This window comes from Pristiophorus japonicus, chromosome 23, assembly GCF_044704955.1.
Source record: "Pristiophorus japonicus isolate sPriJap1 chromosome 23, sPriJap1.hap1, whole genome shotgun sequence".
Lineage (NCBI taxonomy): Eukaryota > Metazoa > Chordata > Chondrichthyes > Pristiophoridae > Pristiophorus > Pristiophorus japonicus.
This window is the reverse complement of record NC_091999.1, coordinates 24,897,672-25,041,850: the sequence shown is the minus strand read 5'-3', so window position 1 is coordinate 25,041,850 and position 144,179 is coordinate 24,897,672. Positions and strand designations below refer to the sequence as shown.

The 144,179-nt window shown below is 46.7% G+C and overlaps 1 protein-coding gene and 9 non-coding genes across 10 annotated transcripts; all 10 read left to right on the top strand.

The window, feature by feature from the left end:
• The first annotated feature begins 43,348 nt into the window (after positions 1-43,348).
• Positions 43,349-114,667, top strand: LOC139235446 (probable G-protein coupled receptor 139). Its single transcript, XM_070866557.1, has 2 exons — positions 43,349-43,388; positions 113,775-114,667. Exons 1-2 carry the CDS (start codon positions 43,349-43,351, stop codon positions 114,665-114,667), a joined length of 933 nt encoding a protein of 310 aa, XP_070722658.1.
• Positions 83,336-83,418, top strand: trnat-ggu (transfer RNA threonine (anticodon GGU)). Its single transcript has one exon. It is a non-coding gene; the product is annotated as a tRNA-Thr (tRNA).
• Positions 91,686-91,768, top strand: trnal-uaa (transfer RNA leucine (anticodon UAA)). Its single transcript has one exon. It is a non-coding gene; the product is annotated as a tRNA-Leu (tRNA).
• Positions 94,087-94,169, top strand: trnal-uaa (transfer RNA leucine (anticodon UAA)). Its single transcript has one exon. It is a non-coding gene; the product is annotated as a tRNA-Leu (tRNA).
• Positions 96,487-96,569, top strand: trnal-uaa (transfer RNA leucine (anticodon UAA)). Its single transcript has one exon. It is a non-coding gene; the product is annotated as a tRNA-Leu (tRNA).
• Positions 98,891-98,973, top strand: trnal-uaa (transfer RNA leucine (anticodon UAA)). Its single transcript has one exon. It is a non-coding gene; the product is annotated as a tRNA-Leu (tRNA).
• On the top strand, positions 101,293-101,375 carry trnal-uaa (transfer RNA leucine (anticodon UAA)). The gene has a single exon. It is a non-coding gene; the product is annotated as a tRNA-Leu (tRNA).
• Positions 103,695-103,779, top strand: trnal-uaa (transfer RNA leucine (anticodon UAA)). Its single transcript has one exon. It is a non-coding gene; the product is annotated as a tRNA-Leu (tRNA).
• trnal-uaa (transfer RNA leucine (anticodon UAA)) lies at positions 106,102-106,185 on the top strand. The gene has a single exon. It is a non-coding gene; the product is annotated as a tRNA-Leu (tRNA).
• On the top strand, positions 108,493-108,575 carry trnal-uaa (transfer RNA leucine (anticodon UAA)). Its single transcript has one exon. It is a non-coding gene; the product is annotated as a tRNA-Leu (tRNA).
• Positions 114,668-144,179: the final 29,512 nt, after the last annotated feature.

Below are 144,179 nucleotides of genomic sequence, written 5' to 3'. Positions count from 1 at the left end.
GAGGTCGCGGATCCGGTTCCTGCGGGATGTGGACCGCGGCTCCCCCTTCTTCTACTCGCTGGAAAAAAGGCAGAGTGTCCGTAAGCAGCTCTTGACGCTGCTGGCCGACGACGGCTCTCTCGTCTCGGATCCGGAGGGCGTCAACAACAGGGTCCGTGAATATTACGGGGCTCTGTTCTCTCCGGATCCGTCCAGCGAGGAAGCGCGTAGAGTTTTGTGGGAGGACCTGCCGAAGGTCGGCCCGGAGGGCGCCGAAAATCTGGAAGCTCCGCTAAGCCTGGCGGAGCTGACCGGTGCCCTCGCCCGGCTCTCGAGGGGAAAATCCCCGGGGCTGGACGGGCTGACCGTGGAGTTCCACAGGGCGTTCTGGGACGTCCTGGGGAGCGACTACGCGCGGGTCCTGGGGGAAAGTCTGGCGACCGGGGAGATGCCCCTCTCTTGGCGCAGGGCAGTCATCGTCCTGCTGCCTAAGAAGGGCGATCTCCGCCTCCTTAAGAACTGGCGCCCGGTCTCCCTCCTCAGCACGGACTACAAAATCTTCGCCAGGGCGATGTCTGCTCGCCTTGGTGCCGTGCTGGACCACATGATCCACCCCGACCAGTCATACACGGTCCCGGGCCGGACAATCCACGATAACATCCATCTGGTCCGGGACCTCATCCATTGTTCCCAGGAGGCTGGTCTGTCGGTCGCCTTCCTATCCCTCGACCAAGAGAAGGCGTTCGACAGGGTGGATCACGACTATCTGCTCGGAACTCTGCGCGCTTTCGGGTTCGGGACGCATTTCGTCGCCCGGATCCGAGTTTTGTATGCCGCCGCGGAGTGTCTGATTAAGGTTAACGGGTCCTTGACGGCGCCCCTTCGCTTTAGGAGAGGGGTGCGCCAGGGATGCCCCATGTCCGGCCAGTTATACGCCGTTTGCGTGGAGCCTTTCCTGCGCCTCTTGCGGACGAGGTTGATGGGACTGGCTCTGCAAGGGCCGGGCGTGGAGGTCGTCCTCTCGGCTTACGCCGATGACGTGCTCCTCGCGATAGAGGATCCCGCTGACCTGCGGAGGATGCGTGAGTGCCAGGAGATTTACTCGGCCGCGTCCTCCGCCAGGATCAACTGGGAGAAATGTTCCGGACTCCTGGTGGGTCAGTGGCGGGTGGACACCCTGCCGGAGGAGCTCAGGCCTTTTGCCTGGAGCACGACCCATCTCCTCTATCTGGGAGTCTACCTTAGCCCCGACGAGGGAGCCTGGCCGGCGAACTGGCAGGAGCTGGAGGCCAAGGTCGCCGCTCGCCTAGGGCGCTGGACAGGACTGCTCCGAGTGCTGTCCTACAGGGGTCGAGCGCTAGTCATAAACCAGCTGGTGGCCGCAATGCTGTGGTACCGGCTGGTCACTTTGACCCCTCCCCCTGCGTTTGTCGCCAAGATACAGAAGAAGCTGGTGGACTTCTTCTGGAACAACAGGAAGCACTGGGTCTCTGCCGCGGTCTTGAGTCTCCCGCTTGAGGAGGGCGGTCAGTCGTTGGTGTGCGTCAGCGCCCAGCTCGCGACTTTCCGTCTTCAGACCCTGCAGAGATACCTTTACGTCGAGCCCCCTCCTAGGTGGTGCGCTCTGGCGAGGTATTTCTTCCGCCAGCAGCTCGACCTCAATTATGACACGCAGCTCCTGTTTGTGAACTTGGGGGGTGCCAGGACCGCCCTCCGGGAGCTGCCTGTCTTTTACAGGGAACTCATCAGGGTCTGGAACAAAGTCTCCACCAAGCACAGCTCTCCGCCGGCTGGAGTGGCGGCCGTCCTGCAGGAGCCGCTGCTCGGGAATCTGTACCTCCACGGCCGAGGCTTCATGTGGCGGTCGGAAGAGAGGGCTGTGGCTGGTGAGGTGACCAGGGTCAGGGACCTGCTCGATGGCGGAGGAGCGGGCTGGATGGCGCCAGACACGCTGGCGCGGCGCCTAAACTCTGCCAACGTCCGCCACGCGGCCGATGCCATCGAGTCGCTAAAAACAGCTCTGGGCCCTGACTCCGTTAGGTGCATCGAGGAGGCTCAAGCACGTGGGGAGATCCCGTCCGAGCTGACCCCCGTCCGGACGGAATTCCTCATCGGCGCCAAACCCCGGAACCTCCCTCGGGGGCCGGCGCCTCACAACTTGAGCCGCCTCGGGGAAATCCCCTCCGTGCCTTTCAGTTCCGCGCGGAGGGGTTTCCTGTACGGGCTGCTCCTGCACACCCTCAACTTTGCCATCCTCGCCGGCCGTCCGGACACGCCATGGCGTACCATCTTGCCGTCCGGAGGAGGCGGGGGTCCCCGATGGAGGGCACTCTACGCAGGGGTCCTCCCACTATTCATCGGGGACTTGGCCTGGAGGGTGGTGCACGGAGCAGTGCCGTGCAACAAATTTTTAAGCCGGTTCACGGACTCCCAGGCCGCCTGCAATTTCTGCGGTCTGGAGGAGACGGTGTTCCATGTTTTTATTGAATGCACAAGGTTGCAGCCCCTGTTCCACTATTTGAAGGGGCTGCTCCTGAAATTCTGGCTGCACTTCAGTCCCACTCTCCTGATCTTTGGGCACCCTGTGCGGAGGGGAGCGGGTAGGTCCGAAGGCCTCCTCGTAGGACTGCTCCTGGGCACGGCCAAGGGTGCCATCAGCCGGTCCAGGCAGAGGGCGGTCGAGGGGGTCGTTCAACCTGACTGCCTGCCTCTCTTCCGCTCTTACATCCGGTCCAGGGTGTCCTTGGAGATGGAGCACGCGGTGTCCACAGGTACGCTCGCGGCCTTCCGCGAGAGGTGGGCACCGGAGGGACTGGAGTGCATCATCACGCCCGGCAACCAAATTTTAATTTGATTTTACGTTTTTTAAGTTTAATTTGTTTTAATTGCCGGTGCTTTTAGTGTCCCCCTTCCCTTTTATAGGGGGCACTGGGGAAAATTGTGAATTTAGTGCCCAAAAAAAAAAACCAAAAAAGAAAAACACAAAAAAAAAAGGGAGGGAAAAAAAAGGGCCTTGTAAATGTCTGGAGTGTCACCCAGGTCGGGTGGCACCGTTTAATGTTTTTATGTTTTGCAGGTAAACTCAAAAGAGTTTTCATGCACAAGGACCAATTGTGGAGCAGTAGAGGCGTGTCCTGCTCAGTTGGAGCTGTGAGCAGTGAGAGAAGCAGCTAGCAACTTGTGCTCCTGCCTGGAGAGCCCTGAGACCAGCCCAGGAAGAGAAGGAAGGAAGGGGCTTCACCTTCAACTTTCATCCAGACGGAGAGGAGGAGAACAGAAAACTTTGCAACAACTTTATCATTTGTGCAAGGAGTTGGAGAGAGGGGAAAAACCACAACAACATCCAGTGTGGAAGGAGGGAGACTCTACATTTCTACAGGTGGGTGTGGGTGCATTTCCCCAAACAGACTTTGTTGTATCGGTGGGGGGAGGAAACAAGACCACTGAGGGCCGGAACATCGCGGGGTGTGTGTGTGTGTGTGGTAGTGTGTGTGGGGGCCTTGCTTACAACTAGGCCCCCCCCCACCATTGGAACCCCCCCCACCCCCCACATTTGCCAAGCCTGGGATAGCTGGAGCTACCAGGCTGAAGATTGTCATCAATCATCCTATTAAAGATCGTTTAGGATTGTGTGCCTGGTGGCTCCAGCTACCCCAGGTGAAGACGTCTTCTCCCCCCACCTGAAGACCAACCCAAAGACTTTTGTGTTTTGCCATCTGGGGAGTGCACCCACCCACAGCTGCGAGGGGAGACCTGCCCTCGCAGCCCCCCCCCCCCTTCCCACCCCCCTCTCTCTTTCTCCGTTATCCTCTGTTTCTCCCCTCTCTCTCTGAGGCCCCTTCTCTTCCTAATTTAAAAACAAAACCCAATTAAGACAACTGAGCAGAGGGAGCAAGGCCTCTCCCCAATTGTCAACGAGGGGAGAGGTGCCTCCTTAAGGGCTCCTCTGCTCAGTTAATTTACGAGGCCATTAAAGACCATTAAGGCCTGTGACTTTGGGGTGGGTGTAGCCCTTAAAGGGACCCCGTGATGGCGACCCCATCCACGCCGGTGGCAGGGCCAGCAAGGACGTATGCGCAGGCGGTGTCCACATCCACGGCACCTCCTGCACCACCCGCTGCCCTGCCACCATTTAGGCTAATTACTAAAAAACACGGGGTCAAGAGCTACACTCACCCCACAATGACCATCGAGGAGTGCGTGCGGGCGATGGCTGGGGTAGTCGGCCCCTCGGCCATTGTCGCAGCCTCCAAGATGTCTGGGAAGGCCGTGTTGTTCCTGGGGTCGGAGCGGGCGGTGTCCCTGGCCCTCGAAAAGGGGCTCACGGTGGGCGGGACGTTCCTGCCGGTGGACCCTCTCGAGGCCACCGCGCAGAGGGTCATCATTTCAAACGTCCCGCCCTTTGTTCCCGCTGAGCTCCTCCTCCCTCACCTACACCAACTGGGGGAGGTAAGGTCAGGGATCAACCCCATACCGCTCGGCCTCAGGGAGAACAGCCTGCGCCACGTGTTCTCCTTCCGCCGCCAGCTCTTTGTCCGGCTGGCGCGGGAGGAGACGACGGAGGGAAATTTTAATGTGGTGCACGAGGGGACTGCCTACCGCGTCTTCTGGACGGCGGACGGCGTGCGGTGCCATGCCTGCAGGGAGGTGGGGCACGTTCGCAAGAACTGCCCCGCCTCCAAGGCCACCAAACCACCGAAGGCGGCCAAGGCTGGCGCCACCGCCACCCCTACCCCTAGTTGCGTCCGCGTGCCGGGAGCCATGGGTGCGCGGGCATCGTCGGAGGCCTTTGTTTTCAGGGCCTCCGGCGGGGGGGAGGGAGAGCGTCCGACCGGAAAGAAGGCGCGGAAAAAGGCAAAACATCTAGAGGCGGGTCCCCTCGGTGCGCCAGATAATTTGACCACCGCGCTCAGCCCAACCCCATCACCGGCGAGCGCGTGGTGCCCCGAGCCCGTGCCCGAGCCCTTGAATAACACCACAGAGGGGCCCGGGCGCGGGAAAGGAAAGGAAAAGGGGGGGGCGGAGCGGGAGGCCTCGGCAGACATGGGGGTCTCCCTGCCTCCGCGCACCCCAGGAACAAAAGGAGGCGCGGCTCCGATGAGGCGGAGGGGGAACAACATCCCTCCGCGGAGGAGTCGGTGCCCGCCGCGTGTCCCGCGTCCCCCACCAGCGCTCCCAAATTACGCTGCAGGCGCGAAGAGCCTGTCCCCGGGAAGGGTGAGGTAGTCGAGGCTGCCCAGCCGCTGCCTCCTGGGGATGGAGTGGAAGATCTGCCTGTCGTGGGGGGCGTGGGGACCGCGGAGGAATGCGTAGCCGCCGGGCCGGGCGTCCCGGGGACTGAGGCGGGCGAGGCCGAAAAGGCCGAACCTGAGCCCGCCCAGCCAATACCCAACTTCCCCCGGGAGACGCTCGACCCGGCAGAAACACAATTTACTGTTTTTAATGAAACTGTAGATGCTGGGCCGGGGGGTGGCAGCGGGGAGGGGGAGGAACACCCACCCTCGCCTCTTACTTTGGAGCTGGAGCACTTGGGGAGCCTGGGGATCTCCTGTGGCCGGGTCTCTCCTTGTTCTCCGGTTCCTGGGGCGGAGGGGGAACCCCTTCCGCTGTCATTTCCCGACCCAGCACCATTTTTAAAAGAGCCCAGTGGGGACTCCTCTGCCGACGATCCTGGGGGTGGGATCGGGGCAGTGCCAGGGCCGGTTGGAGCGGCCGGTTCATTTGCCGTACCTTGTGCGGTCGATGGGCCGGCTGCTGGCGGCCAGCTCCCGGAGGAGGACGGGGACTCGGTGGGGGACGCGGGTGAAGACCTAGAGACCACCGCCAGTGAGGCGGTGGATCTGCTCGCGGCCGCCGCTGAGGCCCTCCTCATTCCTGCAAAGGAACTCCGGGACTTTTTGGCCCAGAGCCGGGGTCGCCGCGACCAAGCCCGACTGGCCCTGGAAAAATGGTCCGAGCCGGAGCTGATCAAGGGGTCCGTCCGCGCCGCCGTTAAAACCTTGGCCGCGGGTGGGCCCTTGACAAAGGAGCAGCACCTTGAGCTGCGCGAGCTCGAGGGACTCCTCGCTGGGCTGCGGAGGGAGCGGAGTTCAACAAAAGACTCCGCTCCCTCCCCCACAATAGGTTAAGGTAGAGGTTGCACTATGCTTTTGCCATGAAGATAACCATAGCCAGCCTCAACATCAACGGCGGCAGAGGGGCACGCCGTAGATTTGACAATTTTTCGCTCCTGCGGGAGGGGAAATATGCGGTGTGCTTCCTGCAAGAAACCCACACCGTTCCGGGAGACGAAGCCACGTGGCTCCTGGAATGGCAAGGAGAGGTCCGCATGAGCCACCTCACCGCCATTTCTAGTGGGGTGGCCATCTTGCTGGGCCCGCATTTTCAGCCGGAGATCTTGGGGGTCGAGGAGCCCGTGCCAGGCCGCTTGCTGCACGTAACGGTTCGCCTGGGGGACGTGCCGCTCCATCTCGTGAACGTGTACGCCCCTCATCCCGGCCCGCAGCAGACGCGCTTCTTTGAAGAGGTGTCCGCTCTTCTTGGCTCCGTCGACGTCGGCGACTGCATTGTCCTCGGGGGGGATTTTAACTGCACCCTCGAGGCGAGGGACCGCTCCGGTGCCCCGCAGTGCATGACGGCGATGGAGAAGTTGAGGGACCTGGTCGGGTCCTTCGACTTGGTGGACGTCTGGCGAAATCTCCACCCCGACTCCAGCGCCTTTACTTGGGTGAGGCCTGGAGTTGGATGGTCTAGAGTCGACCGCCTTTACGTGTCTCGGGCGTACGTTTCCTGCGTCCCGGCGGCCTCCATGCGGCCGGTGCCGTGTTCGGACCACCACCTGGTGTGGGCGGAGCTCGCTTCGCTCCGCGCGAGGACGGGGTCCGCGTACTGGCACTTTAACAACCGGCTGCTGGAGGACGTGCGGTTCCAGGACTCGTTCCGTCGATTCTGGACCGACTGGAGAAGGAAGCAGGGGGGCTTCCCCTCCTTGAGGCTATGGTGGGACGTGGGCAAGGCTCACGTCCGCGTCTTCTGTCAAGAGTACGCGAGGGGGTCGACCAAGAGGCGGGCGGCCAGAGTCGGGCACCTAGAAAAAGAGGTGCTCGACCTGGAAGCCCGTCTCGGTCAAGTCGTCCAGGACCCGGCCCTGCGGACGGTGTACGAAGCGAAGAAGGCCGCGCTGAAGGACCTGCAGCTCGTCGGGTCCCGAGGCGCGTACGTGAGGTCGCGGATCCGGTTCCTGCGGGATGTGGACCGCGGCTCCCCCTTCTTCTACTCGCTGGAAAAAAGGCAGAGTGTCCGTAAGCAGCTCTTGACGCTGCTGGCCGACGACGGCTCTCTCGTCTCGGATCCGGAGGGCGTCAACAACAGGGTCCGTGAATATTACGGGGCTCTGTTCTCTCCGGATCCGTCCAGCGAGGAAGCGCGTAGAGTTTTGTGGGAGGACCTGCCGAAGGTCGGCCCGGAGGGCGCCGAAAATCTGGAAGCTCCGCTAAGCCTGGCGGAGCTGACCGGTGCCCTCGCCCGGCTCTCGAGGGGAAAATCCCCGGGGCTGGACGGGCTGACCGTGGAGTTCCACAGGGCGTTCTGGGACGTCCTGGGGAGCGACTACGCGCGGGTCCTGGGGGAAAGTCTGGCGACCGGGGAGATGCCCCTCTCTTGGCGCAGGGCAGTCATCGTCCTGCTGCCTAAGAAGGGCGATCTCCGCCTCCTTAAGAACTGGCGCCCGGTCTCCCTCCTCAGCACGGACTACAAAATCTTCGCCAGGGCGATGTCTGCTCGCCTTGGTGCCGTGCTGGACCACATGATCCACCCCGACCAGTCATACACGGTCCCGGGCCGGACAATCCACGATAACATCCATCTGGTCCGGGACCTCATCCATTGTTCCCAGGAGGCTGGTCTGTCGGTCGCCTTCCTATCCCTCGACCAAGAGAAGGCGTTCGACAGGGTGGATCACGACTATCTGCTCGGAACTCTGCGCGCTTTCGGGTTCGGGACGCATTTCGTCGCCCGGATCCGAGTTTTGTATGCCGCCGCGGAGTGTCTGATTAAGGTTAACGGGTCCTTGACGGCGCCCCTTCGCTTTAGGAGAGGGGTGCGCCAGGGATGCCCCATGTCCGGCCAGTTATACGCCGTTTGCGTGGAGCCTTTCCTGCGCCTCTTGCGGACGAGGTTGATGGGACTGGCTCTGCAAGGGCCGGGCGTGGAGGTCGTCCTCTCGGCTTACGCCGATGACGTGCTCCTCGCGATAGAGGATCCCGCTGACCTGCGGAGGATGCGTGAGTGCCAGGAGATTTACTCGGCCGCGTCCTCCGCCAGGATCAACTGGGAGAAATGTTCCGGACTCCTGGTGGGTCAGTGGCGGGTGGACACCCTGCCGGAGGAGCTCAGGCCTTTTGCCTGGAGCACGACCCATCTCCTCTATCTGGGAGTCTACCTTAGCCCCGACGAGGGAGCCTGGCCGGCGAACTGGCAGGAGCTGGAGGCCAAGGTCGCCGCTCGCCTAGGGCGCTGGACAGGACTGCTCCGAGTGCTGTCCTACAGGGGTCGAGCGCTAGTCATAAACCAGCTGGTGGCCGCAATGCTGTGGTACCGGCTGGTCACTTTGACCCCTCCCCCTGCGTTTGTCGCCAAGATACAGAAGAAGCTGGTGGACTTCTTCTGGAACAACAGGAAGCACTGGGTCTCTGCCGCGGTCTTGAGTCTCCCGCTTGAGGAGGGCGGTCAGTCGTTGGTGTGCGTCAGCGCCCAGCTCGCGACTTTCCGTCTTCAGACCCTGCAGAGATACCTTTACGTCGAGCCCCCTCCTAGGTGGTGCGCTCTGGCGAGGTATTTCTTCCGCCAGCAGCTCGACCTCAATTATGACACGCAGCTCCTGTTTGTGAACTTGGGGGGTGCCAGGACCGCCCTCCGGGAGCTGCCTGTCTTTTACAGGGAACTCATCAGGGTCTGGAACAAAGTCTCCACCAAGCACAGCTCTCCGCCGGCTGGAGTGGCGGCCGTCCTGCAGGAGCCGCTGCTCGGGAATCTGTACCTCCACGGCCGAGGCTTCATGTGGCGGTCGGAAGAGAGGGCTGTGGCTGGTGAGGTGACCAGGGTCAGGGACCTGCTCGATGGCGGAGGAGCGGGCTGGATGGCGCCAGACACGCTGGCGCGGCGCCTAAACTCTGCCAACGTCCGCCACGCGGCCGATGCCATCGAGTCGCTAAAAACAGCTCTGGGCCCTGACTCCGTTAGGTGCATCGAGGAGGCTCAAGCACGTGGGGAGATCCCGTCCGAGCTGACCCCCGTCCGGACGGAATTCCTCATCGGCGCCAAACCCCGGAACCTCCCTCGGGGGCCGGCGCCTCACAACTTGAGCCGCCTCGGGGAAATCCCCTCCGTGCCTTTCAGTTCCGCGCGGAGGGGTTTCCTGTACGGGCTGCTCCTGCACACCCTCAACTTTGCCATCCTCGCCGGCCGTCCGGACACGCCATGGCGTACCATCTTGCCGTCCGGAGGAGGCGGGGGTCCCCGATGGAGGGCACTCTACGCAGGGGTCCTCCCACTATTCATCGGGGACTTGGCCTGGAGGGTGGTGCACGGAGCAGTGCCGTGCAACAAATTTTTAAGCCGGTTCACGGACTCCCAGGCCGCCTGCAATTTCTGCGGTCTGGAGGAGACGGTGTTCCATGTTTTTATTGAATGCACAAGGTTGCAGCCCCTGTTCCACTATTTGAAGGGGCTGCTCCTGAAATTCTGGCTGCACTTCAGTCCCACTCTCCTGATCTTTGGGCACCCTGTGCGGAGGGGAGCGGGTAGGTCCGAAGGCCTCCTCGTAGGACTGCTCCTGGGCACGGCCAAGGGTGCCATCAGCCGGTCCAGGCAGAGGGCGGTCGAGGGGGTCGTTCAACCTGACTGCCTGCCTCTCTTCCGCTCTTACATCCGGTCCAGGGTGTCCTTGGAGATGGAGCACGCGGTGTCCACAGGTACGCTCGCGGCCTTCCGCGAGAGGTGGGCACCGGAGGGACTGGAGTGCATCATCACGCCCGGCAACCAAATTTTAATTTGATTTTACGTTTTTTAAGTTTAATTTGTTTTAATTGCCGGTGCTTTTAGTGTCCCCCTTCCCTTTTATAGGGGGCACTGGGGAAAATTGTGAATTTAGTGCCCAAAAAAAAAAACCAAAAAAGAAAAACACAAAAAAAAAAGGGAGGGAAAAAAAAGGGCCTTGTAAATGTCTGGAGTGTCACCCAGGTCGGGTGGCACCGTTTAATGTTTTTATGTTTTGCAGGTAAACTCAAAAGAGTTTTCATGCACAAGGACCAATTGTGGAGCAGTAGAGGCGTGTCCTGCTCAGTTGGAGCTGTGAGCAGTGAGAGAAGCAGCTAGCAACTTGTGCTCCTGCCTGGAGAGCCCTGAGACCAGCCCAGGAAGAGAAGGAAGGAAGGGGCTTCACCTTCAACTTTCATCCAGAGGGAGAGGAGGAGAACAGAAAACTTTGCAACAACTTTATCATTTGTGCAAGGAGTTGGAGAGAGGGGAAAAACCACAACAACATCCAGTGTGGAAGGAGGGAGACTCTACATTTCTACAGGTGGGTGTGGGTGCATTTCCCCAAACAGACTTTGTTGTATCGGTGGGGGGAGGAAACAAGACCACTGAGGGCCGGAACATCGCGGGGGGTGTGTGTGTGTGTGGTAGTGTGTGTGGGGGCCTTGCTTACAACTAGGCCCCCCCCCACCATTGGAACCCCCCCCACCCCCCACATTTGCCAAGCCTGGGATAGCTGGAGCTACCAGGCTGAAGATTGTCATCAATCATCCTATTAAAGATCGTTTAGGATTGTGTGCCTGGTGGCTCCAGCTACCCCAGGTGAAGACGTCTTCTCCCCCCACCTGAAGACCAACCCAAAGACTTTTGTGTTTTGCCATCTGGGGAGTGCACCCACCCACAGCTGCGAGGGGAGACCTGCCCTCGCAGCCCCCCCCCCCCTTCCCACCCCCCTCTCTCTTTCTCCGTTATCCTCTGTTTCTCCCCTCTCTCTCTGAGGCCCCTTCTCTTCCTAATTTAAAAACAAAACCCAATTAAGACAACTGAGCAGAGGGAGCAAGGCCTCTCCCCAATTGTCAACGAGGGGAGAGGTGCCTCCTTAAGGGCTCCTCTGCTCAGTTAATTTACGAGGCCATTAAAGACCATTAAGGCCTGTGACTTTGGGGTGGGTGTAGCCCTTAAAGGGACCCCGTGATGGCGACCCCATCCACGCCGGTGGCAGGGCCAGCAAGGACGTATGCGCAGGCGGTGTCCACATCCACGGCACCTCCTGCACCACCCGCTGCCCTGCCACCATTTAGGCTAATTACTAAAAAACACGGGGTCAAGAGCTACACTCACCCCACAATGACCATCGAGGAGTGCGTGCGGGCGATGGCTGGGGTAGTCGGCCCCTCGGCCATTGTCGCAGCCTCCAAGATGTCTGGGAAGGCCGTGTTGTTCCTGGGGTCGGAGCGGGCGGTGTCCCTGGCCCTCGAAAAGGGGCTCACGGTGGGCGGGACGTTCCTGCCGGTGGACCCTCTCGAGGCCACCGCGCAGAGGGTCATCATTTCAAACGTCCCGCCCTTTGTTCCCGCTGAGCTCCTCCTCCCTCACCTACACCAACTGGGGGAGGTAAGGTCAGGGATCAACCCCATACCGCTCGGCCTCAGGGAGAACAGCCTGCGCCACGTGTTCTCCTTCCGCCGCCAGCTCTTTGTCCGGCTGGCGCGGGAGGAGACGACGGAGGGAAATTTTAATGTGGTGCACGAGGGGACTGCCTACCGCGTCTTCTGGACGGCGGACGGCGTGCGGTGCCATGCCTGCAGGGAGGTGGGGCACGTTCGCAAGAACTGCCCCGCCTCCAAGGCCACCAAACCACCGAAGGCGGCCAAGGCTGGCGCCACCGCCACCCCTACCCCTAGTTGCGTCCGCGTGCCGGGAGCCATGGGTGCGCGGGCATCGTCGGAGGCCTTTGTTTTCAGGGCCTCCGGCGGGGGGGAGGGAGAGCGTCCGACCGGAAAGAAGGCGCGGAAAAAGGCAAAACATCTAGAGGCGGGTCCCCTCGGTGCGCCAGATAATTTGACCACCGCGCTCAGCCCAACCCCATCACCGGCGAGCGCGTGGTGCCCCGAGCCCGTGCCCGAGCCCTTGAATAACACCACAGAGGGGCCCGGGCGCGGGAAAGGAAAGGAAAAGGGGGGGGCGGAGCGGGAGGCCTCGGCAGACATGGGGGTCTCCCTGCCTCCGCGCACCCCAGGAACAAAAGGAGGCGCGGCTCCGATGAGGCGGAGGGGGAACAACATCCCTCCGCGGAGGAGTCGGTGCCCGCCGCGTGTCCCGCGTCCCCCACCAGCGCTCCCAAATTACGCTGCAGGCGCGAAGAGCCTGTCCCCGGGAAGGGTGAGGTAGTCGAGGCTGCCCAGCCGCTGCCTCCTGGGGATGGAGTGGAAGATCTGCCTGTCGTGGGGGGCGTGGGGACCGCGGAGGAATGCGTAGCCGCCGGGCCGGGCGTCCCGGGGACTGAGGCGGGCGAGGCCGAAAAGGCCGAACCTGAGCCCGCCCAGCCAATACCCAACTTCCCCCGGGAGACGCTCGACCCGGCAGAAACACAATTTACTGTTTTTAATGAAACTGTAGATGCTGGGCCGGGGGGTGGCAGCGGGGAGGGGGAGGAACACCCACCCTCGCCTCTTACTTTGGAGCTGGAGCACTTGGGGAGCCTGGGGATCTCCTGTGGCCGGGTCTCTCCTTGTTCTCCGGTTCCTGGGGCGGAGGGGGAACCCCTTCCGCTGTCATTTCCCGACCCAGCACCATTTTTAAAAGAGCCCAGTGGGGACTCCTCTGCCGACGATCCTGGGGGTGGGATCGGGGCAGTGCCAGGGCCGGTTGGAGCGGCCGGTTCATTTGCCGTACCTTGTGCGGTCGATGGGCCGGCTGCTGGCGGCCAGCTCCCGGAGGAGGACGGGGACTCGGTGGGGGACGCGGGTGAAGACCTAGAGACCACCGCCAGTGAGGCGGTGGATCTGCTCGCGGCCGCCGCTGAGGCCCTCCTCATTCCTGCAAAGGAACTCCGGGACTTTTTGGCCCAGAGCCGGGGTCGCCGCGACCAAGCCCGACTGGCCCTGGAAAAATGGTCCGAGCCGGAGCTGATCAAGGGGTCCGTCCGCGCCGCCGTTAAAACCTTGGCCGCGGGTGGGCCCTTGACAAAGGAGCAGCACCTTGAGCTGCGCGAGCTCGAGGGACTCCTCGCTGGGCTGCGGAGGGAGCGGAGTTCAACAAAAGACTCCGCTCCCTCCCCCACAATAGGTTAAGGTAGAGGTTGCACTATGCTTTTGCCATGAAGATAACCATAGCCAGCCTCAACATCAACGGCGGCAGAGGGGCACGCCGTAGATTTGACAATTTTTCGCTCCTGCGGGAGGGGAAATATGCGGTGTGCTTCCTGCAAGAAACCCACACCGTTCCGGGAGACGAAGCCACGTGGCTCCTGGAATGGCAAGGAGAGGTCCGCATGAGCCACCTCACCGCCATTTCTAGTGGGGTGGCCATCTTGCTGGGCCCGCATTTTCAGCCGGAGATCTTGGGGGTCGAGGAGCCCGTGCCAGGCCGCTTGCTGCACGTAACGGTTCGCCTGGGGGACGTGCCGCTCCATCTCGTGAACGTGTACGCCCCTCATCCCGGCCCGCAGCAGACGCGCTTCTTTGAAGAGGTGTCCGCTCTTCTTGGCTCCGTCGACGTCGGCGACTGCATTGTCCTCGGGGGGGATTTTAACTGCACCCTCGAGGCGAGGGACCGCTCCGGTGCCCCGCAGTGCATGACGGCGATGGAGAAGTTGAGGGACCTGGTCGGGTCCTTCGACTTGGTGGACGTCTGGCGAAATCTCCACCCCGACTCCAGCGCCTTTACTTGGGTGAGGCCTGGAGTTGGATGGTCTAGAGTCGACCGCCTTTACGTGTCTCGGGCGTACGTTTCCTGCGTCCCGGCGGCCTCCATGCGGCCGGTGCCGTGTTCGGACCACCACCTGGTGTGGGCGGAGCTCGCTTCGCTCCGCGCGAGGACGGGGTCCGCGTACTGGCACTTTAACAACCGGCTGCTGGAGGACGTGCGGTTCCAGGACTCGTTCCGTCGATTCTGGACCGACTGGAGAAGGAAGCAGGGGGGCTTCCCCTCCTTGAGGCTATGGTGGGACGTGGGCAAGGCTCACGTCCGCGTCTTCTGTCAAGAGTACGCGAGGGGGTCGACCAAGAGGCGGGCGGCCAGAGTCGGGCACCTAGAAAAAGAGGTGCTCGACCTGGAAGCCCGTCTCGGTCAAGTCGTCCAGGACCCGGCCCTGCGGACGGTGTACGAAGCGAAGAAGTCCGCGCTGAAGGACCTCCAGCTCGTCAGGTCCCGAGGCGCGTTCGTGAGGTCACGGATCCGGTTCCTGCGGGATCTGGACCGCGGCTCCCCCTTCTTCTACTCGCTGGAAAAAAGGCAGAGTGTCCGTAAGCAGCTCTTGACGCTGCTGGCCGACGACGGCTCTCTCGTCTCGGATCCGGAGGGCGTCAACAACAGGGTCCGTGAATATTACGGGGCTCTGTTCTCTCCGGATCCGTCCAGCGAGGAAGCGCGTAGAGTTTTGTGGGAGGACCTGCCGAAGGTCGGCCCGGAGGGCGCCGAAAATCTGGAAGCTCCGCTAAGCCTGGCGGAGCTGACCAGTGCCCTCGCCCGGCTCTCGAGGGGAAAATCCCCGGGGCTGGACGGGCTGACCGTGGAGTTCCACAGGGCGTTCTGGGACGTCCTGGGGAGCGACTACGCGCGGGTCCTGGGGGAAAGTCTGGCGACCGGGGAGATGCCCCTCTCTTGGCGCAGGGCAGTCATCGTCCTGCTGCCTAAGAAGGGCGATCTCCGCCTCCTTAAGAACTGGCGCCCGGTCTCCCTCCTCAGCACGGACTACAAAATCTTCGCCAGGGTGATGTCTGCTCGCCTTGGTGCCGTGCTGGACCACATTATCCACCCCGAGCAGTCATACACGGTCCCGGGCCGGACAATCCACGACAACATCCATCTGGTCCGGGACCTCATCCATTGTTCCCAGGAGGCTGGTCTGTCGGTCGCCTTCCTATCCCTCGACCAAGAGAAGGCGTTCGACAGGGTGGATCACGACTATCTGCTCGGAACTCTGCGCGCTTTCGGGTTCGGGACGCATTTCGTCGCCCGGATCCGACTTTTGTACGCCGCCGCGGAGTGTCTGATTAAGGTTAACGGGTCCTTGACGGCGCCCCTTCGTTTTAGGAGAGGGGTGCGCCAGGGATGCCCCATGTCCGGCCAGTTATACGCCGTTTGCGTGGAGCCTTTCCTGCGCCTCTTGCGGACGAGGTTGACGGGACTGGCTCTGCAAGGGCCGGGCGTGGAGGTCGTCCTCTCGGCTTACGCCGATGACGTGCTCCTCGCGATAGAGGATCCCGCTGACCTGCGGAGGATGCGTGAGTGCCAGGAGATTTACTCGGCCGCGTCCTCCGCCAGGATCAACTGGGAGAAATGTTCCGGACTCCTGGTGGGTCAGTGGCGGGTGGACTCCCTGCCGGAGGAGCTCAGGCCTTTTGCCTGGAGCACGACCCATCTCCTCTATCTGGGAGTCTACCTTAGCCCCGACGAGGGAGCCTGGCCGGCGAACTGGCAGGAGCTGGAGGCCAAGGTCGCCGCTCGCCTAGGGCGCTGGACAGGACTGCTCCGAGAGCTGTCCTACAGGGGTCGAGCGCTAGTCATAAACCAGCTGGTGGCCGCAATGTTGTGGTACCGGCTGGTCACTTTGACCCCTCCCCCTGCGTTTGTCGCCAAGATACAGAAGAAGCTGGTGGACTTCTTCTGGAACAACAGGAAGCACTGGGTCTCTGCTGCGGTCTTGAGTCTCCCGCTTGAGGAGGGCGGTCAGTCGTTGGTGTGCGTCAGCGCCCAGCTCGCGACTTTCCGTCTTCAGACCCTGCAGAGATACCTTTACGTCGAGCCCCCTCCTAGGTGGTGCGCTCTGGCGAGGTATTTCTTCCGCCAGCAGCTCGACCTCAATTATGACACGCAGCTCCTGTTTGTGAACTTGGGGGGTGCCAGGACCGCCCTCCGGGAGCTGCCTGTCTTTTACAGGGAACTCATCAGGGTCTGGAACAAAGTCTCCACCAAGCGCAGCTCTCCGCCGGCTGGAGTGGCGGCCGTCCTGCAGGAACCGCCGCTCGGGAATCCGTACCTCCACGGCCGAGGCTTTATGTGGCGGTCGGAAGAGAGGGCTGTGGCTGGTGAGGTGACCAGGGTCAGGGACCTGCTCGATGGCGGAGGAGCGGGCTGGATGGCGCCAGACACGCTGGCGCGGCGCCTAAATTCTGCCAACGTCCGCCACGCGGCCGATGCCATCGAGTCGCTAAAAACAGCTCTGGGCCCTGACTCCGTTAGGTGCATCGAGGAGGCTCAAGCACGTGGGGAGATCCCGTCCGAACTGACCCCCGTCCGGACGGAATTCCTCATCGGCGCCAAACCCCGGAACCTCCCTCGGGGGCCGGCGCCTCACAACTTGAGCCGCCTCGGGGAAATCCCCTCCGTGCCTTTCAGTTCCGCGCGGAGGGGTTTCCTGTACGGGCTGCTCCTGCACACCCTCAACTTTGCCATCCTCGCCGGCCGTCCGGACACGCCATGGCGTACCATCTTGCCGTCCGGAGGAGGTGGGGGTCCCCGATGGAGGGCACTCTATGCAGGGGTCCTCCCACTATTCATCGGGGACTTGGCCTGGAGGGTGGTGCACGGAGCAGTGCCGTGCAATAAATTTTTAAGCCGGTTCACGGACTCCCAGGCCGCCTGCAATTTCTGCGGTCTGGAGGAGTCCGTGTTCCATGTTTTTATTGAATGCACAAGGTTGCAGCCCCTGTTCCACTATTTGAAGGGGCTGCTCCTGAAATTCTGGCTGCACTTCAGTCCCACTCTCCTGATCTTTGGGCACCCTGTGCGGAGGGGAGCGGGTAGGTCCGAAGGACTCCTCGTAGGACTGCTCCTGGGCACGGCCAAGGGTGCCATCAGCCGGTCCAGGCAGCGGGCGTTCGAGGGGGTCGTTCAACCTGACTGCCTGCCTCTCTTCCGCTCTTACATCCGGTCCAGGGTGTCCTTGGAGATGGAGCACGCGGTGTCCACCGGTACGCTCGCTGCCTTCCGCGAGAGGTGGGCACCGGAGGGACTGGAGTGCATCATCACGCCCGGCAACCAAATTTTAATTTGATTTTACGTTTTAAAGTTAATTTGTTTTAATTGCCGGTGCTTTTTAGTGTCCCCTTCCCTTTAATAGGGGGCACTGGGGAAAAATTGTGATTTTAGTGCCCAAAAAAAAAAAAAAAAAACCAAAAAAAGAAAAACACAAAAAAAAAGGGGGGAAAAAAAGGGCCTTGTAAATGTCTGGAGTGTCACCCAGGTCGGGTGGCACTCTTTAATGTTTTATGTTTTCGCAGGTAAACTCAAAAGAGTTTCATGCACAAGGACCCCCAGGTCCCTCTGCACCGCAGCATGTTGTAATTTCTCCCCATTCAAATAATATTCACTTTTACTGTTTTTTTTTCCCCCTAAGGTGGATGACCTCACATTTTCTGACATTGTATTCCATCTGCCAAATCTTAGCCCATTCGCTTAACCGATCTAAATCTCTTTGCAGCCTCTCTGTGTCCTCTACACAACCCGCTTTCCCACTAATCTTTGTGTCATCCGCAAATTTTGTTCCACTACACTCTGTACCCTCTTCCAGGTCATCTATGTAAATTGTAAACAGTTGTGGTCCCAGCACTGATCCCTGTGGCACACCACTAACCACCGATTTCCAACCCAAAAAGGACCCATTTATCCCGACTCTCTGCTTTCTGTTAGCCAGCCAATTCTCTATCCATGCTAATACATTTCCTCTGACTCCGCATACCTTTATCTTCTGCAGTAACCTTTTGTGTGGCACCTTATCGATTGCCTTTTGGAAATCTAAATACACCACATCCATCGGTACACCTCTATCCATCATGCTCGTTATATCCTCAAAGAATTCCAGTAAATTAGTTAACCATGATTTCCTCTTCATGAATCCATGTTGCGTCGGCTTGATTGCACTATTCCTATTTAGATGTCCCGCTATTTCTTCCTTAATGATAGCTTCAAGCATTTTCCCCACTACAGATGTTAAACTAACCGGCCTATGGTTACCTGCCTTTTGTCTGCCCCCTTTTTTTTAAACAGAGTCGTTACATCAGCTGCTTTCCAATCCGCTGGTACCTCCGCAGAGTCCAGAGAATTTTAGTAGATTATAACGAATGCATCTGCTATAACTTCCGCCATCTCTTTTAATATCCTGGGATGCATTTCATCCGGACCAGGGGACTTGTCTACCTCGAGTCCCATTAGCCTGTCCAGCACTACCCCCCTAATGACAGTGATTATCTCAAGGTCCTCCCTTCCCACATTCCCATGACCAGCAATTTTTGGCATGGTTTTTGTGTCTTCCACTGTGAAGACCGAAGCAAAATAATTGTTTAAGGTCTTAGCCATTTCCACATTTCCCATTATTAAATCCCCTTCTCATCTTCTAAGGGACTAACATTTACTTTCGTCACTCTTTTCCATTTTATATAATCGGTAAAAGCTATTACTATCTGTTTTTATGTTTTGTGCAAGTTTACTTTCGTACTCTATCTTTCCTTTCTTTATTGCTTTCTTAGTAATTCTTTGCTGTCGTTTAAAATTTTCCCAATCTTCTAGTTTCCCACTAACCTTGGCCACCTTATACGCATTAGTTTTTAATTTGATAATCTCCCTTATTTCCCTGTTTATCCACGGCTGGTTATCCCTTCTCTTAGCGGCTTTCTTTTTCACTGGAATATATTTTTGTTGAGCACTATGAAAGAGCTCCTTAAAAGTCCTCCACTGTTCCTCAATTGTGCCACCGTTTAGTCTCTGTTCCCAGTCTACTTTAGCCAACTCTGCCCTCATCCCACTGTAGTCCCCTTTGTTTAAGCATAATACGCTCGTTTGAGGCACTACTTCCTCACCCTCAATCTGTATTACAAATTCAACCATACTGTGATCACTCATTTCGAGAGGATCTTTTACTTGGAGATCGTTTATTATTCCTGTCTCATTTAACAGGACCAGATCCAAGATAGCTTGCTCCCTTGTAGGTTCTGTAACATACTTCTATTTTTTGTGTGTTTATTTATTTATTGATTGATTGTGGTCCATTTTTCATTTTGCTTTCTGGGTTGCAAGAGATCTCTTGAGACCCCAATTTAAGTTCACGAAAGAGATTGTGAGCTTTCTCCGAGTTTTGACTGCACACACATGCAAGTTGAGTTGCAGTCAGTCGGAGGATGAGGGTATATCATCAGGAGCAGATCTACACAGTGAGAAAGAACCGATTCGTCGAACTTTTTATTTGTTATTGATTGATTGGTTTTTATATAGAAACATAGAAAATAGATGCAGGAGTAGGCCATTCGGCCCTTCGAGCCTGCACCACCATTCAATAAGATCATGGCCGATCATTCACCTCAGTACCCCTTTCCTGCTTTCTCTCCATACCCTTTGATTCCTTTAGCCGTAAGGGCCCTATCTAACTCCCTCTTGAATGTATGCAATGAACTGACATCAACAGCTCTTTGCGGTAGGGAATTCCACAGGTTAACAACACTCGAGTGAAGAAGTTTCTCCTCATCTCAGTCCTAAATGGCTTACCCCTTATCCTTAGACTATAACCCCTGGTTCTGGACTTCCCCAACATTGGGAACATTCTTCCTGCATCTAACCTGTCTAGTCCCGTCAGAATTTTATGTTTCTATGAGATCCCCTCTCATCCTTCTAAACTCCAGTGAATACAGGCCCAGTCGATCCAATCTCTCCTCATGTCAGTCCTGCGATCCCGGGAATCAGTCTGGTGAACCTTCGCTGCACTCCCTCAATAGCAAGAATGTCCTTCCCCAGATTAGGAGACCAAAACTGAACACAATATTCCAGGTGAGGCTTCACCAAGGCCCTGTACAACTGCAGTAAGACCTCCCTGCTCCGATACTCAAATCCCGTCGCTGTGAAGGCCAACATACCATTTGCCTTCTTCTCCGCCGGCTGTACCTGCATGCTAATTTTCAATGACCATGACACCCAGGTCTCGTTGCAGCTCCCCTTTTCCTAATCTGTTGCCATTCAGATAATATTCTGCCTTTGTGTTTTTGCCACTAAAGTGGATAACCTCACATTTATCCACATTATACTGCATCTGCCATGCGTTTGCCCACTCACCTAACCTGTCGAAGTCAAGCTGCAACCATTTGCGTCCTCCTCACAGCTCACACCGCCACCCTGCTTGGTGTCATCTGCAAACTTCATCTAAATCGTTAATGTATATTGTAAATAGCTGGGGTCCCAGCACGGAGCCCTGCGGCACCCCACTAGTCATTGCCTGCCATTCTGAAAAGGACTTGTTTATCCCGACTCTCTGCTTCCTATCTGCCAACCAGTTCTCTATCCACGTCAGTACATTACCCCCGTTACCATGTGCTTTAATTTTGCACACCAGTCTCTTGTGTGGGACCTTGTCAAAAGCCTTTTAAAAATCCAAATACACCACATCCACTGGTTCTCCCTTGTCCACTCTACCAGTTACATCCTCAAAAAATTGAGGATTTGTCAAGCATGATTTCCCCTTCATAAATCCATGGACCGATCCTGTCACTGCTTTCCAAATGCACTGCTATTTCATCTTTAACAATTGATTCCAACATTGTCCCCACTACTGATGTCAGGCTAACCGATCTATAATTAGCCGTTTTCTCTCTCCTTTTTTCAAAAGTGGTGTTACATTAGCTACCCACCAAGTCCATAGGAACTGATCCAGAGTCGATAGACTGATGGAAAATGATGACCAATACATCCACTATTTCTAGGGCCACTTCCTTAAGTACTCTGGGATGCAGACTTTCAGGCCCCAGGGATTTATTGGGCTTCAATCCTATCAATTACTTTGGTCTTGGTGCTTTAGATGCAGGGTTCCTTCTATTTTTTGTATTTGTTAATTAATGGTTTATTATTCTTGTGCTTTGTTTAGTGCTTTGTAAATCTTGGTGATAGATGCAGGTTATCTCAGCTTCCTTGTATTTTTTATTTGTTATTGAATGTTTATTTCTGTGCTTTGTTTAGTGCTTGGTGCTTTCTTAACTCTCCACAAGGTTTTTTTTATGCGGCCAGATATGCTGGCCTAAGTTAGTTTGGAGTAACTATTAGCTGTTCAAACTAGCTTCATGACATCACTGCAGTGCCTAGCAACCAACCTCCCTGAGCCCTGATCATTATGGGCAAGGTTTAGTGTTTGATGGGACAGTGTAGAGGGAGCTTTACTCTGTATCTAACCCTTGCTATGTCTGATGAAACAGTGTAGAACATAAGAACAAATGAACATAAGAAATAGGAGCAGGAGCAGGCCATACTCCAGCCTGCTTCACAACCCAACATGATCATGGCTGATCCGATCATGGACTCAGGACCACTTCCCTGACTTCTACCCATAACCCTTTAATCCTTTATTGGTTAATAAACTGTCGATCTCTGTCTTAAATTTATTCAATGACCCAGCTTCCACAGCTCTCTGAGGCAGCAAATTCCACAGATTTACAACCCTCCGAGAGAAGAAACTGCCACCAAAGCAAGTATATCCTTTAGTAAAAATGGAAACCAAAACTGCACACAGTATTCCAGGTGTACCCTCACCAATGCCCTGTATAACTGCAGCAAGACTTCCCTGCTTTTATACTCCATCCCCTTTGCAATAAATGCCAAGATTTCATTGGCCTTTCTGATCACTTGTTGTACCTGCAAACTAACCTTCGCAATTTTTCTCCATTAATTAATAACTTGCTCTTTGAATTTTTCTGCCAAAGCACATGACCTCATACTTTCCAACATTATACTCCATCTACCAAATTTTTGCACACTCATTTAGCCTGTCTATGTCCTTTTGCAGATTTTTTGTGTCCTCCTCACACATTGCTTTTCCTCCTATCTTTGTATCGTTAGCAAATGTGGCTACGTTACCCTCGGCCCTTTCTTCCACATCGTTAATATACATTGTAAATAGTCGGGGTCCCAGCACTGATCCCTGCGACACCCCACTAGTTACTGATTTCCAACCAGAGAATGAACCATTTATCCTCACTCTGTTTTCTGTTAGTTAGCCAATCCTTTATCCATGCTAATATATTACCCCCAACCCCATGATATTTTATCTTGTGCGTAACCTTTTATGTGACACCTTGTCAAATGCTTTCTGGAAGTTCAAATACACCATACTCACTGGTTCCCCTTTATCCACCCTGTTTGTTACATCCTTAAAGAATTCCAACAAATTTGTCAAACATGACTTCCCCTTCATAAATCCATGGTGACTCTGCCTGACTGAACTGTGTTTTTTGTAAATGTCCTGCTACTGCTTCCTTAATAATGGACTCCAACATTTTCCCAACCACAGATGTTCGGCTAACTGGTCTATAGTTTCCTGCTTTTTGTCTGCCTTCTTTTTTAAATGGATGGGTTACATTTGCAGTTTTCCAATCTCTGGGACCTCCCCAGAATCCAGGGAATTATGGTAAATTACAACCAAGGCATCCACTATCCCTGCCGTTACATCTCTTAAGACCCTAGGATGCAAGCCATCAGGTCCAGGGGATTTATCCGCCTTTAGTCCCATTATCTTGATAGCACAATCACAATCACTAAGAAGGAGGTGCTTAAGTTCCTCCCCCGCCTATAGCCCCTTGACTGTCCACTGTTGGGATATTGTTAGTGTCCTCTACCGTAAAGACTGATACAAAATATTTGTTCAGTGTTTCTGCCATCTCCATGTTCCCCGTTACTAATTCCCGGTCTCGTCCTCTAAGGTATCAACATTTACTTCAGCCACTCTTTTCCTTTTTATATACCTGTAGAAACTCTTGCTATCTGTTTTTATATTTCGTGCTAGTTTACTTTCATAGTCTATCTTCCCTTTCTTAATTTTTTTAGTCTTTCTTTGCTGGCTTTTAAAAGCTTCCCAATCTTCTGTCCTCCCACTAGTTTTGACCACTTTGTATGCCCTTGTTTTTAATTGGATACCGTCCTTTATTTTTCAGTTAGCCACGGATGGCTATCTTTTCTTTTACACCCTTTTCTCCTCACTGGAATATATTTTTCTTGAGAGTTGTGAAATTGTCCTTAATGTACGCCACTGTTCATCAACCTTCCTACACTTTAATCTATTTTCCCAGTCCACTTTACCCAACTCTGCCCTCATACCTAGATAATCTCCTTTATTTAAGATTAGTGCGCTGGTTAGAGATCCAACCATCTGAATTTCAAATTTAGATCATGCTATGATCACTCATTCCAAGGGGATCCTTTACTAGAAGATTGTTTATTAATCCTGTCTCATTACACGGGACCAGATCTAAGATAGCCTGCCTCCTGGTTGGTTCCGTTACATACTGCTGAAGGAAGCCATCCCTTATGCACTCTATGAACTCCTTCTCAAGGCTACCCTGACCAATTTGATTTGTCCAATCAATATGGAGGTTAAAATCACCCATGATTATTGTTGTTAACTTTTTACAAGCCCCCACTATTTCCTGATTTATACTCCAACCAAAACATTTGCTACTGTTAGGGGGCCTATAGACTACGCCCACCAGTGACTTTTTCCATTTATTATTCCTTATCTCCACCCAAACTGGTTCAACATCCTGATCATTTGAGCCAATATTGTTTCTCATTATTGCAGTGATTCCATCCTTTATCAATAGAGCTGCCCACCTCATTTTCCTTTCTGTCTGTCCTTCTGCATTGTCAGTTGCCCCTGAATATTTAATTCCCAGTGCTGGTCACCTTGCAACCACGTCTCTGTAATGCCTATCAGATCATACCCATTTGTATCAATTTGTGCCGTCAACTCATCTATTTTGTTACGAATGCTTCGTGCATTTAGACAAAGTGCCTTTAAGTTTGTTTTATTGCACTTTTTTCTTGCTTGTTTCCTCTCTCCTTCAAACTCACTTTCTTTAATTTTGCTTTCTAATTCCAGCTTTACTCCCCTCCCAACTGAATCTATTTTCAGATTCCCATCCCCCTGCTAAGCTTGTTTAAACTCTCCCCAACAGCACTAGCAACCCCCACCCCCGTGAGGATATTGGTCCCGGCTCTGTGAGATGCAACCCGTCCGGCTTGTACCGGTCCCACCTCCCACAGAAGCGGTCCCATGCCTCAGGAAACTAAAGCCCTCCCTCCTGCACCATCTCTCCAGCCACGTATTCATCTGCTCTATCCTCCTATTTCTGTACTCACTAGCTCCTGGCATTGGGAGTAATCCGGAGATTACTAGCTTTGAGGTCCTGCTTTTTAATCTCTCTCCTAGCTCTCTAATCTCTGCCTGCAGGACCTCACCCGTCTTTCTACCCGTGTCATTGGTCCGGATGTGGACCACAACCTCCGGCTGTTCAGCCTCTTCCCCCAGAATGCCCTGCAGCCGCTCAGTGACATCCTTGATTCTGGCACCAGGGAGGCAACATACCATCCTGGAGTCACATCTGTGGCCGCAGAAACACCTGTCTGCTCCCCTGACTATTGAATCCCCTACCACTATAGCTCTTCCATTCTTCTTCCTCCCCCCCCGTACAGCTGAGACACAAGTGGTGCTGTGAATGTGGCTCTGGCTCACTCCCCAGAGCAGCATCGCCCTCAGCGGTAATCAGAACAGAGTTCCAGTTGGAGAGCGAGATGGACTCAGGGAACTCCTGCACTACCTGCCTAGTCCTCCTCTTCTGTCCAGGGTTCACCCAATCCCTATCTGCCTGCACATTCCTAAGGTGCGGGGTGACCACCTCTAGAAACGTGATATCCCCGTAGCTGTCAGTCTCATGGAGTCTCAGTGACTCCAGCTGCCGCTCAAGCTCCAAAACGCGGAGCTGGAGTTGGTGCAGCTGGAGACACCTCCTGCAAATGTGGTCGTCCCGGCTGTGTGAAGCTCCCAGGATTTCCCACCTGCCACAGGATGTGTAATCCACGGGACTGAGCTGTCCTGTCATCCCTCGAGTTACACTCGCAGCTATCAAGTAGAACTAAACTCTAAACCTTAGAGAAATACACCCAGCAACTACTCAGCAATCCGCTGATTTAACTAACCTTTATTTGCAGACTAAATACCAACTTAACAGAGAAAAAAACCTTCATGGGACGAGAGGGAGGGGAACTAGTGAGTATAGAACTGAACCCAGCCAGAGTCAGCACCTTCAGGGGTGAGGAACAGTCAGTGTAGAACTGAACCCAGCCAGAGTCAGTACCTTCAGGGGAGGGGAACCAGTGAGTGTCGAACTGAACCCAGCCAGAATTGGTGGTGAAAACTGGGAGTAGAGAAGAAACAGTTTAGAATTGTGTGTTGATTTGGATTTCAGCACAGCAGGCGGGACAATGTGTGGGACAGGGATTTACAGCTTTGGAAGAACAAGAGAGGAAAAAATATTCCAATGAAAGTAGATGTGTCTATCCTGAATTTGTGTCTTGTACTGGCAGTGATGAGTTTTTTTTATCTCCTTTTACAGCGTATTAGAAGGGGAGATTTTCAGACAGGAAACACAAACCAAACATCGTGTCAAGATCTGACGGAGTCAATCCATTCATCAGGACCCGAATATCATCGGCTTTTGAAAGTGGAAGGAGAAATGTTTGTCTGTCCTGCCTGTGCGAAAACATTTCAAACATCAGTGTGACTGGAAAAGCACCGAGACACACACACCCGAGTGAGTGTTCCAGTGCACTGCCTGTGGAAAGAGCTTTAACCAGTTACACAGGCTGAAGAAACATCGCACCATTCATAGCGGGGAGAAACTGTAAACGTGTTGTGTGTGTGGGCGAGGCTTCAACTGATCATCCAACCGGGAGAGTCACAAGGATACCCGTACCATGGAGAAACCGTGGGAATGTGGGGACTGTGGGAAGGTATTTAGATCGCCTTCTGTGCTGGAAATTCATCGACACATTCACACTGGGAAGAGGCCGTTCACCTGCACCATGTGTGGGAAGGGATTCACTGGGTCATCCCACCTGCTGACACATCAGCGAGTTCACAAGTGACTGCAGGGGTTGGAATCTGCTGTTAATGCTGCTGTTAATCACATTCTGACTGAACCATGTTCATTCTGATAGTTGGGGTGTGTTTCTGCTGATGTTAATAACTCTACAACTGGGCTGGACTTTTTTATATTCTGGATATATTGCTGATTGTGTTCTCAGGGCTGCAGTGTCCATTTCAGAAACGCTGTGTGTTATATTTTTCCCTTAATTCAGCGAATCTCAACAGAAATTCAGTTTGCAATAAAATTATGCATTTTTACTTTAATCCTACATTGATCTTTGGTACAAAATCTCCAATAGTGTCAAACTTTCCACTGAATATAATCTCCAATTAGAAAGAGCTTGCTGACAATGCTTACTGACTTGCACATTACACACAGTGGCCCCTCCATTATACACGAGAAAGAAGGGGAATGGGAATTGGTGCGGAATTAGTGTCCCCAAATGTTGCCCCTCCCGTCTGGTGTAACAATCCCCTCGGCACAGGAATGGAGACAAGTCCAGACCAGAACTGTGCGCAGTACTCCAGGTGTGGTCTTACCAACGCCCTGTACAGTTGTAGCAGGACTTCTCTACATTTAAACTCCATCCCCCTTGCAATAAAGGCCAGCATTCCATTTGCCTTCCTGATTATTTGCTGTACCTGCATGCTAACCTTTTGAGTTTCTTGTTCAAGAACTCCCAGATCCCTCCGTACTGCAGCATTTTGTAATAGTCTCCATTTAAATAATTTGTGTTTTTATTTTTCCTATCAAAGGGGATAACCTGACGTTTTACCACACTATAGTCCAGCTGCCAGATTTTTTCCCACTCACTGAGCCTATCTATATCCTTTTGTATATTTGTTGCATCCTCCTCACAACTTGCTTTCCCACCTATCTTTGTATCAGCAAATTTGGCTGCATTACTCTCAGTCCCTTCTTCCAAGTCATTAATATAAATTGTAAATAGTTGAGGCCCCAGCACTGATCCCTGTGTCACCCCACTAGTTACAGTTTGGCAAATCTAAAATGACCCATTTATCCTGACACTCTGTTTTATATTAGTTAGCCAATCCTCTATCCATGCTAATATATTACCCCCACCTCCGTGAGCTCTTAGCTTCCGCAGTAATCTTTTGTGTGGCAACTTATCAAATGCTTTCTGGAAATCCACATATACGACATCAACTGGTTCTACTTCATCCACTCTGCTCGTTACATTCTCAAACAACTCCAGCAAATTTGTCAAACATGATTTCCCTTTCATAAAACCATGCTGACTCTGCTTGACTGCAATATGATTTTCTAAATGTCCTGCTCCTACTTCCTTAATGATGGACTCCAGTATTTTCCCAATGACAGATGGTAGACTAATTGGTCTACAGTTTCCTGCTCTCTGTCTCACTCCTTTCTTCAACAGGGATGTTACATTTGCTGTTTTCCAGTCGGCTGGGACCTCTCCAGAATTCAGGGAATATTGGTAGATTACAACCAGTGCATCCACTATCTCTGCAGCCACTTCTCTGAAGACCCTGGGATGCATGTCATCAGGTCCAGGGGACTTGTCCACCTTTAGTCCCATTAGTTTGCTGAGTACTTTATCTCTAGTGATAGTGACTGTTTTAAGTTCCCACCCACCCTACAATAGCTCCTTGAATAACAACTGTTGGGATGTTTTTAGTGTCCTCTACCGCGAAGACAGATACAAAATATGTGTTGAAAATCTCTGCCATTTCCATGTTTCCCATTATTAATTGTCCAGTCCCATCCTCGAAGGGACCAGCATTTACTTTAGATACTCGTTTTCTTTTTACATCCCTGTAGAAGCTCTTGCTGTCTGTTTTTATATTTCTTGCAGTTTGCTCTGTTCTGCTTTCTTCTCCGTCTTTATCATTTTTTTAGTCGTCCCTTGCTGGTTTCTAAAAATTTCCCAATTCTCTGGCCTTCCACTGTCCTGCACAACATTGTATGCTTTTTTTTCAATTTGATACCATCCTTTACTTCCTTAGTTAGCCAGGGATGGTTCATCCATCTCTTAGTATCTTTATTTCTCACTTGAATAAATCTTTGCTGAGATTATGAAATGTCTCCTTAAATGTTTGCCACTGCGTTTCTACAGTCTTACCCTTGAACATATTTTCCCAGTCCACTTGGTGTCAGTGACAAGGGTTGGTTTATATCACATGGGAGGAGATTGGTGTCAGTGACTGTGGGGTTGGGTCAACCTTCTTTGACCTGACCAAGGCCTTTGACACTGTCAACCGTGAGGGATTATGGAGTGTACTCTTCAAATTCAGCTGTCCTCAAAAATTTTCACCATCCTCCACTTGCTTGGTGATAACATGCAAGCTGTGATCCTGAGCAATGGATCCACCACAGACCCAATTCATGTACGGACCGGGGTGAAGCAAGGCTGTGTCACTGCACCCACACTCTTCTCGATCTTCCTTGCTGCATTGCTACATCTCACCGTCAGTAAGCTTCCCGCTGGAGTGGAGATAATCTACAGAATAAATGGGAAACTGTTCCACCTCCATCACCTTCAGACCAGATCCAAGATCGTGCCATCCTCTGTCATCGAATTACAATATGCAGATGATGCTTGTGTCTGCGCTCACTCAGAGGACGAGCTCCAAACCATCGTCAACACATGCACCATAGTGTCTGAGAGCATAGGCCTGACACTAAACATCTCCGAAAAACAAAGGTGCTCTATCAAACTAGCCCCGCCACACAGCACTGCCCTTCCAAGGCACCACGGGTGGCTCAGCTGCACAGGGGGGAGGGACAAAGAATAAAAGAGCTGTAGTGATAGGGGATTCTGTAGTAGGAGAACAGAGAGGCATTTCTGCGGCCGCAGACGTGACTCCAGAATGGTGTGGTGCCAAGCTCAAGGATGTGACAGAGCAGACACAGGGAATTCTGGGGGGGTGGGGAGAGGGTAAACAGCTAGAGGTCATGGACCATATCAGGACCAGTACAATAGATAGAAAGAGGGATGAGGTCCTACAGGCAAAATTTAGTGAGCTAGGAAGAAAATTAAAGAGTAGGACCTCAAAGGTAGTAATCTCCAGATCACTACCAGTGCCACGTGCTAATGCGTACAAGAATAGTAGGACAGAGAGAATGAACACGTGGCTGGAGAGTTGGTGTAGGAGGGAGGGCTTTAAATTCTTGAGGGATTGGGACCACTTCTGGGGGAGATGGGACCTGTACAAACCGGACGGGTTGCACCTCAACAGTGCCGGGACCAATATCCTCGCGGGAAGCTTTGCTAGTGCTGTTGGGGAGAGTTTAAACTAGCTTGGCAGGGGGATGGGCACCTGAGAACACATTCAATAGGGAAGGAAGTAAAGCAGAAATTGGATAGCATGAATTTAGAAAGCAAATCTGTAAAACAGAGGAAACAAGGAGGTCTTCCTGTGCTAAATGGTATATACTTTAATGCAAGGAGTGTAGCGAGTAAGCCAGATTAGCTAAGAGCACAGGTAGATACTTGGGAGTATGACATTATAGCCATTACAGAGACATGGCTTAAAGAGGGGCAGGTTTGGCAGATCAATATTCCTGGTTACAGGATTTTTTGACAAGACAGAGAGGGGGGTAAAAAGGGTGTCACAGTATTGATTAAATAAACTATTACAGCGGTGAGGAGGGATATTTTGGAGAGATCATCAAATAAGGCCATATGGGTCGAATTTAAAAATAAAAAAGGGGCAATCGCACTGCTGGCTGTGTATTATAGACCCCCAAACAGAGGGAGGGAGATAGAGGAATAAATATGTCGGCAAATTGCTGTGAAGTCCAAAAACCATAGGGCAGTAATAGTAGGGGATTTTAACTATCCTAATATTGATTGGGACAAATTTAGTGTGAAGGGTATAGAGGGTGCGGAATTCTTAAACTGCATTCAAGAGAACTTGTCAGAGGGGGCGGTTTTGGATTTCGTTTTGGGGAATGAAGCTGGGCAGGTTGAAGGGGTATTAGTGGGAGAGCACTTAGGTGCCAGTGACCATAATTCAGTCAGATTCAAGTTAGTTATGGATAAGGACAAGGATAGGCCTCGAATAAAAGTCCCAAATTGTGGAAAAGCTAACTTTGCTAAGTTGAGGGGCGATTTGGCCACAGTGGACTGGAAATTGTTTAACAGGGGTTGACACATACTTACCCGATGGGCCGACTCAGGATCCACCCCTCAAGCACCGCGATTGATTGCAGAACACGCTGCTCGCTGGGCCCTCCGGCCTCTGAGCTCTCTTCCTGTTGGTTCCCAGGGCAATCAATCACCACTCGCCAACATTACACTGACAGATTAAGTTGAGATGCTCGGAGGAAGAAATAAAATAAGGCCGTGAATCTGAGTTAAGAAATAAAATTAGAAAAGCATGATTAAATGAATGAGGAGAGGCAATATAAATTAAAGAGTACAATCCTAAAGGGGATGCATGAACAGTGAGATCTGCGGGTATATGTGCACAAATCGCTGAAGGTGGCAGGACAGGTTGAGAAAGCAGTTAGAAATGCTTACTGGATCCTGGGCATCACAGAGTACAAAAGCAAGGAAGTTATGATGAACCTTTGTAAAACACTGGTTCGGCCTCAACTGGATCATTGTGTCCAATTCTGGGCATCGCACATTAGGATGTGAAGGCCTTCGAGAGGGTGCAGAAAATATTGACAAGAATGATTCATGAGATGAGGGACTTCGGTTACGTGGATTGACTGGAGAAGCTAGAGTTGTTCTCCTGGGAGCAGAGAAGGTTGAGAGGAGAATTGATAGAGGTGTTCAAATTCATGAGGGGTCCGGACAGAGGAGATGGAGAGATACTGTTCCCATTGGTGGAGGGGTCGAGAACCAGAGGAGACAGATTTAAGGTGATTGGTAGATGAACCAAAAGCAACATAAGAAAAATCTATTTTATGCAGCGAGTGTTTAGGATCCGGAAAGCACGGCCTGAAAGGCTGGTGGAGACAGACTCAATCACAGCTTTCAAAAGGAAGGTGGATAAGTATCTGAAAGAAAACATTTGCAGGGGGAAAGGGCGGGGCAGTGGGACTAGCTGGGAGCCGGCAAGGGCTCGACGGGCCGAATGGCCTTCCGTGCTGTAACCATTCGTTGAATGTGTGAGCAGAACCACTCTGTTCCCTGACTCAATCTAAAGCCTTCCTGATTGTGAGCACCTCTGTTAAACCTGTCTATCTCCGCCTTAAATATATTCAATGACCCAGCCTCCACAGCTTTCTGGGGCAGAGATTTCTGCAGATTTACAGCACTCAAGAGAAGAAATTCCTCCTCATCTCAGTTTTAAATGGGCGGCCCCTTCTTTTAAGACAATGTCCCCTAGTAATCGGTTTCTCCATGTGGAAACATCCTCTCTGCATCCACCTTGTCGAGCCCCCTCCTTATCTTATAAATTTCAATAAGATCACCCCTCTTTCTTCTAAACTCCAATGTGTACAGGCCCAACCTACTTAACCTATCCTCATAAGTCAACCCCTTCATCTCCAAAATCAACTTGCATTCACTGGTTCCACTCTGTCCCTTCCCCTGAAGGTGCTGACTCTGGCTGGGTTCAGTTCTACACTCACTGGTTCTCCTCCCCTGAAGGTACTGACTCTGGCTGGGTTCAGTTCTACACTCACTGGTTCCCCTCCCCTGAAGGTACTGACTCTGGCTGGGTTCAGTTCTACACTCACTGGTTCCCCTCCCCTGAAGGTGCTGACTCTGGCTGGGTTCAGTTCAAAACTCACTGGTTCCCCTCTCCTGAAGGTACTGACTCTGGCTGGGTTCAGTTCTACACTCACTGGTTTCCCTCCCCTGAAGGTACTGACTCTGGCTGGGTTCAGTTCTACACTCACTGGTTCTCCTCCCCTGAAGGTGCTGACTCTGGCTGGGTTCAGTTCTACACTCACTGACTTCCCTCCCCTGAAGTTCCTGACTCTGGCTGGGTTCAGTTCTACACTCACTGGTTCCCCTCCCCTGAAGGTGCTGACTCTGGCTGGGTTCAGTTCTACACTCACTGGTTCCCCTCCCCTGAAGGTGCTGACTCTGGCTGGGTTCAGTTCTACACTCACTGGTTCCCCTCCGCTGAAGGTGCTGACTCTGGCTGGGTTCAGTTCTACACTCACTGGTTCCCCTCCCCTGAAGATACTGACTCTGGCTGGGTTCAGTTCTACACTCACTGGTTCCCCTCCCCTGAAGGTACTGACTCTGGCTGGGTTCAGTTCTACACTCTCTGGTTCCCCTCCTCTGAAGGTCCTGACTCTGGCTGGGTTCAGTTCTACACTCACTGGTTCCCCTCCCCTGAAGGTACTGACTCTGGCTGGGTTCAGTTCTTCACTCACTGGTTCCCCTCCACTGAAGGTACTGACTCTGGCTGGGTTCAGTTTCAGACACTGACATCTTTCGCATTGTTCCTGCAGCAAAATGGCCGCGCATGCGCTATGCTACTCACTGAATGAAGAAGGCGGAGCGTTGAAGCTGCCTTCCTGTACGAAGATGGCCGCCGTTAGCCTGGGCCTGTGACCGGGAGAAAACCCCGAAGCTGCAACCGCCGATATTCCGGTGATTATTCCGGGCTTGCGGCGAGCACCGGTTGTTTATTAAGCCTCCCCAGCTCCCCGCTGGTCCATTACTCCCCTCCGTCCCGCTGAAAAGGACACTTCTGAGGAGCCTGTCCAAAACACGTCTTGTCCGCCATTACAGGTGTCGCGCATGCTCCAAACACAGCCAGGGTCCGCGCCTGCGCACTGACCTCCGTTAAACTTGGTGCGGCACATTCTTCCCCGCGGGGCATGCTGGATACATAAGACCATGAGAAATAGGAGCAGGAGTGGGCCACCCGGACCCCTGAGCCTGCTCTCCATTCAATAACATTTGACTGGACAGTCGAGGGGGAGCGTCACTCTATCTCACCCGTGCTGTACCTGCCCTGAGAGTCTTTGATGGGACAGTGTACAGGGAGATTAACTCTATCTAACCAATGCAGTACCTAACCTGGGAGAGTTTGGGACAGGCTAGAGGGAGATTTAATCTTTATGTAACCCGTGCTGTACCTGCCTTTGAATGTCTGGTGAGACCATGTAGAGGGACCTTTACTCTGCATCTAACCTGCGTTGCAAGTTCCCTGGAAATAGTTGATGGGACAATATGTATTTAATTGTGTATTTAACCTGTGTTGTCCTGCCATGGGAGTGTTTGATAGGTCAGCTTACAGGGTGCTTTAAATTGTGACTAACCCTTGCTGTACCTGACCTGGGATTCTTTAGGACAGTGCAGGAGGAGCTTTACTCTGTATGTAACCCGTGCTGTATCTGCCGTTGGACTGTGTAGAGAGAGATTTACTCTGTATTTAAATGGTGCTGTACTTCACCTCAGAGTGTTTGATGGGACAGTGTAGGGGGAGCTTTACTCTGTATCTAACCCGTGATGTACCTGCCCTAGTTGTGTTTGATGGGGCAATGTAGACGAAGCTTTACTTTGAATCTGAGTCGGGATAAATGGGCCATTTTCCAGTTGGCAAACAGTGATTAGTGGGGTGCTACAGTGATCGGTGCTCAGTCCTCAACTATTTACAATCTATATTAATGACTTGGATGAAGGGACCGAGTGTAATGTAGTAACGATTGCTGATGATCCAAAGATGGATTGGAAAACAGATAAGATAATGAGAGGGCTCGACAAGGTGAATGCAGAGAAGATATTTGCACTCATAGGGGAAACTAAAACTCGGGGACCCAGTCTCAGAATAAGAGGTCGCTCATTTAAAACTGAGATGAGGAGAAATTTCTTCTCTCAAGGGTTATAAATCTATGGAATTTCTGCCTTAGAGAGCTGTAGAGGCTGGGTCATTGAATATATGAAGGGCAGAGATAGACAGATTTTTGAGCGACAAGAGAATAATGTGTATGGGGAGCAGGCAGGAAAGTAGAGCTGAGCTCAAGATCAATCAGCCATAATCTTATTAAATGGCGGAGCAGTCTCGAGGGGCAAGTGGCCTACTCCTGCTCCTATTTATTATATTATCATCGACCCTGTTCTATCCTTCCCTGGGAGTGTGTGATGGGACAATGTAGACGGAGCTTTACTCTGTATCTAACGTGTGCTGTACCTGCCTCAGAATTTTTGTTGGGGTATTGTAGAGGGAGAGATTACTCTGTATTTATCCCATGCTGTACCTGCCCTCGGAGTGTGTGATGGGACAATGTAGACGGAGCTTTATTCTGTATCTAACCCCGTGTTGTACCTGCCCTTGGAATGTCTGGTGGGACAGTGTCGAGGGAGCTTTACTCAGTATCTAAGCAAGGCAAGTCTCTCATTCCTTCGATAAGGAGACCATAACTGTGCACAGTGCTCCAAGTGTGGTCTCATCAAGGCCCTGTACAATTGTAGAGAGAGATTAGAGAGAGAATTACACTGTATCTAAATTATGCTGTACCTGCCCTTGGAATGTTTATTTGGACAGTGCAGAGGGAGCTTTACTTATTATCTAACCAATGTAGTACCTGCCCTGGGAATGTCCGGTGGAACAGTATAGAGGGAGACTTAGTCTATAACTAATCCATGCTGTACTTGCCCTGGCTTGGTTGGGACAGAGTAGTGGGAGATGCACCCCATGTCTAACCCCGTGCTGTACCTGCCCTGGGAGTGTTTGATGGAACAGTGCAGAGCGAGATTTACTCTGTATCTAACCCCGTGCTGTACCTGCCCTGGTGCTGTTTGATGGAACAGTGTAGAGGGAGCTTTTCTCTGTATCTAACCCATGTTGTACCTGCCCTGGGAGTGTTTGGGATATTGTAGACTGAGATTTAATCTGTATCAACCCTAGTAGTGTTTGGGACAAGATGGAGTGAGATTTACTCTGTATCTAACCCCTGCATTACTGGTCGTCCTGACATCAGTCGCAGCAAAAATGCTAAAATCTACTATTAAGCACGTTGTAAGTACTAACAGGATTGGGCAGAATCAGCACGGATTTATTTAGGGAAATTGTACTTGACAAATCTGTTCGCATTTTTGAGGCTGTAACTAGCAGGATAGATCAGGGCGAACCACTGGACGTGGTGTATTTAGATTTACAGAAGGCATTCGATGAGGTGCCACACAAGAGGTTATAAAATAAAATTAGGGCTCATGGGATTGAAGGTAATATACGAGGAAGGATTAAGGATTGGTTAACGGATAGAAAACAGAGAGTAGGAATAAACGGGTGATTTATGGGTTGGCAGGCTGTAACTGGTGGGGTGATGCAAGGATCGGTGCTTGGGCCCCAGCTACTCACAATCTATATCAATAATTTGGATGAGGGGACCAAATGTAATATATCGAAGTTTGCTGAGGTTGCAAAACTAGTTGGGAATGTAAGTTGTGAGGAGGATGAAAATAGGTTTCAAGGGGACATATACAGGCTCAGTGAGTGGGCAAGAACATGGTAAATTGAATATAATGTGAAGAAATGTTAAGTTAGACACTGACAGTAAAAATAGAAAGGCAGAGTATTGTTTTTTTAATGGTGAGATTGGGAAACATTGTGTTCAGAGGGACCTGGGTGTTCTTGTACACAAATCGCCAAAAGTTAATATGCAGGTGCAGCAAGCAATTTAGAAAGCAAATGGTATATTGGCCTTTATTACAATGAGATTTGAATATTTACGTCTTATTGCAATTATACAGGGCCCTGGTGAGACCACACCAGGAGTATTGTGTACTGTTTTGTTCTCCTTACCTAAGGAAAGATAAACTAGCTGTAGAGGGAGTGCAATGAAGATTCACCAGACTGATTCCTGGGATGGGGGGATTGTCCTATGAGAGATTGAATAGACTCGGCCTACATTCTCCAGCGTTTAGAAGAATGAAAGTTGAGAGGCGACACCGACAGTCCATGAACACATTTTTAAAAAGGGATGTGCGGTGTTTAACTTTGATAAAGGACGCCAGCCAAATTATTAGAGACACTCCCTGTCCTTCAGGACATGTGTTCAGGGGAGAAGCTGATGGTTTTATCTGATCATCTTTGGGTTAAATGTTGTGCTCATCGAGCTGAGCACCTCGTGCCAGCATCAAACACTCTCCAGTCGGGCACAGCTCGGGTTATATACAGAGTGAACTCATCGGTCGCTCCCCGGCATAGATACTGAGGGACAGGCAGTGTCCGGGACACTGACATTTCTCACTCAATAAGGTATAAATTGATCCTGTACTTCTCCCCATTAATCCTGCGCTCCACACGGCTCGAATCCTGCTCCTGTTTCCTTCCTGTAACAGCACTGCGATCAACCCAGCCCATAATGAGCAGGGCTCAGGGAGGGTGGTTGCTCGGCGCTGCAGTGATGTCATAAAGCAGGGCCATTCAGGCCAGCTGGTCGTCTCCTTGCCCTTTAAAGGTGGAGAGCTGGGACATCCTGTCTCCAGACACAAACCATTGTTCATACTGAGAATCCCCGGGGAAGGCCCAAGGCCCAAGGCCCAGAGTGTGGAACACAACCAAAGGGGAAAGAGGAGGAGAGAAGGAGAGGTAAATCAAGGAGTGAGGACTGAGAGCCACCAAGCTTCAGTTTTAAAGCCTGGAGACTTCAGGAGGGATCAGTGAGTTCTGTAGTTTCAGGATCCAGGGAGAGAACAAGGAGCAGATGGGGAGACTGGTGTGGATTCCAGCACAGTGAGGATGTAGTGGGAGGGAGATTGTGACGGGCCGTTTATTAAGGGTGCAGGAGGGACAAGAGAGGAAAGGTCAGAGGAGCAATTACTGCAGCCGTGTCCATCAATAGTGAGAGAGAGAAGGTGTGGGTCAGTGTGTGCCCTGGACAGGCCGGGAAACTATTTGTTTGCTGTGACCAGCTTTCCTTCTGTCACAAATAGCCTCCTGGAGCCCAGTGACACAAACAGCCAATTAAACTCCAGCCAATGTCCTTTGGTCGGCTGAGGTCTCCCTTTGTGAAACACGGCTGTTGTTAAAGCTTCTCATTCTGACTCGCTCACAGTGAGACAGTATCCACTGTCCCTTTTATTCCATGGGCTTCATCTTTTCTGGTATTGGTAACACGCCCGGTATCACTAAACACAAAACCCAGTCTGTCAATCACTTTCAGCTACTGGACTTAGCGTGTGCCCCACAGCATCTCTCTCACCTTCGATGTGTGAATAGAGCATCACACCTGCAAAGCTTGTTTAAGTTTGTATCCACGGAGCAAATTTATTTGAGAAAAGCCTGTAGGAAGATGAGACACATTTCAGGTGCCAATGTGCTGCTGGTTTGCCCGGCATTTTGCCTGCCATGAAAAATAACTGAACATTTCTCCCAGTGTAACCTTTGCTGCAATGAAATGTGTCTTTTAATAAGCCTCATGTCCTTGCTCATGTCTGCTGCAATTGTGCAGAAAGAGGATGTGTGAAGTGATGGTGTTTGTATGGAGATGTGAAACGAGGAAATGGTATTGGCGTGTGGCAGTGACACAGTCTTGTGGTCACAGGCAGAACCATGCACCGATATCCTTGTCGTTATGGTTTGAGCAGGGTCAGTTCATGAATGCTCAAGCTAAGAGGTGCCAGGGATCGGGAGCAGCGGCAGTAAATAAAATCTAAATGTAAATTCCGATGTAGTTTATCTTCATTTATTCCTATTATAATAGCTTTTGCTGAATGTGGCCTATGCCAAGTGCCAGGATATTGGATCAGGCCCACCACAGAAAATGAGTTTGACACCTTGAGGTAGATAATGTCAACCGGATTCCGCCATCCACCAACCGAACAACTTCTTCACAAACTCAAGCTAGTTTGTAAGATGTGACCATGTTTACCAGAATCCATGTTCAGTATCTGTAATGGCCCCTTCCATTTCCCCATGATGGAAAACAACAGCTCTCAGGATCCCTTCTAGCACCTTCCTGGTGATCAAGGTCACGTTGATGGGCCTTCAGTTCCTGAGCTCTGACTTGTGGCCAATTTGGAAAATGGGAACTACATGTGCTATCTTCCAATCTCAGGGAACAACCCATGACTCTACTGAGCTGTTGGAGATATGGGCAAGTGGCTGACAGAGCACCCGTCCCATCTCTTTAAACACCCTTGGGTGGATATCATCCGCACCTTACACCATCAAGATTAACCCGCACGGTGACTTTGCTGACTGTGAAGAGAGATGAGAAAGACCAAAGTGCCATTTGCCCCTCTCAGTGTGACCCTGAAGGACTGTGTCGAGGCTGAAGTTCTCCCCCATACGATCTTCCCCCAGATTGTCCTCTCTGAGCTCCAGCCAGGTGATGCTAAACACACGGGTGGGAAAGACAAAAATCTACAGCAATGTGTTGAAAGCAACACGAATTTATTTGTCTATATTCCAAATATTAAAATCCAGTCCAGTTACCAGAGTTATTAACATCAGCGGAAACAAACCCCAACTGTCAGAATGAACATGGTTCAGTCGGGATGTGATTAACAGCAGCAATAACAGCAGATACCAACCCCTGCAGTCACTTGTGAACTTGCTGGTGTATCAGTAGGTGCAATGACTGAATGAATCCCTTCCCACACTCCGGGTGGAGTAGCGGCGAGAGATCAGGGCTGAGAGATTGGGGCCCACAAGAGGCGAGAGTTTGGGGTGGAGAGATTGTGGCCTACGAGAGGCACGAATTCGGGACCCGGAAGAGGCAAGGGCCCAGGGACAGCATGGGCCAGACTACACTGTGATCTATGGGCATTAGGATTATGTGCACCAGGTCTGTGCAGCAGAGCTTGGTCTCCAGTCGTCTTGTTTAACACTTGCCACTGGACCAAGACCTTGCTCTGTCCAGCCCGTGTGGTGGCTGGCGTACAACGGACACACACATTAAAAGAATGCATGCACAGGCATCTCCCACACTTCAATATGTAGTTCGGGACCTAGAATATCAGATCTCATATTGAAACATCTGTGAACTCATCCCTTTTTGGTGTGGACGTGGGTCATCCTCGATTCAAGGGACTGTCTAATACTATACTGCACAGGAGGCCAGGGATTGACTTCCGCATCCAGCACCCACCCTGATACAGAGCGGCTGGGAACTGCTGGGCCTGCTGTATAAATGCAACCAGTTGTTTTCATGGTTTGGGTGAGGTGCTGCCCCCGGTGTTTACTGGGGCCGAGCCAGGTTCTCTGACTCGGGGCGGGGGAGGGGGCCACACTCGGTGTTGCCCGGGGCCTGAGGGCCGCACTCGGTGCGGCCTGGGGCCTGAGAGCAGCACTCGGTGTTGCCTGGGGCCTGAGAGCCGCACTCGCTGTTGCCCGCGACCTGAGGGCCACACTTGGTGTTGTCTGGGGCCTGAGAGCCGCACTCGGTGTTGCCCGGGACCTGAGAGCCGCACTCGGTTTTGCCCGGGGCCTGAGAGCAGCACTTGGTGTTGCCTGGGGCCTGAGAGCCACACTCGCTGTTGCCCGCGACCTGAGGGCCACACCTGGTGTTGTCTGGGGCCTGAGAGCCGCACTCGGTGTTGCCCGGGGCCTGAGGGCCGCACTCGGTGTTGCCCTGCGCCGTGCTCGCTCCGCTCTGTCCCTGGGAGCCTCTCCGCACAGGGAGGTGCTCTCTGGGAACCAGTCCTTCACACGCGTTGCCTCCCTGCTGATGGAGATTGGGTGTATTCCCCCGGGCGGAGCACTCTGGGTACAATTATTCGCTATTGTCAGGGAGTGGTACAGCACAGAAGGCCATGCGACACATCGTGTCTGTGCCAGTTCTTCAGTGGAGCTGTTCAATGAGTCTCACTGCTCTCCTCTTTACCGATAGCTCGGTATATTCTTCCAGGCAAGTATTTATCCAATTCCCTTTTAAAAGTTACGATTGAATCTGCTTCCACCACCCTTTCGGATAGTGCATTCTGGATCATAACAATTCGCTGGGTAACAAATGATCCCACATTTCACCTCTCGTTATTTTGCCAATCATCGGAAGTCTGACTCCTCTGGTTACCTTCCCTAATGCCGCTGGTAAGAATTTCCATATTTACTCTTTCTTCTAAATCATTCATAATTTTGTACATCTCTGTCAAATCTCCTTTTACCCTTTTTTGCTCTCTGGAGAAAACTTCACCAGGCTCTCCACATCACGGAAGTCCCACATCCCTGGCACCGCTACTTCCGCCCCTTCTCTAAAAGCTTGGCATCATTCCGAAAGTTTGGAGCCCAAACTTGAACACAATTCTCCAGCTGAGGCCGAACCAGTTTTTTTATAAAGGTTTGGCAAACTAAACATCAAATGCTGATATTTCTCTGATGGGGTTTAAAGGGCGAGGTCCATCCAGTCAGTTGGATGTGTCAATGAGACTGCGATCTGAAATACGCACATTTGGAGTGGAGAGCCAGGGACATGCTGTGGAACTGGGCGCAAACAGTCCTGCACTCCCCCCACATCACTTGTTTCCCATTTGTCATGAAAGGAACGTGATAGTTGCAACAATTCATTTGATTTGATTTCAAATAGTTTAGTATAGAAATTGAATTATGTGTCTATGATTTCTTTGCCCCAACTCAGGTTCAAGGCCTCAATTTTTCGCTTCGACTGTGTACTGTCACAGGATTCGAATTCTGCGACTGTACATTGCAATTCCAACCCTGGGACTGTATATTGGGATTCTAACCCTGGGAGTGTATGTGGGCATTCTAACCCTGGGGGAGAGTACATAGGGATTCTAACCCTGGCACTGTACATGGGGATTCTAACCCTGGGACTGTACATGGGGATTCTAACCCTGGGACTGTACATGGGGATTCTAACCCTGGGACTGTACATGGGGGTTCTAACCCTGGGACTGTACATGGGGATTCTAACCCTGAGAGAGTACATGGGGATTCTAAACCTGGCACTGTACATGGGGATTCTAAGTCTGGCCCTGTACATGGGGATTCTAAACCTGGCACTGTAAATGGGGATTCAAAACCTGGCACTGTACACGGGGATTCTAACCATGGAACTGTATATCGTGTCCAGGCATTCGGGCCCCCTATGGAGCCGACCAGGCCTCTACTTCCCCGCAGTGCTCCAGGTGTGGTCTAGCCAGGGCTTTGTGCAGCTGCAGAAGGCTGGCAGTGCCCATGGAATAGTATCAAGGGAGGTAGCTTAGTCGTGACTTTCATTTTAAACTTTAAATCAACTTGGGAAACTTATAAATAACTTGGGAAAACTTTTTTAAAACTCCAGAAGAAACATTTAAAACTTCTGAAAAAACTTTTAACCAACATGGAAGAACTTTCAGGAATTCTTTTCTTTAAATTTTTTTTTATTGAGGAATTGAATACAGTACCCGAATCTAACGAGAAAATAGTTTGGTGTGTTTTATTAGCATCATTTTCAATCATTTGAAACCAGGTTACACACGACGATGCCTGGCAAGCAGGTGTGCCTCCGACAAGGTGACCTGGACGTCAGCCTCCCGCCTCCCCCCAGAGGCGAGATTTCATCCCTCCATTTATGTATTTATTTGTCTATATCCCAAATATTAAACTCCAGTCCAGTTACAGGAGTTATCATCAGCAAAAACAAACTCCAATTGTCAGAATGTACATGGTTCAGTCAGGATGTGATCAACAGCAGATTCCACCCCTGCAGTCAGTTGTGAACTCGCTGGTGTGCCAGCAGGGTGGATGACTGAGTGAATCCCTTCCCACACTCAGAGCAGGTGAACGGCCTCTCCCCAGTGTGAACTCGCTGGTGTCTCAGCAGGCCGGATGACCGAAAGAATCCTTTCCCACACTCAGAGCAGGTGAATGGCCTCTCCCTAGTGTGAATTCCCTGGTGTGCCAGCAGGTGCGATGGCTGAGTGAATCCCTTCCCACACACGGAGAAGGTGAACGGCCTCTCCCAAGTGTGAACTCGCTGGTGTGCCAGCAGGTCAGATGACTGAAAGAATCCCTTCCCACACTCAGAGCAGGTGAACAGCCTCTCCCCAGTGTGAATTCGCTGGTGTGACTGCAGGTGGGATGACTGAGTGAATCTCTTCCCACACACGGAGCAGGTGAATGAAATCTCCCCAGTGTGAATGCGTCGATGAATTTCCAGTTCTGATGGCGACCTGAATCCCTTCCCACAGTCCCCACATTTCCACGGTTTCTCCATGGTGCGGGTATCCATGTGACTCTCCATGGTTGGATGATCAGTTGAAGCCTCGCCCACACACACAACACGTTTACAGTTTCTCCGCGCTGTGAATGGTGCGATGTTTCTTCAAGCTGTGTAACTGGTTAAAGCTCTTTCCACAGGCAGTGCACTGGAACACTCACTCAGGTGTATGTGTGTCCCGGTGCTTTTCCAGTCACACTGATATTTAAAATATTGTCCCACAGGCAGGACAGACAAATATTTCTCGTTCCGCTTTCAAATACCGATGATATTCAGGTCCTGATGAATCGATTGACTCCGTCAGATCTTGACGCGATGTTTGGTTTCTGTTTCCTGTCTGAAAATCTCCCCTTCTAATATGCTGTAAAAGGAAATAACAAAACTCATCACTGTCAGTGCAAGACACAAATTCAGGATAGACACATCTCGGGGCCAGGTTTCGACAGGAGTTGCTCCGATTGTTTTGGAGTATCCAATAAATCACAATTCTCCACGTTTAGTTTGTTCCACTTTCAGTCAGTTAGTTCAGCTTCTTTTTCCAGCCACTTACGCCCGTTTTGGCTAGTTAAGCAAGTTTAGACAGCGAAAAGTTACTCAAAATTAATTTAGGCCTGAGTCAGTGCTCACTTTTGTACGCTCAGAAAAACCTTGTGGAGACTTTAGAAATCAGGCGCCGGTAGCCAGAGATGGCGGGTGGGGGAGGGGTTGTGGAGGGAAGGGAAGTTAGAGGATTTTCCAAAGCATTAAATACTTCACTTTTAAAAATAAAGAACCATCATCAATAATAAATGATCAATAACTCAATCAATAAATAACATTTAAAAATAAATTAAAAATCAATCAATAAATAAAAAATTAAAAGTTGCTACCTCAGCTACTGCAGCACCTATCCGTTCAGGAGCAGTGCGAGCCCTCCAGCAGCACACACAGCCCTGCCTGCCTCCTTACATTTTCAAGGTTGAAGAGTTCAGGCGGGGCGTGCCACTGGGGAAGAGTTTGGGCAGGGCCCGCCGCCGGGGAAGAGTTTGGGTGCGGCCCGCCGCCGGGGAGGTGGTCGGGTGGGGCCCGTCGGAGAGATGGTCAGACGGCCCCATCACGGAGCTGGTGTTTGGGCGGGCCGACAGGGAGGCCTTGACGTAAGAGCAGTGGCAGTGATGCGAGGCCCGAGGACAGGCAGCGGCGAGGTGAGGGACGGTGAGGCAAGGCGAGGGGCGGCAAGGCGAGGCTCAGGCAGGCAGGCTACTCGGCCCGGGCTAGGGGAAGTGAACATCGCGTCGTTCCTTCGGCCAGTGATAGGATCGCCCACAGCCACGACACGCTGGGAGGGCCAGGAGCTACTGTGTACACACGCAGACCCCACTGCACACACAGGCAGCTGCCGACACTCTTTTTGGCGCATGGCTGTAGCTCCGCCCCCCGCTGCTTCTCTTGTGCTCAGTCCAAAGCAGGCCAGATCACCGTGGAGAATCCCGAGGGAAGTATAAGGCTCACTTTTCCTTCAAGAAAGTCGGCGGACCTCTCGGAGGTGCACCGTTCTATGGGTCAGTCGAAACTTGGCCTCCTCGTTTCCATGGAACATTCTGTCCTCTCTTGTTCTTCCAAAGCTGTAAATCCCTGTCCCACACATTGTCTCTCCTGCTGTGCTGAAATCCAAATCAACACACAATTCTAAATTGTTTCTCCTCCACTCCCAGTTTTCACCACCAATTCTCACTGGGTTCAGAAATACACTCACTGGTACACTTCCTTCTCCTATAGGAGTGGACTCTGGCTGGGTTCACTTGTACACTCACTGGTTCCCCTCCCATGTGTGTGGTGGTTCTGGTTATTCTCAGTACTACACTCACTGGTTCCCCTCCCTCTGCTCCCCTAAAGGTACTGACTCTGGCTGGGTTCAGTTCTACACTCACTGGTTCCCCTCCCCTGAAGGTGCTGACTCTGGCTGGGTTCAGTTCTACACTCACTGGTTCCCCTCCCTCTCCTCCCCTGAAGGTACGGACTCTGGCTGTGTTCAGTTCTACACTCACTGGTTCCCCTCCCCTGAAGGTACTGACTCTGGCTGGGTTCAGTTCTACACTCACTGGTTCCCCTCCCCTGAAGGTATTGACTCTGGCTGGGTTCAGTTCTACACTCACTGGTTCCCCTCCCTCTCCTCCCATGAAGGTGCTGACTCTGGCTGGGTTCAGTTCTACATTCACCATTTTCTCTCCAATATATGTCCCATGTGCCCGATCTCCATGTGTGAACTTCGACAGTGAGTGTCGACAGGCTATTCCACTGTCCTCACCTGAGGCCTCACACATGCATTTCCCAGCAGGATCACTGGACCCTCCTCACAATGGCTCAGTTTCTAAACAATAAGGTGATAAGTGGTTATGGGGAGCTGGCAGGGAACAGAAGAACATAAGAAATCGGAGCAGGAGTAGGCTATAGCGCCCCTCGAGCCTGCTCCGCCATTCAATAAGATCATGCCTGATCTGATCATGGACTCAGCTCCACTTACCGGCCTGCTCCCCATAATCTCTTATCGTTTAAGAAACTGTCGATTTCTGTCTTAATTTTATTCAATGTCCCAGCTTCCACAGCTCTCTGAGGCAGCAAATTCCACAGATTTACAACCGTTTGATAGAAGACATTTCTCCTCATCTCTGTTTTAAATGGGCGGCCCCATATTCGAAGATTATGCCCTCTAGTTCTAGTCTCACCTATCAGTAGAAACATCCTCTCTGCATCCACCTTGTCAAAACCCCTCATAATCTTATACATTTCGATAAGATCACCTCTCATTCTTCTGAATTCCAATGAGTAGAGGCCCAACTTACTCAACCTCATAGGTCAACCCCCTCATCCCCGGAATCAACCTAGTGAACCTTCTCTGAACTGCCTCCAAAGCAAGTATATCCTTTCGTAAATATGGAAACCAAAACTGCACGCAGTAGTCCAGCTGTGGCCTCACCAATACCTTATATAGCTGTAGCAAGACTTCCCTGCTTGTATACTCTATCCCCTTTGCAATAAAAGCCAAGATACCATTGGCGTTCCTGATCACTTGCTGTACCTGCATACTATTCTTTTGTGTTTCATGCAGAAGTACCTCCAGGTCCCGCTGTACTGCAGCACTTCGCAATCTTTCTCCATTTAAATAATAACTTGTTCTTTGATTTTTTTTTCTGCCAAAGTACATGACCTCACACTTTCCAACATTATACTCCATCTGACAAATTTTTCCCCACTCACTTAGCCTGTTTATGTCCTTTTTCAGATTTTTTGTGTGCTCACACATTGCTTTTCCTCCCATCTTTGTATCGTCAGCAAACCTGGCTACGTTACACTCAGTCCCTTCTTCCACCTCGTTAATATAGATTGTAAATAGTTGGGGTCCCAGCACTGATCCCTGCGGCACCCCACGAGTTACGAGTTGCCAACCCGAGAATGAACCATTTATCCCGACTCTCTGTTTTCTGTCAGTTAGCCAATCCTCAATCCATGCTAATATATTGCCCCCAACCTCCTCAACATTTCCTCATTAGTCCATCCCCTCATCTCCAGAATCAACCTCGTAAACCTTCTCTGAACTGCCTCCCCTCTCCACCGCTGAAGATGCTGAATCTATCTGGTTTCAGTTATGCACTCACTGGTTCCCCTGCCCTGAAGGTGCTAACTCTGGCTGGGATCCATTTTGCACTCACTGGTACCCCTCCCTCCCATCTGCCACTCCCCTTAGGGTGCTGACTCTTGCTGGGTTCAGATATAGACTCTCTGGTTCCCCTCTCATTCCCTGAAGGTGTAGAATCTGGCTGAGATCAGTTCGACAATCACTCATTTCCCTCCCACCCATCTCTCTCCTCCCCTGAAGGTACTGACTCTGGCTGGGTTCAATTCCACACTCACTGGTTCCTCTCCCCTGAAGGTACTGACTCTGGCTGGGTTCAGTTCTACACTCACTGGTTCCTCTCCCCTGAAGGTACTGACTCTGGCTGGGTTCAGTTGTACACTCACTGGTTCCCCTCCCCTGAAGGTACTGACTCTGGCTGGGTTCAATTCCACACTTACTGGTTCCTCTCCCCTGAAGGTACTGACTCTGGCTGGGTTGAGTTCTACACTCACTGGTTCCCTTCCCCTGAAAGTACTGACTGTGGCTGGGTTCAGTTCTGCACTCACTGGTTCCCCTCCCCTGAAGGTGCTGACTCTGGCTGGGTTCAGTTCTACACTCACTGGTTCCCCTCTCCTCCCCTGAAGATGCTGACTCTGTCTGGTTTCAGTTCTGCACTCACTAGGTAACATACGATATAGGAGCAGCAGTAAGCCATGCGGCCCCTCGAACCTGCTCCGCCATTTAATACCATCATGGCTGATCCGATCATGGACTCAGGTTCCCTTCCCTGCCCACTCCCCATAACCCCTTATTGTTTAAGAAAGTGTCTATTTCTGTCTGAAATTTATACAATGTCCCAGCTTCCACACCTCTCAGAGGCAGTGAATTCCACACATCCACAACACTCAGAAGAAATTTCTCCTCATCTCAGTTTTAAATGGAGGCCCCTTATTCTAAGATTATGCCCTCTAGTTCTAGTCTCCCCCATCAGTGAAACATCCTCTCTGCATCCACCTTGTCACGCCCCCTCATAATCTTATATGTTTCGATAAGATCACTTTTCTATCTTCTGAATTCCAATGAGTGTAGGCCCAACATATTCAACCTTTCCTCAGAAGTCAAACCCCTCATCTCCAGAATCAACTTTGTGAACCTTCTCTGAACTGCCTCCACAGCAAGTATAACCTTTCGTAAATATGGAAACCAAAACTGCACGCAATATTCCAAGTGTGTCCTCACCAATTACCCTGTACAACTGTAGCAAGACTTCCCAGCTTTTATACTCCATCCCCTTTGTAATAATGGCCAAGATTCCATTGGCTTTCCTGATCACTTGCTGTACCTGCATACTGATCTTTTGTGTTTCATGCATAAGTACCCCCAGGTCCCGCTGTACAGTAGCACTTGGCAATCTTTCTCCATTTTAAATAATAATTTGATATGTGATTGTTTTTTCTGCTAAAGTGCATGACCTCACACTTTCCAACATTATACTCCATCTGCCAAGTTTTTGCCAACTCACTTAGCCTGTCAATGTGGTTTTGCATATTTTGTGTGTCCTCCTCACACATTGCATTTCCTCCCATCTTTGTATCATCAGCAAATGTGGCTACACTACACTCGGTCCCTTCTTCCAAGTCATTAATATAGATTGTAAATAGTTGGGGTCCCAGCACTGATCCCTGCGGCAGCCCGCTAGTTACTGATTGCCAAACTGAGAATGAACCATTTATCCCGACTCAATATTTCCTTATAAGTCAACCCTCTCATCTCCGGAATCAACCTCCTCTCAACTGCCTCTCCTTTCCTCCCCTGAAGTTGCTGAATCTATCTGGTTTCAGTTCTGCACTCACTGGTTCCCCTCCCCTGAAGGTTCGGACTCTGGGTGGGTTCAGTTCCACACTCACTGGTTCCCCTCCCCTGAAGGTACTGACTCTGGCTGGGTTCAGTTCTACACTCACTGGTTCCCCTCCCCTGAAGGTGCTGATTCTGCCTGGGTCCAGTTGTATACTCACTGGTTCCCCTCCCTCCCATCTGCCCCGTCCCTGAAGGCACTAACACCGGCTGTTTTCAATTCCACACTCACTGTTTCCCCTCCCTCCCCTCTCCAGCAGGCAGAGTTTAGGGAGCTAGGAGAGAGATTAAAAAGCAGGACCTCAAAGGGTAGTAATCTCCGAATTCCTCCCGATGTCACGAGCTAGTGACTACAGAAACAGGAGGATAGAGCAGATGAATGCCTGGCTGGAGAAATAGTGCAGGCGGGAGAGCTTTACTTTCCTGAGGCACTGGGACCGCTTCTGGGGGAGGTGGGACATGGACAAACCAGATGGGTTGCACCTCAACAGAGCCGGTACCAATATCCTCACGGTGGGGTGTGCTCGTGCTTTTGGGGAGGGGTTGAATTAGCTTGGCAGGGGGATGGGAACCTGAAAATAGATTCAGGAGGGAGGGGAGTAAAGCTGGAATTAGAAAGCAAAAATAAAGAAAGTGAGTTTGAAGGAGAGAGGATACAAGCAGGAAAAAAGTGTAAGAAAACACTTTGTCTCAATGCACATAGCATTTGAAACAAAATAGATGAGTTGACGGCACAAATAGATACAAATGGGTATGATCTGATAGCCATTACAGAGGCGTGGTTGCAAGGTGACCAGGTCTGGGAATTAAATATTTAGCGGTACTGGACAGTCCGGAAGGACAGAAAGAAAGGAAAAGGACGTGGAGTAGCTCTATTGATAAAGGATGGAATCACTGCAATAGTAAGAAACGATATTGGCTCAAATGATCAGGATGTTGAAACGGTTTGGGTGGAGATAAGGAACAATAAGTGGAAAAAGTCACTGGTGGATGTCGACTATAGGCACCGTAACAATAGCTACTCTGTTGGTCAGCGCATAAACCAGGAAATAGTGGGGGCTTGTAAAAAGGGAACAGCAATAATCATGGGTGATTTTAACCTCCATATTGAATGGACAAATCAAATTGGTCAGGGTAGCCTTGAGGAGGAGTTCATAGAGTGCATAAGGGACGGGTTCCTTCAGCAGTATGTAACGGAACCAACCAGGGGGCAGGCCATCTTAGATCTGGTCCTGTGTAATGAGACAAGATTACTAAACAATCTCCTAGTAAAGGATCTCTTGGAATGAGTGATCATAGCATGATCTGAATTTGAAATTTAGATGGTGGGTGAGAAAGTTGGATCTCTAACCAGCGTACTAATCTTAAATAAAGGAGACTATGCAGGTATGAGGGCAGAGTTGGGTAAAGTGGACTGGGAAAATAGATTTAAGTGTAGGACGGTTGATGAACAGTGGTGTACATTTAAGGAGATATTGATTGCACAACTCTCAAGAAAAATATATTTCAGTGAGGAGGAAAGGGTGTAAAAGAAAAGATAGCCATCCGTGGCTAACTCAAGAAATAAAGGACGGTATCCAATTAAAAACAAGGGCATACAAAGTGGCCAAAACTCGTGGGACGACAGAAGACTGGGAAGCTTTTAAAAGCCAGCAAAGAATGACTAAAAAAATGATTAAGAAAGGGAAGATAGACTATGAAAGTAAACTAGCACAAAATATAAAAACAGATAGCAAGAGTTTCTATAGGTATATAAAAAGGAAAAGAGTGGCTAAAGTAAATGTTGGTCCCTGAGAGGACGAGATCGGGGAATTAGTAATGGGGAACATGGAGATGGCAGAAACACTGAACACATATATTCTATCAGTCTTTACGGCCGAGGACACTAACAATATCCCAACAGTGGACAGTCAAGGGGCTACAGGGGGGAGGAACTTAACACAATCACTAAGAAGGTGGTACTCAGTAAGATAACGGGACTAAAGGCGGATAAATCCCCTGGAGCTGATGGCTTGCATCCTAGGGTCTTAAGAGAAGTCGCAGCAGGGACAGTGGATGCATTGGTTGTAATTTACCAAAATTCCCTGGATTCTGTGGAGGTCCCAGTGATTGGAAAACTGCAAATGTAATGTCCTTATTTAAAAAAAGAGGCAGAAAAAAAGCAGGAAACTATAGACCAGTTAGCCTAACATCTGTGGTTGGGAAAATGTTGGAGTCCATCATTAAAGAAGCAGTAGCAGGTTATTTGGAAAAGCAAAATTTGGTCAGGCAGAGTCAGCATGGATTTATGAAGGGGACGGCATGTTTGACAAATTTGCTGGAATTCTTTGAGGATGTAACACACAGGGTGGATAAAGGGGAACCAGTGTGTGTGGTGCATTTGGACTTCCAGAAGACATTTGACAAGGTGCCACGTAAAAGTTCACAGGGTTGGGGGTAATATATCAGCAAGGATAGAGGATTGGCTAACTAACAGAAAACAGAGAGTCGGATAAATGGTTCATTCTCTGGTTGGCAACCAGTAACTAGTGGGTTGATGCAGGGATCAGTGCTGGGACCCCAACTATTTACATTCTATATTCAAGAACTTGGAAGAAGGGACTGAATGTAATGTTGCCGAGTTTGCTGACGATACAAAGGATGGGAGGAAAAGCAATATGTGAGTACACATAAAACCTGCAAAAGGACATAGACAGGCTAAGTGAATGGGAAAAAATTTGGCAGATGGAGTATAATATTAGAAAGTGTGAGGTCATGCACTTTGGCAGAAAAAAAATCAAAGAGCAAGTTATTATTTAAATGGAGAAAGATTACAAAGTGCTGCAGTACAGCGGGACCTGGAGGCACTTGTGCATGAAACACAAAAGGATAGTATGCAGGTACAGCAAGTGATCAGGAAAGCGAATAGAATCTTGGCCTTCCTGATCCATGTTTCTGAAAAGATATACTTGCTTTGGAGGCAGTTCAGAGAAGGTTTCGGGGATGAGGGGGATGACTTATGAGGAAAGGTTGAGTAGTTTGGGCCTCTACCCATTGGAATTCAGAAGAATGAGAGGTGATCTTATCGAAACGTATAAGATTATGAGGCGGGGGGACAAGGTGGATGCAGAGAGAATGTTTCCACTGATGGGGGAGACTCGAACTAGAGGGCATAATCTTAGAATAAGGGGCCACCCATTTAAAATTGAGATGAGGATAAATGTCTTCTCTCAAAGGGTTGTAAATCTGTGGAATTTGCTGCCTCAGAGAGCTGTGGAAGTTGGGTCATAGAAACATAGAAAATAGTTGCAGGAGTGGGCCATTCGGTGTTTTTGTGACTGGAAGGCTGTTTCCAGTGGGGTTCTGCAGGGCTCAGTGCTGGGTCCCTTGTTTTTTCTGGTATATATCAATGAATTGGACTTCAATGTTGGGGGTATGATTAAGAAGTTTGCAGGTGAAACTAAAATAGGCTGTGTGGTTGAGAATTAAGAACAAAACTGCACACTGCAGGAACCTATAAATGTACTTTTCAGGTGGGCAGTAAAGTGGCAAATGGAATTTAATCCAGATAAGTGTGAGGTAATGCATTTGGGGAGGTCTAACAAGGCAAGGGATTACACATTAAATGCTACAACACTGAAAATTGTTTAGGAACAAAGGGACCTTGAAGTGTAGGTCCACAGATCCCTGAAAGTGGCAGGCCAGGTCGATAAGGTGGTTAAGAAGGCACATGGAATATTTGCCTTTATTAGTCGAGGCATGGAATACAAGAGCTCGAGGTTATGCTTGAAATGGTTAGGCCGCAGTTGGAATACTGTGTGCAGTTCTGGTCATCACATTACAGGAAAGATGTGATTGTACTGGAAAGGGTACAGAGGAGATTTACAAGAATGTTGCCTGGACTGGAGAATTTTGGCGATGAAGAAAGATGGAGATGCAGAGTCCATTTTCTTTGGATCAGAGGACACTGAGGGGAGACCTGATGAAAGTATTAAATTATAAGGGGCTTGGATAGAGTGGATAGGAAGGACCTGTTTCCTGTGGCAGAGTGGTCAATAACAAGGAGGCACAGATTTAAAGTAATTGGTTCAGAGGAGATACGAAGGGAAATTTCTTCACCCAGAGGTTTGTGGGGGTCTGGAACTCACTGCCTGAAAGGGTGGTAGAGGCAGAAACACTCAGCACATTTGAAAAATACTTGGATGTGCACTTCAACTGTCATCACCGACAGGGCTACGGACCGAGAGCTGGAGAGTGGGATTAGGCTGGATAGCTGTTTGTTGGCCGGCACGGACACAGTGGGCTGAAATGGTCTCCTGCCATGCTGTAAATTTAAATGATTTTATGATTTATGACCTAGATGAAGGGACCGAGTGTAATGTATCCAAATTTGCTGATGATACAAAACTAGGTGGGACAGTAAGCTGTGAGAACACAAGAGTCTGCAAGATATACATAGATAGATTATGTGAGTGGCAATAAGGTGTCAGATGGAGTATAATGTAGGGAAATGTGAGGTTATTCACTTTGGTAGGAAAAACAGAATATCTTTTAAATTATGAGAAACTTTTAAACTTTGGTGTTTAGAGAGATTTGGGGTGCCCTTGTGCAAGACACACAGAAAGTGAGCATGCAGGTATGCAAGCAATAAGGAAGGCAAATGGTTTGTCCTTTATTGCAAGGGGTTAGAATATAAGAGTAAGGAGGTCTTGCTACAATTGTACAGGGCCTTGGTGAGACCACACCTGGAGTACTGGGCACAGTTTTGGTCTCCTTATTGAAGGACGGAACCACTTGCCTTGGACACTGTGCAACAAAGGTTCACAAGATTGATTCCTGGGCTGTCTTATGATGAGATAGTGTGTAGAATGGGCCTATACACTCTCAAGTTTAGAATAATGAGAGGTGATCTCATTGAAACATACAAGGTTCTGAAGGGGACTGACAGGTTAGATGCTGAGTGGTTGATTCCCCTGGCTGGACTGTCTCGAACTAGGGGGCACAGTCTCAGGATAAGTGGTAGGCCATTTAAGACAGAATTGAGGAGGATTATCTTCATTCAGAGGGTTGTGAATCTTTGGCATTCTCTCCCCCAGAGGGCTGTGGATGCTCAGTCTATTCAAGGTTGAGATTGATAGATTTTTGTATATTAAGCGAATCAAGGGATATGGAGATCAGGCGGGAAAGTGGAGTTGAGGGCGATGATCAGCCATGATCTCATTGAATTGCGGTGCAGGCTCGAGGGACCTTATGGCCTCCTCCTGCCCCTATTTCTTATGTTGATATCCAGGGGGCTCTAGATTTATTAGTCCCACCCTTTTTCTTGAAGGTAACATACTTCCTCTGAACCCTCATTATCTCCTCATTGAAAGCCTCCCACTGCTCTGGGACTGATTTAACTTCAACATAAGAACATAAGATTTCAGAGCAGGAGTATGCCATTCGGCCCCTCGAGCCTGCTCTGCCATTCAATGAGATCATGGCTGATCTTCTACCTCAACTCCACTTTCCTGCACTATTCCATATCCCTTGATTCCCTAAATTTACAAAAATCTATCGATCTCTGTCTTAAATGTGCTCAAAGGCAGAGCCTCCACAGCCCTCTGGGGTAGAGAATTGCAAAGATTAATGAGTAAATAAGTTTCTGCTCTTCTCAGTCCTAAATGGCCAACCCCTTATTTTGAGACTGTGAACCCTGGTTCTAGACTCCTCAGCCAGAAACATCCTCCCTGCATCTATCCTGTCACGCCTTGTAAGAATTTTGTATGTTTCAATGAGATCATCTCTCATTCTTCTAAACTCTAGAGAATATGTGCCTAGGTCTACTCAATCTCTCCTCATAGGACAATCCTCCCACCACAGGAATTCAGTTTGGTGAACCTTCGTTGCCATCCTCAATGGCAAGTACATCCTTCCTTTGGTAAGCAGCCAAAACTGTACACAATACTCCAGCTGCAGTCTCACCAGGGCCCTATATAATTGCAGTAAGACATCTTTACTCCTGCACTCAAATCCTCTTGTAATAAAGGCCAACATACCATTTGCTTTCTTCGTTGCTTGCTGTACCTCCATATTAACTTTCAGTGATTCGTGTACAAGGAAACACAAGGTCCCTCTGAACACCAAAGTTTCCCAATCTCTCACCATTTCAAATAGCTGTTTCCAGTCCACTTTGGCTAAATCACATCTCAGCTTCGTAAAATTGGCTTTTCTCCAATTGAGAACTTTTATTCCTGGTCTATCTTTGTCCTTTTCCATAACTACCCTAAATCTAACTGAATTACGATCACAAGCACCAATGCTCTCCCACTGATACCCCTTCCACCTGCCCAGCTTCAGTCCCTAACACTAAGTCCAGAACTTCCCCCTCTCTTGTTGGGCTTGCTACGTACTGGCTAAAAAGTTCTGCTGGTTGCTGACCCCTCTGTGAAGGGAAATAGGTCCTTCCTCTCCACTATATCTGGGCCCCTCATAATTTTATACACCTCATTAAAGTCTCCCCTCAGCCTTCTTTGTTCCAAAGAAAACAAACTATTAAGAGGGTTGGTGGGCTGGAGGAGGTTACAGAGATAGCGAAGGGTGAGACCCTGGAGAGAGTTGAACAAGAGAATGCGTATTTTAAAGGCTGATGCCACCAGCCATCTCGCCCAGCACAGAATGTAACTCACTACTAACAGGAAGGATGTTACTTTAACTACTACGAATGCATAATGCGGGGAAATCAATCTCTGTCCCTTTAACTAACAGTGTCATGGAAAGAGGGAAATGAATGACCTTTAAACCCCTGATTATCTTGGTACTGAAGTGTCAGAAACTCACAATAGGAACTCCAGGAAAACAAAGTACTGAGCAATGTTGCATTGTTTTGTTAACAAAAGAAATCTCGATTTAATTTTTAAAAGATAAATTGTTCAACAGGGGTTCACACAGACTCACCTGACAGGCCGACTCAGGATCCACCCCTCAAGCACCGCGATTGGTTGCAGAAAACGCTGCTCCCTGGGCCCAACGTCCCCTGACCTCTCTTCCTGTTGGTTCCCAGGGCAATCAATCACCACTCGCCAACATTACACTGCAAGATCAAGTTGAGGGGCTTGGAGGAAGAAATAAAACAAGACCGTGAACCTGAATGAAGAAATAAAATTGGAGAAGCATGATGAAATAAACAAGGATAGACAATATAAACTGAAGGGTACAATCCGAAAGGGGGTGCATGAACAGTGAGACCTGCGGGTACATGTGCACAAATTACTGAAGGTGGCAGGACAGGTTGAGAAAGCAGTTAAAAAAGCTTACAGGTTGCTGGGCAAGAAACTTATGATGAACCTTTGTAAAACACTGGTTCGGTCTCAACTGGAGCATTGTGTCCAATTCTGGGCACCGCACATTAGGATGTGAAGGCCTCAGAGAGGGTGCAGAAAAGATTGACAAGAATGATTCATGAGATGAGGGACTTCGGTTACGTGGATTGACTGGAGACGCTGGGGTTGTTCTCCTTGGAGCAGAGAAGGTTGAGAGGAGAATTGATAGAAGTGTTCAAAATCATTAGGGGTCCGGACAGAGTAGATAGAGAGCTACTATGCCCACTGGCAGAAAGGTGGAGAATCAGAGGAGATGGATTTGAGGTGAATGGCAAAAGAACCAAAGGTGACATCAGAAAATCTATTTTATGCAGCGAGCGGTTAGAATCCGGAAAGCACGGCCTGAAAGGGTGGTGGAGGAAGACTCAATCACAGCTCTCAAAAAAAAAATTGGATAAGTATCTGAAGGAAAACATTTGCAGGACTGGGGAAAGGGCGGGTCAGTGGGACTAGCTGGGAGCAGGCAAGGGCTCGACGGGCCGAATGGCCTTCCGTGCTGTAACCATTCTCTGATTGTGTGAGCAGAAGCACTCTGTTCCCTGATACAATCTAAAGCCTTCCTGATTGTGAGCACCTGTTAAACCTGCCCTGCACCTTCACTGCTCCAAGGAGAGCCACCCCAGATGCTGCAGTCATCATCTTATTGAATGGCAGCAGGCTCGAGGGGCCAAAGGGCCGACTCATCTCCTATTTCTGATGTTCTCATGTGTTCATGTCACTGGTCCCCATCCTGCACCTGCTCCCTGCAGTAAGATGGCCGCCGCGCATGCTCCCTGCCCTGCAGCGGGACAATGGAAAGTATTGTGACGTCGAGGAAGCCCCGCCCGTGTTGCTCCCTGCTCCCCGTGGCGGGCGGACCCGTGCTGCCCAAAGATGGCGGCCAAACTCCCGGCAACCCCCGACAGTAACCAAGGCCCGTCCCCGCCCGAAGGTGCCCCACCCGCCGACTCGGCGGCAAATCTCACCGCCCGCGCGTGTCCGTGAGTCTGTGAGTCCTCAGGGAGGCTGGGCGCACTGCCCAGGCTGATCATCCATCCTCCGCGGGGGGGCAAAACGTCGTCTGTCAGCAGCTAATCTCCCACAATAGGCTGTCCCCACGTCTGCGCACAACTCCGCCTCGCCTCACCTGGGCCCCGAGCTCAAAGGTTGCGAGCGGAGCCCACCAACAAACACCCCAACCGCCCGCAATCAGTGGCGGGGTGTGGGGCCGCGGCACCAATCAATCACTGGTCCCTGAAGATGCTGACTCTGGCTAGGTTCAGTTCTACACTCACTGGTTCCCCTCCCCTGAAGATACTGACTCTGGCTGGGTTCAGTTCTACACTCACGGGTTCCCCTCCCCTGAAGGTGCTGACTCTGGCTGGGTTCAGTTCTACACTCACTGGTTCCCCTCCCCTGAAGGTACTGACTCTGGCTGGGTTCAGTTCTACACTCACTGGTTCCCCTCCCCTGAAGGTACTGACTCTGGCTGGGTTCAGTCCTACACTCACTGGTTCCCCTCCCCTGAAGGTACTGACTCTGGCTGGGTTCAGTTGTACACTCACTGGTTCCCCTCCCCTGAAGGTACTGACTCTGGCTGGGTTCAGTTCTACACTCACTAGTTCCCCTCCCCTGAAGGTACTGACTCTGGCTGTGTTCAGTTCTGCACTCACTGGTTCCCCTCCCCTGAAGGTACTGACTCTGGCTGGGTTCAGTTGTACACTCACTGGTTCCCCTCCCCTGAAGGTACTGACTCTGGCTGGGTTCAGTTCTGCACTCACTGGTTCCCCTCCCCTGAAGGTACTGACTCTGGCTGTGTTCAGTTCTGCACTCACTGGTTCCCCTCCCCTGAAGGTACTGACTCTGGCTGGGTTCAGTTGTACACTCACTGGTTCCCCTCCCCTGAAGGTACTGACTCTGGCTGGGTTCAGTTCCACACTCACTGGTTCCCCTCCCCTGAAGGTACTGACTCTGGCTGGGTTCAGTTCCTGACACTGGCATCATTCACTTTGTTCCTGCACCAAGATGGCTGCGCATGCGCTCTGCTACTCACTGAATCAAGATGGCGGAGCGCTGAACCTGCCTTCCTGCACGAAGATGGCCGCCGTTAGCCGAGGCCTGTGACCGGGAGAAAGCCCCGAAGCTGCAACCGCCGATATTCCGGTTATTATTCCGGGCATGCGGCGGGAACCGGTTCTTTATGAAGCCTCCACGACTCCCTGCTGGTCGATTATTCCCCTCCGCCCCGCCGAAATGAACAGTTCTCAGGAACCTCTGAAAAAGATGTCTCCTCCGCCATTACACGCACTGCGCATGCTCTAAACACAGCCTGGGCCCGCGCCTGCGCACTGAGCTCCTGTAGTCTGGGTGCGTCACATTCTCCCCCGCGGGGCATGCTGGGTACAAAGGGCCATGAGAAAGAGGAGCAGGAGTGGGCTAGTTACGACACGGTTATATACAGAGTAAAGCTGACTCTCCACTGTCCTAAAGAATCCCAGGGCAGGGACAGCACGGGTTAGTTACAATTTAAAGCTTGCTGTACGCTGACTCATCAAACACTCCCAGGGCAGGTACAGCACATGTTAAATACATAGCAAGGATCCATCTGCACTGTCCCACCAGGTATTCCCAGGGTATGCACAGCACAGGTTACTGACAGAATAAAGCTCCCTCTGCACTGTCCCAAGAAACAATCCCAGGGCAGGTACAGCACAACTATTTTGTTGTTGACCTGTAAATCAAATGCATCCTGATTAAAGGAGGGAGGGGAACTATAACCGACAAAATAAACCAATTAAACTTTGGACGGTAAACTTAAATCAAATTAAAATTTGGATGCTGGAGCTGATGATGCACTCCAGTCCCTCCGGTGCCGACCTCTTACAGAAGGCTGCAAGCGCACTGGTGGCAGGTACAGCACGGGTTAGATACAGAGTAAAGCTCCCTCTACACTGTCCTATCAAACACTGCCAGGATATGTACAGCACATGTTAGATACAGAGTAAAGCTCCATCAACATTGACGCATCAAACACTCCCAGGTCAGGTACAGCACCAGTTAGATACGGAGTAAATATCCCTCTACACTGTCCCATTAAACACTCCCAGTGCAGGTACAGCATGGGTTAGATACAGAGTGAAGCTCCGTCTACACTGTCCGATCAAACACTACCAGGGCAAGTACAGCATAATTTAGATGCAGGGTAAACGTCTCTCTAAACAGCCAATCCAAAAATGCACAGGACAGGCACAACACAGGTTAGGTACACATCATCATCATCACAGGCAGTCCGTAAAAATCGAAGAAGACTTGCTTATACTCTAAAGGTGAGTTCTTACGTGACTAAACAATCCAGTACGGGAATTACAGTCTCTGTCACAGGTGGGACAGCCAGTCATTGAATGACAGGGTGGGTGAGACTGGTTTGCCGCATGCTCCTACGCTTGGTTTCTGCATGCTCTCAGTGATGAGACACGAGCTGCTCAGAGCCCTCCCGGATTCACTTCCTCAACTTAGGGCGGACGTTTGTCAGGGACTCCCATGTATCAGGGGGTTGTTGAATTTTATCAAGGAGTCTTTGAGGGTGTCGTTGAAAGGTTTCCTCTGCCTACTGTAGGCTCGTTTGCCATGTAGGAGTTCCGAGTAAAGCCTTGCTTTGGGAATCTTGTGTCAGGCATGTGAACCATGTGTCGAGCCAGGGTATCGCTGGAGATTGAGCATGCAGTGTCCACCGGTAGACTCGTGGCCTTCCATGAGAGGTGAGCACCAGAGAGACTGGAGTGCATCATTCCAGAGGGAACAGAATTGTAATTTTAATTCATTTGATTTGATTTGACAAAAGTTACCTTTATGTTGAATTATTAATTTGTGATTTTGGTTCCCCTCAAAAAAACAAGGGGGCACTTTAATGAAAGTTTCTGGAGTGTGACCCCCCTCCACTCTTTAATCAGGGGGAACCTGATTATTGTTCTACTTAAAATAGTTGTGAACAATGTGGCCCACCCAATGCAGCTGGTCGAGTGTGGTCAGTGCTTCGATGATGGGGATGTTAGCCTGATCGAGGAAACACCAGGACTGGTTTGATGAGAATGACCAGGAGATGCAAGAGCTAATTAAACACAAGCACAGGGTATTTCTGAACCTAAAACAACAACCCATCTCGGGAGCAGCAAATCAGCATTACAGACGGCTTAAGGCCGAGGTCCAAGAAAAAAACCTGTGACCTAAAGCATAGATGGTGGGTGGAGAAATTAAAGGAGGCTCAGCAGCTGGCCGACAGCCATGATGTGCGAGGATTCTTCATCGCTGTCAAGGCCACCTATGGCCCAAGCACCCAAGGCACCACTCCACTGCTGGCCAAGAATGAGGAAACACTCATCAAGGACACTGAGGCCGTCAGGACTCGGTGGAAGGAGCACTTCGAAGATGTCCTGAACCAAGACTCTGCCTCTGATTCGAGTGTCCTCGACTCCATCCAGCAGCATGCTACCCGCCAACATCTCAGCAAAACCTCAGCCCTGCATGAGATAGAAAAGGCCATCCGCCAGCTCAAGAACAACAAGGCAATGGGAGCAGATGGAATCCCCACTGAGGCACTAAAGTATGGTGGAGAGGCAATATTGGCATGAATGCGTGACCTCATCTCTCTCATCTGGAAGGAGGAGAGCAGGCCTGGAGATCTCAGAGATGCAGTAATCGTGACCATCTTTAACAAAGGAGACAAGTCCGACTGTGGCAATTACAGATAAGTCTCCCTGTTACCAGCCACTGGGAAAGTCATCGCTAGAATCCTCCTCAACCGTCTTCCCCTGTGGCTGAGGAACTCCTCCTGGAGTCACAATGTGGATTTCGTCCTCTACGGAGTACAACGGACATGGAGTAGATACAGATTAAAGCTCCCTCTACACTGTCCCATCAGACATTCCCAGGGCAAGTACAACATGGGTTATGTTATGTATGCAACCTGATGAAACCAACAATCTACCGCCATCAGAGGGCATATCTGTTGGAGTCCCAAGGGATCCCAGCATCGCTTGGGAGCATTGTATATAAGCAGGCCCCCCATGCTGTACGTGCACTCTGGAGTTAGAAAAAAAGAGACCAAGATCACACATCCTCATGTCTACAGTACTCAATCACATTACTTTATTCTGGACATAACAATTGGCGACGAGATAATGAAACATCATGCAAAAATGCAGAGAACTGTTGGTATCCTGGAGAAATTCTCAGAAGGGGACGATTGGGATGTCTCCATGCAGCGACTCGACTAATACTTCATGACCAACTGGCAGGGAATGTGAATGCTGCCAAACAAAGGGTGATCCTCCTCACTCTCTGCGGGGAAACAACCTATGGCCTCATGAAGAATTTTCTTGCTCCAGTGAAACCAACAACCAAATCGCATGACGAACTGTGTACGCTGGTCCAGGAGCACCTAAATCCGAAGGAGAGCATTCTGATGGCAAGGTATCGATTTTACACATGTCAACGGTCTGAAGGCCAGGAAGTGGCGAGCTACGTCGGCGAAATAAGGCATCTTGCAGGACATTGCGAATTTGATGGATGCCTGGAGTAAATGCTAAGAGATTTTTTTGTGTTTGGCATTGGCCATGAGGATATCCTTCGCAATCTATTGACTGTTGAAACACTGCACCTAAGCAAAGCCATAATGATAGCCGAGGCATTTATGTCCACCAGCGATAACACCAAACAAATTTCGCAGTAATCAGATGTTTCGGCAAGTACTGTACACAAAGTAACATCGTTTTCAGGCAGGAATGCATATGGCAGAATGTACACGCCTGCAGCTGCATGATCTCAGATGACTCAGAGTCTGCCATCAAGCATTAATGCGAGGCAGTTAACAGCTTGTTGGCACTGCGGAGGTGATCATCGAGCCCATCAATGCAGCTTCAAACACTATGCGTGCAAAGGCTGTGGAACAATGGGACACCTCCAGCGAATGTGCAGATGAGCTGCAAACACTGCAAAGCACCACATTGCAGTGGAAGACCGACCCATGGTGGATCAAACTGAACTAGAGACTCAACCCGAGGAGGCAGATGAGTATGGGGTACACACCTTCATCAGGAAATGTCCACCGATCATGTTAAATGTTGAACTGAACGGAATTCTGTATCCATAGAATTGGACATGGGTGCGAGTCAGTCCATCATGAGAAAACGGCCTTCGACAGGCCCAAGCGGAGCCCCATTCACACCAAGCTGAAAACGTGCACGAAAGAGCTGATCCCTATAATTGACAGCACAGCATATTAAAAGTCTCTTATGATGGAACAGTACACGAACTACCACTAAGGATCGTGTCAGGAGATGGCCCCACACTGTTCGGCAGAAGCTGGCTGAGAAAATTACGCTGGAACTGGGATGACATCCGAGCGCTTTCATCCATCGATGACGCCTCATGTGCCCAGGTTCTGAGCAAGTTTCCATCATTGTTTGAGCCAGAGATCGGAAGTTTCTTGAGGGCGAAGGTGCAGATCCATTTGATTCCCGGTACATGACCCATCCATCACAAGGCACGGGCAGTGACATATATGATGCGAGAGAAAGTGGAGATCGAGTTAGACAAGCTGCAATGAGAGGACATCATCGCACTGGTGGAGTTCAACGAGTGGGATCGTCAGATTGTTCTGGTTTTCAAGGGTGATGTCGCGGTCAGCATATGCGGGACTATAAATTAACGATTAAGCATTTTTCGCTGCAGGACCAGTACCAGCAACCCAAGGCAGACAATCTATTTGCGACACTGGCAGGAGGAAAGATATTTACCAAGTTTGACCTGACCTCGGCCTACATGACGCAGGAGCTGGCGGAATCTTAAAAAGGCCTCACCTGCATCAACACGCACAAAGGTCTGTTCATCGACATTAGATGCCCGTTTGGAATTCGATCGATCACGGCTATTTTTCAAAGGGACATGGAGAGTCTGCTAAAGTCGGTGCTGCACATCGTGGTTTTCCAGGATGGGACACCATCGAGCACATGCAGAACGTGGAAGAGGTTCCAAATCGGCTAGATCATGTGGGACTCAGGTTGACACGCTCGAATTGTGCTTTCCGGGCGCCAAAGGTCGAGTTCTTAGGCAGAAGAATCGTGGCAGATGGCACCAGGCGCACTGACGCCAAGACAGAGGCCATCAAGAACGCACCGAGACCACAGAACGTGACGGAGCTGCGGTCGTTCCTGGGCTCCTCAATTATTTTGGTAATTTCCTACTCGGGTTGAGCACCTTGCTAGAACCTCTACATATATGGCTGCACAAGGGAGATTATTAAGCATGGGGGAGATCAAAAGAGACTGCTTTTGAGAAAGACCGAAATCTGTTATGTTCCAACAAACTGCTTGTCCTGTATGATCCATGTAAACGTTTAGTGCTAGCTTGCGATGCATCTTTGTACGGGGTCGGGCGTATGTTACAATAAGCAAACGAATTGGGAACATTGCAACCGGTCGCCTATGCGTCCAGGTGTTTGTCCAAGGCCGAAAGAACCGACAGCATGATTGAAAAAGAAGCTCTGGCATACGTTTACGGGATGAAAAAATACACCAGTATCTGTTTGGGCTTTAGTTCGATTTAGAAACTCACCATAAGCCGCTCATATCGCTATTCACAGAGAGCAAAGGTATTAAAACCAATGCTTCTGCTCGCATCGAAAGATGGGTGCTCACGCTGTATGCATATAAGTATGTAATTCATCACTGGCCAGGCACAGAGAACTGCACTGATGCCTTCAGTCGGCTACTTTTCCCACCACCGGGGTGGAAATGGCACAGCCTGCAGACTTGCTCTTGGTGAAGGATGCATTTGAAAATGAAAAGTCACCCGTTACGGCCGCCAGATGAGGACCTGGACCAGCCAGGGTCCTTTTCTGTCCCTTGTAAAAACTGTATCCTCCATGGGAGCTGGTCCAGCATCCCAGCGGAGATGCATGAAGAGATCAAGCTGTTCCAGCAGCGTAAAGACGAATTGTCCATACAGGTGGCCCGATATCGACTCAGATTTGGAGTCTTGCGTGTGCCAATGCACCACTTGCTCGTAACTGAGCAATGCACCCAGGGCACCCAAGTTTGTGGTCATGGCCCTCCAAACCGTGGTCTAGGATCCACGCTGACTTTGCTGGCCCATTTCTAGGCAAAATGTTCTTCGTTCTTGTGGATTTCTATTCCAACTGGATTGAGTGTGTAATAATGTCTGTAAGCACGTCCACTGCCACCTTCGAAAACCCACGAGCCACGCACGGCCAGCCTGATGTCCTTGTCAGCGACAACGGGCCGTGCTTCACCAGCGCTGAATCCAAGGAATTCATGACACACAATGGGATCAAGCACATCACAACTGCCCCGTTCAAGCCCGCATCCAATGACCAGACAGAACGTGCAGTCCAAACCATCAAACAAAGCTTGAAACACCTGTCAAAAGAATCCCTGCAGACCCACCTGTCCCGAGTCCTGCTCAGCCACTGCACCAGACACCATTCTTTCACCGGGGTTCCCCAGCTGAGCTGCTCCTGAAAAGGGTGCTCAAAACAAGGCTTTCTCTCGTTCACCCTGATCTCCATGATCAAGTCGAGGGCAGGCGGCATCAATAAAGCATGTACCGTGATCGCACAAATTTGTAACGCAATATTGAAGTCAATGACCCTGTATTTATACTCAACTATGGACATGGTCCCAAATAGCTTGCTGGCACTGCCATAGCCAAAGAAGGGAGGAGGGTGTTTCAGGTCAAACTCGCAAATGGAATAACTTGCAGAAAGCATTTGGACCAAACCAAACTGCGATTCACAGACAGCCACAAGCAACCAACTTCGACCCTCCGACGCACACACAAGTGGCAGCCAACATCATGGTAGACCACGAAGCTGAACTCATCATCCCCAGCAGCCCAGCAAGGTCATCTGCGCAGCAGTCCAGCGAAGAACCAACCAACTCACCTGCACCTGTATTTGTACTGAGACGATTGACTCAGGAGCGAAAAGCCCCAGATCATCTCAGCTTGCAAATAAGTATACGATTGACTTTGGGAGGGAGTGATGTTATGTGTGCAACCCTATGTAACCAGAATTCTACCACCACAATAGGCCGTATCTGTTGGAGTCCCAAGGGATCCCAGCGTCCCTTGGGAGCACTGTATATAAGCAGACCTTCCATGTTGTACGTGCACTCTGAAGTTAGAATAAAGAGACAGGTCACAATTACTCACGTCTACAGTACTCAATCACATTACCTTTTCTGAACTGAACATGTTAAATATAGAATAAAACTCACTCTATACTGTTACACCAAACGTTTCCAGTGCAAGTACAGCACAGGTTAGACACAGACTACATCTCCCTCTAACTTGTCTCAGCCATTCCAGGGCCGATACAGATCTGTTAGATCTAGAGAAAATATCCCTCTATTCTGTTCCAGCGGATATTCGCGGTACAGGTGCAGCACGGGTGAGATACAGAGTAAAGCTCCCTCTACACTGTCCCACTGTAATAAAAAGGCAAGCATGAAAGCTCGGTGCCTCAATGCGAGGAGTATTCGGAACCAAGAGAGGGCTCTGAGCTAGTTAGAGTGGGGGAGAGCTCAGATGAACAGGACCCCAAGAAAGAATGCAAAAGGCAGGAGGCAACAGAGCAGAGCAGCACTGGGGTAAGAGTAAACCACAAGGTGATAGGAAGGGACAATATTTATAAATATAAAGGGGCTGCAGGAGGGGTCAAAACTAAAAATTATGGTTCAAAAACTAGTATTAAAACACTCTACCTAAACGCATACAGCATTCGAAATAAAATAAATGAGTTGACAGCACAAATCATTACAAATGGGGATGATTTGGTGGCCATTACAGAAACGTGGTTGCAGGGGGGCCAAGATTGGGAATTAAACATACAGGGGTATCTGACAATTCGGAAAGATAGACAAGAAGTGAAAGGAGCTGGGGTAGCTCTGTTAATAAAGGATGATATCAGGCCAGTTGTCAGAGACGATATTGGCTCTCATGAACAAAATTTTGAATCATTGTGGGTGGAGATTAGAGATAGTAAGGGGAAAAAAGTCACTGGTGTGCGTAGTTTATAGGCCCGCAACTAATAACTTCATGGTGGGGCGGACAATAATCAAGGGAATAATGGAGACATGTGAAAAAGGAACGGCAGTAATCATGGAGATTTTAACCTACATATCGATTGGTCAAATCAAATCGCACAGGGTAGCCTTGAGGAGGAATTCATAGAATGCATATGGGATTTCTTCTCGGAACAGTATGTTCCAGAACCTGCAAGGGAGCAAGCTATCTTAGATCTGGTCCTGTGTAATGAGACAGGAATAATAAACGATCTCCTCGTAACAGATCCTCTCGGAATGAGTGATCACAGTATGGTTGTATTGTAATACAGATTGAGGGTGAGGAAGTAGTGTCTCAAACAAGCGTACTATGCTTAAACAAAGGGGACTACAGTGGGATGAGGGCAGAGTTGGCTAAAGTAGACTGGAAACACAGCTGAGTGGCACAATTGAGGAACAGTGGAGGACTTTTAAGGAGCTATTTCATAGTGCTCAGCAAAATTATATTAGAGTGAAAAACAAGGGCAAAAAGAGAAGGGATAACCAGCCATGGATAACCAAGGAAATAAAGGAAAGTATCAAATTAAAAACCAATGCTTATAAGGTGGCCAAGCTTAGTGGGAAACTAGAAGATTGGGAACAGTTTAAACGACAGCAAAGAATGACTAAGAAAGCAATAAATAAAGGAAAGATAGATTACGAAAGTAAACTTGCACAAAACATATAAACGGATAGTAAAAGCTTTTACCGATATATAAAACGGAAAAGAGTGACTAAAGTAAATGTTGGTCCATTCGAAGATGAGAAGGGGATTTAATAATGGGAAATGTGGAAATGGCTGAGACCTGAAACAATTATTTTGCTTCGGTTTTCACAGTGGAAGACACAAAAACCATGCCAAAAATTGCTGGTCACGGGAATGTGGGAAGGGAGGACCTTGAGATAATCTCTATCACTAAGAGGGTAGTGCTGGACAGGCTAATCGGACTCAAGGTAGACAAGTCCCCTGGTCCTGATGAAATGCATCCCAGGGTATTAAAAGAGATGGCGGAAGTTACAGCAGGTGCATTCGTTATAATCTACCAAAATTCTCTGGGCTCTGGGGAGGTACCAGCGGATTGGAAAGCAGCAAATGTAACGCCTCTGTTTAAGAAAGGGGGCAGAGAAAAGGCAGGTAACTATAGGCCGGTTAATTTAACATCTGTAGTGGGGAAAATGCTTGAAGCTATCATTAAGGAAGAAATAGCGGGACATCTAGACAGGAATAGTGCAATCAAGCAGATGCAACATGGATTCATGAAGGGGAAATCATGTTTAACTAATCTACTATAATTATTTGGGGATATAACGGGCATGGTGGATAGAGGTGTACCGATGGAGAGGTGTACCGATGGATGTGGTATATTTAGATTTCCAAAAGGATAAGGTGCCACACAAAAGGTGACTGCAGAAGATAGAGGTACACGGAGTCAGAGGAAATGTATTCGCATGGATCAAGAATTGGCTGGTGAACAGAAAGCAGAGAGTCGGGATAAATGGGTCCTTTTCGGGTTGGAAATCGGTGGTTAGTGGTGTGCCACAGGGATCGGTGCTGGGATCACAACTGTTTACAATATACATAGATGGCCTGGAAGAGTGGACAGAGTGTAGTGTAACAAAATTTGCAGATGACACAAAGATTAGTGGGAAAGCGGGTTGTGTAGACGACACAGAGAGGCTGCAAAGAGATTTAGATAGGTTAAGCGAATGGGCTAAGGTTTGGCAGATGGAATACAATGTCGGAAAATGTGAGGTCATCCATCTTGGGAAAAAAAACAGTAAAAGGGAATATTATTTGAATGGGGAGAAATTACAACATGCTACGGTGCAAAGGGACCTGGGGGTCCATGTGCATGAATCCCCAAAAAGTTAGTTTGCAGGTGCAGCAGGTAATCAGGAAGGCGAATGGAATGTTGGCCTTCATTGCGAGAGGAATGGAGTACAAAAGCAGGGAGGTCATGCTGCAACTGTATAGAGTATTGGTGAGGCCGTACCAGGAGTACAGCGTGCAGTTTTGGTCACCTTACTTAATGAAGGATATACTAGCTTTGGAGGGGGTACAGAGACGATTCACTAGGCTGATTCCGGAGATGAGGGATTTACCTTATGATGATAGATTGAGTAGACTGGGTCTTTACTCGTTGGAGTTCAGAAGGATGAGGGATGATCTTATAGAAACATTTAAAATAATGAAAGGGATAGACAAGATAGAGGCAGAGAGGTTGTTTCCACTGGTCGGGGAGACGAGAACTAGGGGGCACAGCCTCAAAATACGGGGGAGCCAATTTAAAACCGAGTTGAGAAGGAATTGTTTCTCACAGAGGTTTGTGAATCTGTGGAAGTCTTTGCCCAAGGAAGCAGTTGAGGCTAGCTCATTGAATGTATTCAAATCACAGATAGATAGATTTTTAACCAATAAGGGAATTAAGAGTTATGGGGAGCGGGCGGGTAAGTGGAGCTGAGTCCACGGCCAGATCAGCCATGATCTTGTTGAATGGCGGAGCAGGCTCGAGGGGCTAGACGTCCTACTCAGGTTCCTAATTCTTATGTTCTTATGTTCTTATCAAACACTCCCAGAACAGATACAGCGTGGGTTGGAGACAGAGTAAAGTTTCCTCTTCACTGTCTCATTAACCATTCCCTGGGCAGGTACAACCAAGCTCATGGTCTACAGGGCTGTCGTAATACCCGCCCTCCTGTATGTCTCAGAGGCATGGACAATGTACAGTAGACACTTTTTCTCGCTGGAGATATATCACCAACAATGTCCCCGAAAAATCCTACAAATCACCTGGCAGTACAGGCACACCAACATCAGCGTCCTAGACCAGGCTAACGTCCCCAGCATTGAAGCACTGACCACACTCGATTAGCTCCGCTACGCAGACCACATAGTTCGCATGCCAGACACGAGACTCCCAAAGCAAGTGGTCTATGAGGAACTTCTTCACGGAAAATGAGCCAAAGGTGGGCAGCGGATACGTTACAAGGACACCCTCAAAGCCTCCCTGATAAAGTGTGAGATCACCACTGATATCCCTGGCCAGGGAGTCCCTGGCCAAAGACCACCCTAAGTGAAGGAAGTGTATCCGGGAGTTTAATCGCCAAGAGCATGCAGAAAACAAGTGCAAGCAGAGGAAAGAGCGTGCTGCAAATCGGTCCCACCCACCCCTTCCTTCAACAACTATCTGTCCCACCTGCGACAGAGTCTGTGGCTCTCGTATTAGACTGTTCAGCCCCAATTAACTCACTTCAGGTGTGGAAGCAAGTCTTCATCGATTCTGAGGGACTGCCTATGATGATGATGATGATAACACAGGTTTGATGCAGAGTAAAACTCCCTCTACAATATCTCACCAGACATTCCCAGGCAGATACAGCTTTGTTTATTGAAGGTTAGATCTCCCTCTTGCCTGTCCCAAACACTCCCAGGGTATGTACAACATTGGTTATATACAGAGTTAATCTCCCTCTACACTGTCCCATCAAACACTCGCACAATAGGCACAGCAGGGGTTAGTCAGAGAGTAAAGATCCCCATAGACTGATCCATCAAATACTCGCATCGCAGTTACGTCATGGATTAGATAGAGAGTACAACTTTTGCAACACTGCCCCATCAAACACTCCCAGCGCAGGTATAGCACGGGTTACTTACAATGTAAAGCTCCCCCAACACTATCCATCAAACACACCCAGGGGAGGAACAACACGGGTTAGATACTGAGTAAAGCTCACCCTACACTCTCCTATCAAACACTCCGTGGAAAGATGCAACACTGAGTAGATGGAGAGAAAAGCTTGCTCTACACTGTCCAATCAAGAACTGCCAGGGCAGGTACAGCACGGGTTAGACAGAAATGTTTAGGCTGGGTTTTCCAGAACTTGGGGCCTTGGCAACAGAAGGCACAGCCACCAAAGCCATCAATGGTTGAACAATTATAATCAGGGATGCTCAGGAAGACAGCTATCTCATGGGTGGGCGGGGGGGAGGCGGTGTGGTGCTGGTTGGGGCTGGAGCAGTTTACAGAGCTAGGGAGGGGCGAGGCCATGGAGAGTTTTGAAAATGTATTAGAATTTTGAAAGCAAGGCGTTGCTGAACGAGAAGCCAATGTAGTTCAGCGAGCACAGGGCTGATGGGTGAGCTGGACTTGGTGAGAGTTAGGGCATGGGCAACCGAATTTTGGATCAACTCAAGTTTATGCAGGTGAGAATGTGGCAGGAATGAGTTGGAATAGTCAAGTCCAGAAGTAACAAAGGCAGGGATGACGGGTCAGCAGCGGATGAGCTGAGGCAACGGCGATGTTACAGAGGTGGAAATATGTATTCATAATTATGCTGTGGATATGTGGTCAAAAACATACTTCATGGTTAAGTATGGCACCAAGGTTGCAAACAGTCCGGTTCAGGCACAGACACAAGTTGGGGAGAGGGATTGAGTCGGTGGCTAGAGAGCTGAGTTTGTGGCAATGACAATTACAAATATCAGAATATTTCACAGGCTATCACGTGCAAAATGTGTGGATGCATTTTAAAATTCAATCGGTTCCAAAACCAGGTTACAGAAAGTTACGGATTTCAAATCTTATGCAAGACATTTCAATAAAGGGGCGGTTCAAAGGATTTCAGCTGAGTTTAAACTGCAGTTAAGTCTATTACAACGACAACTCGTGTACTCAAACGGAACAAGTTTGGGGTTTGATATAATAGAAGGTGAACTAGGTGAGAAGTGATGTAAGTTAGATTAAGAAAAAGCACTAAAATGGAACAGTCGGTAACAGAACATCAATTAGTCTCCTCTGATCATGGAGCAATCAAAAAGTCGACACACTGTTTTTGAAACGAAGATAATTTGTTCAACATTTATACAAGATATTAATCTCCAGCCCATATATAGGGGTTATTAAGATAATCGGAAACAAACAAGAGCAGCCAGAATGAACATGGTTCAGTGCCCAAAGCAATCCCAGCAAAACCTGTTCTATTTACAAATGCAGCTTTTCTCCTCAGACCATTTAAAACTAAGATGAGGAGGAATTTCTTCTCTCAGAGGGTTGTAATCTGTGGAATTCTCTGCCCCAGAGAGCTGTGGAGGCTGGGTCATTGAATATATTTAAGGCTGAGGTAGACAGCTTTAACAGAGTTGTTCACAATCAGGAAGGCTTTAGATTGAGTCAGGGAAGAGAGTAGTTCTGCTCACACAATCAAAGAATGGTTACAGCACGAAAGGCCATTCGGCTCGTCGAGCCCTTGCCGGCTCCCAACTAGTCTCACTGCCCCGCCCTTTCCCACCGGTCCTGCAAATGATTTCTTTCAGATACTTATCCAATTCCCTTTTTAAAGCTGTGATTGAGTCTGCCTCCACCACCCTTTCAGGCGGTGCATTCCAGATCCTAACGACTCACTGCATAAAATAGATTTTTCTTCCATTGTCTTTGGTTCTTCTTCTCATCCACTTTAAATCCGTCTCCTCTGATTCTCGACCCCTCCACCAATGGGAACAGTATCTCTCAATCTACTCTGTCCGGACCCCTCATGATTTTGAACACTTCGATCAATTCTCCTCGCAACCTTCTCTGCTCCAAGGAGAACAACCCCAGCTTCTCCAGTCAATCCACGGAACTGAAGTCGCTATTCTCGTGAATCATTCTTGTCAATCTTTTCTGCACCCTCTCTAAGGCCATCACATCCGAATCTGCGGTGCCCAGAATTGGACACAATGATCCAGTTGAGACTGAACCAGTGTTTTACAAAGGATCATCATAACCTCCTTGCTTTTGTACTCTGTGATGCCCAGGATCCTGCAAGCTTTTTTAACTGCTTTCCCAACCTGTCCTGCCACCTTCAGCGATTTGTCCACATATACCCGCAGGTCTCACTGTTCATGCATCCCCTTTAGGATTGTACCCTTTCGTTTATATTGTCTCTCCTTGTTCATTTAATCATGCTTTTCTAATTTTATTTCTTAACTCAGATTCACGGCCTCATTTTATTTCTTCCTCCGAACCCCACAACTTAATCTGGCAGCGTAATGTTGGCGAGTGGTGATTGATTGCCCTGGGAACCAACAGGAAGAGATGTCAGAGGCCGGAGGGCAGAGGGTGCAGCGTGTTCTGCAACAAATCACGGTGCTTGAGGGGTGGATCCTGAGTCGGCCCATCGGGTAAGTATGTTTCAACATCTGTTAAACAATTTATCTTTAAAAGTTAAATTGAGATTTCCTTTGTCAACAAAACAGTTTAACATCTGTCAGTATTTTATTTCCATTTATGAGTTCCTATTATGAGTTTCAGACACTTCAGTTCCAAGTGTACCAGGTATTTAAAGGTCATTCATTCCCTCTTTTCATGTCGCTGTTAGTTAAAGGGACAGAGATTGATTTCCTCTCATTATGCATTTGTAGTAGTAAAAGTAACATCCTTCCTGTTGGTAGTGATTTACATTCTGTGCTGGGCGAGATGACTGGTGGCATCAACCTTTAAAATACACATTCTCGTGTTCAAATCTCTCCAGGGTCTCACCCATCCCTATCTCTGTAACCTCCTCCAGCCCACCAATCCTCTTAACAGTTTGTTTTCTTTGGAACAGAGGAGGCTGAGGGCAGACGTTAATGAGGTGTAGAAAATTATGTGGTACCTAGATAGAGTGGATAGGAAGGACCTATATCCCTTCGCAGAGGGGTCAGCAACTAGCTGAACCTTTTAGCCAGTATGTAGCAAGCCCAGCAAGAGAGGGGGAAGTTCTGGACTTTGTATTAGGGATTGAAGCTGGGCAGGTGGAAGGGGTATCAGTGGGAGAGCATTGGTGCTATTGATCGTAATTCTCTTAGATTTAGGGTAGTTATGGAAAAGGACAAAGATAGACCAGGAATAAAAGTTCTCAATTGGGGGAAAGCCAATTTTACTGAACTGAGATGTGGTTTAGCCAAAGTGGACTGGAAACAGCTACTTGAAATGGTGAGAGATTGGGAAATGTTGGTGTTCAGAGGGACCTTGGTGTCCTTGTGCACGAATCACTGAAAGTTAACATGCAGGCACAGCAAGCAATTAAGAAAACAAATGGTATGTCGGCCTTTATTACAAGAGGAGTTGAGGATAATAGTAAACATAAGAACAGGAACATAAGAAATAGGAACTGGAGTAGGCCATACGGCCCCTCGAGCCTGCTCCGCCATTCAATGAGATCATGGCTGATCTGATCATAGACTCAGCTCCACTTACCCGCGAGCACTCCATAACCCATTATCCCCTTATCATTTAAAAAACTATTTCTGTCTCAAGTCTATTCAATATCCCAGCATCCACAGTTCTCTGAGGCAGCGAGTTCGACAGGTTTACAACCGTCTGAGAGAAGAAATTCCTCCTCATCTGTTTTAAATGGGCAGCCCCTTCTTCTAAGATCATGCCCTCTAGTTCCAGTCTCCCCCCATCTTATACGTCTCGATAAGATCACCTCTCATTCTTCTGAATTCCAATGAGTAGAGGCCAAAACTACTCAACCTTTCCTCATAATTCAACCTGCTGATCCCTTATATCAACCCAGTGAACCTTCTCTGAACTGCCTCCAAAGCAATTATATTCTTTCCTAAATATGGAAACCAAAACTGCATTCAGTATTCCAGGTGTGGCCTCACCAAAACCTTCTATAGCTGCAGCAAGACTTCCCCGCTTTTATACTCCATCCCCTTTGCAAAAAAGGTCAAAAAACAATTGGCCTTCCTGATCACTTGCTGTATCTGCATACTTTCCTTTAGTGTTTCATGCACAAGTAACCCCAGGGCCTGCTGTTTTGCGGCATATTGCAATCTTTCTCCATTTAAATAATAACTTGCTCCGAGACATCTTACTGCAATTATATAGGACCCTGTTGAGACGACACCTGGAGTATTGTGTACAGTTATGATTGCTTACCTAAGGAAGGATGTACTTACCATTGAGGATGGCAACGAAGGTTCGCCAGACTGATACCTGGGATGGAGGGATTGTCCTGTGAGGAGAGATTGAGTTGACTAGGCCTATATTCTGTACAGGTTAGAAGAATGAGAGGTGATCTCATTTTAAAACATAAACATTCTTACAGGGTTTGACAGTATAGATCAGGGGTGTCAAACATACGGCCCGCGGGCCGAACACGGTCCCGCAAGCCTCTTCCTCCGGCCCACCACGTGTTTTAATTTATATGAACCCTCCCCTCCCCCCCGCCCCGATCTTTTGCTTGCTGACTGGAACACAACTTGAATTTGACGGCCGTCACGGAACAGGAGGAGGGTGGCGGAGGCACGGGAAAGGTCAGTCGATGTCCACGGGGCGCAATTCTGGGACAACGAGGGCACTCACATGGACTGTCAATGGGAGATAAGTTTTGAGTGAGGCAGTGAGTAGATAAACACAAAGAGAGAGGGGGAGGAGTGTCGCTGGAACTCCAGGTGATGTAACAGATGATGGGGGTTAGTGCAGTGTAGGTAGTGAGGGGGTTGTGTTCTTGCACTTCTCCCCCCTCCTCAGCCCCAGTGAGGCGCTGATTTTAAAATTCTCAGCTTCCTGTTCAAACCCCTCGATGGCCCCGCCCCTCCCTATCTCTGTAACCTCCTCCAGCCCCTACAACTTTCCCTCTCTCTGTAACCTTCTCCAGTCCCGACACCCCTCCCTATCTCTGTAACCTCCTCCAGCCCCTACAACTTTCCCTCTCTCTGTAACCTTCTCCAGTCCCGACACCCCTCCCTATCTCTGTAACCTCCTCCAGCCCCTACTCCCTCCCTATTTCTGTAACCTCCTCCAGTCCCTACACCCCTACCTATCTCTGTAACCTCCTCCAGACCCTACACCCGTCCCTATCTCTGTAACCTCCTCCAGCCCTACACCCGTCCCTCTCTCTCTAACCTCTTCGAGCCCCTCCACCTCTCCCGATCTCTCTAACGTTGTTAGGGTTAACTTCAACCCAACACTAGGATTCTGTTAGCCTTAAAGTAAATGCAGGTTTTATTAATACAAGCCGGCAGGGGAGCTATCCTTGAAGGAATGCTCGAAGATAGAGCCAGAGACATATTACTTTATACAGTTTCAGATTATAGCATTAAGTAAATACGCAAGTTCGAATTAATACATGCTGATTGATTAATACATGATTGGTACAGCGCTTCCTCCAATCTGGCTTCTATATGCCTTAATTGGCAATTCCAAATACATGTTGTTATGATTCTTTTTAATTAACTCTTATCTTGCTATACAATTCAAATTCTATGTTATCTGTGTCTGTGCCCAGCTCCCAAGGCCTTTGGTCTATTAATTGGAACATCTGCTCCTCTGTGGAAGGCAACCCACACATGGTTCCCACAGTCTGAAAACAGGCTGTGGGATCCATTTTAAAAACCTCTTAACTCCATTTTAAAACATCGCAATTGTTATTATTAATTGTAATTTCAATTTGTAATCTGCCCTTTCAGTCCCTCCTGTTGATCCCTGATTATTTCTAAATAATCAGCTGACCACATATATGTTCTGAGCCATCTGCTGGAAATGGTGATATCAAGTCCATATTCCTGGGATCGCTCGTAGTTCCATCTTTTGCGGAGTCTTTACACACTACCCCTGACCATTCCCCTGGGATATTGGCACGCCATTTATATTTCTTTTTGTACATACAGTGCATAAGCTCGGGGGTCTTGGTTGTTTCCCTAACGCGTTACAAAATCATTCACCTCCCTATCATGCCTACATTACATAATTAACAAGGCTGTTTGATGTTCGGCTAGAACCACGTGGTTGTATATCTCTCTGATCTGACACATCAGATATAGTTGGATCACGATACATGTCCCTTCCACTACCATTATTGTCTCAATTAAATGCCACATCAATTTGAGGACTGCGTAGGCTTCAGGTGACCAGACCTTAAAAATATCCCACCATGAACAACAATCTTCCTTTCCCTGCCTTATCCTAACCTGATTCCTATGTCTCCCGCCTCGGTTTCGTTGATCAGGCGATAGGATTGGGACACTCACGACTCAGATCAGGTGTTCATGCCGTTTTTTTTTGTTTGATTAACCCTCTTTGGATCTAGCAAAGGCTTTCTGCGTTCTTGGTTACGGGCCTTGGCCAACCTCTTCTTCCTGCATCTCTTGTATCTGCATGTGCAGTCTCCCAGGAGCATCAACACCACTATCAGCTGCACTAGGACTAACACATGGGATATAATTCGAATCCCTATCTTGTAACTTTACTCGGGTAAGCCTCGCCTGTCTTTGCACTTGTTACATAACATCACCAACCAACTCAAGGCTATTACTATCTTTACTGCCACTAGGGTATGGGAAAGGATCCTTATCCAGGGATGTATAATCACAAGTACCAAGGCGGGTTTTTCAGGTTATCCTTTATTTCACTGTCCAGTTCTTCAGCTTTCTCCTTCAGCTCTTAATATATTTTAATGTTATTTCTTGAGCTCAGTTAAATCTTCAAGTAACAGGTGAATTGATTGTGCTTGCTCGTCCATGTAAACATCCATGCCTTGCTTAATCTCATCACTTATATTTCATGTCATTGTCTTCCTGGCATGTCATGTTTGCTCTTCCCACTGCCACCGACAGTCTTGGAGTAACGTAAGTAACCAGGCTAGTTACCACACAATATTCTCCTCGCCCATGATAGGTGTAATGTGTGGGTTCGGTTCGGGCAGGGTTTATTCCCATGACACATCCTTCCGTAGTATTGTCAAACCCGCAGCTATCCTTGCTCCCGTCTCCCACTGGGTGAGGGCATATAGTTAGACTCCCTTCTCTCCGGCACATGGATAAAGATATTCCCCTTATATTTCCATTCTTTTTGATCTCATACTGGTCCATCGCGGATGCACTCTTCCCCTCGTATTATGTTTGTTTCCCCTCACACCCTCCTGTAACCGCATACACCCTTGTCATTCCTTTCAAAAAGGGCCACATTACAGCAAAAGTCTAAAGGGACAAAGTGTGTTAAAAAGACAAGCCTGAAGGCTCTGTGCCTCCATGTGAGGAATATTCGTAATAAGGTGGACGAATTAACTGCACAGGCACCAATTAATGAATATGATATAATTGGCACCACGGAGACATGGCTGTCCTAAGGCTGTGTCCCCTGGTTCTGGACTTCCCCAAAATCGGGAACAAGCTACCCGCATCTAACCTGTCCCGTCCCGCCAGAATCCTTATGTTTCTATGAAATCCCCTCTCATCCTTCTCAACTCCAATATATAAAAATTCAGTTGATCCAGTCTCTCCTCATATGATAGTCCAGCCATCCCGGGAATCAGTCTGGTGAACATTCGCTGCACTCCCTCAATAGCAAGAACGTCCTTCCTCAGATTATGAGACCAAAACTGAACACAATATTCCATGTGAGGCCTCACCAAGGCCCTGTACAACTGCAGTAAGAATCTGTTGAATCTGCATTTTACTGTAACTCTATGACATTCTGAACCGATAAAGAAATGGAATCGTGAAATGTATCTGTGTCTCTCAGTCTCTGCCTCACTCTCTACCTCTGTCTCTTTAGAGATCTGTGCATGTGTTTGCGTGTTTGAGTCTTTGTCTCCCTCACGCTGCCTCTCTCTGACTCACTCTGTCTTTCCCTGTTTTTCTGTTTGTCTCGATCTCTCAATCTGCCCGTGTCTTTCTCACAGTGTCCAGTTCTGTTCCAAAGGGATTCTCACAGTCTCTCCGTCTGACTGTCTCTCTCTTTCCCATCATCACTGTCTGTCGATGTCTCTGCCTGTCTGTCTCTCTTTGCCTGTCTCTGTTCGACCCTGTCTCTAACCTGTTGAGTATTTCCATCATTTTCTGTTTTTATATCTGTCTCTCGCTCTCACCTCTCACTATATCTCTCTCTCTCTCTCTTTGACGCTCCCTTTTTCCATGTCTTTGTCTTTGTCTCTGGCTTTCCTGTACTCTTTGCCTCCCTCTCTTTATTGAGCACACACACACACATATCTGTGTATGCGTGTGTTTGATTCTTTGTTTCACTCAGTCTGCCTATCCCTCTCAGTCTCACACTTGCTCTCTCTCTATTTCTCTAGCTCGCTGTCTGTCTCTCCCTGTTCCTGTTTTTGTATCTGTCTCTCAATGTGTCTGTCTCTTTCTCATGGTGTCTAGTTCTTTTCACAGCTCGATTCCTGCTGTCTCAAAATCTACACCCGTCAGTACCTCGTTAGTATAGTCGTGAGTATCCCCACCTGTCATGCGGGAGGAAGCATTTTCGAAATGTAGAATTGTACTTCTGTTATTCGGTATAGATTCATATTAAAAGTTCCAGAGCAACATAGAAGAGTAAAAATACAGCAAGACGATATTGGCTCTTCCAGATTTTTAGGAAACGGAGACTTTTTCAGGACTCTGTGGTGTTCTGATGCAGAGAGATGGATGATTGAGTTATATCTTAGTAACATTTAAAAACACGCAGACGCAGTAATCGTGGCCGAGTGGTTAAGGCGATGGACTAGATATCCCTTGGAGTTTACCCGCGCAGGTTCGAATCCTGCCGACTACGGATTTCAGCATTTTTCATTCAATTTCAAACTTTAACCAGGTCCCTGCAAAACGGATCCTGAGTTGGATGGAATAACGTCCCACACCTTTCAACACTGACATGTTATTCTCATTTTCATTAATCTGCAATATTTACGATACATACGGATTGAAAAACGCAAAAATCAGCTAAATTACCGACAGTGATTCAGCCTGTCTATCCCTCTATATGTCTAAGGCACTCTGTGTATGTCCATTGGTGCATCTATATTTTTGGTTATGTATGCGTGTGTGTCTCTGTGTCTGTCTATCTGTGTATATGTCTCTGTGTATGCGCAACTGTCTGCGGATATCATCACCATGAATTTGGTATGTCCTGGAACTTTTAAAAAAGATTTGGGGAAAATAATACGGTTGTGACATTCGATATCGGCTTTGCTTCAGCGACAGCATTTTCGACTTCATAGAAACATAGAAACATAGAAACATAGAAAATTGGTTCAGGAGCAGGCCATTCAGCCCTTCTAGCCTGCACCGCCATTCAATGAGTTCATGGCTGAACATGAAACTTCAGTACCCCCTTCCTGCTTTCTCGCCATAACCCTTGATCCCCCGAGTAGTAAGGACTTCATCTAACTCCCTTTTGAATATATTTAGTGAATTGGCCTCAACTACTTTCTGTGGTAGAGAATTCCACAGGTTCACCACTCTCTGGGTGAAGAAGTTTCTCCTCATCTCGGTCCTAAATGGCTTACCCCTTATCGTCAGACTGTGACCCCTGGTTCTGGACTTCCCCAACATTGGGAACATTCTTTCGGCATCTAACCTGTCTAAACCCGTCAGAATTTTAAACGTTTCTATGAGGTCCCCTCTCATTCTTCTGAACTCCAGTGAATACAAGCCCAGTTGATCCAATCTTTCTTGATAGGTCAGTCCCGCCATCCCGGGAATCAGTCTGGTGAACCTTCGCTGCACTCCCTCAATAGCAAGAATGTCCTTCCTCAAGTTAGGAGACCAAAACTGTACACAATACTCCAGGTGTGGCCTCACCAAGGCCCTGTACAACTGTAGCAACACCTCCCTGCCCCTGTATTCAAATCCCCTCGCTATGAAGGCCAACATGCCATTTGCTTTCTTAACCGCCTGCTGTACCTGCATGCCAACCTTCAATGACTGATGTACCATGACACCCAGGTCTCGTTGCACCTTCCCTTTTCCTAATCTGTCACCATTCAGATAATAGTCTGTCTCTCTGTTTTTACCACCAAAGTGGATAACCTCACATTTATCCACATTATACTTCATCTGCCATGCATTTGCCCACTCACCTAACCTATCCAAGTCACTCTGCAGCTTAATAGCATCCTCCTCGCAGCTCACACTGCCACCCAACTTAGTATCATCCGCAAATTTGGAGATACTGCATTTAATCCCCTCGTCTACACAGAACCTTGCGGCACTCCACTAGTCACTTCCTGCCATTCTGAAAAGTACCCGTTTACTCCTACTCTTTGCTTCCTGTCTGACAACCAGTTCTCAATCCACGTCAGCACACTACCCCCAATCCCATGTGCTTTAACTTTGCACATAAATCTCTTGTGTGGGACCTTGTCGAAAGCCTTCTGAAAGTCCAAATATACCACATCAACTGGTTCTCCTTTGTCCACTTTACTGGAAACATCCTCAAAAAATTCCAGAAGATTTGTCAAGCATGATTTCCCTTTCACAAATCCATGCTGACTTGGACCTATCATGTCACCATTTTCCAGATGCACTGCTATGACATCCCACTCCTGAGACTTGAGCATATAATCTTGGTTGACACTCAAGTGCAGTACTTGGGGAATTTTGCATTGTTGAAGATGTTGACTTTCGGATGAAATGTTAAATTGAAGCTCCATCTGCTCTCTCAGGTGAATGTGAATGTTCCGACAGCATTATTCGATAAAGAGTACTGAGTTGCCCCCATGTCACTTTTATATAAATATTCTGAAATGCTCACTGAAAACCTGTGTGTATGCGTGTGTCTGTGAGGGTGGAGCTCAAGCCCAGATTCTCACAGAGACAGAATGTGAAGGTTCACAAGTCCAGAATGGCCGAGTGTATAAGTCGTTGCATTTAAGATCCAATGGGGTTATAGTTACGTGGGTTCGAACCCCACTCCTGGTTACTCTTGAATTTAACACCGATTTTCTCCCATCCTGCTCAGTGATACCCTCATGCCTTCTGTTGAAACTGTAACTCTGTCACATTCTCAACTGACCAAGAAATGGGATTGTGAAGTGCCTCTCACTCTATGTCTTTAGAGAGCTCTGTATATCTTTACGTGTTTGAGTCTCTGACTCAATGTGTCTGAGGACCAACAAGCTGAATTCAGGGAGCCAGGAGTTAAATTAAAAAGTAGGATTTCAAAAGTCGCAAACTCATAATTGCTACCAGCGCCACCTGCTAGTCGGAGCAGGAATCGCAGGATAGCTCAGATGAATACGTGGCTTGAAGTGTGGTGCAGATGGGAGGGATTCATGTTCTGGGACTTTGGAACCGGTTCTGCGGGAGGTGGGACCAGAACAAAACCGGATGGTCTGCACCTGGGCAGGACCAGAACCAATGTTCAAGGGGGGGTGCATGCTAGCGTTCTGGGGAGGGTTTAAAGTAATATGGCAGGGCGACGGTAGACAGAGGGAAGTAGAATGGGCGCAGAAGTGAAAGAATAAAAGTAAAGGTGGAGGGCAGAGAAACCCACGGCAAAAATCAAATAGGGCCACTTTACAGCAAAATTCTAAAGGGTCAACGTGTGTTAAAATAACAAGCCTGGAGGTTCTGTGCCTCATTGCGAGGAGTATTCGTAATAAGCTGAACGAATTAACTGCACAAGCAGCAATTACTGAATATGAAATAATTGACATCACGGAGACATGGCTCCAGGGTGACCAAGGCTGGGAATTCAACATTCAGGAAGCATAGACAGAAATGAAAAGGTGGTAGGGTAGCGTTGCTGGTTAAAGAGGAAATTAAGGCAATAGTGAGGAAATTAAGGCAATAGTAAGGAACGACATTAGCTTGGATGATGTGGAATATGAATGGGTGGAGCTGCGGTATACCAAAGGGAAGAAAACGCAAGTGGAGTTGTGTACAGATCAGCAGACAGTAGTAGTGAGGTTGGGGACAGCATCAAACAAGAAATTAGGGATGTGTGCCATAAAGATACAGCTGTTATCAAGGGCGACTTTACTTTACATGTAGATTGGGCTAACCAAACAGGTAGCAATATGGTGGAGTAGTATTTCCTCGAGCGTATTAGGGATGGTTTTCTCACTCAGTATATCGAGGGATCATCTAGAGGGCTGGCCATCCTAGACTGGGTGATGTGTAATGAGAAAGGACCAATTAGCAATCTTGTTGTGCGAGGCCCCTTGGGAAAGAGTGACCATAATAAGGTAGAATTCTTTATTAAGGTGGCGAGTGACACAGTTAATTCAGAGACTAGGGTCCTGAATTTAAGGAAAGATAACTTCGATGGTATGAGGCGTGAATTTGCTAGAATAGACTGGCGAATGATACTTAAAGGGTTGAAGGTGGATAGGCCATGGCAAACATTTAAAGATCAAATGGATGAACTTCAACAATTGTATTTCCCTGTCTGGAGTAAAAATAAAACGGGGAATGTGGCTCAACCGTGGCTAACAAAGGAAATTAAGGATAGTGTTAAATCCAGGGAAGAAGCATATAAATTGGCCAGAAAAAGCTTCAACCTGAGGACTGGGAGGAATTTAGAATTCGGCAGAGGAGGACAAAGGGTTTAATTAGGAGGGGGAACATAGATTATGAGAGGAATCTTGCTGGGAGCATAATAAAGTTCGATAGATATGTGAAGACAAAAAGATTAGAGAAGACAAACGTAGGTCCCTTGCAATCAGATTCAGGTGAATTTATAATGGGGAAGAAGGCAATTGTAGACCTGTTGAACAATCACTTTGATTCTGTCTTCATGAAGGAAGAAACGCATAACCTTCCAGAAATACTAGGGCACCAAGGATCTAGCGAGAAGGAGGAACTGAAGGAAATCCTTATCAGTCAGGTAATTGTGTTCGGGAAATTGATGGGATTGAAGGCCGATAAATCCCCGGGGCCTGATAGTCTGCATTGGAAAGTACTTAAGGAAGTGGCCCTAGAAATAGCGGATGATCATTTTCGAATAATCTATCGACTCTAGATCAGTTCATATGAACTGAAGGGTAAATAATGTAACACCACATTTTAAAAAAGGAGGGAGATAGAAAGCGGATAATTACAGACCGGTTAGCCTGACATCAGTAGTGGGGAAAATGTACGAATCAATTTATTAAAGATGAAATAGCAGCGCATTTGGAAAGCAGTGACAGGATCGGTCCAAGCTGCATGAATATATGAATGAGAAATCAAGCTTGACAAAACTTCTGGAATTATTTGAGGATGTAGCTAGTATAATGGACAAGGGCAACCAGTGGATGTGGTGTATTTGGACTTTCAAAAGGCTTTCAACAAGGTCCCACACACGTATTGGTGTTCAAAGTTAAAGCACATGGTCTTGGGGGTAATGTACTGACGTGGATAGAGAACTGGTTGGCAGACAGAAAGCAGAGAGTCGGGATAAACGGTCCTTTTCAGAAAAGCAGGCAGTGACTAGTGGGGTGCCACAGCGCTCAGTGCTAGGATCCCAGCTATTTACAATATACATTAATGATTTAGATGAAGGAATTGAGTGTAATATCTTCAAGTTTGCAGATGATACTAACAGGGTGGCGGTGTGAGCTGTGAGGAGGACGCTAAGAGGCTGCAGGGTGACTTGGACCGGTTAGGTGACAGGGCAAATGCATGGCAGATGCAGTATAATGTGGATAAATATGAGGTTATCCACTTTAGTGGCAAAAACACGAAGGCAGAATATTATCTGTATGGCAGCAGATTTGGAAAACGAGAGCTGCAACGAGACCTGGGTGTCATGGTACATCAATAATTGAAAGCTGGCATGCAGTTCCAGCAGGCATGAAGAAGGCAAATGGTATGTTGGCCTTCATAGCTAGGGGATTTGAGTATCGGCGCAGGGAGGTCTTACTGCAGTTGTACAGGACCTTTGTGAGACCTCACCTGGAATATTGTGTTCAGTTTTGTTCTCGTAATCTGAGGAAGGTCTTTCTTGCTATTGAGGGAGTGCAGCAAAGGTTTACCTGACTGATTCCCGGGATGGCAGGACTGACATATGAGGAGAGATTGAATCGACTGTGTCTCTGTGTCTGTCTATCTGTATATATGTCTCTGTGTATGTGCAACTGTCTGTGGAAATCATCACCGTGAACTTGGTATGTCCTGGAACTTAAAAAAAAAGACTTGGGGAAAGTAATACGGCTGTGAACTTTTGTCTCAGCTTTGGTTCAGTGGCAGCATTCTCGACTGAATCAGGAGTTTGTGTGTTCAAGTCGCACTCCTGAGACTTGAGCATATAATCTTTGCTAACACTCAACTGCAGGACTTGGGGAATTTTGCATTGTTGAAGCTGTTGACATTCGGATGAAATGTTAAATTGAAGCTCCGTCTGCGCACTCGGGTGGATGTGAGAGGTCCCAGAGCATCACTTCAAAAAGAAGAGCAGAGTTGCCCCCGTGTCAATATTGCTAAAAATGATCGGAAATGCTCCCTGAAACCCGATGTGCATGTGTGTGGCTGTGGGGGTGGAGATGAAGCCCAGATTCTCACAGAGACAGAATCCAATTGCTGACAGGACCAGGATGGCCGAGTGGTTAAGGCGTTGGGCTGGTGATCCAATGGGTTTTTACGCTCGTGGGTTCGTATCCCAGTCCTGGTGATTGCTTAATTAAACAAAGAATTTTTTCCCATCCTGCTCAGTGAAACCCGAATTTCATCTGTTGCATTTGCATTTTTCTGTAACTCGGTGACACTCTGAGCAGATAATGAAATGAAATTGTGCAATGTATCTGTGTCGCTAAGTCTCTGCCTCTCTCTCCCTTTAGAGAGCTGTGTATGTGTTTGTGTATTTGAATCTTTGTCTCTCTCAGTCTGCCTCTCTCTGATTCACTCTGTCTGTCCCTTTTACTTTGTTTGTCTCTGTCTCTCAATCTGTCTCTTTCTCACGGTGTCAAGTTCTGTTCCAAATGGATTCTCTCAGACTATCTGTCTGACTGTCTCTCCCTTTCCATCATCTCTGTCTGTCCATGTCTTTGCCTGTCTCTATTACTCCCTGCCTCTAACCTGATGAGTATTTCCATCATTTTCTGTTTTTGCCTCTTTGTCTCTCTCTCTATCTGTCTTTTTCTCTATCTGTCTCCCTCTTTGTCTCTCTCTTTGTCCCTGGCTTTTTCTTTTCATTCCATCACTATTTGCCTCCCTCTCTTTTTGGAGCACGCAAACATATCTCTGTGTATGTATGTTTTCAAGTCTTTGTCTCACTCAGTCTGACCCTCCGTCTCAGTCTCAAACTTTCTGTCTCTCTCTGTCTCTATCTCACTTTCTGTCACTCCCTGTTTCCCTGTTTGTCTCTGTTTCTCAATGTGTCTCTGTCTTTCTCACGGTGTCCAGTTCTGTTCCAATCGGATTCTCTCAGTCTCTCTTTCTGACTGTCTCACTCTTTCCCATCATCTCTGTCTGTCTATGTCTCTGCCTGTCTGTATCTCTTTATCTGTCTCTGTTCGTCCCTGTCTCTAACCTGATAAGAGTTTCCATCATTTTCTGCTTTTGTCTCTATCTCTCTCTCTCTATCTGTATCTCTCCTTGTCACTGTATTTATCATTGTCGTTCTCTCATTCTATCACTCTCTCTCTTAATAGATCACACACACAGACCTCTGTATATGTATGTGTTTGAGTCTTTTTCTCACTCAGTCTGCCTCTCCTTCTCAGTCTCACACTTTATGTCTCTCGTTGTCTCTATCTCGCTGTCTGTCTCTCCCTGTTTGTCGGTTTGCCTCTGTCTCTCAATGTGTCTGTCGACTTTTCATGGTGTCCAGTTCTATTCACAACTCGATTCCTGCTCTGACAGAACTGATGCTCGTCAGTTTCTCGTTTGTATCGTGGTGAGCATCCCCGCCTGTCACGAGGAGTCCATGGATCAATTCCCCGATGGGGAGGCAGTTGTTTCAAAATGTTGAATTTTACTTCTGTTTCTTGGAAGAGATTCATATTAAAAAGTTCCAGAGCAATATAGAACTGTAAAAATACAGGTAGAGGAGATTGCCTCTTCCTGATTTTGAACAAACGGAGACTTTTTCATGATTCTTTGGCCGTCTGCTGCACAGAGATGGATGACTGAGTTGTTTCTGCGTAACGTTCAAGGAGGCAGAAATGCATTAGTCGTGACCGAGTGGTTAAGGCGATGAACTCGAAATCCATTGAGTTTTCCCCATGCAGGTTCGAATCCTGCAGACTTCGATACCCAGCATTTTTCATTGCATTTCACAATTTAACCATGTCTCTACAAAACTGATCCTGAGATAGGTGGAATAACATCCCACACCTTTCAACACTGACATCTCTTTCTGATTTTTATTAATCTGCAATATTAAAGATACATACGGATAGAAAAACGCAAAAAGCTGTCAAAGTTTCTACAGTGATTCAGACTGCCTATCCTTCTATATGTCTAAGGCATCGGTGCATCTCCGTTGGTGCGTGTAACTGTCTGTGGAAATCACCACCATGAATTTGGTATGTCCTGGAACTTATAAAAAAGAATTGGGAAAAATAATACTGTTGTGAACTTTGGTATCGGCTTTGATGCAGTGGCAGCAGTCTCGACTGAATCAGGAGTTTGTGTGTTCAATTCCCACTCCTGAGACTTAAGCATATAATCTTGGCTAACACTCTAGTGCAGCACTTGGGGAATTTTGCATTGTTGAAGCTGTTGACGTTCGGATGAAATGTTAAATTGAAGCTCCGTCTGCACCCTCGTATGGATGTGAAACATCCCAGAGCATTACTCGAAAAAGAATAGGAGAGTTGCCCCCGTGTCAATATTACTAAAAATGTTCGTAAATGCTCACTGAAAAACGATGTGTATGTGTGTGTCTGTGGGAGTGGGGTTGAATCCAGATTCTCGCAGAGACAGAATCCAGATTGTGACAGGTCCAGGATGGCCGCGTGGTTAAGGCGGTGGCTTTAAAATTCAATGGACTTTTCCCGCGTGGGTTTGTACCCTACTCCTGGTATCTCTTTAATTTAACACGGATTTCCTCCCATTCCGATCAGTGATACCGGATTTTCATCTGTTGAATCTGCAATTTTCTGTACCCATGTGACACTCTGAGCCGATAATGAAATGAAATTGTGAAATGTATCTGTGTCGCTCGGTCTCTGCCTCTCTCTCTCTTTCGAGAGCTGTGTATGCGTTTGTATGTTTGAGTCTTTGTCTCAATCTGTCTGTCCCTGTTTCTCGATTTGTCTCTGTCTCTCAATCTGTCTCTTTCTCACGGTGTCCACGTATGTCCCAATGGGATTCTCTCAGACTCTTTGTCTGACTGGCTCTCTCTTTCCCATCATTTCTGTCTGACCATGTCTTTGCCTGCCTCTGTTCGTCCCTATCTCTAACCTGATAAGTATTTCCATCATTTTCATTTTTTGTCTCTATCTCTCTCTCGCGATCTGTCTCTCTCCTTGTCACTGTCTTTATCATTGTCTTTCTCTCACTCTTTCCCTCTCTTTCTTTATAAATCACACACACACATCTCTGTATATGTTTGTATTTGAGTCTTTTTCTCACTCAGTCTGCCTCAGACTCAGACTTTCTGTCTCACGTTGTCTCTATCTCGTTGTCTGTCTCTCCCTGTTTGTCGGTTTGTCTCTGTCTCTCAATACGTTGGTCGGCTTCTCATGGTGTCCAGTTCTGTTCACATCTCGATTCCAGGTCTGACAGAGCCACTATCTGTCAGCTCCTCGTTAGTATAGTGGTGAGTATCCCTGCCTGTCATGCGGGAGACTGGGGTTCAATTCGCCGACGAGGAGGCAGTTGTTTCAAATATACAAAGTTTTACTTTTGTTTCTTGGTATCGACTCATGTTAAAAAGTTCCAGAGCAGATAGAACATTAAAAATACAGCAAGATCAGATTGCTACTTCCAGATTTTTAGCAAACGGAGACTGTTTCAGGATTCTGTGGCCGTCTGCTGCACAGAAATGGATGACTGAGTTTTATCTGAGTAACATTTAAAGAGGCAGCGGACCAGTAGTTGTGGCCGAGTGGTTAAGACGATGGACTGAAAATCCATTGGGGTTTCCCCGTGCAGATTTGATTCCGGCCGACTGCGTTTCTCAGCATATTTCATTCTGTTTGATAATTTAACCAGGTTCATGCAAAACTGATTCTGAGATAGATGGAACAAAAGCCAGCCAAAGTAGCGACAGTGAACCTGCCTGTCTATCCATCTATTTGTATAAGGCACTCTGTGTATATCTTGATCTGGGTGTCATGGTACATCAGTCATTGAAAGTTGGCACGCAGGTGCAGCAGGCGGTGAAGCAGGCAAATGGCATGTTCGCCTTCATAGCTGGGTGATTTGAGTACAGGAGCAGGGAGGTCTGACTGCAGTTGTACAGAGCCTTGGTGGGGTCACACCTGCAATATTGTGTTTAGTTTTGTTCTCACAATCTGAGGAAGGACGTCCTTGCTATTGAGGGAGTACAGCGAAGATTCACCAGCTTGATTCCCGGGATGGCAGGACTGACATATGAGGAGAGACTGGATCAACTGGGCTGGTATCCACTGGAGTTTAGAAGAATGAGAGGCGCTCCCATAGAAATATATAACATTCTGACGAGATTGGACAGGTTAGAGGCGGGTAGAATGTTCCCATTTCTGTGGAATTCGAGAACCAAGGGTGACAGTGTAAGATTAAGTGGTAAGGTATTTAGGACCGAAATGAGGAGAAACTTCTTCACACTGGCATTCTCTACCGCAGAACGTTGTTGAGGCCAGATCGTTAGATATATTCAAAACGGAGTTAGATATGGCCCTTACGGCTAAAGGGATCAAGGGGTATGGAGAGAAAGCAGGAAAGGGGTACTGAGGTTGAATGATCAGCCATGATCTTATTGAATGATGGTGCAGGCTCGAAGGGCCGAATCGCCTACTCCTGCAACTACTTTATTTGTTTCTATGTTTCTATGTTGATGCGTGTATATTTTTGGTTATTGTGTGTGTGTGTGTCTGTGTATGTCTGTCTGTATGCATGTCTCTGTGTATGTGCAACTGTCTATGGAAATCATCAGCATGAATTTGGTGCGTCCTGGAAATTTTAAAAAGCTTCGGGAAAATAATACGGTTGTGATCTTTGGTATCGGCTTTTTTTCAGTGGCTCCATTCTCGACTGAATCAGGAGGTAGTGTGTGTCAGTCGCACTCCTGAGACTTGAGCACGTCATCTTGGCTGACACTCAAATGCAGTGCTTGGGGAATTTTGCATTGTTGAAGCTGTTGACATTCGGATGAAATGTTAAATTGAAGCTTCATCTGCACACTCGGGTGGATGTGAAAGGTCCCATAGCCTTCTCATGGTGTCCAGTTCTATTCACAGCTCGAATATTGCTTTGACAAAACCCATGCGCATCAAATCCTCGTGGGAAAGTGGTGAATATCCCCGCCTGTCACACGGGAGACCACGGTTCAATTCCCCAACGGGGAGGCTGCATTTTACAAAAGGCAGAATTTTGCTTCTGTTTCTTGGTATAGATTCATATTAAAAAGTTCCAAAGCAATATAGAGCAGCAAAAATACAGCCTCTTCCAGATTTTTAGCAAACGGTGACTTTTTCACTATTCTGTGGCCGTCTGCTGCACAGAGATGGATGGTTGAGTTTTAACTGAGCAACATTAAAAAAGGCAGCGAGCCAGTAGTCGTGGCCCATTGGTTAAGGCCATAGACTAAAAATCCATTCGGGTTTCCCCGCATAGATTTGAATCCTGCCGACTCCGTTTCTCAACATATTTCATTCTGTTTGACAATTTAAACAGGTCACTGCAAAACTGATTCTGAGATAGACGGAACAACGTCCCACACCTTTCAATGCTGCCGCTATTTTCTTTCTTTCATTAATCTGCAATATTCACGATAAATACGGATAGAAAATCGCAAAAATCAGCCAAAGTTGCGACAGTGATTCAGCCTGTCTATCCCTCGAGATGTCTAAGGCATCTGTGCATGTCCGTTGGTGCTTGTAAATTTTTGTGTGTGTGTCTCTGTGTCTGTCTATCTGTAAAAATGTCTATGTGTATGTGCAACTGTCTGTGGAAATCATCACCATGAATTTGGTATGTTCTGGAACTTAAAAAAAAGACTTGGGAAAGTAATATGGCTGTGAACTTTTGTCTCAGCTTTGGTTCAGTGGCAGCATTCTTGACTCAATCATGAGTTTGTGTGTTCAAGTCGCACTCCTGAGACTTGAGCATATAATCTTGGCTAACACTCAACTGCAGCATTTGGGGAATTTTGCATTGTTGAAACTGTTGACTTTCGGATGAAATGGTAAATTGAAGCTCCGTCTGCGCACTCAGGTGGTTGTGAGAGGTCACAGTGCATTACTCGAAAAAGAATAGGAGAGTTGCCCCCGTGTCAATATTCCGAAAAATGTTCGGAAATGCTCCCTGAAACCCGATGTGTTTGTGTGTGTCTGTGGAGGTGGAGTTGAAGCCCAGATTCTCACATGGACAGAATCCAATCGCTGACGGCACCAGGTTGGCCGAGTGGTTAAGGCGTTGTGCTTAAGATCCGATGGGGTTATACCTGCGTGGGTTTGAACCCCACTCCTGGTAATTGCTTAATTAAACAGTGATATCTCCCATTCTGCTCAGTGATAACTGATTTTCATCTGTTGCATTTGCATTTTTCTGCAGCTCGGTGACAATCTGAGCAGATAATGAAATGAAATTGTGAAATGTATCTGTATCGCTCAGTCTCTGCCTCTCGCTCTGTATTTAGAGAGCTGTATATGTATTTGTGTGTTTGAGTCTTTGTCTCTCTCAGTCTGCCTCTCTCTGATTCACTCTGTCTGTCCCTGTTTCTCTGTTTGTCTCTGTCTCTCAATCTGTCTCCTTCACACAGGATCCAGTTCTGTTCCAATGGGATTCTGTCATACTCTCTGTCTGACTGTCTCGTTCTTTCCCATCATCTATGTCTTTGCCTGTCTCTGCTCGTCCCTGTCTCTAACCTGATGAGTATTTCCATCATTTTCTGTTTTTGTCTCGATGTCTCTCTCTCTCTATTTATCTTGCTCTCTATCTGTCTCCCTCTTTGTCTCTCTCCTTGTCCCTGTCTTTCTCTCACTCTTTCCCTCCCTCTCTTTATAAATCACACAAACACATCTCTGTATATGTATGTGTTTGAGTCTTTGCCTCACTCAGTCTGACCCTAACTCTCAGTCTCAAACTTTCTGTCTCTCTCTGTCTCTACCTCGCTGTCTGTATCTCCATGTTTTGCTGTTTGTCTCTGTCTCTCAATGTGCCTGTCTCTTTCTCACGGTGTCCAGTTGTGTTCCAATGGGATTCTCTCAGTCTCTGTCTGACTGTCTCACTCTTTCCCATCATCTCTGTCTATCTATGCCTCTGCCTGCCTGTCTCTCTTTGCCTGTCGCTGGTAGTTCCTGTCTCTAACCTGCTAAGAATTTCCAACATTTTCTTTTTATTTCTTTGTCACTCTGTCTATCGGTCGCTCTCTCTCCATCTGTCTCTCTCCTTGTCACTTTCTTTATGATTGTCTTTTTCTCACTCTTTCCCTCTTTCTCTTTATAGATCACACACACAGATCTCTTTAGATGTATGTGTTTGAGAGTCTTTTTCTCACTCAGTCTGCCTCTCGTTTTCAGTCTCACACTTGCTGTCTCTCGTTGTCTCGATCTCGCTGTTTGTCTCTCCCTGTTTGTCGGTTTGTCTCTGTCTCGCAATGTGTCTGTCGACTTCACATGGTGTCCAGTTCTATTCACAGCTCGAATATTGCTTTGACAAAACCCAAGCGCATCAATTCCTCGTGGGAAAGAGGTGAATATCCCCGCCTGTCACTCGGGAGACCACGGTTCAATTTCCTAACGGGGAGGCTGCATTTTACAAAAGGCAGAATTTTGCTTCTGTTTCTTGGTATAGATTCATATTAAAAAGTTCCAGAGCAATATAGAGCAGCAAAAATACTGCCTCTTCCAGATTTTTAGCAAACGGTGACTTTTTCACTATTCTGTGGCCGTCTGCTGCACAGAGATGGCTGTTTGAGTTTTAACTGAGTAACATTTAAAAATGCAGCGAGCCAGTAGTCGTGGCCCATTGGTTAAGGCCATAGACTAAAAATCCATTCGGGTTTCCCCGCATAGATTTGAATCCTGCCGACTCCGTTTCTCAGCATATTTCATTCTGTTTGACAATTTAACCAGGTCCCTGCAAAACTGATTCTGAGATAGACGGAACAACGTCCCACACCTTTCAATGCCGCCGCTATTTTCTTTCTTTCATTAATCTGCAATATTCACGATGCATACGGATAGAAAATCGCAAAAATCAGCCAAAGTTGCGACAGTGATTCAGCCTGTCTATCCCTCGAGATGTCTAAGGCATCTGTGCATGTCCGTTGGTGAGTGTAAATTTTTGCGTGTGTGTCTCTGTGTCTGTCTATCTGAAAAAATGTCTATGCGTATGTGCAACTGTCTGTGTAAATCATCACCATGAATTTGGTATGTCCTGGAACTTAAAAAAAAGACTTGGGAAAGTAATATGGCTGTGAACTTTTGTCTCAGCTTTGGTTCAGTGGCAGCATTCTTGACTGAATCAGGAGTTTGTGTGTTCAAGTCGCACTCCTGAGACTTGAGCATATAATCTTGGCTAACACTCAACTGCATCATTTGGGGAATTTTGCAGTGTTGAAACTGTTGACTTTCGGATGAAATCTTAAATTGAAGCTCCGTCTGCGCACTCGGGTGGTTGTTGGAGGTCCCAGAGCATTACTCGAAAAAGAATAGGAGAGTTGTCCCCGTGTCAATATTCCGAAAAATGTTCGGAAATACTCCCTGAAACCCGATGTGTTTGTGTGTGTCTGTGGAGGTGGAGTTGAAGCCCAGATTCTCACATAGACAGAATCCAATCGCTGACGGCACCAGGATGGCCGAGTGGTTAAGGCGTTGGGCTTAAGATCCAATGGGTTTATACCCGCGTGGGTTCGAACCCCACTCCTGGTAATTATTAATTAAACAGTGATTTCTCCCATTCTGCTCAGTGGTAACTGATTTTCATCTGTTGCATTTGCATTTTTCTGCAGCTCGGTGACAATCTGAGCAGATAATGAAATGAAATTGTGAAATGTATCTGCTTCGCTCAGTCTCTGCCTCTCGCTCTGTCTTTAGAGAGCTGTGTATGTATTTGTGTGTTTGATTCTTTGTCTCTCTCAGTCTGCCTCTCTCTGATTCACTCTGTCTGTCCCTGTTTCTCTGTTTGTCTCTGTCTCTCAATCTGTCTCCTTCACACGGTATCCAGTTCTGTTCCAATGGGATTCTGTCATACTCTCTGTCTGACTGTCTCGTTCTTTCCCATCATCGCTGTCTTTGCCTGTCTCTGCTCGTCCCTGTCTCTAACCTGATGAGTATTTCCATCATTTTCTGTTTTTGTCTCGATGTCTCTCTCTCTCTATTTATCTTGCTCTCTATCTGTCTCCCTCTTTGTCGCTCTCCTTGTCCCTGTCTTTCTCTCACTCTTTCCCTCCAACTCTTTATAAATCAGACAAACACATCTCTGTATATGTATGTGTTTGAGTCTTTGCCTCACTCAGTCTGACCCTAACTCTCAGTCTCAAACTTTCTGTCTCTCTCTGTCTCTACCTCGCTGTCTGTTTCTCCCTGTTTTGCTGTTTGTCTCTGTCTCTCAATGTGCCTGTCTCTTTCTCACGGTGTCCAGTTGTGTTCCAATGGGATTCTCTCAGTCTCTCTGTCTGACTGTCTCACTCTTTCCCATCATCTCTGTCTATCTATGTCTCTGCCTGCCTGTCTCTCTTTGCATGTCGCTGGTAGTTCCTGTCTCTAACCTGCTGAGAATTTCCAACATTTTCTTTTTATTTCTTTGTCTCTCTGTCTATCTGTCGCTCTCTCTCCATCTGTCTCTCTCCTTGTCACTTTCTTTATGATTGTCTTTCTCTCACTCTTTCCCTCTTTCTCTTTATAGATCATACACAGATCTCTTTAGATGTATGTGTTTGAGAGTCTTTTTCTCACTCAGTCTGCCTCTCGTTTTCAGTCTCACACTTGCTGTCTCTCGTTGTCTCGATCTCGCTGTCTGTCTCTCCCTGTTTGTCGGTTTGTCTCTGTCTCGCAATGTGTCTGTCGACTTCTCATGGTGTCCAGTTCTATTCACAGCTCGAATATTGCTTTGACAAAACCCATGCGCATCAATTCCTCGTGGGAAAGTGGTGAATATCCCCGCCTGTCACACGGGTGACCACGGTTCAATTTCCTAACGGGGAGGCTGCATTTTACAAAAGGCAGAATTTTGCTTCTGTTTCTTGGTATAGATTCATATTAAAAAGTTCCAGAGCAATATAGAGCAGCAAAAATACAGCCTCTTCCAGATTTTTAGCAAACGGTGACTTTTTCACTATTCTGTGGCCGTCTGCTGCAAAGAGATGGATGGTTGAGTTTTAACTGAGTAACATTTAAAAAGGCAATGAGCCAGTAGTCGTGTCCCATTGGTTAAGGCCATAGACTAAAAATCCATTCGGGTTTCCCCGCATAGATTTGAATCCTGCCGACTCCGTTTCTCAGCATATTTCATTCTGTTTGACAATTTAACCAGGGCCCTGCAAAACTGATTCTGAGATAGATGGAACAACGTCCCACACCTTTCAATGCCGCCGCTATTTTCTTTCTTTCATTAATCTGCAATATTCACGATACATACGGATAGAAAATCGCAAAAATCAGTCAAAGTTGCGACAGTGATTCAGCATGTCTATCCCTCGAGATGTCTAAGGCATCTGTGCATGTCCGTTGGTGCGTGTAAATGTTTGTGTGTGTGTCTCTGTGTCTGTCTATCTGAAAAAATGTCTATGTGTATGTGCAACTGTCTGTGGAAATCATCACCATGAATTTGGTATGTCCCGGAACTTAAAAAAAAGACTTGGGAAAGTAATATGGCTGTGAACTTTTGTCTCAGCTTTGGTTCAGTGGCAGCATTCTTGACTGAATCAGGAGTTTGTGTGTTCAAGTCGCACTCCTGAGACTTGAGCATATAATCTTGGCTAACACTCAACTGCAGCATTTGGGGAATTTTGCAGTGTTGAAACTGTTGACTTTCGGATGAAATCTTAAATTGAAGCTCCGTCTGCGCACTCGGGTGGTTGTTGGAGGTCCCAGAGCATTACTCGAAAAAGAATAGGAGAGTTGCCCCCGTTTAAATATTCCGAAAAATGTTCGGAAATACTCCCTGAAACCCGATGTGTTTGTGTGTGTCTGTGGAGGTGGAGTTGAAGCCCAAATTCTCACATAGACAGAATCCAATCACTGACGGTACCAGGATGGCCGAGTGGTTAAGGCGTTGGGCTTAAGATCCAATGGGTTTATACCCGCGTGGGTTCGAACCCCACTCCTGGTAATTATTAATTAAACAGTGATTTCTCCCATTCTGCTCAGTGATAACTGATTTTCATCTGTTGCATTTGCATTTTTCTGCAGCTCGGTGACAATCTGAGCAGATCATGAAATGAAATTGTGAAATGTATCTGTATCGCTCAGTCTCTGCCTCTCGCTCTGTCTTTAGAGAGCTGTGTATGTATTTGTGTGTTTGAGTCTTTGTCTCTCTCAGTCTGCCTCTCTCTGATTCACTCTGTCTGTCCCTGTTTCTCTGTTTGTCTCTGTCTCTCAATCTGTCTCCTTCACACGGTATCCAGTTCTGTTCCAATGGGATTCTGTCATACTCTCTGTCTGACTGTCTCGTTCTTTCCCATCATCGCTGTCTTTGCCTGTCTCTGCTCGTCCCTGTCTCTAACCTGATGAGTATTTCCATCATTTTCTGTTTTTGTCTCGATGTCTCTCTCTATCTATTTATCTTGCTCTCTATCTGTCTCCCTCTTTGTCGCTCTCCTTGTCCCTGTCTTTCTCTCACGCTTTCCCTCCAACTCTTTATAAATCAGACAAACACATCTCTGTATATGTATGTGTTTGAGTCTTTGCCTCACTCAGTCTGACCCTAACTCTCAGTCTCAAACTTTCTGTCTCTCTCTGTCTGTACCTCGCTGTCTGTTTCTCCCTGTTTTGCTGTTTGTCTCTGTCTCTCAATGTGCCTGTCTCTTTCTCACGGTGTCCAGTTGTGTTCCAATGGGATTCTCTCAGTCTCTCTGTCTGACTGTCTCACTCTTTCCCATCATCTCTGTCTATCTATGTCTCTGCCTGCCTGTCTCTCTTTGCATGTCGCTGGTAGTTCCTGTCTCTAACCTGCTGAGAATTTCCAACATTTTCCTTTTATTTCTTTGTCTCTCTGTCTATCTGTCGCTCTCTCTCCATCTGTCTCTCTCCTTGTCACTTTCTTTATGATTGTCTTTCTCTCACTCTTTCCCTCTTTCTCTTTATAGATCACACACAGATCTCTTTAGATGTATGTGTTTGAGAGTCTTTTTCTCACTCAGTCTGCCTCTCGTTTTCAGTCTCACACTTGCTGTCTCTCGTTGTCTCGATCTCGCTGTCTGTCTCTCCCTGTTTGTCGGTTTGTCTCTGTCTCGCAATGTGTCTGTCGTCTTCTCATGGTGTCCAGTTCTATTCACAGCTCGAATATTGCTTTGACAAAACCCATGCGCATCAATTCCTCGTGGGAAAGTGGTGAATATCCCCGCCTGTCACACGGGAGACCACGGTTCAATTTCCTAACGGGGAGGCTGCATTTTACAAAAGGCAGAATTTTGCTTCTGTTTCTTGGTATAGATTCATATTAAAAAGTTCCAGAGCAATATAGAGCAGCAAAAATACAGCCTCTTCCAGATTTTTAGCAAACGGTGACTTTTTCACTATTCTGTGGCCGTCTGCTGCAAAGAGATGGATGGTTGAGTTTTAACTGAGTAACATTTAAAAAGGTAATGAGCCAGTAGTCGTGTCCCATTGGTTAAGGCCATAGACTAAAAATCCATTCGGGTTTCGCCGCATAGATTTGAATCCTGCCGACTCCGTTTCTCAGCATATTTCATTCTGTTTGACAATTTAACCAGGTCCCTGCAAAACTGATTCTGAGATAGACGGAACAACGTCCCACACCTTTCAATGCCGCCGCTATTTTCTTTCTTTCATTAATCTGCAATATTCACGATACATACGGATAGCAAATCGCAAAAATCAGTCAAAGTTGCGACAGTGATTCAGCATGTCTATCCCTCGAGATGTCTAAGGCATCTGTGCATGTCCGTTGGTGCGTGTAAATTTTTGTGTGTGTGTCTCTGTGTCTGTCCATCTGTAAAAATGTCTATGTGTATGTGCAACTGTCTGTGGAAATCATCACCATTAATTTGGTATGTCCCGGAACTTAAAAAAAAGACTTGGGAAAGTAATATGGCTGTGAACTTTTGTCCCAGCTTTGGTTCAGTGGCAGCATTCTTGACTGAATCAGGAGTTTGTGTGTTCAAGTCGCACTCCTGAGACTTGAGCATATAACCTTGGCTAACACTCAACTGCAGCATTTGGGGAATTTTGCATTGTTGAAACTGTTGACTTTCGGATGAAATCTTAAATTGATGCTCCGTCTGCGCACTCGGGTGGTTGTGAGAGGTCCCAGAGCATTGCTCGAAAAAGAATAGGAGAGTTGCACCGTGTCAATATTCCGAAAAATGTTCGGAAATACTCCCTGAAACCCGATGTGTTTGTGTGTGTCTGTGGAGGTGGAGTTGAAGCCCAGATTCTCACATAGACAGAATCGAATCGCTGATAGCACCAGGATGGCCGAGTGGTTAAGGCGTTGGGCTTAAGATCCAATGGGTTTATACCCGCGTGGGTTCGTACCCCACTCCTGGTAATTACTTAATTAAACAGCGATATCTCCCATTCTGCTCAGTGATAACTGATTTTCATCTGTTGCATTTGCATTTTTCTGTAGCTCATTGAGAATCTGAGCAGATAATGAAATGAAATTGTGAAATGTATCTGTATCGCTCAGTCTCTGCCTCTCGCTCTGTCTTTAGAGAGCTGTATATGTATTTGTGTGTTTGAGTCTTTGTCTCTCTCAGTCTGCCTCTCTCTGATTCACTCTGTCTGTCCCTGTTTCTCTGTTTGTCTCTGTCTCTCAATCTGTCTCCTTCGCACGGTATCCAGTTCTGTTCCAATGGGATTCTGTCATACTCTCTATCTGACTGTCTAGTTCTTTTCCATCATCTCTGTCTTTGCCTGTCTCTGCTCGTCCCTGTCTCTAACCTGATGAGTATTTCCATCATTTTCTATTTTTGTCTCGATCTCTCTCTCTCTCTATTTATCTTTCTCTCTATCTGTCTCCCTCTTTGTCTCTCACTTTTTCCCTATCTTTCTCTCACTCTTTCCCTCCCTCTCTTTATGAATCAGACAAACACATCTCTGTATATGTATGTGTTTGTGTCTTTGCCTCACTCAGTCTGACCCGAACTCTCAGTCTCAAACTTTCTGTCTCTCTCTGTCTCTACCTCGCTGTCAGTTTCTCCCTGTTTTGCTGTTTGCCTCTGTCTCTCAATGTGCCTGTCTCTTTCTCACGGTGTCCAGTTGTGTTCCAATGGGATTCTCTCAGTCTCTGTCTGACTGTTTCACTCTTTCCCATCATCTCTGTCTATCTATGTCTCTGCCTGCCTGTCTCTCTTTGCCTGTCGCTGGTACTTCCTGTCTCTAACCTGCTGAGAATTTCCAACATTTTCTTTTTATTTCTTTGTCTCTCTGTCTATCTGTCGCTCTCTTTCTCCATCTGTCTCTCTCCTTGTCACTTTCTTTATGATTGTCTTTCTCTCACTCTTTCCCTCTTTCTCTTTATCGATCACACACACAGATCTCTTTAGATGTATGTGTTTGAATGTCTTTTACTCACTCAGTCTGCCTCTCGTTTTCAGTCTCACACTTGCTGTCTCTCATTGTCTCGATCTCGCTGTCTGTCCCTCCCTGTTTTTCGGTTTGTCTCTGTCTCGCAATGTGTCTGTCGACTTCAAATGGTGTCCAGTTCTATTCACAGCTCGAATATTGCTTTGACAAAACCCATGCGCATCAATTTCTCGTGGGAATGTGGTGAATATCCCCGCCTGTCACACGGGAGACCACGGTTCAATTCCCTAAAGGGGAGGCTGCATTTTACAAAAGGCAGAATTTTGCTTCTGTTTCTTGGTATAGATTCATTTTAAAAAGTTCCAGGGCAATATAGAGCAGCAGAAATACAGCCTCTTCCAGATTTTTAGCAAACGGTGACTTTTTCACTATTCTGTGGCCGTCTCCTGCACAGAGATGGATGGTTGAGTTTTAACTGAGTAACATTTAAAACGGCGGCGAGCCAGTAGTCGTGGCCCATTGGTTAAGGCCATAGACTAAAAATCCATTCGGGTTTCCCCGCATAGATTTGAATCCTGCCGACTCCGTTTCTCAGCATATTTCATTCTGTTTGACAATTTAACCAGGTCCCTGCAAAACTGATTCTGAGATAGACGGAACAACGTCCCACACCTTTCAATGCCGCCGCTATTTTCTTTCTTTCATTAATCTGCAATATTCACGATACATACGGATAGAAAATCGCAAAAATCAGCCAAAGTTGCGACAGTGATTCAGCCTGTCTATCGCTCGAGATGTCTAAGGCATCTGTGCATGTCCGTTGGTGCGTGTAAATTTTTGTGTGTGTGTCTCTGTGTCTGTCTATCTGTAAAAATGTCTATGTGTATGTGCAACTGTCTGTGGAAATCATCACCATGAATTTGGTATGTCCTGGAACTTAAAAAAAAGACTTGGGAAAGTAATATGGCTGTGAACTTTTGTCTCAGCTTTGGTTCAGTGGCAGCATTCTTGCCTGAATCAGGAGTTTGTGTGTTCAAGTCGCACTCCTGAGACTTGAGCATATAATCTTGGCTAACACTCAACTGCAGCATTTGGGGAATTTTGCATTGTTGAAACTGTTGACTTTCGGATGAAATGTTAAATTGAAGCTCCGTCTGCGCACTCGGGTGGTTGTGAGAGGTCCCAGAGCATTACACGAAAAAGAATAGGAGAGTTGCCCCCGTGTCAATGTTCCGAAAAATTTTCGCAAATACTCCCTGAAACCCGATGTGTTTGTGTGTGTCTGTGGAGGTGGAGTTGAAGCCCAGATTCTCACATCGACAGTATCCAATCGCTGACGGCAGCAGGATGGCCGAGTGGTTAAGGCGTTGGGCTTAAGATCCAATGGGTTTATACTCGCGTGGGTTCGAGCCCCACTCCTGGTAATTACTGAATTAAACTGTGATTTTTCCCATTCTGCTCAGTGATAACTGATTTTCATCTGTTGCATTTGCATTTTTCTGCAGCTCGGTGACAATCTGAGCAGATAATGAAATGAAATTGTGAAATGTATCTGTATTGCTCAGTCTCTGCCCCTCGCTCTGTCTTTAGAGAGCTGTATATGTATTTGTGTGTTTGAGTCTTTGTCTCTCTCAGTCTGCCTCTCTCTGATTCACTCTGTCTGTCCCTGTTTCTCTGTTTGTATCTGTCTCTCAATCTGTCTCCTTCACACGGTATCCAGTTCTGTTCCAATGGGATTCTGTCATACTCTCTGTCTGACTGTCTCGTTCTTTCCCATCATCTCTGTCTTTGCCTGTCTCTGCTCGTCCCTGTCTCTAACCTGATGAGTATTTCCATCATTTTCTGTTTTTGTCTCGATGTCTCTCTCTCTCTATTTATCTTTCTCTCTATCTGTCTCCCTCTTTGTCTCTCTCCTTGTCCCTGTCTTTCTCGCACTCTTTCCGTCCCTCTCTTTATAAATCACACAAACACATCTCTGTATATGTATGTGTTTGAGTCTTTGCCTCACTCAGTCTGACCCTAAATCTCAGTCTCAAACTTTCTGTCTCTCTCTGTCTCTACCTCGCTGTCTGTTTCTCACTGTTTTGCTGTTTGTCTCTGTCTCTCAATGTGCCTGTCTCTTTCTCACGGTGTCTAGTTGTGTTCCAATGGGATTCTCTCAGTCTCTCTGTCTGATTGTCTCACTCTTTCCCATCATCTCTGTCTATCTATGTCTCTGCCTGCCTGTCTCTCTTTGCCTGACGCTGGTAGTTCCTGTCTCTAACCTGCTGAGAATTTCCAACATTTCGTTTTATTTCTTTGTCTCTCTGTCTATCTGTCGCTCTCTCTCCATCTGTCTCTCTCCTTGTCACTTTCTTTATGATTGTCTTTCTCTCACTCTTTCCCTCTTTCTCTTTATAGATCACACACACAGATCTCTTTAGATGTATGTGTTTGAGAGTCTTTTTCTCACTCAGTCTGCCTCTCGTTTTCAGTCTCACACTTGCTGTCTCTCGTTGTCTCGATCTCGCTGTCTGTCTCTCCCTGTTTGTCGGTTTGTCTCTGTCTCGCAATGTGTCTGTCGACTTCTCATGGTGTCCAGTTCTATTCACAGCTCGGATATTGCTTTGACAAAACCCACGCGCATCAATTCCTCGTGGGAAAGTGGTGAATATCCCCGCCTGTCACACGGGAGACCACGGTTCAATTCCCTCACGGGAAGCCTGCATTTTACAAGAGGCAGAATTTTGCTTCTGTTTCTTGGTATAGATTCATATTAAATAGTTCCAGAGCAATATAGAGCAGCAAAAATACAGCCTCTTCCAGATTTTTAGCAAACGGTGACTTTTTCACGATTCTGTGGCCGTCTGCTGCACAGAGATGGCTGGTTGAGTTTTAACTGAGTAACATTTAAAAAGGCAGCGAGCCAGTAGTCGTGGCCCAGTGGTTAAGGCAATAGACTAAAAATCCATTCGGGTTTCCCCGCATAGATTTGAATCCTGCCGACTCCGTTTCTCAGCATATTTCATTCTGTTTGACAATTTAACGAGGGCTCTGCAAAACTGATTCTGAGATAGACGGAACAACGTCCCACACCTTTCAATGCCGCTGCTGTTTTCTTTCTTTCATTAATCTGCAATATTCACGATACATACGGATAGAAATCGCAAAAATCAGCCAAAGTTGCGACAGTGATTCAGCCTGTCGATCCCTCGAGATGTCTAAGGCATCTGTGCATGTCCGTTGGTGCGTGTAAATTTGTGTGTGTGTGTGTCTGTGTCTGTCTATCTATAAAAATGTCTATGTGTATGTGCAACTGTCTGTGGAAATCATCACCATGAAAATGGTATGTCCTGGAACTTAACTAAAAGACTTGGGAAAGTAACATGGCTGTGAACGTTTGTCTCAGCTTTGGTTCAGTGGCAGCATTCTTGACTGAATCAGGAGTTTGTGTGTTCAAGTCGCACTCCTGAGACTTGAGCATATAATCTTGGCTAACACTCAACTGCAGCATTTGGGGAATTTTGCATTGTTGAAACTGTTGACTTTCGGATGAAATGTTAAATTGAAGCTCCGTCTGCGCACTCGGGTGGTTGTGAGAGGTCCCAGAGCATTACTCGAAAAAGAATAGGAGAGTTGCCCCTGTGTCAATATTCCGAAAAATGTTCGGAAATGCTCCCTGAAACCCGATGTGTTTGTGTGTGTCTGTGGAGGTGGAGTTGAAGCCCAGATTCTCACATAGACAGAATCCAATCGCTGTCGGCTCCAGAATGGCCGAGTGGTTAAGGCGTTGTACTTAAGATCCAATGGGTTTATACCTGCGTGGGTTCGAACCCCACTCCTGGTGATTACTTAATTAAACAGTGATATCTCCCATTCTGCTCAGTGATAACTGATTTTCATCTGTTGCATTTGCATTTTTCTGTAGCTCGGTGACAATCTGAGCAGATAATGAAATGAAATTGTGAAATGTATCTGTATCGCTCAGTCTCTGCCACTCGCTCTGTCTTTAGAGAGCTGTATATGTATTTGTGTGTTTGAGTCTTTGTCTCTCTCAGTCTGCCTCTCTATGATTCACTCTGTCTGTCCCTGTTTCTCTGTTTGTCTCTGTCTCTCAATCTGTCTCCTTCACACGGTATCCAGTTCTGTTCCAATGGGATTCTGTCATACTCTCTGTCTGACTGTCTCGTTCTTTCCCATCATCTCTGTCTTTGACTGTCTCTGCTCGTCCCTGTCTCTAACCTGATGAGTATTTCCATCATTTTCTTTTTTTGTCTCGATGTCTCTCTCTCTCTATTTATCTTTCTCTCTATCTGTCTCCCTCTTTGTCTCTCTCCTTGTCCCTGTCTTTCTCTCACTCTTTCCCTCCCTCTCTTTATAAATCACACAAACACAGCTCTGTATATGTATGTGTTTGAGTCTTTCCCTCACTCAGTCTGACCCTAACACTCAGTCTCAAACTTTCTGTCTCTCTCTGTCTCTATCTCGCTGTCTGTTTCTCCCTGTTTTGCTGTTTGTCTCTGTCTCTCAATGTGCCTGTCTCTTTCTCACGGTGTCCAGTTGTGTTCCAATGGGATTCTCTCAGTCTCTCTGTCTGACTGTCTCACTCTTTCCCATCATCTCTGTCTATCTATGTCTCTGCCTGCCTATCTCTCTTTGCCTGTCGCTGGTAGTCCCTGTCTCTAACCTGCTGAGAATTTCCAACATTTTCTTTTTATTTCTTTGTCTCTCTGTCTATCTTTCGCTGTCTCTCCATCTGTCTCTCTCCTTGTCACTTACTTTATGATTGTCTTTCTCTCACTCTTTCCCTCTTTCTCTTTATAGATCACACACACAGATCTCTTTAGATGTATGTGTTTGAGAGTCTTTTTCTCACTCAGTCTGCCTCTCGTTTTCAGTCTCACACTTGCTGTCTCTCGTTGTCTCGATCTCGCTGTCTGTCTCTCCCTGTTTGTCGGTTTGTCTCTGTCTCGCAATGTGTCTGTCGACTTCTCATGGTGTCCAGTTATATTCACAGCTCGGATATTGCTTTGACAAAACCCACGCGCATCAATTCCTCGTGGGAAAGTGGTGAATATCCCCGCCTGTCACACGGGAGACCACGGTTCAATTCCCTAATGGGAAGCCTGCATTTTACAAGAGGCAGAATTTTGCTTCTGTTTCTTGGTATAGATTCATATTAAAAAGTTCCAGAGCAATATAGAGCAGCAAAAATACAGCCTCTTCCAGATTTTTAGCAAACGGTGACTTTTTCACGATTCTGTGGCCGTCTGCTGCACAGAGATGGCTGGTTGAGTTTTAACAGAGTAACATTTAAAAAGGCAGCGAGCCAGTAGTCGTGGCCCAGTGGTTCAGGCAATAGACTAAAAATCCATTCGGGTTTCCCCGCATCGATTTGAATCCTGCCGACTCCGTTTCTCAGCATATTTCATTCTGTTTGACAATTTAACGAGGGCTCTGCAAAACTGATTCTGAGATAGACGGAACAATGTCCCACACCTTTCAATGCCGCTGCTGTTTTCTTTCTTTCATTAATCTGCAATATTCACGATACATACGGATAGAAAATCGCAGAAATCAGCCACAGTTGCGACAGTGATTCAGCCTGTCGATCCCTCGAGATGTCTAAGGCATCTGTGCATGTCCGTTGGTGCGTGTAAATTTGTGTGTGTGTGTCTCTGTGTCTGTCTATCTATAAAAATGTCTATGTGTATGTGCAACTGTCTGTGGAAATCATCACCATGAATTTGGTATGTCCTGGAACTGAAAAAAAAGACTTGGGGAAAGTAATATGGCTGTGAACTTTTGTCTCAGCTTTGGTTCAGTGGCAGCATTTTTGACTGAATCAGGAGTTTGTGTGTTCAAGTCGAACTCCTGAGACTTGAGCATATAATCTTGGCTAACACTCAACTGCAGCATTTGTGGAATTTTGCATTGTTGAAACTGTTGACTTTCGGATGAAATGTGAAATTGAAGCTCCGTCTGCGCACTCGGGTGGTTGTGAGAGGTCCCAGAGCATTACTCGAAAAAGAATAGGAGAGTTGCCCCCGTGTCAATATTCCGAAAAATGTTCGGAAATGCTCCCTGAAACCCGATGTGTTTGTGTGTGTCTGTGGAGGAGGAGTTGAAGCCCAGATTCTCACATAGACAGAATCCAATCGCTGACGGCACCAGGATGGCCGAGTGGTTAAGGCGTTGGACTTAAGATCGATGGGTTTATACTTGCGTGGGTTCGAACCCCACTCCTGCTAATTACTTAATTAAACAGTGATATCTCCCATTCTGCTCAGTGATAACTGATTTTCATCTGTTGCATTTGCATTTTTCTGCAGCTCGGTGACAATCTGAGCAGATAATGAAATGAAATTGTGAAATGTATCTGTATCGCTCAGTCTCTGCCTCTCGCTCTGTCTTTAGAGAGCTGTCTATGTATTTGTGTGTTTGAGTCTTTGTCTCTCTCAGTCTGCCTCTCTCTGATTCACTCTGTCTGTCCCTGTTTCTCTGTTTGTCTCTGTCTCTCAATCTGTCTCCTTCACACGGTATCCAGTTCTGTTCCAATGGGATTCTGTCATACTCTCTGTCTGACTGTCTCGTTCTTTCCCATCATCTCTGTCTTTGCCTGTCTCTGCTCGTCCCTGTCTCTAACCTGATGAGTATTTCCATCATTTTCTTTTTTTGTCTCGATGTCTCTCTCTCTCTATTTATCTTTCTCTCTATCTGTCTCCCTCTTTGTCTCTCTCCTTGTCCCTGTCTTTCTCTCACTCTTTCCCTCCCTCTCTTTATAAATCACACAAACACATCTCTGTATATGTATGTGTTTGAGTCTTTGCCTCACTCAGTCTGACCCTAACACTCAGTCTCAAACTTTCTGTCTCTCTCTGTCTCTACCTCGCTGTCTGTTTCTCCCTGTTTTGCTGTTCGTCTCTGTCTCTCAATGTGCCTGTCTCTTTCTCACGGTGTCCAGTTGTGTTCCACTGGGATTCTCTCAGTCTCTCTGTCTGACTGTCTCACTCTTTCCCAACATCTCTGTCTATCTATGTCTCTGCCTGCCTGTCTCTCTTTGCCTGTCGCTGGTAGTCCCTGTCTCTAACCTGCTGAGAATTTCCAACATTTTCTTTTTATTTCTTTGTCTCTCTGTCTATCTTTCGCTCTCTCTCCATCTGTCTCTCTCCTTGTCACTTTCTTTATCATTGTCTTTCTCTCACTCTTTCCCTCTTTCTCTTTATAGATCACACACACAGATCTCTTTAGATGTCTGTGTTTGAGAGTCTTTTTCTCACTCAGTCTGCCTCTCGTTTTCAGTCTCACACTTGCTGTCTCTCGTTGTCTCGATCTCGCTGTCTGTCTCTCCCTGTTTGTCGGTTTGTCTCTGTCTCGCAATATGTCTGCCGACTTCTCATGGTGTCCAGTTCTATTCACAGCTAGGATATTGCTTTGACAAAACCCACGCGCATCAATTCCTCGTGGGAAAGTGGTGAATATCCCCGCCTGTCACACGGGAGACCACGGTTCAATTCCCTAACTGGAAGCCTGCATTTTACAAGAGGCAGAATTTTGCTTCTGTTTCTTGGTATAGATTCATATTAAAAAGTTCCAGAGCAATATAGAGCAGCAAAAATACAGCCTCTTCCAGATTTTTAGCAAACGGTGACTTTTTCACGATTCTGTGGCCGTCTGCTGCACAGAGATGGCTGGTTGAGTTTTAACTGAGTAACATTTAAAAAGGCAGCGAGCCAGTAGTCTTGGTCCAGTGGTTAAGGCAATAGACTAAACATCCATTCGGGTTTCCCCGCATAGATTTGAATCCTGCCGACTCCGTTTCTCAGCATATTTCATTCTGTTTGACAATTTAACGAGGGCTCTGCAAAACTGATTCTGAGATAGACGGAACAACGTCCCACACCTTTCAATACAGCTGCTGTTTTCTTTCTTTCATTAATCTGCAATATTCACGATACATACGGATAGAAAATCGCAAAAATCAGCCACAGTTTCGACAGTGATTCAGCCTGTCGATCCCTCGAGATGTCTAAGGCATCTGTGCATGTCCGTTGGTGCGTGTAAATTTGTGTGTGTGTGTCTCTGTGTCTGTCTGTCTATAAAAATGTCTATGTGTATGTGCAACTGTCTGTGGAAATCATCACCATGAATTTGGTATGTCCTGGAACTTAAAAAAAAGACTTGGGGAAAGTAATATGGCTGTGAACGTTTGTCTCAGCTTTGGTTCAGTGGCAGCATTCTTGACTGAATCAGGAGTTTGTGTGTTCAAGTCGCACTCCTGATACTTGAGCATATAATCTTGGCTAACACTCAACTGCAGCATTTGGGGAATTTTGCATTGTTGAAACTGTTGACTTTCGGATGAAATGTTAAATTGAAGCTCCGTCTGCGCACTCGGGTGGTTGTGAGAGGTCCCAGAGCATTACTCGAAAAAGAATAGGAGAGTTGCCCCCGTGTCAATATTCCGAAAAATGTTCGGAAATGCTCCCTGAAACCCGATGTGTTTGTGTGTGTCTGTGGAGGTGGAGTTGAAGCCCAGATTCTCACATAGACAGAATCCAATCGCTGACGGCTCCAGGATGGCCGAGTGGTTAAGGCGTTGTACTTAAGATCCAATGGGTTTATACCTACGTGGGTTCGAACCCCACTCCTGGTAATTACTTAATTAAACAGTGATATCTCCCATTCTGCTCAGTGATAACTGATTTTCATCTGTTGCATTTGCATTTTTCTGTCACTCGGTGACAATCTGAGCAGATAATGAAATGAAATTGTGAAATGTATCTGTATTGCTCAGTCTCTGCCCCTCGCTCTGTCTTTAGAGAGCTGTCCATGTATTTGTGTGTTTGAGTCTTTGTCTTTCTCAGTCTGCCTCTCTCTGATTCAATCTGTCTGTCCCTGTTTCTCTGTTTGTCTCTGTCTCTCAATCTGTCTCCTTCACACGGTATCCAGTTCTGTTCCAATGGGATTCTGTCATACTCTCTGTCTGACTGTCTCGTTCTTTCCCATCATCTCTGTCTTTGCCTGTCTCTGCTCGTCCCTGTCTCTAACCTGATGAGTATTTCCATCATTTTCTGTTTTTGTCTCGATGTCTCTCTCTCTCTATTTATCTTTCTCTCTATCTGTCTCTCTCCTTGTCCCTATCTTTCTCTCACTCTTTCCCTCCCTCTTTATAAATCACACAAACACATCTCTGTATATGTATGTGTTTGAATCTTTCCCTCACTCAGTCTGACCCTAACTCTCAGTCTCAAACTTTCTGTCTCTCTCTGTCTCTACCTCGCTGTCTGTTTCTCCCTGTTTTGCTGTTTGTCTCTGTCTCTCAATGTGCCTGTCTCTTTCTCACGGTGTCCAGTTGTGTTCCAATGGGATTCTCTCAGTCTCTCTGTCTGACTGTCTCACTCTTTCCCATCATCTCTGTCTATCTATGTCTCTGCCTGCCTATCTCTCTTTGTCTGTCGCTGGTAGTCCCTGTCTCTAACCTGCTGAGAATTTCCAACATTTTCTTTTTATTTCATTGTCTCTCTGTCTATCTGTCGCTCTCTCTCCATCTGTCTCTCTCCATGTCACTTTCTTTATGATTGTCTTTCTCTCACTCTTTCTGTCTTTCTCTTTATAGATTACACACACAGATCTCTTTAGATGTATGTGTTTGAGAGTCTTTTTCTCGCTCAGTCTGCCTCTCGTTTTCAGTCTCACACTTGCTGTCTCTCGTTGTCTCGATCTCGCTGTCTGTCTCTCCCTGGTTGTCGGTTTGTCTCTGTCTCGCAATGTGTCTGTCGACTTCTCATGGTGTCCAGTTCTATTCACAGCTCGAATATTGCTTTGACAAAACCCACGCGCATCAATTCCTCGTGGGAAAGTGGTGAATATCCCCGCCTGTCACACGCGAGACCACGGTTCAATTCCCTAATGGAAAGGCTGCATTTTACAAGAGGCAGAATTTTACTTCTGTTTCTTGGTATAGATTCATATTAAAAAGTTCCAGAGCAATATAGAGCAGCAAAAATACAGCCTCTTCCAGATTTTTAGCAAACGGTGACTTTTTCACGATTCTGTGGCCGTCTGCTGCACAGAGATGGCTGGTTGAGTTTTAACTGAGTAACATTTAAAAAGGCAGCGAGCCAGTAGTCGTGGCCCAGTGGTTAAGGCAACAGACTAAAAATCCATTCGGGTTTCCCCGCATAGATTTGAATCCTGCCGACTCCGTTTCTCAGCATATTTCATTGTGTTTGACAATTTAACGAGGGCTCTGCAAAACTGATTCTGAGATAGACGGAACAACGTCCCACACCTTTCAATGCCGCTGCTGTTTTCTTTCTTTCATTAATCTGCAATATTCACGATACATGCGGATAGTAAATCGCAAAAATCAGCCAAAGTTGCGACAGTGATTCAGCCTGTCGATCCCTCGAGATGTCTAAGGCACCTGTGCATGTCCATTGGTGCGTGTAAATTTGTGTGTGTGTGTCTCTGTGTCTGTCTATCTATAAAAATGTCTATGTGTATGTGCAACTGTCTGTGGAAATCATCACCATGAATTAGGTATGTCCTGGAACTTAAAAAAAAGACTTGGGGAAAGTAATATGGCTGTGAACTTTTGTCTCAGCTTTGGTTCAGTGGCAGCATTCTTGACTGAATCAGGAGTTTGTGTGTTCAAGTCGCACTCCTGAGACTTGAGCATATAATCTTGGCTAACACTCAACTGCAGCATTTGGGGAATTTTGCATTGTTGAAACTGTTGACTTTCGGATGAAATGTTAAATTGAAGCTCCGTCTGCGCACTCGGGTGGTTGTGAGAGGTCCCAGAGCATTACTCGAAAAAGAATAGGAGAGTTGCCCCCGTGTCAATATTCCGAAAAATGTTCGTAAACGCTCCCTGAAACCCGATGTGTTTGTGTGTGTCTGTGGAGGTGGAGTTGAAGCCCAGATTCTCACATAGACACAATCCAATCGCTGACGGCACCAGAATGGCCGAGTGGTTAAGGGGTTGGACTTAAGATCCAATGGGTTTGTACCTGCGTGGGTTCGAACCCCACTCCTGGTAATTACTTAATTAAACAGTGATATCTCCCATTCTGCTCAGTGATAACTGATTTTCATCTGTTGCATTTGCATTTTTCTGTAGCTCGGTGACAATCTGAGCAGATAATGAAATGAAATTGTGAAATGTATCTGCATCGCTCAGTCTCTGCCTCTCGCTCTGTCTTTAGAGAGCTGTCTATGTATATGTGTGTTTGAGTCTTTGTCTCTCTCAGTCTGCCTCTCTCTGATTCACTCTGTCTGTCCCTGTTTCTCTGTTTGTCTCTGTCTCTCAATCTGTCTCCTTCACACGGTATCCAGTTCTGTTCCAATGGGATTCTGTCATACTCTCTGTCTGACTGTCTCGTTCTTTCCCATCATCTCTGTCTTTGCCTGTCTCTGCTCGTCCCTGTCTCTAACCTGATGAGTATTTCCATCATTTTCTGTTTTTGTCTCGATGTCTCTCTCTCTCTATTTATCTTTCTCTCTATCTGTCTCCCTCTTTGTCTCTCTCCTTGTCCCTATCTTTCTCTCACTCTTTCCCTCCCTCTTTATAAATCACACAAACACATCTCTGTATATGTATGTGTTTGAATCTTTCCCTCACTCAGTCTGACCCTAACTCTCAGTCTCAAACTTTCTGTCTCTCTCTGTCTCTACCTCGCTGTCTGTTTCTCCCTGTTTCGCTGTTTGTCTCTGTCTCTCAATGTGCCTGTCTCTTTCTCACGGTGTCCAGTTGTGTTCCAATGGGATTCTCTCAGTCTCTCTGTCTGACTGCCTCACTCTTTCCCATCATCTCTGTCTATCTATGTCTCTGCCTGCCTATCTCTCTTTGCCTGTCGCTGGTAGTCCCTGTCTCTAACCTGCTGAGAATTTCCAACATTTTCTTTTTATTTCATTGTCTCTCTGTCTATCTGTCGCTCTCTCTCCATCTGTCTCTCTCCTTGTCACTTTCTTTATGATTGTCTTTCTCTCACTCTTTCCCTCTTTCTCTTTATAGATCACACACACAGATCTCTTTAGATGTATGTGTTTGAGAGTCTTTTTCTCATTCAGTCTGCCTCTCGTTATCAGTCTCACACTTGCTGTCTCTCGTTGTCTCGATCTCGCTGTCGATCTCTTTAAGTTTGTCGGTTTGTCTCTGTCTCTCAATCTGTCTGTCGACTTCTCGTGATGTCCAGTTCTATTCACTGCTCGAATATTGCTTTGACAAAACCCATGCGCATCAATTCCTCGTGGGAAAGTGGTGAATATCCCCGCCTCTCACACGGGACACCACGGTTCAATTCCCTAATGGGGAGGCTGCATTTTACAAAAGGCAGAATTTTGCTTCTGTTTCTTGGTATAGATTAATATAAAAAAGTTCCAGAGCAATATAGAGCAGCAAAAATACAGCCTCTTCCAGATTTTTAGCAAACGGTGACTTTTTCACGATTCTGTGGCCGTCTGCTGCACAGAGATGGATGGTTGAGTTTTAACTGAGTAACATTTAAAAAGACAGCGAGCCAGTAGTCGTGGCCCAGTTGTTAAGGCCATAGATTAAAAATCCATTCGGGTTTCCCCGCATAGATTTGAATCCTGCCGACTCCGTTTCTCAGCATATTTCATTCTGTTTGACAATTTAACCAGGTCCCTGCAAAACTGATTCTGAGATAGAAAGAACAACGTCCCACACCTTTCAATGCCGCCGCTGTTTTCTTTCTTTCATTAATCTGCAATATTCACGATACATACGGATAGTAAATCACAAAAATCAGCCAAAGTTGCGACAGTGATTCAGTCTGTCTATCCCTCGAGATGTCTAAGGCATCTGTGCATGTCCGTTGGTGCGTGTAAATTTTTGTGTGTGTGTCTCTGTGTCTGTCTATCTATAAAAATGTCTATGTGTATGTGCAACTGTCTGTGGAAATCATCACCATGAATTTGGTATGTCCTGGAACTTAAAAAAAAGACTTGTGGAAAGTAATATGGCTGTGAACCTTTGTCTCAGCTTTGATTCAGTGGCAGCATTCTTGACTGAATCAGGAGGAATCATTTTTGATGCAGCGTGTTGTTGTGATCTGGAATGCAATGCTTGAAAGGGTGGTGGAGGCAGATTCAATAGTAACTTTCTAAAGGGAATTCGATAAGTACTCTAAGGTGGAAATAGCACGGTTCCGAGAGGAGAACAGGGGATAGCTCTGTCAAAGAGCCTGCACAGGCACGATGGGCCGAATGGTTTACTTCTGTGCTGTATCATTCTCTGCTTGGCCCTCGGCCTCCTACTTCAGATTGGAGCAACCCCTTGGTCATTTTCCTGGATCCGGTCAACCAGTGGCTCATTTGCTCCTCCATGATGTTTCCGTGTAACTCCTAATCCCATCTTCAAACCGGGAGCCAAAATCCAAATTTAACCCGACCGTTCATCATCCCTTGTGGCACGGTCCACATTCACCACCTCTGAAATGATTCACAACATTTAACGTGTCTTTTACAATCTGCTTCTTGTTGCATGTCCGATTCTGAATGGGTGGCTCCCATTAAACACTCCGTCACCACCTATCCCGCAGGCTATAAGCTCATCCCCGACTGCCACTTAGTGGCTCCCATTAAACGCTCCCACAACACGTTTCAGGCAAGTTCTAGACAGACCCCGGCTCTCACTGAGTGGCTCCCATTAAACGCTCCCTCTCCAACTATGCCGCAGGTTATAAGCTCACCCCCGGCTGTCACTGAATGACTCACATTAAAGGCTCCCTCACCACCTATCCAATGAGTTATAGACTCACGCCCAGCTCTCACTGAGTGGCTCACACTAAACTCTCCCTCACTACCTATCCCACAAGTTATGGACTAACACCCGGCGCTCACTGACTGGCTCACACTAAACGCTCCCTCACTACCTATCCCACAAGTTATGGACTCACCCCCGGCTCTCATTGAGTGGCTCCCATTAAACACTCCCTCACCACCTATCCCACAGATTATGGACTCATCCACGGCTCTCACGGAGTGGCTCACACAATACTCTCCATCACCTTCTATTCCACAGGTTATGGACTCACCCCCAGCTCTCATTAAGTGGCTCTCATTAAACGCTCCCTCACCACCTATCCCGCAGTTTATAGGCTCACCCCCTGCTCTCAAGGAGTAGCTTACACTATACGCTCCCTCACCACCTATCCCGCAGTTTATAGGCTCATCCCCGGCTCTCAAGGAGTGCTTACACTATACGCTCCCTGACCACCTATGCCACAAGTTATAGACTCACCCCCGGTTCTCACTGAGTGGTTCCCATTAAACACTCCCTCACCACCTATCCCGTACGTTATAGACTCATCCCCGGCTGTCACTGAGTAGCTCACATTAAACGCTCCCTCACCACCTAACCCACAGGTTATGGACACACCCCCGGCTGTCACTGAGTGGCTCATGTTAAACGATCCCTGAACACGTATCACGCATATTATAGACTGACCACGGCTCTCACTGAGTGGCTCCCATTAAACGCACCCTCATCAAGTATTCATCAGGTTATAAACTAACCACTGGCGGTCACTGAATGGCTCCCATTAAACGTGCCCTCACCACCTATCCAATGGGTTTAGACTCACCCCCAGCTCTCACTGACTGGCTGAGACTAAACGCTCCCTCACCACCTATCCCGCAGTTTATAGACTCACCTCAGCTCTCATGGAGTGGCTCACACTATATGCTCCCTCACCACCTATCCCACAGTTTATAGGCTCACCCCCGGCTCTCACTGAGTGGTTCCCATTAAACGCTCCCTCACCACCTGTCCAATGGGTTGTAGACTCACCACCAGCTCTCACTGAGTGGCTCACACTAAATGCTCCCTCACCACTTGTCCCGCATTTTATAGACTCACCCCCGGCACTCATTGAGTGACTCCCATTAAACTCTCCCTCACCACCTATCCCGCAGTTTATAGACTCACCTCGGCTCTCATGGAGTGGCTCACACTATACGCTCCCTCACCAGCTATCCCACAGTTTATAGGCTCACCCCGGCTCTCACTGAGTGCTTCACATTAAATGCACCCTCACCACCAATCCCACAGATTATGTACTCGCACCCGGCGCTCACTGACTGGCTCCCATTAAACGCTCCCTCACCACCTATCCCACATGTTATGGACTCACCCCCGGCTCTCACTGAGTGGCTCCGATTAAACACTCTCTCACCACTTATCGCGCAATTTATAGACTCACCCCCAGCTCTCAAGAAGTGGCTCACACTATACGCTCCCTCACCTTCTATCTCACAGGTTATGGACTCACCTCTGGCTCTCACTGAGTGGCTCCCATACAACGCTCCCTCACCACTTATCCTGCAGTTTATAGGCTCAACCCAGCTGTCACTGACAGGTTCTTCTGCAGTGCCGCCATTACAGTGATACTGGATACCATGACACTGTCTAATGGTCAAGGAACAACTGGACCGAGTGCTGGGAGTTGTGCCCTGACCAACATTTGTCCCTCAAACAATATCACAAAGGTGCAGTTTGCTGGTCAATGATCTCATTGCCTTTTTTCACCGCCCATTAGCAGAATGGCTGCTCCATTAACCAGATAGCAACAATCGTAATTTGGAGTTATTCCATATGGGAATTTTACGATTCTCCTGAGGTGTAAATAGCAGTCGATCGCACTCTTTCTACCATCAGTTTTCAAGGTGACATTATGTTTAGCTTGTCCTATTTAATGTTGGGATAAATTATTCATTAACTATTAGTTTATGTCTGTTCTTGACTATGGTCAGTTTCGCTCTCCTTCTCTTTTTGTGCCGAGTTCAGGCGATTATAGCTTCAAGTCTATCGAGCAAAACGCTTTCCCTGCGATTCCATATTGTTCCGTATTTAGTAAAGCTCTGCTGATCTGGAAAATTGATTGGTTTCCATCAACTTGTCAGGTAATGAACTCAGAAACCAAGTCCAGTCAAACTAAGACTTTGAATGGCTATGGAGGCTGGGTCACTGAAGATAATTAAGGCGGAGATAAACAGATTTTTGAGCGATAAGTGAAAGAAGGTTTCGGGAGGTTGGGCAAGGAAGTGGAGCTGATCCATGATCAAATCAGCCATGATCTTATTAAATAGCGGAGCAGGCCCGGGGGACGGGGGTGCGGTGGGTGGCAAATTGCCTACTCCTGCTCCTATTTCATATGTGCTTATGTTCTTATGATGGTAGTCTGATGTGTAATTTCCATTTTGCTCCTTTTTGCAGCGAACATCGCGGCGATTGTGATCCTGTCCCGAGGAAGATGCGGTCTCTCCAGGTGTATCACTCGGTACCTGGTGTTCATGGCGGTGACCGATCTCCTGGTCATTATCACCGCTGTGATATTGAATAGAATTGGTGGTATCTATTTCCGGAAAAGCATTCTGTCCACCACACCAGCGTGCAGCATCAGCACTGTGCTCATTTATTCATCAAGAGACAGTTCTGTCTGGTTAACGGTCGCGTTCACCTTTGATCGATTTGTGGCCATTTGTTGCCAGAAGCTGAAAACAAAATACTGCACCGAGACAACGGCGGCTGTGGTGATAGGAGCGGTCTGTGCCCTGAGTTGTTTAAAAAACATCCCTTTCTACTTCACGTATGAGCCATTATTTACTATTAATAAGGTGGCCTGGTACTGCAACATAAAACTTACTTTTTATGTTTCACCCGCTTGGACAGCGTTTGACTGGCTGGAGCGTATTCTAACCCCGTGTGCACCGTTCCTCCTGATGTTGCTGCTCAATGCTGTGACCGTCAGATACATTCTAGGGTCTAGTAGGGTCCGCAGGAGACTCCGGGCCCAAAACAATGGAGCGAGTCAGAGTGATCCAGAGATGGAGAGCCGGCGAAAGTCCATAATTTTACTCTTCACCATCTCGGGAAGTTTCATCCTGTTGTGGTTGACGTATGTTATCAATTATCTCTATGTCCGAATTGAAAACAATAATTATTTCAATGACCCCAAATTTATACTGCAGGAAAGTGGAAACATGCTTCAGCTCCTAAGCTGCTGCACTAACACGTTTATTTATACAGTGACTCAGAGTAACTTCAGACAGCAGTTAAAGAACGCGCTGAAATATCCATTGAATCTAGTTGTTAAATTACTTCTATAACGAAACTAGCTATTCCAGCACTCAACCTCCATTAAGCTCTGCACTGTAGTCTTTCGTTCCAATTCTCCAAACCCGCTGGTCATTCCTATTCTCCACAGTGGAAACATACACTTTATCACCCTATTTAATGTTGTAAACTGATTTATTTTATTTCCAAGTGACCCGTCATGTCCTATGGATGCTGACACTTACCTTAGTGCAGTAAGTCAGTTGTATCTTTAGGAATAACTTGGTTTTTGAGGTGGATGCACTCAGCCGTGGTAGCCCTCTTGCACCTCAGTTAGAAGAATGTGGGTTCAAGTCCCATTACAGGCTGACCCGCCAGTGCAGTACTGATGGAATGCTTCTTTGTCAGATGGTGCTGTCTTTCAAGTGAGACTTTAAACCGAGGTTCCGTCTTCCCTCTCAGGTGGATGCCAAGGATCTGAGTGTATTATTTTCAAGAAGTGAGTAAATGTTCTGCCGATGCCCTGACCAATGCTTATCGCTCAACAAATATCACCAAAACTGATTATCTGCGCCTGTATTTATTTCTCGGTAGGTGGAACTTTGCTGAGTGCAAATCCGCTGCCACGTTTCCCTGCATTACAACAGTGACTACACTTCAATATAAAGCACCTTGGAACCTCCCTGGGTGTGAAGCTCCATGGAACCCTCTTGGGAGTACATCGCCTTGGATCCTCCCTGGGAGTAAAACACTTTGGAACCTTCCTGGGTGTAAAATATTTTGGATCCTCTCTGGGTCTGAAATATTTTGGAACCTCCCTGGGAGAAAAACAATTTGGAACCTCCCTGGGTGTAAAACACTTTGGAACCTCACTGGGTGTAAAGCTCCAGGGAACCTCCCTGGGTGTAAATCGCCTTCGAACCTCCTTGGGTGTAAAACATTTTGAAACCTCCCTGTGGGTGTCAAACACTTTGGAACCACCCCCATCGGGTGTAATGCTCTTTGGAACCTCTCAGGGTGTAAAACACTTTGGAACCTCCCTAGGTGTAAAACACTTTGGAACCTCCCTGGGAGTAAAACACTTTGGAACCTCCCTGGGTGTAATGCTCTTTGGAACCTCCCTGGGTGTAATGCCCTTTGGAACCTCCCTGGGTGTAATGCGCTTTGGAACCTGCCTGGGTGTAATGTTCTTTGGAACCTCCCTGGTTGTAAAACACTTTGGAACCTCTCTGCATGAAAACACTTTGGAACCACCCTGGGTGTAAAACACTTTGGAACTTGCCTGGCTGTGAAACACTTTGGAACCTCCGGGTGTAAAACACTTTGGAACCTTGCTGGGTGTAAATATATTTGGAAACTCCCTGGGTATAAATCTCTTTGGAAGCTCCCTGCGTGTAAAACACTTTCGATCCTCCCTGGGGATACATCTCTTTGGAAACTCCCTGGGTGTGAAGCACTTTGGAACCTCACTGGGTATGAAACACTTTGGAACCTCCCTGAGTGTAAATATCTTTGGAAACTCCCTGGGTGTAAATATCTTTGGAACATCTCTGGGCGTAAAGCACTTTGGAACCTCCCTCGCTGTAAAGCTCCATTGAACCTCCCTGGGTGTATAGCCCTTTGGAACCTTTCTAGGTGTAAAGCACTTTGGAACGTCTCTGGGTGTAAAGCCCTTTGGAACCTCCCTGGGTGTAAAGCGCTTTGGAACCTCCCTGGTTGTAAAGTTCTTTGGTACCTTCCTGCATGTCACACTCTTTTGGTCAACCCTCGCTGCAACGCCCTTTGGAGCCTCCCGATAGGTTGGACAGACAAGTTCATTACTGCTCCCAGATGAGAACAGCTTCGTTGATCTATCCTCCTAGTGCCCACCGCTCAGCCGCAGTCCTTTGTCCGTACAGCTGAGATTGGACATTGCATCAGGAAAGGGAAAAGGATTGAAACTGCAGCGAGTGAGTTGTGTCCCGAAAATGGAATACTGTTACTTTGCCTCTAGCAGAGATAAGCTATAATTTTATTATCCCTCTTTCGTTCTCCTTTTTACCAAATTTGCTGTCTCCACTTTAAACACAAGTATCTGTATCCATTAATGAGAGAGCTACAGGCCCGAATCTTAAACATAACACTGCCAGCTCACTTGGATGTACAAAATGTCCCTCGTTGTTTTCACTTGGAATAGCCTAAACGGGCAAGGAATAATTGCTCCATTACTGATACAGTAAATATAAGAAAATATATTCTCCATCGTTAGTTCTAGCGAAATTGAAAGAATGTTTGTACAATATTTCGCTGGAAATCTCCGAAAAATAAAACTGTAAAGTGTCTACACACAAAAGTGGGACTACATCTCGGTCGCAGCTTTTTCGTAATGTTGTTCTGTTGCATTAATCGTTGATTAATGTAAACAGCACGCACTTTGACATCGCAATCTCTGCCTGTTGTAATTTGAAGAACAACTCTTCAGTCTTACATGTGATGAACCTCCCCTATCCATTCCAGCTGCCTCTGTTCCAATGAAATGATAAGAATATATACACTGAGACTGTGAAATAGGAACGTGAAGGGTAAGTGTTAGAGAAAACATGGTGATGTACTGGGCCAACTGATTACCAGGCACTGACTGGCACTTCTTCAATGTATAAATATACACTGTGAACTTTATGGCTTTAAAGGAATGTTTGCAATTCACCAAATCAACACGTTTCTCTTCCGTGTCTATTCGCTGATACCAAAAAATAAATGCTTCGTGTCATTCTGGCTAATATATCATTCCTCTTGCGCGGTGCACAACAACAATAAATTACATTTATTCAGCGCCTTTAACATAGTAAAGAATCTCAAGGCACTTCACAGGATCTTTATCGAACAAAATGTGACAACGAGTCACTTAAGGAGATATTAGCGCAGGTGATCAAAAGTTTGGACAAAGAGGTAAGATATAAAGAGCGTGTTAAAGAAGGAGAAGGTGTCAGAGAGGCGTAGATGTTTAGGGAGGGAATTAGAACGCTTATGCCTTTTCAGCTGAAGGTACAGCTGTCAAAGGTTGAGCGATTAAGAACACAAGAAATAGGAGCAAGCGTAGGCCATTTGGCCCGTCGAGCCTGCTCCGCCATTTATTAAGATCATGGCTGATCTGATCACGGAATCAATTCCACTTCCTTGATCGCTCCCCATCATCCTTTACACCCTAATCACTCAAAAAGCTGCCTATCTCCGCTTAAAGATATTCAGTGACCCAGCCTCCACAGCTTTCCTTGGCAGAGAAATCCAGAGATGCAATACACACTGAGAGAAAAATTCCTCCTCATTTCCGCTCTGAATGGGCGACCCCTTATTTTAAAACTATGACCCCTAGCTCTTGAATACCCCACGAGGGGAAAAATCCTTTCTGCATCTACCGTGACGAGCCCTCTCAGTATCTTGTATGTTTCAATAAGATCAACTCTCATTCTTCTAAACGCCAAGGAGTATATGCCCAACTTGCTCAACCTTTCTTCACAAGTCAACCTGTTCATCTCAAGAAGCAACCTAGTGAACCATCTCTGAATAGCCTCCAATGCAAGTATATCCCTGCTTGTATAATGAGACCAAATTCGTACACAGTACTCTAGGAGTGTTCTCACCAATACTTTACACAGATTTGTAGGACTTGTCTGCTTTTATACTCTTTACACCTTGCAATAAAGGTTAACATTCCATTTGCCTTCCCAATTATTTGCTGTATCTGCATACCAAATTTTTATGTTTCATGCACACGGACCCCAGTTCACTCTGTACTGCAGCATTTCGCAATTATTCTCCATTTAAATAATAATTTGCTTTTTTATGTTTCCTGCCAGATTTTCTGTGTCCTCCTCACATTTTGCTTTCCCACCCATCATTGTATCATTAGCAAACTTGACAACATTACATGGACCCTTCATCCAAATAATTATTATAGATTGTAAATAGTTGAGACACTTGCACCGCAGTCTTTATCATTTGCCAACCGGAAAATGTTGCATTATTCCAGACTCTACGTTTTCTGTTCGGTAGCCAGTCCGCTATCCATGGTAATATATTTCCCCAAACCCCGTGCACTCTTATCTTGTGCAGTAACCCTTTATCTGGCACTTTATAGACTGCCTTCTGGAAATCCAAACACATCACATCCACTGGTTCCCCCTTTTATATCCTCAAACAACTCCAGAAAATTTGTCGAACATGATTTCCCTTTCATAAAACACAGCTGACTCTGCTTGACTTTATTATTGGTTTCCAAATGTCCTGCTATTGCTTGCTTAATAATGAACTCCAGCAATTATCCAACGACAGATATTAGTCTAACTGGTCTATAGTTTCCTGCTTTCTATCTGCCTCCTTTTCAAATAGGGGTGTTGCATTTGCGGTTTTCCAATCCACCGAGCCCTCTACAAACTCCAGGATATTTTACTAGATTAGAACCAATGCATCCAGTATCTCCGCAGCAACTTCTGTTAAGATCCTAGGATGCAGGCCACTAGGTCCAGATGACTTGTCCATCTTTAGTCGCCATATTTTACCGAGTGCTTTTACTTTAGTGATAAGGATAGTTTCAAGTTCCTCCCTCCCTAAACCCCCTTGATTATTTTTATTGCGATGTTTTTATTCTACCATAAAAACCGATACAAAATATGTATTCAAAGTATTAGCCACTTCCCTGTTCCCCATTATTTTTTCACCAGTCTCATCATGTAAGGGACCAATATTTACTTTTGCTACTCTCGTCCTTTGTTTATACCTGTTGAAGCTCTTACTATCTGTTTGTTTATATTTCTTGCTAATTTACTCTCATAATCTATCTTTCCTCTCTGAGTTTTTTTTTTAGTCATCCTTTGCTGTTAAAAAAAATTCCCAATCCTCTGGCCTCCCAGTTACCGGAGATATTCAAGAGGCCAGAACTGGAGCAGCGCAGAGATCTCGTAGGAGTGTCGGGTTGGAGGAGACTACAGATGTCGGGAGAGGCGAGACCGTAGAGGGATTGGAAAACAAGAATTAATGTTATAAAATCGAGCATTTATCAGACGAGGAGCCAACGTGGGTCAGCGAGCACAGGGATGATTGGTAAGCAGGATTTATAGCGAATTAAGCCAGGGACAGCAGAGTCTTGGATGATCTAAAGTTTACGGTGGGGTAGAATGTAGGTAAGCTGCAAGGAGTGCATTGCAAAATCAAGTCTAGATGTCAAAAAGCAATGGCTCATGTTTTCAGCAGCAGCTGAGCTGAGGCAGAGATAGATTTTGCGAAGTTATGGAGTTCGGAGTAGGCGGTCGTGGTGATGGATCAGTAATGTGGTAGGGTGCACATCCAATGTTCAATTATGGCACCAAGATTACGATCAGTCTCGTTCAGGCTCAGAAAGTTACCAGGTAGAGTCAGTAATTAGGGAACGGGGTTTGTGCCAGAAACCAAAGACAATGATATTTAGTACTGGATGTAGCACAGGCTTTTTGACAAATCTGAGAGAGTTTAGGTGTCGAGAGACCAGATGATGAGGTAAAGCGTGGTGTCATCAGCATACATGTGCAATCTGTAATATTGTGTTCGGATATAATCGCCGAGGGGCAGCACGGAGATGGGAAGCATGAGTTGCCAAGGATAGATACTTGGGGAACTCCAGAGGTAACAGTGCTGGAATGGGAATTGAAAGAGGTCCAGAATTGAACACAATACACTAAATGTGTTTTACCTACCGTCTTATATATGTACTTGTACTTCCACCTTTTTGTATTCCAGTTCGCTTGTAATAACTTGCGATAATGGCCAATATTCCATTAGCCTTTCTGAATATATTTTGTGCCTGTCCACTGAATTGTAGTGCTTCCTGTAAGTGGGAATCTCTCTGTTCCTCTCAAGTTCCAAGCTTCTCACAATTTAGTAAATACTCTGATCTATCTCTCTTAGGTCCAATTGGATGATCTCAAACATACTCACGTTAAACTCCAACTGCCACAGTTTTGCCCGGTTTTGGATTATATCTCAATGTATTGGCATTAAGTATGATCTCATTGAAAGACGTAAGATTCTCAGAGGGTTTGATAGGCTAGATGCTCAGACGGTGTTTCCCTTGCCTGGATGGTCTAGAAATAGGATGTTTCATCTCAGGAACAAGGGTTGAACATTGAGGACTGAGATGAGGAGATTTTGTTTCGCTCAGAGGGTTGCGATTCTTTGGAATTCTGTAACGCAGAGGACTGTGGATGTTCAGTCGTTGATTATATTCAATGCTTAGAGTGATAGATATTTGGACGCAAATGTAATCATGTGATATGGGGATCAGTTGGAAAATTGGGGTTGAGGTCGAAGAACAGCCATGATCTTATTAATTGGCGCTCAGGGTCAAGGGGCCGTATGGTCGACTTCTGCGCCTATTTATTATGTTCTATGCTATTCAGCATTCTTTGCCAGACTTTGCATCAATACAGTTCAATTCCAATAGAGTGCTTTCCCATTCATCTCGCATTGTAGGCGTGTGATCTCCATTGGGCTGGGAAATCATTTCCCCTTGCAGATTAGGTCAAGGAGCTATATCCAGGAACTGTGGGTTTTAGACTTTGCAACCAGATCGCATAATGCCCTCACCCCACATCAACATAAACCAGTTAACTGCTAGATTTGCATTTAAAATGTATTTCACATGGCTTCCTCCTGAATTTCGAGGAGGAATTTCCTGGAGCCTAGTTACTTAGCAATCACGCTGAACTATGAACCAGTATATGCCTCAATCTGGGCGCCAGTAACTTTCGCCCAAATTTGCATGGATCTTACAAGAGAGCATATACCCCATCCGATTTGATTCCCATTAACAAATAAATAAATTAGGGCGGGCTGTACAATCAACCTACTGCAGGATTTGATGCCCTGTAGAGGTTACAAGTTTTAATCTTGTTTTAATAAAGCTGTCAAAACTATACACCCGCAGCTTACCTTTGACTGCAGTGCATGCGTATGTCAATAATCAAACTTGTTAATAAATTAAATCTAATTTTCCACCAATCTCTGTTGGTTCTTGATAGGGGCAACTGTCAGAAACCCGAATGTGAATTTTGCTACTGAAATATTTGACACCGAGCCGCATTAGGAGAAATTAGCGCAGGTACCAAAAGCTTGGTCAAAGAGGTAGATTTTAAGGAGCGCCTTGAAGGAGGAAAGGGAGGTAGAGAGGCGAAGAGGTTTAGGGAGGGAGATCCAGAGCTTGAAGCTCAGGGAACAGAAGGCACGGCCAACAATGGTTGTGCGATTATAACCAGGGATGCGCAAGAGGGCAGAATTAGAGGCTGGAAGAAATTAGAGAGATTGGAGAGGCGATGCCATGGAGGGATTTGAAAATAAGGATGGTAATTTTGAAATTAAGGCATTACTTAACCAGAAACCAATGTAGCTCAGTGAGCCCAGGGACGATGGGTGAGCAGGAAACGGGCAGCTAAGTTTTGGATACCTATCGTTTATGTAGGGTAGAATGTGGGAGGCCAGCTATGAGTGCATTGGAACAGACACATCTAGAGGTAACAAAAACATGGATGAGGGCTACAGCACCGGATGCGCTGAGGCAAGTGCTATGGCCACGTCGTCAGAAGCTCATTTCAGGGTCAACATATGATATCAAGGTTTGCTTCAGTCTCAGACAGATGTTGGGCAGAGGGATGGAGTCAGCTGCTCCAAGGAAATCACGTTTCACACATTTATTTGAGTTATGATATTCTTTTATCATTTCCTCAGTAATGTATTCCAGCATGTGCCCGACGACTGAGTTCAGCCTACCTGGCCTGTAGTTCCCTTTCTTTTTAATCTTTGCTCCATTTCTTGAATAGTGGCGTTATATTTATTACCTCCCAATCCACTGGGCCATTCTATTATCAGAAAAGTTTGGAAGATGACAACCAATGCATCCACTATCTCTGCAATCACCCCATTTAGAACCCTAGGGTGTAGGCAATCCGGTCGAATGGATTTGTAGGCCTTTAGTCATTTTGGTTTCTCAAGTACTTTTTCTCTTCTGATATTAATGAATTTAAGTTCCTCACTCTTAATATTCCCTTGTTTTTCCATTGCTTTTTTATGTTTTTGTGTCTACTACTGTGAAGGCAAAAATAAAATATTTGTTTAAAGTCTATGCCATTTCATTATTTCACCTGTTCCAGCCTGTTAGGAACCAACACTTACTTTTGCTAATCTCTTCCTTTTTACCTACTTGTAAAAGGTCTTACAATCTGTTTTTATCTTTCTTGCTACTTACTCAACATTTACCAAAAGATGTAGCAGAAAAACATCTATAAACTAGAAACTAGATGTCATAAAGATTAATCGTTGCGGAATACAAAAGGTCCGATGATGTCTAACCAATCTGCTTAATTTATTTGAGGAAGTAAATAAAGGGTAATGCAGTAGACGTAATGGCTCGGATTTTGCGGTTGCAATTGCAGCGAAACTGTCAGCGTTCACCACGTTTATCCTGTGAATCTGACAGCAACTTCTGTCTGATTCCTTCTCTTTCTAGACTACTCTTTATTCTAACGTGCCTTCTCTCCCAGTTATATTCTTGACATGTTTCTCCTCTCTGACACATCACCCTTGTTTCCCTCCCTCAGCCAAATAGGTTTGAACACAGTGTTACTGTGACCTCCTTTCATGTTTGGCTCTTTGTTTCACCATGGCAACTCCACAACAAGCTTTTCATAGAATCTCTTAAAATCGCTTTAGGCCTGTATAATTTCTATTTGAATCCAGTCTAATGCATCAAACCCATTCGAGTAAAAGTGACTCACATCTGCTTGTTCCATTCACTGTATTCAATTCCCATGCGTGAAAATCATTGTTAATTTGTTTGTTTAAATAACTGACAAAAATAAATTTATGATGTGATCAAATCGTCTCTCGGACGAGTAACACCAGATATAAACAAAGGTACCTTTTTATGTGTCACAGAGAATGGCTCACAGAAAATGCATGCACCACAAAAGAGCCTGATTTATACCATTTACTACATCGTTCTTGCAGCTCTCGGAGTCCCATGTAAGTTATTGTATTAATTTATTATTGATACAAATCGCTTACTTGTTGGAGTTAAGTTATAATTGTCTCGTTGTCTTAACCACCAATTTCTCCCTTAAAGTTGTATCCTTTGAGACAATAATGTATCCCAGCTTTCTGTTTTTTATTTTTTGAAACAATTAGTTAACTTCCGATTCACACTCTTACACACACTCATACACACTCATGAACACAATGGATACAGGATTATTCTCCTTCACAATCGATTTGCAGCCTCGTATCTGAACCCGCCCAGTTTATGGAACACAGCACTGATAGCCTTGCCGTTGTTTCTACAGGAAATCCGAGACATTGTGTCTTACTTCTGATCAGTGCCTTGAAATGAGGTTTAAAAGCTTTGGCCCTGACTTTGCTAAAACAATTAAAGGCGAGGCTATCAGCGCTTACTCTTATTAAAAGTAAATCGGACATCAACTTGCGGCGTCCACACATGCAGAATCAAATGGTGAAATCAGAAAGTTGCCATCCGAGTTGCTTGGCTCCTACAGGAGCTTCCTGTATCCTTTAACCGGTACTTGCCGACAGAGTCGGCTTTCAAATACACTGCGTGAAGTAGGAATAGTTATGTGACAGATACACACTTTACACCGCAGAATCATTTAGGGTAAGTCAATTGATATGTAAATTATTTTTAACGGCGAGATAATTATTAATGACTGTCAAGCTATCTCTCTGGGACTGTAACATAACGTTTACATATGCAGATTCCTGTTCCTTCAGTTGTTAATTTTTGTTGGAGATGTTCAATAAGTGTAAAAGATAAATATTTGTTATTTCTTTCACTTTTATCTCTCTCCCTTTATCCTAGCTTTCGTTGCTTCAATTTATTTCGCTTTACCTGATTGGTTTTGAAGTAACTATTCTAACTACACTTCTTGGTTCAGATTCTGCGGATTGTTCGATCTGATTGGTTAATTGTGGACAGCGTTCAACGAACAACGCTAGCCGTTCATTGTACTTACACTTGCCCACAGACTTTATATGGATTTTTGCACTGGAACTTTTGGTCTGCAGAAATCCAAAACAGCGCCGATCAGTGTGTGTAGAGGACCAGTAACTGCGTATCTCCTTAACCAACCAGACTGAAAGAAATCCTTACACAGACATGCCAAGTTTGATCCAGGAAGTGTAAGTTATAATAGTTAATCAAAAGCCAAGTCATGGACACAAAGCAAAAGAAAGTGATGGAAAAAAAGGAGAGGATAAAGGAGAGGCACGGATTTTGCAGTTAGCTGCCCTCAATTAATACTGCCCACAATCATCTAGCGATCACTGTGGCATGGATTTCACCTTTCCCAACATTAATTTCATTCTGGTGTTACCTATAGGGGATCACTGGCGGGCAGCGACAGTGATGTCATCAAGCAGGCTAAGAAGACGGTGACAATGAATAATTCTTTAAACAGCAACCCAGGAAGTAGAAAGCATGGATTATCATTCACTTTTTAGTCATTTAATAGCAAGCGAAAATGATATTGGGACATACTCATGGCATTAAGAATGAAGCTGAAATATAAATTAAAACAACTTTAAATATATATTGTATTAATTTAACAATCTAGGATTTTTTTCACAATGCAGAAATCTAACAGTCTACAACGTATTTATCCAATGGAAGCGAGCGTTTTCAACAGTAATTATGACTTGCTATGGCTTTAAACCCACCGTTCGCCGCATTCAACAAGGCATAACGTTTTCAGTTTTTTAGATGCGATATTAGAGTGTAAAAGTGGAAGTTCACGTTAATTCCGATGATTTTAAGATTTCTTTCTTCGAGAGCTTCATCAGTGCATCCTATGGAGGAGCAGGGTATTACTTGCAGCAACTTCCAGATTTCGACATTTAAATCTGCGTCTTTGGACACTAGAATGTGCTGGTAGTTTCATAAGTTAATGAAGGCAAACGCTGAGAGTTTCGTAATTCTTACAAAGACAAAATCCTGGCCAAATTATTTGCTTGATTTTGAATTGATGATTCATTAAATTATTAATTCTTACCTTGACGTTGAAAGCTCATTTTCTGTTTTTATATTTTCATCATTTACCGTTGCTTTTTAATTTATTGTGATTTCACAGTTTCTTATTTTCCAATTAACTTCAATGTTCCATGTACTGCAACAAACTACCTTCACTTTTAACCCATTATTGTTCACGTTATTTTACTTTCACTCAGGTCTTTTGACAAACTTCAGTTGTAATTTCAAATGTTACTGTATTATTCCATAAAAACATAAGAATATGTGAAAAAGAAGCAGGATTAAGCTACCTGGCCCCTCGAGCCTGCAACGCCAATCAATGAGATTATGGCTGATGTGATCATGGACGTCCCTGCCCGCTCCCCATAACCACTTCCGCTCTATTCAATGATCCAGCCTTCACAGCTCTCCGGGGTCGAGAATTCCTTAGATTTAGAACACTCTGAGAGAAGAAATTCCTCCTCACCTCAATTTTAAATGGTCGGCCTTGATTCTGAATCTCTGTCCACTAGTTTAAGTTCCCCTATGAGTGGAAATATCCTTTTTTGAACACCGACTAATGCAAGTATATCTTTCCTTAAATACGGAGACCAAAGCTGTACGCAGTACTCAAGGTGTGGCCTCACCAATACCCTGTACAGTTGTCGGAGAACTTCTCTGCTTTATGTTCTATCCCTCTTGCAATAAAGGTCAACATTCCATTTGCCTTCCTGATTACTTGCTGCACCTGCATACTCACTCTTTGTTTTTCATGCACAAGGACCCCACAGGTACCTATGTACTGCAGGTCTTTGCAATGTTTCATGTCCTCCTCACAATTTACTTTCGCACTTATACCACTTGGTTATATGCCATGCATCGGTATCAATGGACACTATGTTAGTTCTGTAAAATAAAGAGGCTACTAACTTCAGACACCATTCACACAAAGTCATATTGGAATTCTAATCTGCCATTTCTCTTACTTGCAGCGAATTTTGTGACGAAAGGGATCCCTTCCCAGGGAAGGTGTGGTCTCTCCAGATGCATCATTTTGTATCTGGTGTCGATGGGGCTGACCGATCTCCTGGTCATTATCATCGCTGTAATATGAAATAGGATCAGTATTACTTATTCCCCAGGTAGCTTCCTATCCATTACCCCGCTGTTTAATGTCAGTAGTGTATTAAAATTTGCAGCCAGTTCGGCCTGGTTCACACATCGCTTTCACTTTCGATCAATTTGTAGCCATTTCTTGCAAAATCGTAAAACAAAATACAGCATCGAGAAAACGGCGGCTGTGGTTTTTGAACGGTCTGTGCGCTGTGCTTTACATCCATTTTGATTTTATCTATAAATCATCGTATATAATTAACAAGATATCGTGTTACTGCAACGTTAAGTTACTTTTTTATACGCCTCCTTTATGGACAGCGTTTAACTGGAGTGGCTGCATTCTAGCCCCGTGGCTCCCGTTGATTCTGATCTTGCTGCTCAATGCTCTGACCGTTAGACGCATTCTAGGCCAGTAGAGCCCGCAGGAGACTTCGAGCCCACGGCAATGAAGATACTCAGAGTGAGCTAGAAACAGAGAACCGCAGAAACTCCATCGTTTTACTCTTCGCCATGTCATGAAGTTTTAACTTTTTATTGATTGCTATGTTGCAAAGGTATTATTTGTTGAAATTACAAAAGGTAATTATTCCGTGGGTTTCAACTTCAATGAGCCAAAGTTTATTTTCAGGTTATTTGTAACTATGCTGAAGCTATTGAGTTCCTACACCAACACCTGTATTTATGCCATTATCCAGAATAAATTCAGACAACAGTTGAAGAATATGGTGACTTTTCCTCTCAATCTACTTGTTAAATGATTTACATAATTACATAGATTGTAACATTGATTCTGTCCAATATCCCACGATGCAGACCTTTACCAAACATATGCACTCACTACCTTTGCTTTCACACGGAACTCCCAGGTTGCCTCTCGCTCCAAGATTGTTCCACATACACACAACGTGGGCATGTTTGAGGGTATTTTAACTATTTCTCCCAAATCGAATCTTGTAAAAGGCTCTGATTAGGTTTTCAGTAATTCTATCCATTCTGCAGGCGCTGTCTTACTTTTGCACAGATTTTAGAGCGCCAATCACCCTTGACAATCTCGACATTAATAATTGAGATAGTCAGATTATTGAATATAAGCAGATGCACGTATAGATTATGAAATAAAATAACTTAGTTGGTATTTTGTGTAATTAAACGAAAGTACTGTAAGATTGTAAGGTTGAAACACACAACAGCGAGATGCAAAGCTGTAGAAGTGAGCTTTTATCAGAGGGGAGTGTGAAGAAGGAATTTCGATTGCCAGCTTAGAAAAGAGAAAATCAATATTATGAAATAAAGGTTTGAAGAGATAAGACATCAACACATGCACAACAAATAGTAACAGTTAAACTTAGGACAAAATGAGTGGAACTGTATCAATAGCATTTACGCAGAGAGGTAGTCCTAACATATGGTACAAACATTCTTTAGAAAAATACCACTGTCTGAAGCTGCTGGAAAATCTTCAATCTGCTTCTTCTGAGGCTAGTGTAAAAAGCAAACACAACACGCATGTGATCTCCTGATGACCAATCATTTGCAAATTATTTATAAATACTACCGATCTCATATGCATTGTGCATAATTGGTGTGTATTATTATCTCTTTGAATTGATTTACTACATTACAACAGCGATTGTACTTCAGAAGAACTTTATTGATTGTAAAGCGCTTTGGTGCATCTGCGGTTCATGAAAGGCGCTATATAAATGCAGGAGCTTTAAATAATCTTTTAATTGTTTTCCATTTTTCGAACTTGTGTTACAGGTAAAGAATGCATGATGAATTTTAATACCTTCATATTAAAGCAATAAGGATAAATGACAATATTCTATAATACGTCTAAACATAGGCAATACAGATACATGACAATTATCAATAATGCCTCTACTTAAAGTAAATAGCGATATATGACACTATTCTATAATATCTTCACATAAAGCAATAAAAATGCATGACAATAACCAATAATATAAACGAATTAATCCAATAGTGTGATGTATAACCATATCCTATGTAAACGCAACAATGATGTGTTAGACTTTTAGTTTCATGTTAGTTTCATGATGTGGAATCTTTATGGGGAGAGCTGCATAACAGCAAAGGGCAAAAAACGTTAGTGGGGGTTGTGTACAGACCTCCAAACAGTAGTAGTGATGTTGGGGAGGGCATCAAACAGGAAATTAGGGGTGCATGCAATAAAGTTGCAGCAGTTATAATGGGTGACTTTAATATGCATGTAGATTGGGATTGCCAAACTGGAAGCAATACGGTAGAGGAGGATTTCCTGGAGTGCATAAGGGATGGTTTTCTAGACCAATATGTCGAGGAACCAACTAGGGGGGAGGCCATCTTAGACCGGGTGTTGTGTAATGAGAGAGGATTAATTAACAATCTCATTGCTCGAGGCCCCTTGGGGAAGAATGACCATAATATGGTGGAATTCTGCATTAGGATGGAGAATGAAACAGTTAATTCAGAGACCATGGTCCAGAACGTAAAGAAGGGTAACTTTGAAGGTACGAGGCGTGAATTTGCAAGGATAGATTGGTGGATGATACTTAAGGGGTTGATTGTGGATGGGCAATGGCAGACATTTAGAGACCGCATGGATGAGATACAACAATTGTACATTCCTGTCTGGCGTAAAAATAGAAAACAGAAGGTGGCTCAACCGTGGCTATCAAGGGAAATCAGGGATAATATTAAAGCCAAGGAAGTGGCATAGAAATTGGCCAGAAATAGCAGCGAACCTGGGGACTGGGAGAAATTTAGAACTCAGCAGAGGAGGACAAAGGTTTGATTAGGGCAGGGAAAATGGAGTATGAGAAGAAGCTTGCAGGGAATATTAAGACGGATTGCAAAAGATTCTACAGTTATGTAAAGATAAAAAGGTTAGTAAAGAAAAACGTAGGTCCCCTGCAGTCAGAATCAGGGGAAGTCTTAAACGGGGAACAAAGAAATGGCAGACCAATTGAACAAGTACTTTGGTTCGGTATTCACTAAGGAGGACACAAACAACCTTCCGGATATAAAAGGGGTCAAGGGTCTCGTAAAGAGTAGGAACTGAGGGAAACCCTTATTAGTCGGGAAATTGTGTTGGGGAAATTGATGCGATTGAAGGCCGATAAATCCCCAGGGCCTGATGGACTGCATCCCAGAGTACCTGAGGAGGTGGCCTTGGAAATAGCGGATGCATTGACAGTCATTTTTCAACATTCCATTGACTCTGGATCAGTTCCTATCGAGTAGAGGGTTGGCAATGTAACCCCACTTTTTGCAAAAAGAGGGAGAGAGAAAACAGGTAATTATAGACCGGTCAGCATGACCTCAGTAGTGGGTAAAATGAAGTCATCAATTATTAAGGATGTCATAGCAGCGCATCTGGAAAGAGGTGACATGATAGGTCCAAGTCAGCATGTATTTGTGAAAGGGAAATCATGCTTGACAAATCTTCTGTAATTTTTTGAGGATGTTTCCAGTAGAGTGGACAAGGGAGAAGCAGTTGATGTGGTATATTTGGACTTTCAGAAGGCTTTCGACAAGGTCCCACACAAGAGATTAATGTGCAAAGTTAAAGCACATGGGATTGGGGGTAGTGTGCTGAATTGGATTGAGAACTGTTTGTCAGACAGGAAGCAAAGAGTAGGAGTAAATGGGTACTTTTCAGAATGGCAGGCATTGACTAGTGGGGTACCACAAGGTTCTGTGCTGGGGCCTCAGCTGTTTATACTGTACATTAATGATTTAGACGAGGGGATTAAATGTAGTATCTCCAAATTTGCTGATGACACTAAGTTGGGTGACAGTGTGAGCTGCGAGGTGGATACTATGAGGCTGCAGAGTGACTTGGATAGGTTAGGTGAGTGGGCAAATGCATGGCAGATGAAGTATAATGTGGATAAATGTGAGGTTATCCACTTTGGTGTAAAAACAGAGAGACAGACTATTATCTGAATGGTGACAAGTTAGGAAAAGGAGAGGTGCAACGAGACCTGGGTGTCATGGTCCTTACTACTAGGGAGATCAAGAGGTATGGCGAGAAAGCAGGAAGGGGATACTTAAGTTGCATGTTCAGCCATGAACTCATTGAATGGCGGTGCAGGCTATAAGGGCCGAATGGCCTACTCCTGCACCTATTTTTCTATGTTTCTATGTTTCTATGTTAACTAAATGTTCGTCCTTGGAAGGATTCAATTACCAATAATAGGAAGGTTCCTGAATTTAGAACACCTACCATGCCCATCCGCTGTCTTTCCCTCATTTGTCACCACCACTCAGGCACGCCGCTGTGTGACTGAAATGTCCTTAAATATCTTTGTTGTGTACCCTCTGTACCTGCTGCGTTAGAAGTTGCCCCATGTCATCTGCAAGGACCAACTTCGGAAGCCATCTGGACTGGAAGATGACATTCTTTGCTGCTTCGAGAAGCTTTTATGAAGGATAAGAGCATAAAATATGACTCTGACATGTTAACTCTACTTCAGTCAGGTACTCCCAGATAACCGCTTTCCTAGATGAACGATATCGATGGGAGTCACAGTGAGTCACTGAGAGACAATATTCCCATTTATTTTACCAGGGATACAAACAGCCGCAGGAACAGGATGTGTTTGGAGTCGATCCCCATCTGCGTGTAAAACAGATTCTGACCAGTGACCCACCGATTTATCAGATTCATGTCATGTCGTAGATATATATCATAACGTTGACACCAAACATCTTACCAATGTTCGTCAAACTCTTTCCATCGCTGATTCTTCCAACATGCTTCGAGTTTGCACATGTCATTTCAGTATACAGAAATGACTTTATTTCTCCAGCATGGATGATCAGTCCAAAGAGTTGCGGTAGCACTGATATTAAAGAAAGAGGTAAAGCCAGTAGGGAGAAAGGCTCTTAGCTCAGAACATCAGAATGTGGGCTCAGTATGGGTGGAGGTCGGATGAAACAAAGGGCAGTAAACAGTGGTGGGAGTACTTTATAGCTGCACTGAGAGTACTAATAGTAGTGGACAATATATAAATTGTGAATGATTATTAATCTTCATATGGACTGTGAGAAACACATTGGCAAAAAGTACTTGAAGGATGAGTTATTGGAATGCATTCGAGAGAGTTTACTAGAACAATGTGTCGATGAACCAAAAAGGAACAGGTTATTTTATATCTAGCATTGTGTGACGAGGCAAGGTTAATTAGTAATCTTCTAGTGAAGTATCATATGGAGAAGAGTCATCAAATTATGATAGTATTCCATGTTAAGTCCGAAACATCAGTCTTAAATTTAAACAATGCCATTTAGAGGCGAGTTGGCTGAGGTACATTCTAGCAATTAGATTAAAAAATATGACGGAAGATGAAGTGGAAAATATTTAAATAAATAATTCATGATTGTCAACGAGTATACATAACGTACGGGAAGAAACTCCATTGGAAAATCACGACAGCCATGACGAACTAAACAAGTTATGGATAGTACTTGGTTAAAAGAAGAGGCTTATAGTGTTTCAAAAACTACTAATAACCATAAAGATTGGAAAGGTTTTAAATATCAGCAATGATGAGTAATAAATTGATGAACAGGGAGAATATAAATTATGAGAGTTAACCAGAAATAAACTTTAAAAGATATTAACAGCTTTTGCAAGTATGGAAAAAAAAATATGAGCGAAATTAAACGTGGGTCCCTGAGAGGCAGAGACATGAGAAATGTTAATTGCAATAAGAAAATCGCAGAGGGTTTCTACAAATGTTTTTTGTGTGTCTTCACAGTAGAAGACACAAAGATCATAACGGAAATTGTGGGGAATCAAATGTGTATTTATAGTTAGGAACTTAAAGTATTTATTATCAATAAAGTAAAAGTATTGGAGAAATTAATGGACTGAAAGACGACAATCCCCTGGACCTGACGGCCTACCTCATAGGGCTCTAAAAGAGGTGGCTGCAGAAATAGTGGATGCATTGATTCCCCAGAATCTAGAACGGTACCAGTGGATTGGAAGCAGGAAAATATATCTCGGCTACACAAGAAAGGAGGGAGAGAGAAAACAGGAAACCATAAACTGGTTAGCCTGACATCAGGAATAGGGAACATGCAAGAATCTAATATTAAGGGCATAGCAACATGGCACTTGGAAAAATTCAAAAAAGTTAGGTAGAGCCAAAATTGTTTCATGAAAGGAAAATAGTGGTTGACAAATATATTCATGTTTTTTAAGGGGTAGATAAGGTGGAACCGGTGGATGTAGTATATTTGCACTTCCATAAGGCATTCAATAAGTTGCCACACAAGAGGTTTTTACACAGGATTAGGGATCATGCAATTGCAAAATGTAGCATGGATTGAGGATTGCTTACGGCCAGTAAAAATGAAAAAGAAAGACTTGCATTTATAGAACACGCTTCATGAACACCGGACATCACAAAGAATTTTACAGTCAATAAAGGACGTTTAAAGTGTAGTTATTGTTGTATTGTAGGAAACACGGCAGCCAATTTCACACAGCAATCTCTCGTAAACATCAATGTGCAATGTCGAGATAATCTGTTTTAAGGGATATTTATTAAGGAATACATATTGGCAAGAACAACGGGGAATATTCCCCTATTCAGTGCTGTGGGATCTTTTACATAGACCTGAGAGCACAGCAGGGGCCTCAGTTTATTGTCTCATCTGAAAGACGGCAACGCCAACAATTCAACACTGCTTCAGCCTAGAGTTTTGTGCTGAACTATTTGTATGGGACTTGAAGCCAGAAGCTCTGATTCAGAGGTGAGTGTGCAGCCTACCGAGCCACGGCTGGAAAGGAGAGCAGGAATAAACAGGTGTTTTTCTGAATGGCTGTTTGCAACTTGTGAGTTACCAAGAAGACGAATGCTTTGGCTTGAGCAATTTCAAATCTACATCAATGACTAAATGAGGAGACGTGCAGAAATATATCCAAGTTTTCTGATGAAACAATGTGACGTGGGAAGGTAAGTTGTGGGCAGGATGCAAGGAGGCTCAAAATGGATATAGACCTTTAAATGAGGTTAAATGATTCGGCAAATCCTGGCAAACCCTGCAGTTCACGGGCTGATTCATGTTAACAGAAGCTGAGTTCTATGTTAAGTGGCCGAGTTCATTTTAGCAGAGGCCGAAATCTTTGGTCAGGGGCCGGCTTCATGTTAGCTTAAGGGGACAATTCTACAGGAGGTGCATGAATAGCGAGACCAGGGGTTATATGTGCATAAATCGTTGAAGATGGCAGAGCAGGTTGAGAAAGCGTGAAAAGATACTGGGCTTCAAAATAGAGGCATAGAGTACAAAAGCATGGAAGCTTTGACATACCTTTATGAAACACTGGTTCGGCCTCGACTGGATTATTGTCTCCAATTCTGGACAACTATTTTACGAAGGCTGTTAACGCCTTAGAGAAGGTGCAGAAACAATGTACGTCAAAGGTTCCTGGGTGAGGGAATTGAGTTACATGGATAGACTGGACATACTGTGGTTGCTCTCCTCAGAAGAACATGGAAGTTGAAAAAGTGACTGGATTGAGGTGTTCAAAATTATGAGTGGTCTGTACAAAGTAGTTAGAGAGAAACTATTCCCATTGGCAGAATGGTGGAGAACCAGAGGACAGGTGATTTAACGTGATTTGCAGAAGAACCAAAGGCTACATGAGGGTAAACATTTTTTATCCAGCTAGTGATTAGAATCTAGAATGAACTGCCTGAAAGGGAGTGGAGGTAGTTTCAATCACTGCCTTCAAAATGGAGTTGGATAAGAACCCGAAGATAAAAAAAACTGCAAAGATACGGGGAAAGGACGGGGTAGTGGAGCTAGCTACATTTTGAACACCTCAATCTCGTCACTTTTCCAACTTCCATGTTCTGAGGAGAGCAACCACAGCTAGTCCAGTCTCTCCATGTAACTCAATTCCCTCACCCAGGAACCTTCGACGTACTTTGTGTCATAGAGGTGTAGTGGTAAACATAGTTGCTTTCCAAGCAGTTGACCTGCGTTCAATTCCCAACCATCATATTTTTTACTTTTTGAGGATGTTTCCAGTAGAGTGGACAAGGGAGAACCAGTTGATGTGGTATATTTGGACTTTCAGAAGGCTTTTTACAAAGTCCCACACAAGAGATTAACGTGCAAAGTTAAAGCACATGGGTTTGGGTGTAGTGTGCTAACTTGGATTGAGAACTGGTTGGCAGACAGGAAGCAAAGAGTAGGAGTAAATGGGGACTTTTCAGAATGGCAGGCAGTGACTAGTGGGGTACTGCAAGGTTCTGTGCTGGGGCCTCAGCTGTTTACACTGTGCATTAATGATTTAGACGAGGGGATTAAATGTAGTATCTCCAAATTTGCTGATGACACTAAGTTAGGTGGCAGTGTGAGCTGCGAGGAGGATGCTATGAGGCTGCAGAGTGACTTGGATAGGTCAGGTGAGTGTGCAAATGCATGGTAGATGAAGTATAATGTGAGGTTATCCACTTTGGTTGTAAAAACAGAGAGACAGACTATTATCTGAATGATGACAGATTAGGAAAAGGGGAGGTGCAACGAGACCTGGGTGTCATGGTACATAAGTCATTGAAGGTTGGCATGCAGGTACAGCAGGCGGTTAAGAATGCAAATGGCATGTTGGCCTTCATAGCGAGGGGATTTGAGTACAGGGCAGGGAGATGTTACTACAGTTGTACAGGGCCTTGATGAGGCCACACCAAAGTATTGTGTACAGTTTCGGTCTCCTAACTTGAGGAAGGGCATTCTTGCTATTGAGGGAGTGCAGCGAAGGTTCGCCATACTGATTCCCGGGATGGCGGGACTGACATATCAAGAAAGATTAAATCAACTGGGCTTCGTTCTTTCGCCAGAAAATAGTAGACTTCAGGAAAAAGCTGCTATTTCATTTGGTGGATGCACACTCACTGAATTTCTTCAAGTGAAAGCTGAATTTGTTTCTTGCTGCGGTGGAGTTTAACTCTTTCAAAGCGTAGGTTCTGCAGGGAATTCAAGTCGACAGCGATCTCCTGAGCTAGTTTCGATCGCTTATATGGATCAGAGAGGAATTTCCCAGATTTTTCCCCACAAATTGGCCCGGGCTTTTTATCTGGTATTTCGCAGCTCCCAGGAGATCACATGATTTGGGTGGGGTGAAGTGTATATGTTGTGATACACACGCTATTGCAATTGTATGTGGAAGGCTTGATGGACCAAATGGTTTTTACCTGCCTGTCATTGTGGCTTTGTTCATATGTTCCTATGTTCTATCCAATTAGTCACACATTAGGGAGGTGTTGCTACAGTTGTATAGGGCCTTGGTGTGGCCACACCTGGAGTATTGTGTACAGTGTTGGTCTCCTAACTTGAGGAAGGACGTTCTTGCCTTTGAGGGAGTGCAGCGAAGATTCACCAGACTGATTCCCGGGATGGTGGGACTGACCTATCAAGAAAGACTGGATCAACTGGGCTTATATTCACTGGAGTTCAGAAGAGTGAGAGGGGACCTCATAGAAACGTTTAAAATTCTGACGGGTTTGGACAGGTTGGATGCAGGAAGAATGTTCCCAATGTTGGGGAAGTCCAGAACCAGGGGTCACAGTCTAAGGATAAGGGGTAAGCCATTTCGGACCGAGATGAGGAGAACCTTCTTCACCCAGAGAGTGGTGAACCTGTGGAATTCTCTACCACAGAAAGTAGTTGAGGCCAATACACTAAATATATTCAAAAGGGAGTTAGATGATGTCCTTACTACTCGGGGGATCAACGGGTATGGCGAGAAAGCAGGAAGGGGGTACTGAAGTTTCATGTTCAGCCATGAACTCGTTGAATTGCGGTGCAGGCTAGAAGGGCTGAATGCCCTGCTCCTGCACCGATTTTCTATGTTTTTTCTTTGTTACACCCGGGCTCTTTCCCCATAAACCTGCAAATATTTCCCCTTCTGTATTTATCCAATTCCATTTGGAAAGTTACGATTGAATCTGTTACCGCCACACTTTCATGCAGTGCATTGCACGTCATAAAAAATTGTTGTGTAAAGGAAACGTTCCTCACATCACCTCTGGCTCTTTGCCCAATCACCTTAAATCTGTGTCCTCTGGTAACAGAAACTTCTGCCAGAGGAAACCGTTTCTCCTTTTCTCCCCATCTATTAAATCTCCTCTAAACCGTCTCTTCTCTAAGGTGAACAACCCCAGCTTCTCCAGTCTCTCAACACAACAAATGTCCCTCGTCCCTCCTACCAATCTAGTAAATCTGAATCCTCTCTACGGCCTTGACATCCTTCCCAATGTGTGACGCTCAGAATTGAATACAATTCTCTAGCTGAAACTTAACCAGTGTTTTATAAATCTTTTCCAGAAGTCAACACCAATATTGCTCTTGCTGTGATGGGGTTAAGAAGAGCGAGGCTAATCCAGTCAGTTGGATGTGTGAATGAGACCGAAGAGCTGAAAGAAGTGCAGTTGGAGTGGACAGACAGGAACATGCAGTTTAATCGGGTGCAAACACTCCTGCACAGCCCACACACCACTTGCTGCTCACTTGGAGCAAGAGGCAAATATTAATTGCAGCAATTCATTTGATTTGATTTTAAATAGCTTATTTGATAAACTGTATCATATTTCTGTAACTGCAGTTCCCAGCTCAGATTCTTCCTCGGAGCATTTGGGACTCACCTGGTAGCGTAATGAGTGGTGATCGATTGTCCTAGGAACCAACAGGAATATTGGTCAGAGGTCGGAGGGCCAAGGGAGCAGCGTGTTCTGAAACCAATCGTGGTGCCTGATTGGCCATTCTGGTGAGTCAGTATTAATCCCTGTTAAACTATTTATCTTTTGAAAGTTAAATCGAGGTTTCTGTTGTCAAGGGAACTGTTTAGCATCTCTCATTCTTTCATTTGCCTGGAGTTCCTATTATGAGTTTCAGTCAGCTCAATGCCAAGTGGACCAGATGTTTAAAGGCCATACATTTTCCGATTTCCATGTCACTGTTATTTAAAGGTACAGAGGTTGATTTCCTCTCATTATGCATCTGTTGTGATATTTAGAGGGACAATGTCTCTAGTACTGAGTCAAATTCTGCACTGGGGAAGAGGGCTGGTGGCTTCAGCATTTCAAATTCTCATCCTCTTGTTCAAATCGCTCCATGGCCTCGCTCGTATGTCTTTGACCTCCTCCAGCCCCACAACCCACCTTACTGAGGAGAAACAGTTTGCAGTGAGAAGAGTCGATAAGCAGAGGCCACAGATTGAAGGTAATTGGTGAAAGACCCAGAGGTGACATGAGGGCATAAATTACACAGCGAGATGTTAAGACATGCAAGGCAGTGCCTGAAAGGCCAATGCAATTGGATTCACTAGCAATTATTAAATGGGAATTGGGTAAAAATTGAAATTGGAAAATAAATTGCAGGCGAGACATGGAAACATAGAAACACAGAAAATAGATGCAGGAGCAGGCCATTCGAATCTTCGAGTCTGCACCACCATTCAATAAGATCATGGCTGATCATTCACCTCAGTACCTCTCTCCTGCTTTCTCTCCATACCTCTTGATCCCTTTAGCGGTAAGGGCCATATCTAACTCTCTCTTGAATGTATCCAATGAACTGGCATCAACAACTTTCTGCGGTAGGGAATTCCATAGATTAACAATTCTGAGTGAAGAAGTTTCTCCTCATCTCAGTCCTAAATGGCTTACCCCTTATCCTTAGACTATGCCCCCTGGTTCTGGACTTCCCCGACATCGGGAACATTCTTCCTGCATCTAACTTGTCCAGTCTCGTCAGAATTTTATATATGTTTCAATGAGATCCCCTCTCATCCTTCTAAACAAAAGTGAGTATAGGCCCACCCGATCCAATCTCTCCTCATATGTCTGTCCTGCCATCCTGGGAATCAATTTGGTGAACCTTCGCTGCACTCCATCAATAGCAAAAACGTCCTTCCTCAGATTAGGAGACCAAAACTGAACAAAATATTCCAGGTGATGCCTCACCAAGGCCCTGTACAACTGCAGTAAATCCTTCCTGTTCCTATATTCAAATACCCCAGCTATGAAGGCCAACATATCATTTGCTTTCTTCACCGCGGACTGTACCTGCAGGCCAACTTTCAATGATTGATGTACCATGACACCCAGGTCTCTTTGTACCTCCCGTTTTCCTATTCTGCCCCCATTCAGATAATATTCGGCCTTCATGTTTTGCCCACCAAAATGGATAACGGCATATTTATCCACGTTATACTGCATCTGTCATGCACTCACCTAACCTGGCCAAGTCACCCTGCTACCTCAAAGCGTCGTCCTCATAGCTCACACCGCCAGCCAGCTTTGTGTCATCTGCAAAACTGGAGATATAACATTCAATTCCTTCATCTAAATAATTATTGTATATTGTAAATAGCTTGGGTGCCAGCACTGAGCCCTGAGGCATCTCACTAGTCACTGCCTGCCATTCTGAAAAGGATCCGTTTATTCCGAGTCTGCTTCCTGTCTGTCAACCAGTTCTCTATCCATGTCAGTACATTACACCCAATACCATGTGCTTTAATTTTGCAGACCAATCTCTTGTGTGGGACCTTGTCAAAAGCCTCTTGAAAGACCAAAAACATCACATCCACTGGTTCTCCCTTGTCTCCTCTACCAGTTACATCGTCAAAAAATTCTAGAAGCTTTGACAAGCATGATTTCCCTTTCATAAATCCATGCTGACTTGGACCGTTCCTGTCACTGTTTTCCAAATGCGCTGTTATTTCATCTTTAATAATTGATTCCAACATTTTCCCCTCTACTGATGTCAGGCTAACCGGTCTATAATTACCAGTTTTCTCTCTTCCCTACTTTAAAACAAAGTGTTGTTACATTAGCTAACCTTCAGTCCACAGGAACTGATCCAGAGTCGATAGACTGTTGGAAAATGATCACCAATATATCCACTATTTCTAGGGGCACTTCCTTAAGTATTTTGGGATGCAGACTATCAGGCTCCGGGCATTTATCGGCCTTCATTCCCATCAATGTCCCTAACACAATTTCCCAACATTAAGCATTTCCTTCAGTTCTTCCTTCTCACTAGACCCTCGCACCCCTAGTATTTCTGGAAGTTTATTTGTGTCTTCCTTCGTGAAGAGAGAACCAAGGTATTTGTTCAACTGGTCTGCGATTTCTTTGTTCCCCATTCACCTGAATCTGACTGCAAGCGACCTACACTTGTCTTCACTAATCTTTTTCTTTCACATATTTATAGAAGCTTTTGCAGTCATTTTTTATGTTCCCAGCAAGCTTCCTCTCATACTCTATTTCCCCCACCTAATTAAAACCTTTGTCCTGCTCTGCTGAATTATAAAATCTCCCCAGTCCTCAGGTTTTTTGCTTTTTCTGGCCAATTTCTATGCCTCTTCCTTGGATTTAACACTATCCTTAATTTCCCTTGTTAGCCACGGTTTAACCACCTTCACCGTTTTATTTTTACTCCAGAGAGTGATGTATAATTGTTGAAGTTCATCCATGTGATCGTTAAATGTTTGCCATTGCCTATCCATCATCAAGCCTTTAAGTACCTTTTGCCAGCCTATTCTAGCCAATTCACGTCTCATACCATCGAAGTTACATTTCCTTAAGGTCAGTACCCTAGTCTCTGAATTAACTGTGTCACTCTCCATCTTAGTAAAGAATTCTACCATATTATGATCACTGATCTCCAAGGGGCCTTGCACAACAACATTGCTAATTTACCCTTTCTCATTTCACATCACCCAGTCTAGGATGGCCAGCCTTCTAGCTGGTTCCTCGACATACTGGTCTACAAAACCATCCCTAATACACTCCAGGAAATCCTCCTCCACCGCATTGCTACCAGTTTGGTTAGCCCAATCTGTATGTAGATTAAAGTTGCCCATGACAACTGCTGTAACTTCAGGGGAAAGCGCAGTTGTTTGGCACTGAATCGAAAAGCTCTTCAAAGAGCCAGCAAAGGTTCCGTGGGCTGAATAATCTCCTTCTGTGCTGTGTTGTTGTTTGGTTCTAACTCTGGCCTCTTGTGCAAACCCCATTTCCTTCTCTCCACCATTGGCGGCCGTGCCTTCAGTTTCTGATAACCTACAATGTTTGTCCCGGGTTTGGGTCACCTGTTCCAATGTCTTCTTCCGTGGGTCAGTGTACATTTTTGAGAGATTGCTCCCTTGTGTTGAGCATTCGATCGCTTTACTATGGTAGCGGTCCGATGTAAATTCTAGTTGCTATTGCTCTGCTTCGCCAGACAGATTCAGCCGGGGACGGAGGCTGTGCTGCTACCCCTGTTAGCCCTGGGAGATAGTTTCCCCTTGCTGGAGTGTTTGAACTCGAGGGCACAGTCGCAGGATAAGGGGTAAGCCACTTAAGACTGAGGTAAGGACGAATGTCGGCACTCGGAGGCTTGTAAATCTTTGGAATTCTCTACCTCAGAGGCTGTCGATGCTGAGTTCTGAATATATTCACAGCTGAGACAGATACATTTTTGGCCTTTAGGGGAATCAAGGAATGGAGATCAGGTGGCAAAGTGGAGTTGTGGTCGATGATCAGCTAGGATATTATTGAATGTTGGAGCAGGCTCAAAGTGCGCTGGGCCCTACTCTCCTCCTCTTTATAATGTTTTATGAAATGCCGCAGGCTCACTCACAGCTCAGAATTACCACTCGGCAAGTTACTGAGAGCAAACGGTGACTGGGGCTGAACCCCACCATCATGCAGCAGATTCTGGAAAGGCTAAGAGCTCAGAATTAACACTCGGCAAGGTACCGAGGGCAAACAGTGAAAGGTGCTGAGCACCACCATCCTGCAGCATCTGCATTATAGCCTGGTACAATTATACAACAGATATTTCCTCTCCAGTTACAGTAGGACCTGCAGCCTGTTTCCAGAAATTCCCTGCTTTATGGATGATTGCTTATTAGACATCAGGATAGCTAAAAATAAATGACATGGAACAACCCCTGAGGCGTGATCCCGACATTTTATCTGGGACAGTCCCGCTATGGAACTCCACCAGTGACCCCGCTGAAGGTTACAGGCTCAGGGAGTGGAATCTCCAGGAGTGGACTGTAAGAAAGCTGGAATTCGGTACCCTGACAAATATATGACAAGGACCAAAATGAATCCTTACTAAAGACTCGCCTGGGGTTTTAGCTGCCAGCCTAGGTCTGGGGGTGAATGATTCCTGACTCCCAGAACTGTCTTACATTGAAAATTTCAGCGGGTCAGGCAGCATCTGTGCAGAGAAACCTAGTTAACGTTTCGGGTTGATGAACCTTCGTCAGAACAGGCGAATATTTGAAATGACCAAAGGGGGAAAGAACGAAAGGGAAGATCTGTGATATGGTGGAAGACAGGAGAGTTTGGAGAGACAAAAGGGCTAATGCTACGACTTGAGATGGTAATAGCAGAAGTTAGATCAAGATTAGTTTAGATAGGGTGTGAATGGCAGATTAATTAGCAGCTGCCATGGGAAACAAAGAGAGAAAAAATATATCAGAGCAAAATATGGGCAGAGGCTAAGGTCTGCAATTGTTGAACTCAATGTTGAGTCCAGAAGGCTATAACGTACCTTCGTTTCGTTTCTAACTTCAGCTATTATAATCTCAAATCGTCCCATCATCCCTTTGGTTTCTCCTGTCATCCACCCTATCACAGACCTTCCCTTTTCTCCCCTTCCCATTTCAGTGCTCCTTACGAATGTGTTAATTTCGAACATTCGCTAGTTCTGACGGAGGGTCATCGACCCGAAACGTTCACTCAGTTTTTCTCTTCAGATGCTGTCTGACCCGCTGAGATTTCCAGCATTTTCTGTTTTTATTTCAGATTCCAGGATCCACAGTATTGTACTCTTGTCTCACATTGACTCCAGTTCAGAACAAGATGGATTCAGTTTACAGCAGAATAGCAGCAAATATCACCCACAATTGAGGGAGACTAGAGCAGCCATTAGAGAATCTAAGAGATCTGTGGAAAAAGAAGATGGTGAACAATACTGGAAATAATAGCAAAAGCTTTTCCAGCTATTTCAGGAGTCAGAAGACCGTTAAAGATGATTTAGGGCCACTGACAGACAGTTCAGGACAGATTGAAACAGATTCTCAGGCTATGAAAGGTGCTGTTCACCTTTCCGCCATTGTTCATTGTTCATAGGTTTATGTAACTTTCAGGGCTTCTGACCAAGGGCCGTGTGGCTCTTTGTCGGCCGGCGTGGACACGATGCGCTGAAATGGCCTCCTTCTGCACTGTAGATTTCTAGGTTTCTATGTTTCTAAAGACATCGATGAGGGTTTCAGTAGCCAATGAGCTGAGACAGTACCAGTGTCAGACAATGTTCCAGAGGTGACAATAGGCCGTCTTAATAACGGTGCAACCTTGTGGTCGGAATTTCATTTCAGGGTTAAATCAATCATACAATCATACATTCATAGAAATTTACAGAAGGAGGTCATTTCGGCCTAACGTGTCCATTATGGCTGACAAAGGGTTATCCGGCCTAATCCCAATTTCCACCTCTTGGTCCGGAGTCTTGTTGGTTAAGCACTTCAAGTGTACATCCAAACACTTTTTAAATGTGGTGAGCGTTTTTGCCTCTACCACCCTTCCAGGCAGTGAGTTCAAGACCTCCACCTGCATCTGGGTGAAAACATTTCCCCTCAAATCACCTCTAGTTTCGATCGCCTGGATGAGTCGGAGAGGAATTTTCGCAGATTTTTTTTCTTAAATGGCCTGGGATTTTACCTTGTTCTTGCCTCTCCAAGGCTTATTATTTTAAATATATGCCCGTTGGTTGCTGACACCACGGCTGAGCGAAATAAGTGCTTCCTAGCCACTCTATTTATACCCTAATTATTTTACACGCCTCATTAACGTCTCTCCTCAGCATCCTCTTTTCCAAAGAAAACAAGGCCAGTCAATCCAATCTTTCCTCATCTAAAATTAATCCGTGCATGCAACATCCTTGTAAGTCTCCTATCATGAAATCACATATTTCCTGTAATGTGGTGACCAGAAATGCACGCAGTACTCTACCTTTGGCTTAACTAGTATTTTATATAGTTCAAGCATAACATCCCTGCTCTTGTATTCTATTCCTCTGCCAATAAAGGCAAGTATTCCGTTTGCCTTCTTAACCACCTTATTTTCTTCACCTGCTATCGCCATTGATCTGTTGACATGCACACCAAGGTCTCTTTGTTCCTCTACACTTCTCAATGCCGTACCATTTAATATATATTTCCTTACCTTGTTAGCCCTCCCCAAATGCATTTCCTCACACTTCCCCTGATTGAATTCCATTTGCCACTGTTCTGCCCACCTTTGATTAGTTTATTACATCTTCGTGCATTCTGCAGCGTTCTTCTTCATTTTGAACCACACAGCCAAATTTAGAATCATCTGCTAACATTTTAATCATAATATATACCA

Bases quoted from the DNA above. Each gene is read 5' to 3' on its own strand.
- LOC139235446 (XM_070866557.1), top strand. From the start codon at position 43,349: ATGCGAGGCCCGAGGACAGGCAGCGGCGAGGTGAGGGACG. The intron at 43,389-113,774 runs GTGAGGCAAGGC...TCCTTTTTGCAG, and splicing joins CAGCGGCGAGGTGAGGGACG to CGAACATCGCGGCGATTGTG.